Source organism: Myodes glareolus, chromosome 3 (assembly GCF_982192425.1).
Source record: "Myodes glareolus chromosome 3, mMyoGla1.1, whole genome shotgun sequence".
In the NCBI taxonomy this organism is placed as follows: Eukaryota; Metazoa; Chordata; class Mammalia; order Rodentia; family Cricetidae; genus Myodes; species Myodes glareolus.
This window is the reverse complement of record NC_142028.1, coordinates 107,738,609-107,882,787: the sequence shown is the minus strand read 5'-3', so window position 1 is coordinate 107,882,787 and position 144,179 is coordinate 107,738,609. Positions and strand designations below refer to the sequence as shown.

Here is a 144,179-nt window from a genome sequence, read left to right as displayed (position 1 = left end):
ATGGGCACCATTCTGTAACACAAGGGCCAGGCTCATTGGGGTTTATGTCCCACCCGGTCCCCCAGCCCTTTAGTCCCAGAGAAAATCACACAGCGAGTCTACATTAGGTTATAAACTGATTGGCCCATTAGCTCAGGCTTCTTATTTACTCTTATAACTTATATAGCCCATTATTCTTATCTATGTTGGCCACATGGTTTGGTACCTTTCTCAGATGGGCAGATTACACCTTGCTTCTTCTGTGATCTGGGTAAGACTGAGAGGAATGGACTTCCTCCTTTCCAGAATTCTCCTATTCTCATCACCCTGCCTTTACTTCCTGTCTTGTTGACCCGCCTATACTTCCTGCCTGGCCAACCAGTGTTTATTTAAAACATGATTGACAGAATACAGACAATTCTCCCACACCACAACACTATTCATTTCTACTGTCTGGATTCCTGTAGGCAAGTGGCCAAACTTGCTCTTCTAGAACAACCAGGCCTAGGAGTCTGGCTTAGGACACTTGTAACAAAACTGCTTTTCCAAGAAAATCTTCCTTGACCTTCCTTAGCTTGGTCAAGACTATTCAATGCTTTTTCATAGCATCCTGTTCCTCCACAGTGTTTATCATAGATCATATATTTATTTGTAATTTTATTTGATTTATGAGACAGTAAAAGCTTCAGAAGGTAGAGACTAAACTTGTTTTGCTAAATAACCATATTTTGAATAATAAAGTCAACTTACTTAATTAGCTCATCAGAATACACTTACTAAACACACACAAGTCTTCTCAGAAGAACAAAAATTCAGAGAGCAAGAATCAGAGAGAAGTCAGGCATAGTGTCCCATGCTTTAATCCCAACACTAAGGTGAAGGTAGGCAGATCTCTGTGAATCCAGGCCAGCCTGGTCTACAGAGTAAGTTTCAATTAGCCAAGGCTACACAGTAAAACTTTGTCTCAAAAGAAAAAAAGTATTTTCAGAAAAATATATCTATATATGAAGAAAGAAAAGCAAGAACAAAAGATTCTTAGTGTGAGAAATTCTTTTCTTATCAACAGTTTAAATGACTGCATGCCTGCTTGGCCCTCCCCTATTGATTACTAAATGAGAAAATGCCTAAAGGCTGGATCTCAAGGAGGCATTTCCTCAGCTGAGGCTCCTCCCTCTGATGACTCTAGCTTGTGTCAAGTTGACACCAAAACCCACCCAATACAGCCTCACATAGCCCAATCAAGTCTTGAGCCTACTATGTGGTTAACTGCTAGCCTTGAATTTCTGATCTTCTTGCTTCCACCTCCTAATTGTAAATTCAGGCATTTGCCACCACACCCAACTTTGGAGAATGAAGTTTTTTTGTTTTTTGGTTTTTGTTTTTGTTTTTTTTATGGTGCATTGGTGTTTTGCCTGCATGTTTGGCTAATCTTAGAGTTACAGACAGTTGTGAGCTGCCATGTGGGTGCTGGGAATTAACCCAGGTCCTCTGGAAGAGGAATCAATGCTCTTAACTGCTTAGCCATTTCTCCAACCCCGAGGATGAAGTTTTAAATTAAAAACTTCATTAAAGTGTGTGTGTGTAAAAATAAAGTTTGTATTAAAGTGTGTGTGTGTGTGTGTGTGTGTGTGTGTGTGTGTGTGTGTGTGTATGTTTGTAGGACAGAGACTTGAAGGAATCAATCAAGACTCTTCTTCAACCTTGTGAATCCCAGGGATCACATTCAGGTATCAGGTTGGGTGACAAGTAGCTTCACCCACCAAGTCATCTCACCAGACCCGAAATGGAATTTCTAAAAGAAACTTCTTCCTCATATTTTCAATCTGTCTTTCCCTTGTCCTCAGGAGAGCTCTTATCTACCCCAAGTAGGTCAAAGCAATACTTATATGCTGTGCTGTATAATTTCATCAGGTGTAAGAGTATCTTCTACCAATTTAATTACTTTTGAATTACTAAGTGGTTAGAACACAAGAGACCCAAAGGACCCTAACAGCTCCCAGAATCCTGTGCAGTGAGGGGGAGGAGCCGAAGGAGAGTCTTCTTCACCTGTCTCTAACAGCTTCACTAACGGTGCAGTCTCCTGGCTTTTGTTTCATCTTCCCTATAAAGCTGTGACCCTCCCATGTGAAAGCCAGAAGGAAACATATGCCTTTCTCGTGCCGGCCTGCTGGATCCATTTTCCTTTGCCAGCTTCTGTATCCTAACTTCTCTGAAAGGTAGGGTAACTGAGGTGCAAGCGCATGGACCTAAGACTAGTAACAGCCATAGCTGTCATGTCATCTTTGGGGTCACAAAGTGAGAGGCAAGCTTTAGTGCTCAGCCAACCCAGAGTCCTTCCGACATCCAGGTGTGGCCCCCAGACAGGGAAAAGCCGTGTTGCTGGCCTGGAACCTGTCAAAAGCAGGGATCTGGCTCCACAGTAAGCTAGACCATGGTCCTGCTCTCCATTAGGCCTGAGTTTGGTCAGTGTGATGTGGCTCCACTGAAATCAATGGGTGTGAAGAAGTGCATATCAACTTCATGGAGACAGCACCCTAGGATGAAGACACCAGACAGTGCATTGAAAATGACTGGAGTGTAAAGAGTCATAGTGGGTAGGGTGTTACCCCCTGTACACACCAAGGTGCCCAACATTGTGCTCTGATGGCTACTGACAAAGTGATGGGAAGTCTTCATTGAGTGCCAACCTTGCTAACATCTATTCTTAGCATCTCCTTAGTCAACTGGAAATGGCTTGGAGTCGACTGCCAGAGAGCTAGAGCGTGTTGTATTAGAAGTTTTTTGGTATAATGCTAACCTTTGAGTGTCTTTTAACAATTGGTAAAAACATGAGGAAGAACCGAGCAAGCAGGAGGTGGAATGAAGGCCCCCTCGTGGGTGGGAAAGTACACACCCTGGAGCCATGGGGTTGTTTGGTGAAAATCTAGAGCCCAGGGAAGATTATTTCCCTTTGAATTGTTGGCCAGAGATGCCCCTGAGCACACACAAACAAAAAAAGTTTCGCCACTATCTTTAACTGCAAGGCAGAAGTAAATGGTAACTCCTCTCTGCAGAAGACACTGCACACTCTAGTTACAGGACATGAAGAGTTCAGGTTGGAACTATGCTGGCAGCTCCCTTCTTACTGACTGGACTTTGTAATGCTGGAAGGCACCATGTAGGCTTCTGGGGAAGAACTGGCTCCAATGGGCTTAGCAGCATGCCAGGCTGAGTGTGCCCACAAGTTTCGGAATACTGGCACGACTGTTATGGTTTTACCAATGACTTTTGGATTCAATTTAAAATCTGAACCCCATGAAGTAACGCATGATTATTGAAATTACCTGGCTCAAGTGAGAAGGAAACATGGAACACACAACAAACCTGCTTAAGAGTTTATTAGAGAGGGAGTGCATGGGCCTGGGAAGTCTGTGTGCAGAGAGAGGGGTGGGGGGAGAGATGGAGTATCCAGCTTTCAAAAGCTGCCTAGCGCATGTGCACAGGGGGTTGGCGTGACTATGTCATACACAGATGACGGGGCTCACGTATGTGCGCAAGGGCTGAGACGTGGATCACGGGGGGGGGGGGGGGGGACGGACGGACTTTAACATCCCCAGGGGCCACTAGACACTTCTGCCTGAGGGCTTGTCTGCACCTGCATGACCCCTAGAACTCGGAGGTATCCGCCTTATGTGGCTGAAATCATTACAATTATAGCAAAATTCTATTTGGTATTAATAATAAAAACCCAGAGTCAGATAAAGGGGTTAATTCTGAAGATCGGAGAAGCAAAGCGTCCAGTCACTAGAGAGTTCTTTTACCTCTATCAATGCTCAGATCAAAGAAGCAATCCTGTCCTCAGATTGTCTCCTCAAACTTCATCCTCAGACTGCAACTGTCTCCACCAAACCACATTCTGCACTGAGCTCCTGTCTCCTTCTGCCTTGATTTCTCTATCCACCCAGCCTTATCACTCCTGTCTCCACCTCCCAGTGCTGGAATCACCCTTGTGTGAGCCACGTTTCTCTTTTTGACAGATTCAATCTTGTGTAGCCCAGGGTGGCCTTGAACTAACAGAGACACATCTGCCTCAGTCCTGGGATTAAAGGTGTGTGCCATCACTCCTTGGCCTCTAGTGCCTTAGCTCTGCACTTTGATCTTCAGGCAAGCTTATTTGTTAAAACATAAACAAAGCATCACTCCACATGATTGATACTAAAATGAAAATGTCAGGGGAGATCACAGTGTTGATGGACATGTTGGAGAGTCGCTCCTAAGCACCGCATGCTGTCGAGGACCAGCTTCGACAAAAGTGCTTCTAACCAGGGTAGGTGCAAGGGAAGTGAATAAGTATAAGTAAAGAATATGAAGACGCAGAAAATTAATAAGACAGAAACCATAGAAAGTATCGGGAGGGCCTTCCAGTGACCGAAATTCTGAAATCCTGAAGTCACCTGGGTTTATTTTTCCACAGCTTTTATACCCAACATAAAGGGGAGGGGGGAGAAGGTAACAAAAGACTTTATTAACATGATAGAAAGGGTAACTCACACAGTCAATCTTTTATCACCCTGAGACATCAAATCATTAGCATTCTGCTGTCTAGGCAGCAAAACTGCTCTAGATCACATATTCTGAAGGCGGCCACTCCACAGGTGACCTCATAGTTACAAAAGAAGGAACATTTGCATATTCTAACCACCTGTCAGGATGGCATGGAACTATCTTAATTTCAAAAAAAAAAAAAAACCCAAAAAACAAGCAATCACATTCTGAGTTGGGACATCTACACTTGTCAAGCTCCAAACTCTCGGACTGTCAGACACAATGGAAATGCACCTGCATTTTTCGGCCTCCACAATACGCTGCCAGGGAAAGTAGGGTCCCCGCTTAGGAATCTTAGTCTCAGTTAAGAACTGACTCAGAAAGAAGTTTGAGAACAATTTTATTAGAATTTTTAAAAAGCCCACAGGAAAGCTACAAATCCACGGTTGTCCAAGTAAAAGAGATGACGAAAAGGAAGAGAAAAGGCCATGTTATTGGAATTAAGCCAGGATGGCGGTCAACCACATAGGGAGTAGAGAAGATTCCGAGAAAGTACAAAAAGCCAGAGAAAGTGTCCTTGGGTTCTATCCAACGTATGAAAGAGACAGAGAAGGAGAAAGGCAAGTTAAGCTTTTCTGAGTAGTTCATGGGAGCAGACAGGCTTAACTGCAAGGCGGCGGGTCCTAACAGCTCCTCTGTGGGCGTGGTTTCTGGGAAAGAAAGAACCTCTCTGAGCATGACTTAATCAGTCTTTCTGGGGGTGATGTAATGGATTATTAAAGATTGCTGCAGATCCTCAAGTAGCTTGCTGCAGGATCCCTGGTGGCGGCAGGTAGGGGGCAGGGGGTCCCGAGAACAGCCAATCCCATGCAGGGATGGCACACGAGACCACACGGCAGGTCTCTGAAGGTGGCTGATCCCCAATGGCAAGCCATGTGGCATGGGGTGAGAAGTGAGAGACAGACTGATAGGTATACCATGCAGAGTGAGGTTGGATATTTATTTAGTAGTTATGGAAGGGAAGGGAGAAGGGGAGAAGAACAGAGAGGCAGAGAGAGAGAGAGAGAGGGAGGGGAGGGGAGGGGAGGGGAGGGGAGGGGAGACCGAAGCTGCCTCTCTGAGAGAGAGAGACAGAAAAAAGAGACTAAGACTGGAAGCTGAAGTTCAGCTTGCCTCAGTGAATAGGGAGGAAGTGAGTGTGGCTTGTCTCTTAAAGAGACAGATCATTACAGATGGGCTCTTGGCCAGGTGATTAACCTACCCAACTGTATTAACTCTTTATGGAGGAGACATGGCATGTCTTTGAAGTAGATTTATTCTTTTGAGAGGGAAATGGCTTTCCCTTAATGGGCCTCCAATACCACTGTAACAATAAGTCCCTGTGGGGAAGTGGCACTATTCTCTTGTTAGATGGATGTGGTATGCCTGTTAAATTGCTTTTTGAACATTTGTGTGTGTGTGTGTTTATAGATTATTGTTCTTGTTATCCTCAGTTGGTCATGACAGGGAAACTTCTTTCTTGCAATGAAAAATACACTACAAAGAGTCATAACTGCTCAGGATCCTAAGAGAGAATATTGCTCTGCCACAGTGGCCCAGTACTCAGCCAAGAATGGAATAACCAGACATCTGTAGCAATAACTCTGAGAACGTTGCAGGAGATGTAAAGAATATAAGAGCCAGAGGAAAGGATAGCATTGTGTAGGAATTTCCTCTGAAACATTCCCTACCAAAGGGAGGAGGGAAACTCATACAACATACAAGGTCCAGGGAGGTCCTAAAGCCTACATGACTCACAAGGTCCTTCTCCAAAGTTATAAAGGCACTAAGTCATTGCTGAAGACTTTCTGGTCTGCCAACCTGCCCACAAGTTGTGTAGGGAGTGCCAGGGAAGCAGCTGTTGTGAGTCACTCATTCTGCAGTGGACTTTTCAGTGGGGCAGCTGCCTTTGAGTCACCCACATTCCAGTAAGCAACTGCTTACCCACACTGCTGTAATTAGCCATAGTGAACTTATTATTTCTTTAAACTAGACTTGGGTGAAATATGTGTTTTTAGTCTGTTGTTGGTGCAATAACCAAGGTGAGCAGACATTTGTTCAAATCTCCTCAGAAAAAGTCACACAACAAGAAGCCTCAGTTTCCCTTCCCCCTGACTTCTTCTCAGGGATCCCTGAGTAGCCTCACAGGGTGGTTAGCTTTTTACTGAGCAAAAGATCTAAGAGAACGCAGAAGCAGGTGCCCTTTATTATCTGCCCTCAGACATCACACTATCTTCTCTACCTTGTTCTAGTCCATCATCTAGGATTACCTCTGACCATATATGGGTAGGGATCAGCAAAGCTGTGAAGTATGGGAGCCAGCCATGATAAGCTAAGTATGGGCAGGTCACCCGAAGGAAGTTCTTTACTTCCAACCATTATCAACTGCCAGAGTAGGACTCAGCCATCAATAAATTTAAATAGAGGCCTCAGTCTCAAGTTTACCCTGAAGCAATACCTGGCTGCAGGAAGAACCACAAACTCAGATTACGCAAGCACCACCCAAAAACAGACCATCCAAAGGCCTAATGTTCCAACTGCTGTAGATAGGACCACCTGCCAGAATACACTCACCAGGACACCCCTAGACAAATGTCAGCCAATCAGGGGTCCTAAACCTCAGAAACCCCTCACCCCCACCTTTACTACTATAAAAACCCAATTCTAACTGAGCTTAGGGCTCTCCATTTATTCCAATACGTTGGACATGCAGAAAGTTTTGCAAACTTGCATAAAACAAAGGCTCTTTGCTTTTACATACGGGACTCTGTCTCTTTGTTGGCTTTTGTGGGAACTTCACGGATTTGGGCATAACACGAAGCATAAGAATCCTCTTAGAACTGGCTACTGGGTTCAATGTTTAAAAATTAAAAATAACTTGAAAGACAAATGAAATTTATTAAATGCAGATGCTCATAAGAGTTAATTTTTAAGCTGGGCATGGTATCATATACCTTTAATTTCAGCGCTCAGGAAATAGAGGTAGCCAGATCTCAATGAGGCCAAGGAGAGTTTGAGGTCTCCACGCTAATTTCTATGTAATTCTTATGTAATTCTTATGCCACCAGATAAGGCTACATAGTGAGACCATGTCTCCAAAAAAAGAGGTGAATGATTATTATTATTTATTTATTTAAATAGAAAACTTGAAATTTTCAATAGATGACTCAGTTGTAAAAAAAATAGCCTACTTCCAACTACCCTACAAAACATTGAAAGACTCCCGTGGGTGTCTTCCTTCGGGAGAGACCCCGTGCCCAAAGATCAGTCGAAAACACGCAGCTGGATGCAAACAGCAAGAGGTTTATTGGATACGCAGGTACCTGGGGCGACAAAGTCTCTCGGAGGACTTGCGCGCCCGCAGGTTGGGGGTGAGGGGTTCTTATAGGAGAGCAAAAAGCGAGGTTTACAGAAGCAAGATGCAGGGTGGTAAATTCTTAACCTAAATAACAATGAGGGGACTATTCAGCGGTTTACTGTTCCTTCTATCCTGCCCCCCTTTTCCTGGCTGGTGACCAGATGTCTGATTGCACAGCCCCTGACTCGTGACGAGTCCCGCTTTATACGTGACTCAGGCCTCACAATCCTCTCTTTCTTTGTTTCTATGGCCAGTCCATAAATCCCCTGTCTTGCATCCAGATAAGGCTGTCCTTGCTCTAACCTCAGGTATCTTTGCTCAGCATTCCGGAGGCCCTAAATTAAGCTTGTTATCTGCTCAGCATTCCGGAGGTCCTGAACTGAGCTTGTTATCTGCGAACCTTTGCAAAACGGTATAATTGTGGTTAAAACGAGTTGGGGTCCTTCAACATCAATTGCTTAAGTAAAGCACATTTATAACTGACCATGAGAAAAGTATTTTCATACATCTTTTTTGTTCATACATGTCTTAACAATAAAACATAGTCAAAGATGTTAGGAGGTTCCTTCATTATGAAAACATCATAGTGTAATGAACAAACCAAGACAACCAGAGTATCTTATATGACATAACCTTAAGGGACCACCATCATGGATGTGATCTGTTCCTAGCTGGGATGTCATCATGTGGTCATATATCCTTCCTCTGACTGCCTTCAAGTCTTGGAGCACATTTGCCTTCAGGGTTCAATGTTCTGAAAGCGTCCTTGTGTGACTGAATCAAGAAATCTATAGAAACAAAGTTTTACAGACTAAGGAATGATGGTGTCGTGTGTTTTTCCTTCTTTACATGTGGCAAGGCTGACATCAGTTGGGGGAGGACGACAGCTTTTGGAAGTCTTAGACTCTAATACTGTACACTTATACTGCTTAAGCCCCAGGCAGAGATTTTAGTCTTCCCAACGCCACTTGGCCAATTTAAAGCTAATACCATTGATTTCACCGGTGAGCTGCTATAGCTGTGGGTTGTCTGTGCTGGACAAAGTGCCAGAGAAAATGCCCCTTACCTATGGGGGCTGCCATTCTTGTCAGCATAGAAAACCCTCTTTCAGATCTTAGCAATACCACACCCCCGTCTCTTAAGCTATCCCACCTGTGCCCCACTCCCCCACATCTAGTTTTACTTGGCTGAGTTCAGCATCTCCCTTTCACCTTCCTGCTTCTCTCCCTTCCCCCAGGAGCAAGATGCCAAAAATCTCTATCTCACACTTAGCTACCTATTTCTAAGGCAAGAGGCCTCTTCAAACACTATAACTTTGCTATTCTCTTAGTTCTCTATAAATTTAATACCCATGTATCACTTACTTAACTCTCAGTTACACAACCTACAAATTCTAGGTTTGTATACCTATATTGTATACCAACAGGAGAGACTGTATCAAACCTGGCTGAGGACAATGTAGGAGAAACACAGTGTGCCTCAAACTTCCTAAGTAACTGAAGATACCCTTGTATTTCTGATTCTTCTGCCTTCACCTTCCAAGTGTTGGGAGTACAAGTATGTGTCACCTTGCCAGTGGGGGTGAATAAAATTGTCAACAGTATTTATAATGTTTATCATTATTCCAATATGTATTTAGGTTTTGAATTAACATGATATTACTAAAGGAATGATGTCATTTCTTCCATCTTTTTCATCTTATTTATTTTTAAAATACTTTTCTGCATATATTTTTATGATCCTGTACATGCATGGTGCCCATGGATGCTAGAAGAGTGTTTGGGATCCCCTGAGACTGGAGTTACGGAAGTTAGAAGTCACTATGTAGGTGCTGAAAATTTAACTGAAGTCCTCTGGAAGAACAACAGTGCTCCCATCTACTGGAACATTGATGAACCATTCTGCCTCAGTCTTTGAAAAACAGCAACCAAGTCTTTGTTTTAAAAAGTTGTTATGACCATCTTGCAACCCTACCTTTGTTTCAAAAGCTTATTATAAACACCTGTTGTTATTGTTACCTTGTTGTTATGACTACTTTGCTATGTTCTGCTTCTAGAACCCCACCTATTTGTCAAATCCCACATTTGAAAACCCCTACTCTTCAGTTACAAAATCCTTATCTCCCTCATGTCCAATACTGACCTCTTGAGCCCTACCTTAGGGAGAGACAGTCCATGTACATGAATAAAAAAAGCTTGCTTTAATAATTTGACCTTGATGCTTTGGACCGGCAATTTTTCTCCTTGAATCTTTGGGATTAACACCATCTCTCCAACCTCTTATTTATTTATTTTGTAAATATTTATTTTATTTTAATGACGTGTTTATGTGGAGGAGGATGGGTACACACATGTATGAGTGTAGATGCTCTCAGAGTAAAGAAGAGGGTATCAGATACTCTGGAGTTGGGATTGTGGGTGGTTAGGAGCTGTCTCATGTGGGTACTAGGAACTGAGCTGCAGTCCTCTAGAAGAGGAGATTGTAATCTTAACCACTAATGAAAGAGCTTTTTGATGAAAAACTATCTTGGCAACTGTGGCCAAGGAATGCCATAAAACTCACACCACGCAACAGACCTGATGCAAGAGATTTATTGGGGGTAAGGGTGCAAAATGGCTGCCTCTGAGCAGGCATGAAGACAGCAGCAGACAAGGTGGGGATGGCAGACTTTATTGAGAGAAGGGGTGTGGAGCATGTGCATAGGGAAAACCGGGCAAGGCAATAGTGGCAACGTTGGTAGAAGTGTGTCCCATTGGCAGGTAGTAATGGTGCCCATTGATGCTGAGTCATTGCAGGTAGGGTGGGGGATGGGAAAGCACCTGGTTCGGGAATGTGTGTGGTTCTTAGTTGACTAACAACTAGGTCATCTTTCACCCACCCACCCACCCCCAATTTGTTTTTTTAATGTGACACAACCTTCCTGTGTAGCCTGGATTGGCCTTGAATTCTTGGTAATGCTCTTGCCTCAGTCTCCTGAATTCTGGGCTACTAAATGAACACTATCACTCCCTGTTAAAATCTACCCAGCTAGAATAGCTTCTTTGAGTGTTTTGAACCTTCAACTGACAACACATTTGAGGCATATTTAAAGCATAGTCATGAAATATTAACCAAGAAACACAGAATGCCACACATTTAGAGCCCACATACATTTCTGTTCTCCTGTCACGGCGTGGTTGGGAGGGTTTAGAAAACAAAAAAGCAGAACTATTACCATGCAGGGGTAGGAGACGCTTGGCTGACTCAGACTTAGTCACCCTCTGTGAACAATGACATCTCTGCTCACTTCATTGCAAGAGAAACTGTTTTCAGAGCAAATTCAAGTCCTCAGTCGTGATCACACACCACGGACCGTCTGTGGTGGCAGATGAGAGCGTGAGGCTGGATCCCTAATCCCACAGCTCTGAACAGCAAGAAGCAGAATGAAAGGGAGAGCCTCGCAGATCTCTAACTCTGTCCTAGAGAATACTGCAAACGCCAAAAATAAGAGGAAGGAAGGAGGAAAGGAAGGAAGGAAGGAAGGAAGGAAGGAAGGAAGGAAGGAAGGAAGGAAGGAAGAAAAATTTCTGAGACATCTCCATACAGATATCCAAAAGGGCTGTACCAGCTTGCATTCCCACCCACAATGCAGCTGTGTTCCCTTTACCCCATATCCTCGCCAGCATAAGCTGTTATCAGTGTTTTTGGTCTTGGCTATTCTTATCAGGTGTAAGATGATATCTCAGAGTTGTTTCAATTTGCATTTCTCTGCTGATTAAGGATGTTGATCATTTCCTTAAGTGTCTTTCAGCCATTTTAGATTCCTCTGTTAAGAGTTTTCTGTTTAGGTCTGTACTCCATTTTTTATCGGGTTATTTGTTCTTTTGATAACCAATTTCTTGAGTTCTTTGTATATTTTGGGGATCAGCCCTCTGTCCGATGTGGGGTTGGTGAAGATCTTTTCCCATTCTGTAGGCTGCCGTTTCATCTTGTTGAACGTGTCCTTCGTTTGTGGTAGATCTAGCTGTCTAGCTAGTAATAGCTTCTTATTGTTTGAGTACTGACTACATGGGAAGAACCAACCTGCCTCCAACTTATTGTAAAGACAAACCAGGTTTATTCATGTGTGTGATTAAACCTCTGTTTTTTAGTGATTGGGCTATGCCCTGCTACAACCTGTTATGTTTCAAACCCAGAACAAAGGCTTGGTGCCTATTTAACATATCAAAGTGGACCTGACCACCAGGTTCTCCCAGCATCCCTCAGTCCCTACCCATTATAGGGAATGGATTGCAGCATACCCCTCCCTCTGCACTGGCCTCTGAGCCCAGGGGCTGTGCTGCCCCTCCCCGCATGACCCAGCTCCATCTGGTAATCTGGTCACGCTCACTCCAGACTCTCCCATAAATCTTTGCCTCCGACTGTGCTCTCACATACCTACAATAAACTTTCTCCTCCACCATATCGAGAAGCAGCCATGGCTTTTTCTTTTTATTTCTGTTTTTTGAGGACTCACATCCAAGGCTGACCTCAAAAACCCTACCTTAGCAGGAGGCAGCCTGTGTACACGAATAAAAAGCTTGCTTTAAGAATTAATTTTGGCCATGATGCCTTGAGTCGGTGGTTTTTCCCCTCTCATCTGTGGGATTAACACAGGCTCTACTACATTCCCATGGTCCATCCTCACGGTCATCCTTTAAGATTCCCTGACCATTCTACATTTTTATTCCTTTTGCAGCCATACTAGAAATTGGCTCAAATAATCTTTAGACAGAGGAGAATAAACATATAATTTAAAATAATCCTGTCAGGTCAAGCATAGTGATTCATGCCTTTGGTTCTAGAAAGGTAGAGGCATATTGGGGAAGGCTGCTTGCTTGTTCCCAGTTGCCCAGATGCTAAATAATCACTCAGAAACTATACTATTTGTAATATTGTTTGGCCAATAGCTTAAGCATTTTTCTAGCTTGCTCTTATATCCTAAACTAACCCATCTCCATTAATCTGTGCATCATCACAAGGTCAAGGCCTACTGGCAAAGTTTCAGCATGTCTGTCTCCGATGACAGCTACATGGCATCTCCCTGACTCTGCCTACTTTCTATATCTCTTTCAGCTTGGCTTTACTCTGTTAAACCATTAGCCAAAAGCAGCTTCTTTATTAGCCAATGGAAATAAAACAATATTTACAGCATACATTACCTCCCACATCACCGGAAGGTGAATCTTTGTGTGTTTGAAACTAGCCTGGTCTACATAATAAGTTTCAGGCCAGCTAGGGCTACACAGTAAGAGTCTGTCCTAAATAAATAAGCCAACAAACAGTGATACTATGGTAGAAATGTTCCCATAGGCTGGTGTATTTGAACGCTCGGTTCTCCATGGGTGTCACTGTTTAGGGAGCTTATGGACCTTCAGGAGATAATGCCTTGGTGGAGGAAGTACATCACTGAGGCCAGGCTTTGAAGGGTTATAGCCACTTTATATTCTCTCTGCTTCTTATGTTTGGCAAAAATGTAATTGGCTGGCTTCCTCTCCTGCCACCATGCCATCCCTTCCCAACCATGACTGACTCCATCCCTCTGGAACCATAAGCTAAAATAAACCCTCTCTTCCTAAAGTTGCTTTTGATCATGGCATCTTCACAGAAGCAGAAGAGTAGCTAATAGTCTTTTTCCTTTCCCAGGTTCTTGAAAGGCAACATCAGTCAATAATCATTAATGTCCACATCAGTGGATCCTCCTCCATTTTCAGCATTAGAACAGCCCGCATTCCAGAACAAGGTGTTCCCCATCCCCAGTCCACCTTCAGTCGTCATTACTAAAGGTCAATGTGACACATCAACACCATTGAGTGTTCTCTCACATGTTCCACACCCCCTCGTCATGGCCTGTTCTCTCTCTCTCTCTCTCTCTCTCTCTCTCTCTCTCTCTCTCTCATATCCCCACGAGAAGCAGCCTTTCGCCACCCCCTTGTAGTTGGAATTTTCTTTAGGCCATCAACCAGCTCACAAATGAAGACATGGAGACTTATTATTAATTATGAAAGCTTGGCCTTAGCTTAGGTTTGTCCCACTAACTCTTTTAACTTATTTAACCTATTTCTATTCATCTATGTTTTGCCTTGGGGCTTTTTACCTTTCTTTCATTCTGTAGGTCCTACTTTCCTGATTCCTTCATTTCTGGATGGCTGGCCCCTGTCATCTCCCTATTGACTCCTTTTCTTCCCCTGGCAGTGCCTCCCATACCTCCTCCCTTGCTATTGGCCATTCAGCTTTTTATTAGACCAATCAGGTACCTTAGGCAGGCAAGGGAAAACAACAACTCACCTTTACATAGTTAAACAAATCTTCCACAACATAAACAAATAAAACATATCTTTACATAGTTAAACAAATAAAACACATCTTTACATAGTAAGACAAATATCCCAAAACACTCACCCCCAAATCTCTTGCATAAGGTCTGTTTGATGGTGTGAGCTTTTCGACATTCCTCGACCCTCCAATCTCCAGGATCCTTTCACTGCAAAACCCTTACATTGGTGCTGTGGCTCAGAGAGGCTCCACTGGTACCTGTGCTTCTCCTTAGGATCTGAGCCATATCAGGACACTATTTATTCACTCCACCCACAACAGATCCATGCCCTGACCCACCACTCACTTGGTCCTCCACTCAACACTGGCAATTGGTAAGTGATTCTTCTCGGTCAATATAAACAGTAACATGAATTTTGGGTACTCTTGGGGGTAAAGGTACACACCGCATTTCCAATCCTTTTCCTTGGAGCCTTCAATTTTGAGCTTGGTTTTTATCTTTTAGCTTCACTTGAAAGCCCTGGTACAAGGCACTGAGCCTCCTTGGGCTACTAGCTCTGGCCCACGTTGAGTACAGTGCTGGCCCCTGAATGGCTTGTATCTTCATCATCCAGTCCTTCATGGGCCTGGGGATGCCGTGGACTATAGGCTTAGGACATTCCTCTCTTCCTTACCCTCAGGAATAGCATTATCCATGCCTTCTGGCTCCCCTTTGGGTGCATTTTAGAAAACTTCCATCTTCTCTATCTGGCTCTCCACCTGAATGGCCCCAAATCTATTTATTTTTGCATCAAATCTGGCCTCAATTTCCCTTAGATAATCAATCCAAATGTGGCTGACCTGTAGCACCCTAGGTCCCAATATTATTTGGGACCTTTGCAAGTACTGCAAGTGATAGGGGTGGGGTTGAGAAGAGGTTTCCCCATCCCCTATCTCTCTTTTCTTAGCTCCAAGTCCTGTTTGTTTTTGTCTGGTTTCCCCCATACACTGTGTAATTGTCCTATCTTTAAGTTGTCACTTATGGATCTGTAAGTTTATTGCAAAGTGGGAGCTGGGAGCTGGGAGCCAGGAGCCAGACCTAGCAGGAGCGGGGAGAAAGCAAAGGAGCAGGCTAGCCATAGGGTACACATACCGGGTACACCCTTCACTGGCTTGTGTGTCTCTCTGCTCCCCCGAACACCCTCTCCTAAGATATGCACAGGTCATTTGCTGGCTTCCGCCACCTACAAATTTGATCACAAGTTCTAGAGTCCAATTCTTCAGCTGTCACTTCTTCCCTGTACCTATGTTCTAACCATTTGTATTTCATCTCTCCGGGCTCTGGCCTGCTATGTCCTCCACATGGGCACCTTCTGTAGCCTGCTACGCCTCTGGTTGACTACACCCACGAGGGGATCTCTCGTTTATGTTGTGAGTACCCTGGCCTTCCCCGAGGAACTGCCTGCTAACTCCCACAGCTTCCTTAAGTCCTCTGGGCCTCTGCAACCTTGTCCCTCCTGTCTCTCAGCTCAATCCTGAAAGTCCTGCAGCTTCTCTACACCCTTATGGCTTCTACGATATTGGAACTCTTCTTGGGGTGGAGTTCCTGCTTGTTCTTCCTTATCCCTTAACCGTTCCACTCTTTGTCTATGCCGTGTCTCTTTAGCTCCTGGAGTCTACTACACCCTTGGGTACCCATCAGATGGGCAATTTTCTCCTGGCTGTGGCCTGCTATAGCTGTCTGCGACTCTCTACTAAAGACACTTACTGGTTTCCTTTCTCCTGCGCACTCCTAGCTTTCTCTCACCTTCTCCTACGAACTGCAGTCTGTCTGTAGTCCAACTACACTGTCTCTTGCTCCATCCTGCAGCTCCACAGCGTCTCTCAGCTCCCTTGTAGAGTTTATAGAATATCTCTCCTCCTCAGACTAAGAAAGTCCATACACACACACACACACACACACACACACACACACACACACACGAGAGAGAGAGAGAGAGAGAGAGAAGAGAGTAAGGGAGAAAAAAATGGCCAGATGTATGGTTACATACTGATGCATGGGTTGTAGCCACTGGTTTGGCTGATGGTCAGGGCCTTGGAAGGAGCATGATTACAAAAGTGGTGAGAAAAACATTTGTGGGAAAAGTATGTGGGTAGCTCTCTCTAGATAGATAGTCAGAAGACATGAAAACACGTGATAGCTCTCTCTAGACAGTCAGAGGACATGAAAACACTTGATAGCTCTCTCTAGACGGTCACTTGACCTCGTGCGAATGTTACACGTCTCTAGACGTACAGCAAACACAGCTTCTAACGCTCCTGAAACTTCACTGGTGAGAGCTGCCACCATAGCTGTCCCACCCTTTGTTGTCTGTCCCAATGACTAAGAAAAACTCAACCCTGAGCCAGATAACGACAAGAGGCTGTCATGACATAAGTCACCACTTTGCCACCCTGGCCACATAAGGAATCATCTGGGAAAGTCTTTCGAAATACTGTGGCCTGGCTCCCTCTCGGTTTGATTTATTTGGTCTGAACTGAGCCAAAGCATTAACAGCGCATAAACTCTACAGAGACTAACTCATACCCAAGCTACAAATAACTGACTTGCCTACGTCTGTAACTGAGAAATCCAATGAATACACTTGTTTTTACTCTTTAGTCTTTGTTCTGTACTCTTTGGGGACCCACCATTCAGCTCCCAAATAAATCACAGTCTTACTCATTCTTATGAATGCCTGGCCTTAGCTTATTTCTAGCTAGCTTTTCCTAAATTATCCAATCTACCTTTTTCCTCTCTATTATTAAAAGGGCTTTTACTTTTCTCTATTTCTGTATATCTTTTCTTTCTTTCTTTCTTTCTTTCTTTCTTTCTTTCTTCCTTCCTTCCTTCCTTCCTTCCTTCCTTTCTTTCTTTCTTTCTTTCTTCCTTTTTTATTCTATGTTTGGTAGGGTGGCTGGGTGACTGGTCCCTTCTTTTCTCACTCGTCATTCTATTCTCTGAGATCTCCCCTCCTATTTATTCTCTCTGCCTGCCAGTCCCGCCTATCCTTTCTCTTGCCTTGCTATTGGCTGGACAGTTCTTTATTAGACCAATCAGGTGTTTTAGACGAGTAAAATAACACAACTTCACCAAATTAAACAAATGCAACATAAAAGAATGCAAGATATCTTTGCATTGTTAAACAAATGTTCTGCCGCATAAATAAAAGTAACACACCTTAAAATAATATTCTGCAGCATGCACTACATAGGAAAGGCTTTTGTTTTCAGGTCTCAACATGGTATGACTAGTATAAAGGCAGGCAAAGGTAACCATGATTGACTGACAAGCAAGAGCGAAAGCAAGCATTAGGAGCTGGAGATAGCCATGCATACCTGCTGTAGTTAAACATGAAAGGTTCCCCTATAGGCTTATGTATCTGAGCACGTAGTCCCAAACTGATGGTGCTGTTCTGAAGGTTTTGGAACCGTTAAAAAATGAAGTCTTGCTGGAGAAAGAAATCATAGGAGAATGGGGGTGAGGTTTGGTAACTTGGCCCTACTTCCTGTTCTCTCTCAGCTTCCTGACCACCCACACTCCTACCATGCCTCCTGCCATGAAGGACTATATTCCTCAAGGACTGTAAGCCAAAAAAAAAAAAAAGCTTTTTTTTTCTTAAGTTTATTTCTTAGGGTTCTCTCTCATAGCAACAGAAAAAAAAATATACCTGTCATCCAACTACTTGAGAAACTGAGGCAGAATGAAAAATAGGTTCAAAAATAGTTTGGGCTACATAGTAAGACCCATCTCAAGAAGACAAGAGAAGAGCCAAAGCTGAAAACAAACACTGAAGACACAGATTCAGTAAAAGCAGATGATGAAAGAAGAGCGGTTGAGCTGCTGTGTCTTAAGCAGTGGGTTCTTTAAACACTCACAGTGTGGGAGAGAACAGAGTGGTCAGAGGGGAGATTGCTAAAGTACTCATGGCATCAAAAGGCAGGGGCACGCTCAGATAAAGTGAGCTCTGGCGTGCAAGATGATTCCACCCAAAGGAAGTCAACAAGCTGCCATACTCCAGTCCAGGGTAAGAAGTATTCCAGGCCAGTGACATGGCTCGGGGTAAAGGTGCTTCGGCACAAGCCTGAAGACCTGGATTTAGTCCCAGAAGCCCACAGTCAAAGGAAAGAACCAGTTCCAGAAAGTTGTCCTCTGATGGCCATCCATGTGCCATGGCTCACGCAAAGCACACACACAACAAATGGAGTTTTTAAAGATATAGATAGATAGGTAGGTAGGTAGGTAGATAGATAGATAGATAGATAGATAAATAGATAGATAGATAGATAGATGTGTGTGTGTGTGTGTGTGTGTGCGCGCGCGCGTGCGCTCTATTGACTGTAAGCCAGAAGAGGGCGCCAGACCCCACTATAGATGGTTGTGAGACACTATGTAGTTGCTGGGAACTGAACTCAGGACCTCTGGAGGAGCAGCCAGTGTTCTTAATCACTGAGCCATTGCTCCAGCCCACAATTGGACTTTTTAAAGGACTATTTCTAGAACAACTGTGACCCAGCAAAGAGACTGTCTCAGAACATCTGGTCAGTCCTCACTGGTCTGGTTGGTGTGTCATCCTAGGAAGAATTCAGATCTTTCACTGCTTCTTGGAAGTATGCTGTCTGAGCAAGCTATGTCTTCCTGGGGTGGGAGAGTGTGGTTGACAACCAGAATAGAGAGAGGTTGGGATTGAGACATTTGTTTATGGTCGGTTGGAGGCTCTGTAATGCTCTGAGAGAGAAAGGAATATTGTACCCAGTTTGGAAAGTTGGTGATTATGCCGGATGGTTTTTATATGAACTTGAAACAAGTGTGGGGATATTTTGTTTGTATTCTAACAAATAAAGTTTGCCTGAAGATCAGAGGGTAGAGCTAGCCATTGGTTAACCATAGAGGTCTGGAGATCTGTACAGAGACAGGAGCTCAGCCCTTTTTTGGTCTGAGGATTTCATAGAGCTTTAGTCACGGACTACTTTAATTCTCTGATCTTTCAGCTTTCACCCCTTAATACCTGACTCTGTGTTTTTATTATTAAGACCAAGTAGGATTCATGCTACACACAAGCTAAAATCAAAGGAGGGTACATCAATTAAGAAAATGCCTCTGTTGCCAGGAAACGATGGCACATGCCTTTAATACTAGCACTTGAGAGGCAGAGGCAAGGGAATCTCTGAGTTTGAGGCAGCCTAGTCTGCAGAGTGAGTTCCAGGATAGCCAGGGATACACAGAGAAACCCTGTCTCTGAAAAAAAAAAAAACAAACAAAGAAAAAGAAAATGTCTCTGGCTCTAGTCAAGCCTATTTTCTTAATTAGTGATTGATGAGGGAGGCCTCAGCCCATGGTAGGTGACACCACCCCTGGGCTGGCTGTTCTGGGTTCTATAAGAAAGCACACTGACCAATCTAGAGGAAACAAGCCTGTAAGCAGCACCTCTCCATGACTGCTGCATCAGCTCCTGCCTCCAGGTCCTGCCCTGTTTGAGCTCCTGTCCCGGCTTCCTTTGATGGCAAACTATGGTGTGGAAGTGTAAGCCAAATAAACCCTTTCCTCTTCAGCTTGCTTTGGTCATGTTGTTTCATCACAGCAATGAAAACCCTAACCAGAACAATGATTTTTAGTGCAATGTTTATAGGAGGATGAGGTATGGCCCTGGAGAAATGCTAAGTATCCCAAACTATGGGGTTGACTTGGGCTTTGAGAGAAGCTGAGAGTGAAGAGGAGGCAATAGGATGAGAAAAATCCTTATATGGGTTGTGTGCAGGTAAGCAACGAGAGCAGTGTGAAGAATAGAATGTCTCATCCCAAAAGTGGAAATCAGATTATGAGTAAAGATTCACATGTCTTTAGACACAGGAGGGGCTAGGTTTTAGGGGTTGAGAGATAAGGCTATCCATCTCCATAAAAAAGACAAAAAACGATACCATTGATCCTGAGTGTTCAGGTAAGAAGAAATGAGTCTAAAAGGAAGGCTGGGTATTGACCTACCTGCAACTATGATGTTTGTTCTAGGTTCATCCTGAGTGATGGTAGTGTCTGTGAGGGCTTCTGAGTCTGGACAGGTGTAACATGAGGGCCTGCTTGTTGCGGTTTCTGTCCCACCAGGTTTCCGCAATCAAGTTCCAAAGAAAATCACACAGAGTTCTATATTAATGATAAACTGATTGGCCCATTAGCTCAGGCTTCGTATTAACTCTTATAACTTATATTAACCCATTAGTCTTATCTATGTTAGCCACATGGCTCAGTACCTTTTTTAGCGGGTCAGGTCACATCCTGCTTCTTTGGTGTTTTGACAGGACTGCCTAGGACTTCCTCCTTCCCAGAATACTCCTGTTCTCATTGACCCACCTCTACTCCTGTCTGGTTGTCCCGCCCATACTTCCTGTCTGGCTACTGGTCAATCAGCATTTATTTAAAACATAATTGACAGAATATAGACTGAAGAGTCCAGAAATAAGAAAATAAAAATGTAGATTCCAAAAATAAAAAAAAAACCTATAAAGTTATAAGTCTAGGAGAATGAGAACAGACTGTCAGCAGCTTTCTCAGCAGATCAAGGATCATTCATTCACAGTGAGTTATTTTCTCAGATGCTTGGGAAGCATAGGTCATTTTACAACTGGCTGTTTTATTTACAAGGCCAGAGTGTCTCTCTACAATTGAGAGCAGTGTCTTGACCATCCTTGATAAATGGCAGATGTGAACTGAGTTAACCTTTAGGAGACAGAGATATGTGACCTCTGGGTTAGACACTGGCACCACCAGAGGAGAGGCATAAGATTCCAGTTTACACCTGGAGGTACCAGGAGACAGTGGACAAATACAATGGTTTAATTGATGAGCTCTGAAAATGGAGGTTGTAAAGTATGGCAGTCAGTATCTGAGTTTTACCTTGAGATAGTGTGAAAAGCTTTCTACTATCTTCTAAGTTTTCAGTCTAAGAACCAGTTAATCCTAATTTACTAGCCTTCTAGTATTACCAGCAGTCCCTTTCTGACTAATTGCTAAACATATTTCATGATGGCTGCCTAATTACCCACTGACATTAGAACTCACACCCCTCTTTAGGGTCTCCGCTGACCAACCTAAGGGTCAGGGCAAGGCTGTAAAACTTCTTTTGTTCAGAGATAATGCCTGGTGCCCCTACTATAAAAAGTGGGTTCAGAAACCGGCCTTTTGCCACAGCCTAACAAACACCATCTCTGGCTGTGGTCTCAGCTAGCTGATAAGCTTCTGTGCCCCGCAGTGTTTTATTTTTATTTTTTATTTTTAAGTTTGCTTCTGGTTTTCCTAGGATCTGGTTTCTGGAATAAAGTTTGCTTCTGGTTTATTAGACTTGGTGGTGTTCTCATCTTTGCGTGACCCCCCTGGACCCAACATTTATAGACAATTCTCCCACACCAGACAGAAACATAGTTGCTGGTCTATTCTAAAAGTTTAGAGTCCTCCTTCGTTTTCTATTCTGTGATAAACAACTAGAAGAAACTGGTGTGGAGAAGGTTTATTTCAACTCAAAGCTTATAGTCCACCGTGAAAGGAAGCCAGAGCAGAAACTCAAGGCAGGAACCTGGAGGCAGGATCTGAGTCACAGACCTTGGATGAAGGCTGCTTGCTGGCTTCTGCTCAGCCCACAGCGAGCTGGGCTCTTCCGCATCAATCATTTGTCAAAATATTCCACAGGCTTGCCAAGAGGCCAATCTGATGGGGGCATTTTCTAAACTGAGGTCCTTCTCCCAGATAACTCCAGCTTGTGTCAAGTTGACAAAAAAATAACCAGCTCGGTTAGACATTGAGAATCCTGGCTGAGAGTTGGTGTTTGGAACAACTGGTCTCCACCCACGAGTTTAAAAACATCCCAGATCTCAATGTCCCTTAATGGTACATGCTGGTTAGTGTCCCAGTAGAGTTCATGGGTCTGGGCAAGGTTTGACCAAGGGTCCATCTTCACCACACTTAAAGCAAGGTCCCGGTGGCTTCCTGTTCACCTGTCCTGGATGTGAGTGTAATTAATTGGGATTTGACCTGATCTTTCTGTGCTTACTGTCTAGTTAATATGAAAGACTTTAAAGAGGTCCTTCTGAGGAGTTTAAAGGCCATCCTCCAGTTTAGGGAGCATTTTCCTAGTGTCTCAGGAGGGTTAGGCGATGCATGAGGTATGTAAACATAAATTTCCTGCCCTTGAATTCAGATCTAGATGGTTATATTTGGAAAGTTCTGTAAGATGGGTTATAAAGGCAAGCAGGGTCTCATCAACCCTCTTGGTGATTTCTTAGATCTTATCATAGTTTACTACCTTAAGGGAGGCTTTCCCATACCCTGGAGCCCCAGGTGAGGAAGTGACATGCATACCAGATCTTCAGAGTTAGGCTGATAATTCTATCTAGGCCAGGTAGAGGGGACCACCTCATTACTAGCAGGGTGATAGTGGAGATCCTGGGAATGAAAAGAGTTTGAAAAAAAAACAAAAAACATTGCCAAAGTCCAGATATGGAATTTGCTTCTTACAGTATAGCAGAGAAAGAAATATCAGCATACGTGTCCTGAAATGTTAGACTGTGAGAGTTTAAGATGTGCTGGAATTCCTTGGTGAACCAGGAAGGATACCAGAAGAACATAGACATTTATTGATTCAAAAAAAGTGAGGCTGCGTGTGGGGTGTGTGTGAACATGACTATTCCCTTGAACGCAGTAACTTGGAGAACAGAAAGGTTCTAGAAACCTCAGAGGATTGGGTTTTAAGCCAGTGGCCAAAGGGAAAAGCAGAGAGAGAGAGAGAGAGAGAGAGAGAGAGAGAGAGAGAGAGAGAGAGAGAGAGAGAGAGAGAGAGAGACGCAAGAGTCAGGAGGGGTTGGAACGGGGAGAGAGAGGAGGAACCTGGCTCTGTGATGCCACAGAGGAAAATGAATTAAGGTCATTTGGTTAGTGGGACCAGAGGAGCAGGGGAGAAGGATTGAAAAGGCAGTAAAAGGGCAAGGATAAGTAATTGAAGGCAGCTTAAGAGACATAAGGAGGAAGGGAGCCTTAAAGAGTTAATCACCTAAAAGCCTCAGGTGGCCTAAGCCACTGTGGACAGGATGTGATGTCACCTGTGGGAGTTTCCGATAAGGAGACCCACACACCAAACCCGCTGGTATCTACCACTTCGAGGCTACAGGGGAGCTGACCTGTACGTGGAATCTTCCATCCCCCAAGTTTCCCGTTTTCCGTCCTGTCAGACCCCAAGGCCTCCATACGGGGTGAACACAATTGGTTGTTCTGTACTGCCTCCATTAATCCCACTCTAACAAGCATAGTCAGAGGGGCCAGAGTTGATCTTCCAGAAGAGAAGGTTACACCAAAACTGCAGGTGTTTTGGCTACAAACAGGATTTGGAAGGTGACTCAGTATTGACAAAGAGGGGGATTGGTTGTAGACAAAACAGAAAACCCAAATATAAAGACTCTCAGACCACTTTATGTCATTGCCCCTGAATGAATTTGCTTAAGTCTCTAAGAATAGGGTAAAGTCAAAGGTACCATTTTCAAGCCACGGCTACCATTACCCAGTTGGCATCCAGCCATGCTACAGACAGGCCAGACAGTAGGAAAAGGAAGACTGACTTCCTAGGTCAATCACCACACCCAGGATACAGCACTGGGAAGTTACAAAGAAGATAACTGAGCAGGGTGTGTCTTCAGGCAAGTGAGGTTGACCATTCTGAACTCAAGAAGGATTGGCGGAAATGGGGGGGAGGGAAAAGAGCAGCCTCCTGTTCCTCAGGTTCCCTTCCAGCTCCCGAACTCACAGGTCTGGACAAGGAAACAGACTGAAGCCCAGAGGACCTCTGATCGAGTACCAAAATTCCTGGAACAGGCAGACAGGTGTCTCTGAGGACCCGGGACAATTATCAGAAGAGAGCCCAAGTTCTGGGTTAGAAGCAGAGAAAACAGCAGCGTAGAAGGGCTCCACAGGACCCTACCGCGAAGTTACCTCTCCCAGGTGTGTGGGCACCAAGATGCTAGATTTGGGAAGGAAGGTTGAAAAGAAAGGCATAGAGCCTACCCAGGGAACACAAGGTTTTCTTTTAATGTCCCTTAGGAAAGAAAAGGTGGAGGGGACATTATACCACCATGGTCCCCTGGACATTCCCACAGTAGGTTAAGAGAGTCTATGAACGTATATTCCTTGTGCAAATCAATGAGATATACGTATGTGTGCACCTGACTATTCTAAGAGACCAGAAGTGCAGGGATCAGCTTTAGACAAGGCAGAAAGGACATTGTCTTCCACAGATTCAAGAAAGAGAATGTAGATTTTAAAACTCTGCTGGAAAACCTGGTATCACATCACAGGCTTCACCACAAGGAGCTAGGGGTTTAGTGTTCTCTTTATTCTGAAGTATCTTGAGTCTGCAAAGCACACGCCTGTAAGGCTGAGTCAAATTCCTGTCCTAATTCCTCCGTATTTTGTACAACAGTGGCTTGCAGATTCGTCCTAGCTGACTCCATTCAACAGCGCAACATCTGGTTCCCTTTCAGTGTAGAGGCAGACAACACCTGCTGTCCCGCGCTAACCACAGAGCACAAACTGATAACAACCTATTCCTAAAAGAAAAAAGGTACCACCTGTTGGATTGGAACCTCCAGCTCGTCCCTGAATGATCTGGAAAGCCCCAGCTCTCTCTCTCTCTCTCTCTCTCTCTCTCTCTCTCTCTCTCTCTCTTTCTCACTCTCACTCTCTCTAAGCCCTGTCTGCTCAGAGAATCTCTGAACATAGAAAAGGCACCAAAAAGCCCAGTTCCACATTCTTGGCAACTGCTGCAACTTTCTCCCCTGTTGCTGCCAGCAGCCCAAATCCCTGCCTAAGCCCTCAGCATTTGACCACACTCAGGCACAAACCTATGATTGACATATCATCGCCCCTTGCCTACAATCTATATAATCTCCCTGCTTCAGTTGGGGGCGGGGTGCAGCTTTCCCGGCCTTGATCTCTGGGACTGGAGAACTCACCCTGGAGTTGCTTCACTCTAATAAACCTCTTGTTCTAATTTTATTTTTCAGTTTGGCTTGATCTGGCTGACCGCATCAGCAGAGAAATTTACTATTGGAGAGCAGAAAACCTATTACCATCTATAATGTTAGCAAGCAGATTTAGAGCATAGAAGCACATGGGACTATTAAAACCATGTCAGAAAAAATCCAGGCTGAGAACTTGTCAAGCAAGATGTTTGAAAGATTAGTGAAAGTTGGGAGGAGCAGTACACACCTTTAGTGCCAGCCCTCAGGAGGCAGAGACAGAGGAATCTCTGAGTTCAAGGATAGCCAGGGCTACACAGCCAGTTCCAGGCCAGCCATGACTACATACTGAGAGCCTGTCTTAAACAAACAAACGAACAAAAAAGTACTGGGATTGCTCAGTGGTCATAACCGCTGTCTGCTTTTCCAAAGAACCAGGGTTCAATTCCCAGCCCCCACATGACAGCAAACAACGGTCTGAAACAAGCATCAGAAGGGGACTTGAAATCCTCTTCTGGCCTCTAAGGGCACGAGGCATGAATGTTCTGCGCTGACACACATGCAGACAAAACACCCAAGCACATAAAATAAAATTAAATCTTTTTTTAAAAAAATGTACTAAAAAGTAAATGAAAAGAAAGAGAAAGACATTTTGGAGCTGGAGAGCTGGCTCAGGGGTTCAGAGCACTTGCTGCTCTTATGGATGACCAGGGTTGGGGCCCACACTCACACAGTGGCTCACAAGCATCTGTAACTCCAGTTCAGAGGAATCCGACCCCTTCTGACCTCCAAGGGCACTGGGCACTCACATGTTTTACATACATACAAGAAAGCAAAGCCCTCATATACGCAAAATAAGATACACAAGACTAATGAGGCCTGCAGTGTTCTCACCTGTACTCATAAAGAGTACACCTTATCCTGTGAAGGCAATGAGCACACTGACCTATCATCTGACCACAGGTAAGTACTTCAAAGGACAGACAGGCAGAGAGTTCCAAGCTCTCTGTGGGGCTTCAGCTCAACTCAATCGCTAATGTTTGACATAGCACTCAGCCCAATCCTCATGTATTATCAGTTCATCCCTGTAACATGAGGGGGCCTGCTTGTTTGTGTTTTTCTGTCCTGCCCGACCCACCAGCTATTTAGTCCCAGAGAAAAAATCAAACAGATCTTATAAGTTATAATGCAGATTGGCCCATTATTGGCTACATATTAGTTTTTATGACTTATCTTAACCCATTATTCTGATCTATTTTAGCCCTGTGGCTCAGTACCTTTTTCAGTGGGGCAGCTCACATCCTGCTGCTTTGGTGATCTGGGCAGGAGTGGGGGAATCAGCTTCCTCCTCCCCAGAATTCTCCTGCTCTCCTTGCATCATTTCCACTTCCTGTCTGGTTTTCCCACCTACACCTCCTGCCTGGCCAATCAGCATTTATTTAAAACATGATTGACAGAATACAGACAATTCTCCCACACCATATCCCTGCATTCACCCATCCAGACCTAGTTGTGCACCTCACCTTTATGGTCCTATGCCTCTTCCCCAAAGTCTTTCCTCAAGGGGTCCTGTTTCTGTCTCACCCCTATGATGCCACAACTCAGCTCAGCTCAACCCCAGCAGCGCTGCAGCTGGGATCCACACATCTCACCTGGTCATTCTCTTTGTATCCGTATCAGTGTTCTGCCTCTGCCTTCTGGAAGGCTTTCTTTTTTTTAACTCCTTAGACTCTGCTGTGGCCTCTTTAATTGTCTATAGCCCTCTTATAGTCTACACATATGTACATGTATAGATATAATTACAACATAAAGTGTCATCTTTGGGAGTTAATGTTGGCAGCACGAACTGGTATAAAATAATCCATGTTTTGACAGAAATCAAGGGACTACTTGGCAAACTCCAGCCAAGGAAGCTGATGTCGCCTGTGAATTTGTAAATTCTGACACTGTAGAAAGCCACAAAAGAGTTCACCCATTTCTGACAGAGTCTGCTCAAGACACTGAGGTGGGCCTGGAACTTCCCATCCTTGAGCCTCAGTTTCCCAAGGAGACCTTGCCTAGCATGAGGCCCCAGGTTTCATCCAACCATCGCCATCAACCAAGCAGCTAGGGTTCCAGGCCTGTGTCACCAGACCTGGAAAATATTTTTAAACAAACTTTTTGATTGTGTTGTTTTTCTTTGGCTCTCTCTAACTTCAATTCCATTTTCCCAGTTATGAGTCTCAGATAACCAAAGAGAAGCCACTTAATTTACAAGATAATAAGAGTCCATTTGTTTTCAGTTGACCTAGGCTGCTGTTATGGGAACACATAAACCTGTAAGTTCAAACAAACCACTGTGCTGTGCTTGAAAGTCAGAATGCCTCTGCAGTGGTGCCCTCTGCTAGGACCTGTCCCTGGCCCAGAGTTTGAATGTCAGGGTCCAATGAACTTAATGCTGTTCTTTCTCATTAACTTTTTAAAAATTAAAACAGCTTTTTTTTTTCTGGACAGGGTTTTGCTGTAGTTTGAGCCTATCCTGGAACTAGCTCTTGTAGACCAGACTTGCCTTGAACTCACAGAGATCCACCTGCCTTTGCCTCCCGAGTGCTGGGATTAAAGGTGTGTGCCACCGCCGCCCAGCAAAAAAACAGCTTTCATATTACCAAAACACTACACATTACAGGAAATTCCGAAAATGTAGATGAATAGCACAAATAGAAAATTATACTGCGCTAATTGGACACCTTGTTACAAATACCTCGTTATGACCACCTTACACGCATGTCTTTGTTTCAGGAGGCTGTTAGGACCAATTTGTTATGTTTTTGTTCTGGTTCTGTAACTCCACCTATTTGCCTGGCAAATCCCCCATTTGGAATTCTGATGGGGAACTGCCTTCAGCCAATGGCCTTTGAGAAGCTGGACCAGGTTGAGGTGTGGCTTTGGGGTACCAAAAGGCTGGGGTCCTGACGCTCGCCTCCCACCCAAAAAAAAAACACCCTAGACTACTCTATTCAGAATTAGTTTGGAATTATTTGACTCATGTTTCCCCCATTGAATGCATTCAGCATCAGAATTCCCCTAAGCTATAAAAGCCCTTAACTTACTTATGTGCAATGCTGATCTCTTGAATGCTACATTTAGGGAGAGACAGCCTGTGCACACAGATAAAAAAAAAAAAGAAGCTTGTTTTAATTAATATGGCCATGATTTGAGTGGGTGGCCTTTCTCCTTGAATCTATGGATTAACAGTGGCAACATGTAATGAATCTTCTTATGCCTCTCTCTGTGATTGCTCTATTGAGGACAAGTGGCCACTCACAGCCTCTCCAGAGCTAGGCTCTAGCCCAAACAACTAACTTTGCTAACAGCATCATTAAAAAGTCACTGCCTAAACTGGTCATCAGCTTTTGACCACACTTGGGCACAAACCCAGCTTGTGGTGGACATGCCATCACCCCTCTCCTAGAACCTCTATGATCTCCCTGCTTTAGTTCAGGTGTGTGGCTACTTCAGACTTGATCTTTGGGCCTGGGAGCTGCTTTGCTCAAATAAACCCGTTGTTATACTTTTCCAATTCGGCTTGATCTGGCTTACTGCATCAGTGGAGAAACCTAGTATGGAGGGGATAGAAAACCTATTATTTAAAAAGGCAAATTGAGAAAAAGATACGTAATTTTCCTTTTGAAAGAATGATGGGGAAAATGTCTGTGATTATAACAAACAATTGCACAAAGTGTTATTGCACTTAAAAGATGAGTGATTAGGAAAGTAACAACCAAAGAAGTGTGTGTGTGTGTGTGTGTGTGTGTGTGTATGTGCGTGCGCACATGTGTATGTGTGAAAGTCAGAGGACAGCTTGCAGGTTCCCATTCTCTCTTTCCACCACTGGGGTCCTGCGAATCAACTTTAAGTACTCTAGTTGACAGCGAGCGTCTTTATCCACTGAGCCATCTCACTGGCCCATATTTCTCTTTGGATGCTCTGTGGAAGGGGCTGCTTTTCTGCCTTGTTGTCTGTGGCAGTTGCCTTCAGAATAATATTTTTGGTAGTACCTTCTAAGGGCAGTTGTCACCAAGAGGCTATTTCCCATGTACGTTTGCTGCACACCATAAAAACTTTAGCCCATTATTTTTCCTTCAGTTTTATACCCTTCAGATTTATAAAAGCTAACCTATTAGACTGTTAAATTATGTTTAATAAAGCAATTTTATTATAAAATGCTTATATTATTTTCATGCCTAATAATGATAATTTGTATTTAATAATAATAACAAAATAAGATAAAATAAAAACAAAATGGAATAGAACAAAAGAGATAAAAAGAGCCCAAGAAAAAGCACAAGCAACACGTGTAGACACAGAGACACACACACACTCACACACGGAGAAATAACATAAAAACACAAAGCCAGAAGCCATTGTATAGAAACAAAAGACCTGGAAGGTTTGTTTTTTTTTAAACTCCAAAATATCAATGAGTTGGTTGTGTGATGTCCATCCATGGCTGGGCATGGGGCATGTATGTGACAGGGCAGGCAGAAGAGGTTTCTCCACCTTGTATTCTTGCTGAGACCAGTTCAGGTTTGACTATCAAGATGCCAGGATGTGGTTTCTGCCTTTAAAAATCCCACGCTCTGGACACCCAAGTCTACGCCCAGGACCCTGAACACCAGTGCAGTTGACTATAAACTGTCTGAGTGGTCGTCTCTGGTGCTCCTGGTAACCCCAACAGGTGAGACCTACGACCTCTGTGACCTTGCTGGCAGACTAATCTCTCCAGAGTTGCCACCAGTACACTACAGGAAGTGCAGAATCTCCATACTAAACAGTGTGGTCCTAACAAATATAGTAATGTATATTTATTTTTTCTTTGATTTTTATTTTATTTTGGGGGTGCTGGGACTTAAACCAGGAGCCTCACATATGCTAAACTTGAACTCTACCAGTGAGCTACACCAGTTGGAGGAGGCCTCTTGTTTCGTTCCCATCTGCTTAGCCCCAAAATAATCACACAGAAACTGTATTATTTAAATCACTGCTTGGCCTATTAGCTCTAGTTTTTTATTGGCTAACTCTTACATCTTAATTTAACCCATCTCCATTAATCTGTGCATCACCACAAGGTCATGGCCTACCAGCAAAGTTTCAGCACATCTGTCTCTGCCAGCAGCTCCATGGCTTCTCTCTTACTCTGCCTCCTTTCTCCCAGCATTCAGTTTAGTTTTCCCCACCTAGCTCTGTTCACCTATAGCTCTGCTATAGGCCCAAAGCAGTTCCTTTATTAACCAATGATACAGCACACAGAGGGGAATCCCACATCAACACCCCAAGCCCCATTTGCCCCTTTTAAATGTGCTCATTGGAATTTGTTCCTAAAATCACAAAGCAGACACTGAGGCTGTCTTAGTTTCTGTTCTATTGTGACAACCCACCATGACTGAGGAAACTTAAATGTACATAAGGCTTCAGAGGACTAGACTCCACAACAGCAGCAGGAACAAGTGAGCACTCACGTCATGATGCACAAGGCGGCAGAGAGAGCCAACTCAAAATGGCTCAGGTATTTTGTAACCTCAAAGCCTACCCCCAACAACACACCTCTCGATCCTCTCCATACAGCCAACAACTGGAGACCAAGCAGTCAAACTTATGAGCTATGGGGACCGTTCCATTTCACCCTCCACAGAGGCCTTCCTGATTATCCTATGGTTACCTGGCTGAGTGCTAAAAGTCTCAGGCTTGTCTCATTTGGGTTTCTTGTTAACTGAGGGCCAAGCTCTCCCCACTCGCCCAACTTTAACGCATTATTAGCTGGTATTAGATTATCTGCCACTGTTATTGGGCTGTTGTTTCTTCTTTACCTTGCTAGCTGTGTTTCTAATACTTCCAGGAAACGTATTAGGGGGCATGAAATCTTTGCTGGCACAATCCAGGTTAAGTGGTTGTTTCCATTTAATCTCAGGTTCTCTGCTTAGGTTGGACTGAAACTAAGAGATAGGAATTGACAAAAAGGAGTGTGTTTATTTAGACTTTTGGCCAAACCTGGGGAGGGAAAGATTCCCTGTGCCCCCGCTTTGCCTATATAGCCCTGTTACAGTTTACAGAAAAGGTAAAACAAAACCATGAATAACTACGTATTAACTTACTTTTAGATAATTGTCAGACAGAGATTAACCTTTTCTTGGGAGACAGTTCCTCTCTGGGATCAGGACATTGAGCTATTCTAACCCACAAAGTTCTGGTCCCTGAAAGCAAACATGGAGAGATTTTAACACCTTTTCAGAGCCTTGTTACCCAGGGAAGGTAATAACAACTGTCATTCCCTAAAGCATACATTTGTGACCCCTTTAGAGACCCCTGAGTCAGAACCTTGACATAGAATAGTATGTGCCTCAAATGGTCCCATCATAGACTCTAAAGAGGGGCCCACCTCACAGATTACAGAAATGGGCTTAATGAGACACAGAAGGACAATGCTGCCTACAGATCTGTAACAAAAGCCAAACGAATAAAAAATTACCACCCAGGCATGAAAGAGTAAAGGAAGTCCTAACATGAGGGATGGCCAAGATTTTTCACACCTCTGAAACTGTGAGCATTATTAAACAGCACAGCCCTAGTGTCTATAATAAAGCAAGAAAGGTGATCAAGGAGCAGCCTAGACGTATCATTCTGAAAGGATGCTGGCACTGCCAAAGACATGGCGTGGGCACAGAGAGGCAGCAGGGATGCAATGCCCAAACTCCCTCCTCTCGCTCAGTGAGAAGTTGTCAGAGCCCACACCGGCCAATTAACCTGGGAGCCAGCATAGGAGCTTGAGTAAGAGAGCCCATGAGAGTAGCCTTCGGGGAACGAAACCGGCGTGAGGACAAAGAGAAGTGCCAACCAGGCGGAGATCTTGCTTTGCTTCCCCACTGAAGGCAGCGAGTCTCCACCAGGCTTACTCTTACTCAACTCTCCTGGGGTTAGTCCTGCAATGGCAACAACCTCCATCAGAGGTCCACGCGCACATTCACCGTTTATTTAGTCACTGTTTACATAGGATGTTCACTGCTCAACATTCTCCAGTGGTATCTCAGACGCTGTTCAGATAACGTTTACTATTCCCTAGGCACTTAGTACGAGGCTTTGTGCTAGGTGCCTGCGTGCCTGCTCCGTAAACCTCATCAAGGTGACTATTAGCTTCTGTAATTAAAGAACATGATTAGAGGAGAGATCCAACCCGTAATCACTAAGACTTATTGGGGCTCAAGCTGTCTCCTGTACCACATTGCCCCTCAGGAAGGAGAGAACAGTATTTCTTTACCTATCATTTGCTTTTCCTAGAGCACACCTTACTCTTGCCTGGTTTTCAGCAGGAACTGAGGTTGAACACCACAAACAACTGATCTTGGCTCTGAGATCCAAGATCTCCCCCCTGGGGCCTGCCTTACGTCAGGTGAGCAGAAGAAACCAAATCCTGTCTGTCCTCCTTAGTTGCTAGCTCCTGCTTTTAGCTCGCTGGCTGTTTTATTTGGAGCCTGTGAAGGAAGAACTGACCAACCTTTTTTTCCCTGCGTGTGAGAGTTCTCTCAGGCATCAAGACAATCTGGAAGGTACCTCCCACAGGATGTGGCTATCACATGGCATAACTGTTTAGCTCAGGAGAATTCTGAAGTCAGGAAACTGGCTTTCCTCTGCGTTTTTCTTTTCTTGGTCTTATTAAAGGATATTGATCTGGGCCTGTGTGTTCAGTCCCTCGGGAGCCCTCCCAGGACAACCTAGGCCTGAATGTGCCTATTACTGCTTACAGAGATGCTCTCTTGGGGTTCCTCCAAGTGTGGAGTGGTGTACGTGTACTGAGTAACTCCTCTTGGATGTCTTTTTGTTATTTTGTGTTAGGTTTTGACTTGTTGGTACCCAGGTTTTTTCCCCTTTGTTCGAGGCGCTATGCAGGGTCATTTTTCCTCTGGCTTCCTGGCCTCTCTGTTCTTGCACCGGCCTGAGGGTTTAGCTTAGAAAGAACTTGGCCCTCTTTTGTTATGGTAATTCCACCTGCAAGCAAGGATCCCTCTGGCAACTATAGTCTGCCACTGCAGCTGCTCTCTGGCCTTTGGTGCCTGACACCTGACATCCTCTTCCCCTGTTCCGGATGGAAGGGGCTTTTGTCCTTTGCCCCCTTCATATATATACCTGACTTGTGCTTAATAAAGTGGCCATTTACTCCTTTGGTGAATGAGCCTGGTCTCTTTGTGTGTGTCTGTTCAACCCTTATGGCTCAGAGGTTAAGAGCATTGCCTGCTCTTCCAAAGGTCCTGAGTTCAATTCCCAGCAACCAAGTGATGGCTCACAACCATCTGCAATGAAGTCTGGTGCCCTCTTCTGGCCTGCAGTCATACATGCAGACTGAATATTGTATACATAATAAATAAATATTTAAAAAAAAAAAACCTTAGGATATTCATCCATTCTCGTGGGCTCGATTCGGGAAAGCATGCACCTGAATCGGGTGTGGGGATTCACAGAAAAGTGCAGCCAACAGTTTTGTTCTGTTTTGTTTTGGTTTCTGAGACAGAGTCTTCCGTATACCCAACTAGCCTCAAACTGCTGGTCCTCCGGCCTCTGCCTCCCCAGTGCTTAGATGGCTGTGCCCACCTCTCCTACTGTCCTACTGTGGCCCCTCTTTCTAGTGCATCTTACACAATCTAATGTGTAAGATTACACATATTAATAAACAAAGATTCCTCCCTCTCTCCCTCACTTCTTCTCTTCCTTCTTTCCTCCTTCCCAAAAAGCTATAAGGTACTTCAGTTAGCAGAAACGAAATCATTCCTTCTAGCAAAAGTGCAACTGTCTCTTCCCTAAAACTGGCTTTACTAAGATTTAATTTATGTACTAGGACATGCAGCCATCTTAAATATATAGTTTGATAAGTTTGGCACTACATAATTCTGTCCAATTACAACCAAAATCAAGATATGGGACATTAGTTGTGTTAGGGTCTAAGAGAAGCCCCTCCAAGGAAAGACCAACAGCCACATATGCAATAACAAGAGTGCTTTATTAATCCCAATGTTGGGGTGGCACTTGGCAACCTCCAAAGGTCACAAGCTCGTTTTAAGCAGAGTTAAGGAAATTCCAGAGAGGAGGGATTAATCTAGGCTGATTGGTGGATGGAAGATTAGTATGGGGGTTGAATGGGGAGAGGTGCTAGTGGTTAGGGACCTTCCAGCATCAGGGTAGGAAAAGCTACCTTTAGTTATCAGGAGACTGGGGGCTACCTGTTGAGCCAGCAAAGGGGCTTTGGGGGCTGGCTGGGTCAGTAGAAGGGGTCATGGGGTGCCTGCTGAGCTAACAGAGGCTGAGGGGCACCTGATGACTGTTTCTCCTAAGTTGTGGTTTTCCTGAGGACTGCCTGTTTAGCTCTGTCCAGTCTAGCGAACCGAAACTAAGACCTGATCTCTATCAGGACTACTAAGAGAGCCTATCTTGGCTCTGGTCTGCCTCCCCTCCCCTGCAGCCCACGAGCCCTCTAAGTTTGCCTCTCAGGTTTCTCACCTGGCTTGGATCATCAGATGATACAATTACAGTGATCTTAAACAAGACAACCACATCATCCACCCCAAGGCTCAGGAAATATCACTGAAGAAGGGCAGAGGATGTAAGGGCAAGGGATGGGAATGCGTGCTGGTGTCTTTGCTGGGGTGCTAGGGTTGTGATGAGACCTATGACCAGAAACAACTTGGGGAGGAAAGGGTTTATTTTGCTTACACTTCCTCATCTCTGCATCACTGTTCATCACTGAAGGAAGTTAAAAAAAATCAGTTAAAGACATTCAGAACATGCCAGGCAATCCTTTAATCCCAGCACTTGAGAGGCAGAGGAAAGTGAATCTCTAAATTCGAGTTTGAGACCAGCCTAGCCTACAGGGCAAGTTTCAGCACAGAGAAACCCTGTCTCAAAAAAAGAAGAAGAATGAGGAGGAGGAGGAGAAGGAGGAGGAGGAGAAGGAAAGGAAGGAGGAGAAGGAAGAAAGAAAGAAGCAAGAAGAGAAAGAAGAGGAAGAGGAAGAGGAAGAAGAAGAAGAAGAAGAAGAAGAAGAAGAAGAAGAAGAAGAAGAAGAAGAAGAAGAAGAAGAAGAAGAAACATAGGATAATACTAGCTTCCTGACATGGAATTTAAGATATTTAGGGTAACACTAGCTAGCTTCCTGTCATGTCATGGAATTCAGACATTGTGATCCAAACCTCTCTCCAAAATACTGCCTCTCAGAGACCTCAACATAAAGTCAACCACACTGAACCTCATAGAAGAGGAAGTTGAAAGCACACTTGAACGCATTGGCACAGGAGACCACTTCCTAAATATAATCCCAGTATCACAGACACTGAGAGAAACAATTAATAAATGGGACCTCCTGAAACTGAAAAGCTTCTGTAAAGCAAAGGACACAGTCAACAAAACAAAACGACAGCCTACAGAAAGGGAAAAGATCTTCATCAACCCCACATCAGACAGAAGACTGATTGCCAAAATATACAAAGACTCAAGAAATTGGTCATCAAAAAAACAAATAATCCAACTTAAAAAATGGAGTACAGACCTAAACAGAAAACTCTCAACAGAGGAATCTAAAATGGCTGAAAGACACTTAAGGAAATGATCAACATCCTTAGTCATCAGAGAAATACAAATCAAAACAACTCTGAGATTCCATCTTTCACCTGTAAGAATGGCCAAGATCAAAAACATTGTTGACAACTTATACTGGAGAGGTTGTGGGGCAAAGGGAACACTCCTGCATTGCTGGTGGGAGTGCAAGCTGGTAGAGCCCCTTTGGATATCCCTATGGTGGTTTCTCAGAAAATTAGTAAACAACCTTCCTCAAGATCCAGCAATACCACTTTTAGGTATATATCCAAAGGATGCTCAATTGTACTGCAAGGATATGTGCTCGACTATGTCACAGCAGCTTTGTTTGTCATAGCCAGAACCTGGAAACAACTTAAATGCTCCTCAACCGAAGATGGATAAGGAAAATGTGGTACATTTACATAATGGAGTACTATACAGCAGAAAAAAATAATGACATCTTGAAATTTGCAGGCAAATGGATGGAACTAGAAAACATCATATTGAGTGAGGTAACCCAGACCCAGAAAGACAATTATCATATGTACTCACTCATAAGTAGTTTTTAGATACAAAGCAAACAAAACAGCCTACAATTCACAATCTTAGAGAACCTAGACAACAATGAGGACCCTAAGGCAGACATACATGGATCTAATCTACATGGAAAGTAGAAAAAGACAAGATCTCTTCAGTAAATTGGGAGCATGGGAACCATGGGAGAGGATAAAAGAAGAGGGGAGAGGAAGGAAGGGGAGCAGAGAAAAATATATATCTCAATAAAACAATTTTAAAAATGACAAAAATACTGCATCTTCTCCCAAAGCCTCCATTACACAAACACACACACACACACACCCTATATCCAACATTCCTATAACCTAGTAGAACTAGACTATTTTCTGATGTCTTTTTTCTGATTCTGTATTTTTTAATCACATTTCCCCCTGCCCCTGCTAATTTGGAATTTCAACATCTTCCACTAAGTTGGGCACAATTCTTGAAAAAGCTAATTCCTATTTTTACATAGCAGTAGAGCTGAGATGCCTCTGCTGAGAGGCCCGGGAACTGTGGAGATATCTTAGGGCAATTAAGAGAAGAAAAAAGAAAGTCATTATGCAAGGGTTTTCCACCTGGCTGGAATTCCCTATAATTACCATCAGGCTTCTTAGCGGTCTTAACATCTTGTTTCTGACAGCAATGGCTGTTCTTACTACACTGCTTTCATAGCGATGCCCTCTTCTACTGGCTTCCTGTGGACACGATTCTCCTCCCACTGGCCTGCTACTCTTCTCTTTGCCAGAAAGCAGATGCTCTTCTGGCTTCAGGAGACTTGCCAAGCCAACTTCTCCATTTTCTGTTCTCAAATACAACAGAGCAGAGGAAATTCTAAACTTCCTGTATTTACCTGATGTTTAGAGGGGTATAAAAAAAAAGCCACCTGACCAGTGATTTGCCCAGGAATTGTTTAGATTCCCCTTTTAAAAAATGTTTGTGTGCTTGCATGTTTGTGTGTCTGCATATGTGTATGCGGGGTGTCTGCATATGTGCATGCGGGGTGTCTGCATATGTGCATGCGGGGTGTCTGCATATGTGTATGCGGGGTGTCTGCATATGTGCATGCGGGGTGTCTGCATATGTGCGTGTGGGGTGTCTGCATATGTGCATGCGGGGTGTCTGCATATGTGTATGCGGGGTGTCTGCATATGTGCATGCGGGGTGTCTGCATATGTGCATGCGGGGTGTCTGCATATGTGTATGCGGGGTGTCTGCATATGTGTATGCGGGGTGCACTCTTAGCACTGAAAGAACTGCTACCTTCATCTTTTTTCTTGACCCTTATCTTTGTATGCCTGGTAGAGACAAAAGATCAAACACCAAAGCTAAATCCCCACAGGTCAGCATCCAAGACAAGGAATCTGAGCCCTAGCTGGTCTTACACGTGTCTGGAGCCTCACTCCTATAAACCTGGTGGTAGGCAGGAGGTTAACTCTAAGAGGGACAAACAAAAGTGCTGTCGTAATAGAACAGTGCAGCTGACTCAGGACCCCCAAAACAAAGTGTAGACTGATGGTCAAAATATAGAGATTGCAATGATGCCTGAACATGGGCTCATCTAAAAGGACCCTCTGAGGAAAGAGCAGGTGGCTCTATTCTATGTGTTAGGTAATCTCCTGGTAGCTCAAATTCCAGCTGTGGTCCAGCAGAGACTCCTTTGGAGGACTCATCCTCCAGACTGTCTTTCAGTCTCGCCCCAGATCTACGAGTCCCTTGCTGTGCCTATGATTGGCCTCTGTGTATGTCCTTTCGTACCCCACTATAGGGTCTTTCCTGTCTTTCAAGACTAAATGTCTCCTGCAATATCTGTGCTAACCTATTTCAGGAGTTTGTTCATTTATTAAAAAACAAAACAAAACAAAACAAAAAAAGATGGCATTCCTGATCCCCACATACTAAGGCAAACTTGTGGATCCCAACCCTTACCAGTCAGGAAACAGTCCTGGCCAGCTAAGGTATCTACAGAATTGGGAGGCAGCATGCTGCCCCAATTCCTAGTTAGCTTCGGCCAGAGCTCCACAGAAGTGGCAATATTGTACCACCCTGGCAGTGGCTAAGGGACATTCTCTCTTGGGGACATAGATTGCTTTTGGAGCTTTGCTTTTCACTGCCTTGGGCCAAGAATGCAGTGAAGGGTAGGATCTGGATAAGCACGTGACTATGAGTGTTCCCTTCAGGAACCAGAGCCGTCACCATGCCCAGTGGACACTTGCCCCCCCCCCACCATGGGAATGCTTTAGGACCCCCAATAACCTGTCCTTGCCATGCAGAAAGAATTGGCAAACGAAAACTTCCCAAAGAGGTCAGGCATGGTAGTGCAGGCCTTTGATTCCAACACTCGGGAGGCAGACGCAGGAGGATCTCTATGAGTTCGGAACCAACCACGTCTACACATAATGAGCTCCAGGCTAGCCAAGGTTGCATAGTGAGGCCCTGTCTAAAAGTGTGTGTGCTGTGGAATCTGTTTCTAGCACTTGTGTTTTCTTTGGACGTGTGCTTCAAGTGAATGAAGAGGGTTTGAGAGGAGGGAGCTCTGCTCAGGAGCCAAGAAACGATGGTGTCTGTGTATTTCAGGAGACTCTTGGGGTCAGCTTTCATTTCATTGGGTCACCATGAGAAAGAGATCAACAGCTTTGCAGCACTGGTGAAAGGGCTCTCGGGGGAGTTTCCTCCTGCGTGGACCAATGGAAGCACAACCCCCCAGTGTCACCTCTCTTCCCCAGGGAAAGTTTCTCTCAACTTTCCCTCTAACTGAGAGAAGAAAGAGAACTTCTTTACCCATCCACACATAGAGATTCCAGAACTCCAGCAGGCTGCTGAATGGTGATCCAGCGTGGATTTGTTTTTCTTACTTAAGCCCATTTTTAGGCGTAAATTTTTTTATTGATTTTTTTACTGAGCTCTACATTTTCTCTGCTCCCCTCCCTGCCTCTCCCCTCCTCTTCAACCCTCTCCCAAGGTCCCCATGCTCCCAATTTACTCAGCATGTCTTGTCTTTTTCTACTTCCCATGTAGATTAGATTTTAGGCGTAATTCACTGTTCATGAACTCTCAGCGTAAACTTTTTGATGGATAGATGAAAAGGTGATTGCAGGATGTGATGTGTGAAAGAAAATGGCCCCCAAAGGGAGTGACATATTAGGAGGTGTGGTCTTGTTGGAGGAAGTGTATCACTGTGGAGGTGGGCTTTGAGGTCTCATATATGCTCAAGCCACACCCAGAGAGACAGACCACCTCCTGTTGCCTACAAATCAAGATGGAGGATACTTGGCTACTTTTCCAGGACCGTGTCTGCCCGCATGCCACCATGTCACACCATGATGACAATGGAATAACCTCTGAAAATGTAAGCCATCCCAGTTAAACTTTTTTCCTTTATAAGAGTTATTGTAGTCAGGGCTGTAGGTCAGCAACAGAGCACTTGGCCAGGCCAGGATGCATGAGGTCCTTGGTTCCATCCCTGGTAGTAGCAAAAGCAAGCAAGCAAACAAACTGGGAGGATTTCCTACACTGAATTACACTGATTGGGAGCTATTTGATGGTATAAATATCATAGATGGACGGTCACAAGCCCGTAAGCCACAGGACAGATGACGTCTGCTTTCAAAATTAATATAAATTAGCTGCCAACATTTTAAGAACAGATAATTTTATATTTAAAAATCAACATCTAAGACCAGCAGTGGTTGTGCATTCCTTTAATCTCAACACTCAGAAGCAGAGGTAGGTGAATCTCTGAGTTCAAGGCCAGCCTGCTCTGCAAATTAAGTTCTAAGACAGCCAAGGCTGCACAGAGAAACCCTGTCTCAAGAACCAAATAAATAAATAAAAATAAACAACTATAGATATCTGTGTTATGGGATATTTTGATCATACTCTGAAACTCCCAAGACCAGCAATGAAGTTTACATTGAATCAGAGGGTAGAGCTAGCTACTAGCTGACCAAAATTAGCCACAGAGGTTTTGGAGAAGAACCAAGGACATACAGAGAATCACAGGAAGTAGTAGGGTAGGGCATAGAAAGATTTTCAGCATTTTTTGGATGGAGGAAAAAGAGAGAGGAAGTCTCTGGCTTCTCTGCCACGTCTCTGATCACTCAGGTTCTTACCTCGATATCTGATTTCCAAGTTTTTATTGATAAAGAATAATTAGGTAAACGCTTCATCTGGCCTCCAATGTGGGGATGAGATGATGAGGCAGCTGTTGCAGTGGCTGCTCTGGCTGGCTTTCTCTCCCTCCCCATAGGCCTCCACAGGAGTCTGGCATTTTCCCATTGCAGCTTCTCCACAGCAGCCTCCAGCTGCTGCCTGGCCCCAGCCCCAAATGCCACAGGTGGCTGGGCCCTGAATGTAAAAATATTATCTCAAAATGTATAAGATTAATATATATGTATATTTAAATTTTGTCATGATATTAATGTGGTGCGGGAGAATTATCTGTATTCTGTCAATCATATTTTAATAAAACGCTGATTGGCCAGGCAGGCAGTATAGGCGGGAAAGCCAGACAGGAAGTAGGGGTGGAACAAAGAGACTGGGAGTATTCTGGAAGCAGAAGCTCCCTCAGCCACTCCTGCGCAGATCACTGAAGAAGCAACATGTAAGCTGCCCCCGCTGGAAAAAGTACTGAGCCATTATGGCTAACATAGATAATGATAATGGATTAATATAAGTTACAAGGACTAATAAGAAGCCTGACCCAATGGGCCAATCAGTTTATAACCTAATGGAGTCCTGTGTATAATTTCTCTTTGGGATTTGCCAGCTGTTGGGGTACCAGGCGGGACAGAAACCCCAACAAGCCAGCCGTCATGATACATTAATGGTCATAAAGAGTACTAACCAATCCTAGAAATAGGCTTTATCTATCTTCTTATACATGATTTCAGCTTGAGTCTGAATCAGGTAACTAGGAATTAAGCTTGTGTATCCTAGATGTATTTGATAAACTGTGGTCCTTTAACATCTCTGAGATCTGCTGAATATGACATTTAAAATGTTTAAGTGTTCTGCAGTGAACTGTGACTATTCCTAACAGTGACCTTTGAAATCTCCTAAAGGATGATGGGGCCCACAACGACGATATCGCCTGAATTGGAGAAACACCATTAACTAAAACACATCACCCAAAGATCAGTTTTGAACTACAAACTTCTCAGGACAATTCAAGGTGGTTAGCTGAGATGGTTCAGCCTCACAAACTACCCCAGCCAGGACTGCAGAGAAGCCCCGTTCTTTTCTCTCACATCAAGACTGGACAATAGCTAGCTCTCCTAGGACTTGACCATTAACTCAGTCTTCTCAAGGACCCCTAAAGATGCTATTGCCCCCAGACAAGAGAAAATAATTTTAAGAACAGGATGCACATTCCCAAGAGGTGACATGGGTGGCTTTGGGTTGTTCTTTAGATTATGGATGCTTATCATCATTTGGGGGGCTAGCTGCAAGTTGTTCCTGGTCATGGTAAGGAAAGAAACTAAACAAGGGAGATTAGATTCAAGGATCTCGTTCTGAAAGAAAAAGGGGAGATATAGAAATGATAGAACAAAAAGAGTAGATTGTTGAATCTACTTTAAAACTAACACAGCGAGCCAGGTGGTGGTGGCACACGCCTTTAATCCCAGCACTTGAGAGGCAGAGGCAGGTGGATCTCTGTGAGTTTGAGACCAGCCTGGTCTACAAGAGCTCGTTCCAGGACAGGCTCCAAAGCTACAGAGAAACCTCGTCTCAAAAAACAAAAACAAACAAACAAACAAAAACTAGTCTTAAATACTTTACATTGGTATGGATTTTTGTATATTGATACAAATTTAAGGTTGTTTTTGTATACTACATATGTTTCCACTCTTGTTTAAGATATTTTTGTATATTGATACAAATTTAAGGTTATTTTGTTTTAATATACTGTATATATGTTTCTGCTCCTGTTTAAGGTATTGTACCTATACAGCTCATTCTAAAATGTAAGTAAAGTTCTACTCCTTCAAAGCTATTGTTACAAACTGTTCAAGATAAGTAAGAAATGTAGGTCCATTGTTAGTCATCTATAACAATCAAATTTTGTGGTCATGGTAGGTATGTTTTCAAGGTTAAACAGAGATATACTTTAGATAGCCAGATGGTCTTCAAACACTTCAGAGACCTCCATAATATGCCATTTAAGACGTTTTAATAACATAAAGCTTTGTACGACAGTGAGACTTGTCTGCTCCTGTCAGCACCAAGGACAATGGGAAACAAAGAACCTCTATATGGAGTTTGTTTTCATTATGGCAAAGTTATAAACTGTCCATGCCCTGACTGCTGACAGCATGCTGTCCAAACTGGACAAGCAAGACATAAAGAAAGTGACTACCAAACTTTGCCAAGACAAGTTAGGCAAGTCCTTCAAAATTCCTGCTCCACAGAAAAGTCTGTCAGATATTCTAGGCCTGTGGGTTGAAGACGGATGCCCCAACATTGCAGAGGAAACTTGGGTGATTGTCCAGACAAACAAACATCTCTATCATGTCTATAGTTTTAGAAGTTGTTTGTTCTATACTTCCTGATTACTCGGATAATATTATATTGGATCTCTGATGGAGTTAAAGACTAAACAGTTATAATTACTGTTTTTCTTGTTAACAAATTCAGAAAATAAACTCACAAAAGAGGTATAAAGCATATAAGATTAAGAGACATAAAATCTTAAATTATTTATCTAAAAAATATTTTGAAATCTAAGATAGTTTTGAGTTGGTAATGCAAGATAGGATAGAAATGAATTAGGCACAAAAACGTTGGACTCACCAAGATAGAATAGATAATGGAATATTTTCTCTGAATTTGCCTAATGCAAATGGACTGCCATTGTGAATGTTTCTTATCTGATAATTATTCTTATTGTATATAGTTTTAATCTATCAGAGTAAATTTTATTTATCTAAATAAAAATGTGGAATTGTGGGATATTTTGATCCCACTCTGACACTCCTGAGACTGTCAATAAAGTTTACTTTGAATCAGAGAGCGGAGCTAGCTACTAGCTGACCAAAATTAGTCATAGAGGTTTTGGAGGACCAAAGACATATAGAGAACCTCAGGAAAGCGTAGGATAGGGCTTAGAAAGATTCTAAGTTTTTTTTGGATTGAGGAAGGAGAGTGAGGAGGTCTCTGGGTGCTTCTCCACCACTTCTCTGATCAATGAGTTTACCCCAATATCTGACTCCTGAGTTTTTATTGATAAAGAATAATTAGATAAATGCTTCATATCTGCTTCTTTTGAAAACTCTGAGATTAAAGCCTGACATCTTTTAAAAAAAAACATGTATTTTTCTTTATGTGTGTGTGTGTAAGTCAGGGGACAGCTTGTGGGGGTCAGTTCTCTCCTGCCTGTGGGCTCTAGGGATTGACTGCCTACAGGGAACTGTTATTGCAGCTATTCCTTCAGACAGTGGCTGTTTTTATTTTTGAAAAATAATTTTTTATGTCTTTATTTTTACTATTTCACATGTAGATAGAATGCTCACCCCCTCTCCTCCATGACCCTCCCTCCCCCATCCTGGTCTCACTGACATCATTCTTCTTCCCAACAAATCCAAATACTACTTTTTGTGGTTTGGTTTTGGTTTCTGTGATGCACCAGATTTAATTAGGGTTGCTTACCTCAGGGTGCATGGAGGTTGTTTATTGGACCATGGATGGATATGATTCCTCCTGCCCAGGCAGCAAGAATGTCCAGTAGCTCCCTAGAGTCTGTGATTCACCCCCTTAACCATACTAGAATGTTGAAGAGTCCTATCTTATGCAGGACTTCTGCAGGTAATCAAAGCAGCTGTAAATTCAGATCATATCCAGAAAGCAGTTATTCACAAGTGTGCTGTCTAGTTTATCTTACTTTTTGTCAAGTTAGCATAAGCTATAGTCATCTGAGAGGAGGGAAACTCATTTAAGAAAATATCCAGTCTCCAGAATATCTAAACTGTAAGCAGGTAAGCCTATAGGGCATTTTCCTAATTGGTGATCAATGGAGGAGGACCCAACCCATTGGAGGTGGTGATACTACTGGACAGAAGGTCCTGGAATGTATAGGAACAAAAGTCTAGCAAGCCATGCTACCACGCTTAAGTTCCTGTCCTAACTCCCTTCAGTGATGAACAGTGATGCAGTGATGTGGAAGTGTAAGCAAAATAAACCCTTTCCTCCCCAAGTCATTTCTCGTCATAGGTCTCATCACAACCATAGCAAACCCAGCAAAGACACCAGCATGCATTCCCATCCCTTGCCCTTACATCCTCTGCCCTTCTTCAGTGATATTTCCTGAGCCTTGGGGGTGGATGATGTGGTTGTCTTGTTTAAGATCACTATAATTGTATCATCTGCTGATCCAAGCCAGGTGAGAAACCTGAGAGGCAAACTTAGAGGGCTCGTGGGGCCCTAGTCTCATTCACCTATGTTTAGTCTTTTATTTGATTAAAGAAGAGTTAGGGGCCAGGCAGTGGTGGTACACACCTTTAATCCCAGTGCTGGGAGTCAGAGACAGGCAGAACACTGAGTTCAAGGTCAGCATGGTCTACAGAGTGAGTTTCAGGACAGTCAGTACGACACAGAGAAACCCTGTCTCAGGAGAGAAAAAAAGAGTTAGGAAATCAAGAGCCAGATACTCTACATCGTGATTGTAACACAATGGTTGGTTCCAATATCCACAATTAGGAAATCATAGGTTGTTTTTCGTTCCTCCCTCCAAGTTAAGGACAAAGGTGAGATGAGAGAATTAAAGGGACCATAGTAATCCTGGAAGCAGGAATCTCTCCTCCTCTTTCTACTGTCACCTGGTCCTACCGTCGGGCTTCACATCCCTATCAACCAAATGTGCCATCGGAGCAGAAGGTGTCTTTGCTGTGCCTCTTCCCATCAAAGGACAGCTGCCCGTGAACCTGTTGTGGTTTGTACGGTGCTCACCGCTAATCCTCCTGCAACCTTACACTTCTCAAGCTGCTGCTTGCCAATGGAAAATCTGAGAGTGTAACACTTCCTGAAACCCCCCTAACTCCCCATCCACCATGCTCCACTTCTTCTGACCCTGTCCTCCCTCACACACTGCTGCCCAGGAACTTCTCTGGCCCCTATTTCTGCAACCAATGTCAGACAACTTCAGATAACATGCAAGAATGCTACTTGAACAGAATTATCTGGAGTGAGAGCTCCCCCTGTTGAGAGATCAGGACCAAGTTTTACAGGCTCTGGGAGTAAAGGCCTGCATCACTATACCTGGCTCACGTCCTGTTTTTAAGAACCAACAATTCCAGGACACAGGATTTGCATAGGGAGTCGCTGTCTCAGACAATAAAACAAACATCAATGGGACAAGAAAATCCCCTGTGTGTTGTTGGAGGTTGCTTGCTCATTTCCCAGCCACCCAAACTTCTGAAATAATCACACAGAAATTTATATTAATTAAAACACTGCTTGACCCATCACTTAGACATATTGCTAGTTAGCTCTTATTTCTTAAATTAAACCATTTCTATTAATCTGTGTATCACCACATGGCTGTGACCTACCAGTAAAGTTCCATCCAGCATCTGGTGTCTGTCACCGGCAGCAGCTCCATGGCTTCTCTCTGACTCCACCTTCTTTCTCCCAGCATTCAGGTTAGTTTTCCCACCTAGATCTATTCTGCCCTGTCATAGGCCCAAGCAGCTTTTAGTTCATTAACCACTAAAAGCAACACATATACAGAAGGACTTCCCACATCATCTCCCCTTTTCTGTCTAAATAGAAAGGAAAGTTTTAACTTTAACATAGTAAAATTACAACAAAACAGTTATCAAGTAAGAATTAAAGTTACAATATTTATATCTAATTTATCTCCTATTATAACTAAGGAAAACTATAATTATAACTATTCTTCAACTCCATCAAAGGCCGCAGAAGGATATATTACCTAAGTGAATAGGAAGTGCATTGTAAGCAACGTCCAAAACTCTAGAATTGACAGAGACATCTCACCCAAAATTCTTCTGTAACATTGGGGCATTCAATCTTCAGCCTATAGGTCCATAGGATCCAGCAGACTTTTCCTTGAAGCAAGAAATTTGAAGATCTGTTCTGCCTTGTAATGGCAAAGTCCATCAGTTGCTTTCTTCTGTGTCCTGCAGAACATCTGGCAGACTCTTTCTGTTCTATCATGAAGCAGGAATCCCAAAGGACTGTCTCACCTTTAGGTAAGTTCAGCAAGTTCAGTTCATTTTTCTATGGGCCCTGCATGTCCAGTTCATACAGCATAAATAACACCAACCTGACCAGGCAAGAGCAGTGTCTCGTCCAAAGGGCTAACCAAGTCCATAAGGAGCCTCTTCGATGCCCATCTTCCTCTCGAAGTAATTGGTGCAAATGTGTCTCATTATCATGAAAAGTCCTAAGTTCTTAAAACATTTAAATGCTATATCCTGTTAGTCTTTGAAAGATTTGAAGAATACCTAACTTACTGATATATATCTCTATGTATCTAGAAAACCTAACAAACATGACTACCAGCTTGACTATTATAGATGATTATCTATTAACCTGTATTTCTTAATTATAGATTACATTTTTAAATGAGCTGCATAAACACAATACCTTAATCAGGAACAGAAATACATATACACAGTTTAACAAAATTGACCTGAAATTTGTATCAATAGACGAAGATCCTTATCAATGTAAAGTATCCATCTCTATAACATATCCCTCTTTAAAAGCAAATAAACATTTATAAACAATATTTGGGGAATTTAGGCATAGTTCTCTCCAAAATGCTTCCTGCTGTTTTTTGGACAAAGCATTCCTAGGGTTCACAGAGACCTCTGGGGGGGGGATAGTCTTGTTCCGTCAAACCACATTAGTCTGGAAGGAATCCACAGGTTCTTATCCTCTGTGGAAACAAAAGCAGAACCTCTTTTCCAAAAAAACATGCCCATGCTGGGCAGTGGTGGCACATACCTTTAATCCCAACACATGGGAGGCAGAGTCAGATGAATATCTGTGAGCTTGGCCAGCCTGGTCTACAAGAGCTACTTCCAGGACAGCTAGGACTGTTATACAGAGAAACCCTGTTTCTAAAAACAAAACAAAACAAAACATAAAAAACCAGCAATATATCCTTAGACCCAAATTTTGAAGTCAAGATACCTTTAAAATACATGTGTTGGTTTAGCTTAGCAATCCCCAGAATCAAATGTCTCTCTACAGCCAAAAAACTAAAAGAAATCATAATAATATGCATAATCTAGACTCTCTGTGTATATTCCATTTTTACATGGCTTATTTTACTTTACTCCTTTAATCTGTGACTGTCTGTGCTGTGTCTCTCTAAAGACTTTACCTTTTTATTTTTTTTAAATGTCTATATTCTTTTTCTTCTCTCTCCTAAGCTTACGTAGATTTATCCAACACTGTGACTCATTCAGAGGTCTTTTTTTTTTATCTAAATCTGGCTTTATTGTGTGTGTATCTGTAATTATTTTTTGACCAGGAGCACTTTTTTTAAAATGCTAAGTGGGCATGCCTAGAACCAACTCTACCCACAACAACATGGCAGAGGCAAGTTCACTGTCTCTGAGAGCCATTCTTTCTACCCAGGGCCAGGGTTGCAGGGGGTCTGTGTCACCATTAAGCAATTTGTAACATGCTGTTCACAGAAACCATTAAGATGCTCCTTAGCCAGACCTCCTGAAAGAGTCAGAACCATTTGTGTTGGCAACAAGGAAGCCACACAGGTTTTACTGCTAAAATTGAGTCAGGAAACCTCTTAAAGGAGCCATGTCTCTGCTTGCCACCAGCAAACAGAGCAAGAAGATGCATTAAACTCTCTCTCTGTGTGTGTGTGTGTCTAGAATTCTTTTTCAAGCTCTCTCACATTTTTAAGTGAATTTAGTTGACCACATTGGCACTGACATTCCAGCTAGAGCTTTAAATAAGAAAAACCAGATGGGAGGGTAAGTGGAGGGAATGGGAGGAGGTGAGGAAGTGGGAATTTGGATTGGTGTTTTTTAAATCGAATTAAAAATAAATAAATAAACCCTACCAAGTACTCAAAGACTATTTGCAATTATACCAGACAGTCATCTTGAAACTTAACCATCATTTTACTTTTACAGGATCCCATAGAAAGAATATCACCCCCAAAGTACTAGAAAAAAAACTCTAACCCAAGGAGGTTGGAAACATCAACAAAAACACAGACAATTGGTAATCTCACAGCAGCAAACCCCAAAGAAGTGAAAAACACACAAAATAACATCACCGCCAACAAAAACTAAATTAACAGGAGATAGCAACCATTGGTCATTAATGTTTCTTAATATATGGACTGAACTCACCTATAAATAGACACAGGCTAACAGATTGGATACAAAAACAGAATCCATCCTTCTGCTGCACACCTCAACCTGAAAGACAGACATCACCTCAGAGTAAAGAGTTGGGAGAAAATTTTCCAATCAAATAGACCTAAGAAACAAGCTGGTGTAGTTATCCTAAAAGCTAACAAAATAGACTTCAAATTACAATCAATCAAAAGAGAAAAAGAAGGACATTTCATATTAGTCACAGAAAAAAATCCATCAAGAGGAAATCTCAACTGAACATCTATGCCCCAAATACAAGGGCACAAGTAAAAGAAACACTTCTAAAGCTCAAACCATACATTAAACTACACACACTAATAGTGGGAGACTTCAACACTCCCCTCTCAACACTGGATAGGTCAGTCAGACCAAAACTTAACAGAGAAGGAAACTCACAGATGTTATGAGTGAAATAGACTTAAAAGACATCTATCATCTATAGAACATTCTATCGAAACATAAAAGAATATACCTTCTTCTCAGCACCTTATGGAACCTTCTCAAAAATTGACCACATAGGCAGTTTCTCAGGAAACTGGGAATCAACCTACCTCAGTACCCAACAATTCCACTCTTGGTAATATACCCAAGAGATGCCCAATCATACTACAAAAGCATTTGTTCAACTATGTTCATAGCAGCAATATTTGTAATAGCCAGAACCTGGAAACAACCTAGATGTCTCTCAATAGAAGAGTGGATAACAAAGGTGTAACATGAGGTGCCTGCTCGTTGGGGTATCTGTCCTGCCTAGTACCCCACAGCTGGCAAGCCCCAAAGAAAATCATACAGAGATCTCCATAAGTTATAAAACTGATTGGCCCATTAGGTCAGGCTACTTATTAGCTCTTATAATTTATGTTAGCCCATTATTTTTATCTATGTTAGCCACATGGCTCAGTACCTTTCACAGTGGGGTACCCTACACCTTGCCTCTCTGGTGGTCTGAGCAGGAGTGCAGAGGAAGCTTCCTGCCTCCCAGAATACTCCTGTTCTCTTTGCTCCACCTCTACTTCCTGTCTGGTTTTCCTGCCTATACTTCCTGCCTGGCCAATCAGCATTTATTTAAAACATGATTGACAAAATACAGACAATTCTCCTGCACCAAGAAGGTGCGGAACTTTAGAGTTTTACTCTGTGGTTAAAAAAAAAAAAAAACAGTGACATCTTAAATTTTTGCATGCAAATGGATGGAAATAGAAAATGCTTTACCCTGATACCTAAACCACAGAAAGACAATACTAAGAAAGAGAATTACAGACCAATCTCACTCATGAACACTGATGCAAAAATACTAAATAAAATACTGGCAAATTGAATCCAAGAACACATCAGAACCATTATCCACCATGACAAAGTCGGCTTCATCACACAGATGCAGGGATGGTTCAACATACGAAAATCTGTCAGCGTAATCCACCATATAAACAAGCTGAAAAATAAAAACCACATGATCATCTCATTAGATGCTGAAAAAGCTTTCAACAAAATACAACATCCCTTTATGATAAAGGTCTTGGAGAGAGCAGGGATACAAGGAACAAACCTAAACATAACTAAGGCAATATACAGCAAGCCAACAGCCAACATCAAACTAAATGGAACGATTCCACTGAAACTAGGAACAAGACAAGGTTGTCCACTCTCTCCGTACCTATTCAATATAATTATTGAGGCCTATACTAAGACACCAAAAGGAGATCAAGGGGATGCAAAGGAGATGAGAAGTTGCTAGAAGAAAAAAAATAGATTGCTATTATCGGCCCTATGAACAGGGCTAGCCATGGAAAAGGTGACAACTACCAGAATGAAAGGACCGGAGAAGTGGCCAAGTTGTACAGAAAAGGCAAGGGTGAATGAATGAGACACAAGAGCAGATATGCCCTTTAAAACCAGATTTCACTTGCTGGGTTGCTGCACGCTTGAGCCTGGAGAGGTGGTACCAAATGGTGAAGTCCCAGGAGTTGGTGCAGGTGCTGGCATTATCTGGAGGACTTGGCCCAGGCAGCAGGAGTGACCTGTAAAATATGGTTGTAAATGGGTGGGGTCAAAATAGGCTCTGGAGACTGATATTTTTAGCAGACCAGATTTCTTGATACAGCAACAGAACTTCTCCCAGGAACCTCCAAAGTACCATCAGAAACCTGTTAATCCCGGACTATGAAGCCTATGAAAGAAGAATACCTGTCTGAATTCTTAGCAGTAAAACTTAACCAATAAACTAATGAGCTACCAGTATCCTAAGTCATCAAATACCATCAGACATATCTGAGAGGGATAAATAAATGAGCAGAATTGAGACAGCTTTTCCAGCTACCCGGGCAATACCAAGTCTCTCCGTAATTTTTGGTGAATACCAGACTTAGAAGCCGTGCTTGCCTTTAACTGCTAAGCCCAGGAGGCCTGACAGATTTTCCTGTGGCGATAGGTTTCAGTCTACCTGTCTTGGCAGGATGAGACAATCGATCCCACAAAGTAGTCCAGTACAGGCAGCTGATGAGGTGAAAGACAGCTTTTGGCTGTGTGCAGCTTCGCCAGTTCCAAAGGCAAGTCTGCAGGAGGAAGTTCTTCTGCAGCCGTGCGTCTTCTTAGAGATACAGGTGTTAAGTATTTTCTCGGACTGACAAACCTCTCCACCAATGCAATAAGCCAATCAGACCAAATCAAAGCAAATACAAAGACACCCAGGTTTAACGGATGCCAGCACTCTCGGGTGGCCCCCAGGAAAACACAGAGAGGGAAAATGAGAACCGAAAAGAACACAGAAGACCAGGACACCATGCGTTCATTCCCTTGGGGGCAGTTTAAATAGTGGTCTTGACCCTCCCTGGGGTGGGTCACCGTTTGACGGGCTTTCTTGGAGGTGGAGTCTGGACTGCAGCCACTCCCAGAGGAGGGGGCTTTGACCCCCAGCCAACATTCGAAAATAGACGCCTGGGAACTGGGGTGAAGCCCTCAACTAAACATTCCAGACGTTTTGGATAAAGGGGTGCCAGGGAGCTAAGGTGACACTTCCAACCAAACAATAGGATGCTGCAGGAGCTTTTCCACTTTGACCTCAAGCAAAATGGTGGCTGTGCATGTGTTTGTATTTTTCCGGAGCTGTTGTAATCTGGAGTTACAAATTTTACAGATTTTAGAACAACCACACATACACACAGAGATGTAAAACAAGCATATGCTGGCCACATTATTCACACATATATATTAACAGACAGACAAACAGAACTTTTTCCAGGAAACTTTGTCAGATGGCCAACTTAAAAATCCTGCAGTAGATTGCAGGAGCCAGGCAAACACACAGGTGGTCCCATTGAAGGCCAGACAAGCAGATGCTGTAAGGGAAAACAGAAACCTAAAGATGGACCACCTATGCAGCTCAGACGGGGTGGGCAGGGGGAACAGATCCATCTCAGGGAGAAGAATCTCAATGTGACCAGGCCACAGGCCAGGAATGATAAACAGAAGTGCAGAGACACAGACAAACCACAAATACCGAGAGAAGCTGGGGGTGGGAGCCGGTGGGCAAGATCCCTGGTTCATTTCTAGATTTTGGCACCAAATGTTAAGTTTAAATATCTGGTTAATGGGAATCTGCCACCGCTGATATAATAAGTCATCCAAACTGAATTAATAAGTTCAGGTTTATTCTGAGCACAGTATTCCTGGGTGGCCCCAGGGGAATTTGAAGATACCATAAGGGGAAACCATGTGGTAAGGGTTTTTAATACCCTCATGGGTGGAGTCACCAGTGGCTTTTTGAGGGGTGGAGTAATGCCCCCTGGGGGTAGAGCCACTGATGGCGGGCTTTCTCAAGGGTGGAGTCTGGACTGAGGCAACTCTGGGGGGAGGGGACTTTGGTCTGCCCAAACATGCCAGACTCCTTGGATATATGGATGTCAGGGGCTGGGGTGACACTTCACCCAAAACATGTACAAAGTTAACGAAGGCAGAAACAGATGTAACACACCTTCACAAAGATAAAGTAATATTCCACAACACAAACAAATGTAGAACATCTTTGCATAGTTAAAATAATATTCCACAACAGGCATTGTATCCACCAGTGACTCCCATGCTCAGTGAGAAAGAAGAAAAGTTGCTTGCAATAAAAGGTTAACAGCAGAACTGACAATAGTAGAGAACAGCTTAATATATTTTAAATCAGGGTTGGATTAAATATATTGTATTTTTGTAAGAGACTTTAAAGTACACACCAATTTAAAACATGAGACTTATTTCTTTGTAGTCTGAAATGAGATACAATGGGCAGACAATTATAACATTTAACAGTAAACATAGGTGTATTTAAGCTAAATGTATGCACACACACACACACACACACTGAACAGGAATTGTGTGAAGTGGATGCTCTTGATAGGGCATGCCACTGCACAAAACACATGTAACAGAGTCAGCATCGGGAAACCAGGCAAGGAAAATACCTTAGTAAAAATGGCGGAACTTGAGACCTGACTTGGGTCTCAGTTAAGATGGTGGTGAAGTAACTGACCTCAGTTAACATGGCAGCAAGGTCATCTGACCTCAGTCAAAATGGCAGTAGTCACTTGTTTTATGGAAGAGAGACCTAGAGGTGTGATCTGCCCTGTTGCCGAGCTGCCTCATGGATCCCACCAATTTTGTCGGTAGCGGTGACAGGGACAGTTTGAGGAAAAGCAGAGCTGGCGGGACACCGGCTGACATAGTTTGAGGGTTTATACCATAGCTGAAAACGTGAAAACCCACAAACAAACAAACAAACAAAAAAAAACACCACAGGGCCTATGGAAGAATGTCCTTTCTCTATAGGTGGGGTGTTAAAGCCTGACTGGCCCCAGTCTGGGTGACTCAAAAGCCAGAGGGGCTAGTGGCTGATCTGAGCAGTCTCTCACAGCAGAGACCTCTTATGGGTGGTCCAAAAAAAAAAAAAGAAAAGAAAAAGAAAGAAAAGAAAAGAAGAGAAAAGAAAAGAAAAGGAAGAAAAGAAAAAGAAAGGATAAAGAAAAATTCGAGGAACCCTGGGCCCCCAAATTGAATGCACAGCACAGAGTGTGCCGTGCTAACATGGGAGGACTGACCCTGGGTCGTCCAGTTATGTTTTTGGCTATGGAAAGCAACCAGAGATGAAAGTTAGCAAAGGGCTCAACCGTAGCTATGAAGGCTGTGGTTGGGGACTGGAAGGGGAAATTTCTCCACCGAAGCTGCTGGTGTGCATAGAGGCTGGCATTCAGGCAGATAGAATGCAGAGCTGTTGTAAAGAAATCTGGTTCCTGAGCCCAGGGTTCCATGTGTCCTCAGCAGTCCTGCTCACAGGCAGGAGGAAATGTGGAAAGCCTGGCCAAGTCACAAACACCAATGTTATGGTAATAGTAAAATGGTGCCATGAAGGCAGCCGTCCCAGGCAGGGACTGAGACAGATAGGCATGCCATGCAGAGTGAGGTTGGATATCTATTTAGTGGGTTATGGAAAGGAAGGGGCGAGGGACGGACAAGGGGGACAAGGAAAGAAACACAGAGAGAGAGAGAGAGAGAGAGAGAGAGAGGAAGAGGGGGGAGAGGAGAGGAGCCACGGCAGCAGCTATCTATTTGGGAGAGAGATGGAAAGGAAGGGAGCTCAGACTGGAAGCAGAAGAAAGATCGGCAGTGGAGGAGGAGGGAGTGGGCAGGGCTTATCTCTTAAAGGGACAGGACAGACCATTGCATCCCCATATGTCTTAGTTAGTATTGCTTTTGCTGCAATGCAACAGCATGATCAATGCAACTTGGATAGTAGAAGGTTTATTTGGCTTACTCTGCCACATCACAGGTCATCACTGAAGAAAGTCAGGACAGGTATTCAAACAGAGCAGGAACCTGGAAGCAAAAGCTGATGCAGAAGTCATGGAGGGCTGCTGCTTACTGGCTTGCTCCCCTCCCAGATTAAGAAAATTTCCTACAGACTTTCCTACTGCCAGATTTTATGGAGGCATTTTCCCTGTAATGGTCTGTCCTGTCCCTTTAAGAGACAAGCTCCTCCCACTCCCTTCCCCCACTCTTGCTGAAGCAAGCAGATCTTCCTTCTGCTTCCAGCCTGAGTTTCTTCCTTTCCATCTCTCTCCTGAAGAGGCAGCTTCTGCCTCTCTCCTTTCTTCCCACTTCTCCTCTCCCCCTCTCTCTGTTTCTCTCTCTCTCCTCTTCTCCCTTCTCCCCTCCCCCCTTTCCCCTCCATAACCCACTAAATAAATACCCACTTTCTCTGCATGGCTCACCTCTGTCTCTCACCCACCTCACAGCTCCCTACCTGGGATCTGCTGACCCTCGTGGCCCACGTGTTACTTGGGGAACCACAGTATTTTACCACTGCAGCCCCTGTGGCCCACTGCCTGCTACAGGCACTTGGGGACCTCTGCGGTGTTTTATTTTTACCATAACATTCCCTATTGAGGTTCTCTCTTCTGATAACTCTAGCTGTGAGGCCCTGTCTTCCCTGTTCCTTGAGGCCAAAACACAGGATGCAAGTAATGTTTATGCTAACCAGCTAAGTTTCCTGCTAAGTTCCGTCCTTGCTTCTGCTACAGCCTGGTGCAATAGCCTGAGGGATCTATATTGCTTTAAAATGGTAATTTCTCAACCTGCCTAAAAGAAGCTCAGGGCCAAGGCCCATTTACCTGTCTGACACTGCCTTCCACCCTCGACCACCTGCCTGCGGAGAAGCCCCCACAGACGCCAGTTTCCCCAGCCCCCTCTGGGTGGGAGTTTTTCTTTACTGGGGCCAAAAGTATTTAACCCTGGATTAAGTTGAATAAATGGGGCATTCTCTTCTTGAGGATGACTGGAACTCTCTATCTGTGTGTGTGCGTCTTGTGTTTTAACCCCTAGGACAATATGGAACTCGTGGGAGGTGGGTGGCGTGAAACGGCGACCCCCACATCTAGCTTTTGTTAACTTGATATAAAAATAGCTAGTAGATCCTCTCTCTCTCTCTCTCTCTCTCTCTCTCTCTCTCTCTCTCTCTCTCTCTCTCTCCTCATGGACCAGTCAGTCTGCTGGTCATGTTTAGTCTACTACTTTCTCTCCCTGATCTGGATTCTTCAAGATTGTGGTCCAATAAGCCTCTCTGCTGATACAATAATCCAAATCAGGCCAAATTAAAACAAATTAGAAAAAGCCCATGTTTAATGGACGCCAGCACTCCCAGGTGGCCTTCCAGGAAAACAAGGAGAGGAGAAAGGAGAACTGGCAGTGTTCATTCTCTGGGGGGCAGTTTAAATAGTCTGTGGGAGTGGTCTTGACCTTCCCTGGGGAGGGGTCACTCATTGGTGAGCTTTTTGGAGGTGGAGTGTGGACTGCAGCCAGTCCAAGGGGAGACAGCCTGGAATGGAAAGTTCCACTGAACATTTTAGAATGGATGCCAGGGGCCTGGAGAGACGCTTCCAACCAACCAATTCCCCCCAATGCTCTAGGCATTTGTCTTTTTCTCCTGAAGCAGTCCATGCCCCAGCTTCTGCCACATTGCTCTTAGTCCAACCTCCACATCTAACTCAAAAGGCGTGGCTTTCTTCTCTCTCCTTTCCATCTTCATTCTTCTGGAAGCTGCTGAGACTTAGTTTGCCTGCTCTCTTGTTGCTGTTTTCTTTCTTAAACTCTAACAAAACCATCCTCAAGCTTTCTTCTGGGTCCATTTTAATATTTATTTTATTTCAGACAAAATCCCACTATGTAGACCAGGCTAGCCTGAAACTCATAGAAATCCACCTGCCTCTGTCTGCCAAGTGCTGGGATTAAAGGCGTGTGCTACCAAGCCTCCCTTTTTAAAAAAGAATTCTTTTGTTAATGAGACTACGCACCCAAAGAAGGGACTCCAATTTCCCTGACTGAACAAACACTGAAACTGCTGTTGGGGTTCAAGATTACAGGAAAGGATCCTCCTCATGATAATCCTACACCATAATTATCATAAATACACTCCTAGCTATAGAGCCAGAAATGACAGTGTGTTTGTGTGAAGTCTTGTATACATCTCCTTCAGAACTTAGAAAAATACAGAAAAAAAATCTTTCAATGACATTTCTTCCTTGTTTCTTGCTTTGTTTTGAGATTTATGTGTATGAGTATTTTTCCTTAACCATGTGTGTGCCTGGTGCCTTCAAAGACCAAAAGAGGACATTAGCATCAGAATCTCCTGGAACTGGAATTACAGGGGAATGTGAGCTCAACATGGGTGCTAGGAACTGAACCAGGGTCTTCTGAAAGAGCAGCAAGTATTCTAAATGCCGAACCATCTCTCTACCTCCTTGTTTTAATTGAACTTGTTTCCTATTACTTTTACTTGGCATTTCCTTTTCTATTTAATGTGTCTGGATGTTATACCTGTATGTATTGTCTGTGCACTACTTGCATGCCTGGTGCCCAAGAAGGCCAGAAGAGAGCATCAGATACCCAGTAACTGTAGTTACAGACAGTTGAGAGCTGCCTTGTGGATGCTGGAACCTGAACCATCTTCCTCTTGAAGAGCACCCAGAGCTCCTTAACCGTTTATCCACCCCTTCTTATTGCTTTGGGGACAGGGTTTCATGTATACCAGGCTTGTTTCCGATTCTCTATAGGTGATCTTGAACTTCTGATCCTCCTGCCTCCACCTTGCAAGTGTTGAGATTATGGGTGTGTGCCATCACACTGGGTTTATGTGGTGCCAAGGACTGAGCCCACAGCTTCATGCATGTGAGCTAAATATTCTATTCAGTTGAGCTACATCCCAGCCCATCAAATGACAGTTTCAGTACATAAAATCTGTAATATGTATGCACTGCAGTTTAATTCAACCAAAAAAGGAATAAAGTAACAAAACTTGCTATAAAGTGGCAGTATTGTGCACTATTACAGAAACCAGTCACTAACCATCATATATATTTATATTAAATACAGAAAATAAGCTGGGTGTGGTGGGAAACACCTTTAATTCCAGGATTCAGAAGGCAGAGGCAGGTTGATCGCTGTAAGGTCAAGGATAGCCTGGTTTACATATTGAGATCCTGTTTTCAAAAGCCCAGATACCAAAACTTTACAGATGCAAAGTCTTTAAGTTGTTGACTGAAATTGGAAAGATTGGGAGTCACAGTTAAATGCAACTAACTTTCTTTTTGAAGTTAGTTAAAACTTTCAACTAATGGTTGCTCAACTGAATATCCTCACGGTCACCGAAAGAATAGCTTAAATGGGTGAATTATACAGTATGTCTCACATGACAACCATACAAGCCAGGGCTTGTATTGCTCACCCTGTTTTGATCTTTGGAACACCTAAGAGGTGGCAAAAGCTTCTTGTGTATCTAAACCCACTGAGTTTCAAGCTACTTTCATTTGCTAGTTTATTCGTTAATCCCTTTAACAGTCACATACAACTCTCTCTCCCTGGAAAAGTGGCAAGTTTTTAAAATAACACCATGGCTAAGAATGAACCGTGTGTGATGCAGAGCCGCGTTCCATTAGCATTATTCTGTATGTATACAGCAAGGTACACATACAAATAAATGCACACGGGGCCTTTCGAAAGTTTCTGATCGAACCGGTCTCACAGTGCCCCTGGTCCTTGCCCTCCAGGCCTCTCTCGCTCTAGGACAGGGGGGTAGCAGCACAGCTCCCAACACCAGTGGACAAAAGTGCTCCCACGACCCAGGGCTGAGGAAAGTGATAGAGTCTTTAGGTAAGTGTTGGTATCAGCAACCCTCAGCTCCTCCAGGCACACACAGAAAGCCGCCGCCCTCGGATAAACCCAGAGAACAATACACCCAGCCCTGCCCCCAGCGACCGAGCCGCGCCCAGGCGGTGGCCGCGCCCTGCCGGGAAATGTAGTTTCTGAGGCCTGACTTGCGCAACTGCCCGCCGCCCGGGAGCCGCGCGCAACTACAAATCCCGTCACGCCCCGCGACACCCGCTCGCCCACTTTGCCGGAAGGGATCGCGGTTGACATGGCGGAGAACCCGCAGAGCGGCAGTGTGGGTTGTTCGCAGCACCCAGTCCCTAGTGCGAGCCACGGCAGCTTCCCCGAGTACGAGCTTCCGGAGCTGCACACCCGGGCGTTCCACGTGGGCGCCTTTGGGGAGCTGTGGCGCGGCCGGCTCGGGGCCCGGGATTTGTCTCTGAGCGAGCCGCAGGCAGCCGGGCAGCCTGCGGACCGAGGGGCGTCGGACAACAGCTTGGAGGATGCTGCCGTGGCCCGGGATCTGGGCTGCAGTCTGGAGGCGGCGGCAGAGCTGAGGGTCGTGTGCGGGTGAGTACGCGGTCTCGGCGCTCAGCGTGGGTACGGCAGGGTGCAGCCTCGTCCCTGCGCTCCCCGGGGACTCTTCCGGGCGAGGGACAGTGGTTTAACCTTCATTCCCCCGCACGCCCAAACCCTTTCCGGAAGGAGAAGAGGTGCTGGGGTCCAAAAGTACAGTTTATGAGGATAGATTCAGTAACGGGACACGACAGTTGAATAAAAGACTTTTCTTTTCTTTGATCTTTAAAACGCTTGTTGGAGTAACAGCGGTATATATCATTGACATTTGGACAATGGAAGTACGGGAGCAGTGTTAAAACCCCAATTAACAGTAGTCTCTAGTGGTACTCGTTAAAATGTTATTACTTAAATTTCTTCAAAACTACCTGGGGGTAGAAATATAAAACTTACTTGTAATGGTTCTCCATTTGACAGTATTAACTGTCCTCAAATCCATCCTTTCAGTGTAACATTGGCACAAAAACCATTGTCTTGAATTCTGGCCTCCTTTGAGCCGCCTGCTGGATTTCATAAGACTTCTTAATTATTTAGTGATGTATTTAGGACAAGCTCTGACCCGCTGTTGAAAAATGCACGGCTGATCATAAAATGTTGCTTTTCCTTTCTCCTTCTCCTGGCCCGTCCCTCTTTCTAAGCCTTGATAAACTGAGATGCCTCGAAGAAGATGAAGACCCAGAAGTCATCCCCGAGAACACTGATCTAGTGACTTTATGGTATGATTTTGTTTTGTCATATGCTATTTGTTTTGGTGCTGGGGTGAAGCACGACCTTTTAGTCTACACTGTTAGTCTTTCTGCTATTTATCTGAACGTTTTTGGAATATCTTTCTTTGGAAAGTGTAGTGTTCTCCACATTCCCATCACTTAAATTCAACCCCTGAGTTTGGTGTCCTGACTCATAGCTGCAATTCCATCATTTAGGAAGCTGAGTCAGATTAATGCAAATTAGAGGCTAGCCTCGATTACATAGTGAGTTCAGCGACTGACTTTTGTTGTTTAAACATTTGGACTTCCTTGCTTTAACCTTTTGAGTATGGGGTACAGTTTTCCCACTGGTACATCAGTTTAGCTCCATTTTGCATAATCAGGGTGATTTGTTTTTCTTGGTTTTTCAAGACAGCGTTTCTCTGTGTAGCTTTGGAACCTATCCTGGAACTTACTCTGTAGCCCAGGCTGGCCTCAAACTTAGAGATCCTCCTGTCTCTCTGCCTCCTGAGTGCTGGGATTAGAGGTGTGCACCACCACTGACTGCCAGGCAAGGGTGATATTTTTACATCTAAAATAAAACCTTATAAACACAAAACCTCTGATGTACAATACATATTCAAATTCGTGTTTGTATTTAATATAGACTTAATCTATTTAGATTTCAAAATGCAGGCCATCCACGGATATATGATGTCTCAAAAGAAAGAAAGAGAGAGAGAGAGAAAGAGAGAGAGAAAGAAGCAAGCACCAGTTGCTTTGGCTTTGAATTTTTTTGTTCATTTGTTTGTTTGGCTTTGGTTTTCGAGACGGTTTCTCTGTAACAGCTCAAATGTGTGGGCACCACCGACAGGCTCATAAATTAATCTTAATAATCTTGTAAAATGTTCAGCTTTTCAAAACAGCCTAAATCTAGCTCTATGCTTATCTTTCCCTAAAACTGTCTTCTGTCAATAACATAAAAATAAAAACACAAATCTAGCGAGAGTGGCAGCTCACATTTGTAATCCCAATATTTGAGAGACAGGGGAATGAGGATTGCCAGAAAGTCAAGGTCAACCTCGTTCCAGGCTATTTTAAGAACAGAAATCTAAAATTCCTTAATTATAAATTTCTGCCACTCTGTTTCCCTCTTTCTTTCTTTCTTTCTTTCTTTCTTTCTTTCTTTCTTTCTTTCTTTCTTCTTCTTCTTCTTCTTTCTTCTTTCTTCTTCTTTTTCTTTTGTTTTTTTGAGACAGGGTTTCTTTGTGTAGCTTTGGAGCCTGTCCTGGAACTTGTTCTGTAGACTAGGCTGGCATTGAACTCACAGAGATCCTCTTGCCTCTGCCTCTCAAGTGCTAGGATTAAAGGTGTGTGCCACACCGCCTGGCTTGTATCCCTTTCTGATGAAGAAGCTTCTTGGCACACTCAGGCATTGAAGAGGGAAAGAAGACACGTGTCGGAAATGGGTTCTTGCTCTGTGCCTCCTCCTTGTCATAACAACCTAAATAACTTGGCTTTAGTTTTTAAGGGTTTTTTTTTTCCTTTTTTAAAAGATGTATTTATTCTTATGCAGTGTCTTGCCTGTGTGAGGGCGCCAAATCTCCTGGAACTAGAGGTCCAGACAGTTGTGAGCTGCCATGTGGGTGCTGGGAATTGAATCTGGGTCTTCTGGAAGAGCAGCCAGCACTTTTAACTGCCGAGCTGTTTCTCCATCTCCCAGTATTTAAATTTTTAACAACTTAAAACAAAGGGTTTTATTTTTATTTACTTATTTATTTATGGTTTTTTGAAAGAAGGTTTCTCTGTAGCTTTGGTGCCTGTCCTGGAATGAGCTCTTGTAGACCAGGCTGGCCTCGAACTCACAGATCCGCCTGCCTCTGCCTCTAAAGTACTGGGGTTGAAGGCATGCACCACCACCGCCCAGCAAAACAAAGGGTTTTAATTCATGAACTCAGAGAGGGAATTGTTAATACTATATATGCTAATGGTAAAATCTATTTCCCAAAACCTTCAACACCTTTATTATATTTAACACATAACAATTTTAACTACTATATCTACCCATCCCCCTCACTGGTGTGGCCAAGAAAGCACTGTTTACTACTCCAGCCATCTTGTACCATTTAAAGGATTAAAAGAAACTGTAAAAGTTCTACAATAAAAAGAGACCCACAAAATTGGAAGGTCCATAACTCTCATCCTAAGACCCAAACCAGAGACAATATTTTAAAAGTAGATTTTGAGCCATCAAGATGCATTAGTGGGTAAAGGCATTTCCCATCAAACCTGACAACTTTAGTTCAGTTCCTGGAATCCATATTGTGGAAGTAAGAGAACCTACTCTGGGCTGGAGAGATGGCTCAGAGGTTAAGAGCACTGGCTCCTCTTGCAGAGATCCTGAGTTCAGTTCCCAGCAACCACATGGTGGCTCACAATTATCTGTGAGATCTGGTGCCCTCTTCTGACGGGCAGGCATACATGCAGACAGAACATTGTATACATAATAAATAATTTTTTTTTAAAAAAAAGGAAAAAAGAGAACCTACTCCTCATAAATCCTCCTGTGACCTCCGTACATCCACCATAGCAAGAGCACACTTGCTTACACACACACACTAAACAAATAAATATAAAAACAAAAATCAAACTTTAGACTGCTAGAATGGCAGGAAAAAAGCACCATTAGATTGGGACTCTTCTAAACTGATCCCAAATATCACAGAAACACATTTAGGAGGAAATAGGATTCCAAAGAGAACTTACTGCAGGAAGTGACTGTTGATAAGGTCAATTTAAGATAGATATGGGTGCAGTAAACCTGGGACTCATCCCAGACAGTGAGAAGAAGCTGGTAGAATGCTTTTATGGCAGAAGCACTATAAATGCCAAAAGACAGCCTGTGAATTTGGAGAAAATTAAGTATTTACTACAAAGAGTCATGTATAGGACAAAATTACTCCATGGGAAAATGAGGGGAAGAGGTATAAGTCAATAGTTTACATTTAAATTTTTAAGAAAGGTGATGTGGGTATGTGGACCGCAGTTACAACCCCTTCTAGTCCTGGCTGAAATGCTGAAGTGGAAGGGTCACTGCAAGTCCCAGGCAAGCTTAGACTACAAATTAGACCCTGTCTCAAAAGACCCCAGAATAAGATGCACTTGGTAGCAAACACTTGCAGAAAATGCATAAGGCACTGGCTTTGACCTCCTGTTCCAAAGTCAAAACAAAAATGAAACACTGATTTGGCCTGACTACCCTGGGGCATAAAAACAGCAAGGAGAAATGTAACCACAACAATGCAGTCAAGAATGCCACACATTTTAGGTCTTGCTAAGCTTTCCCCACTTCCTACCCACTGGCCCCTTGCAAACAACCAACCTCTCTCTACAGTGTTGGTTTACATTATCTCTTTCAGCAGTCTGAGTTCAACTAGGAGAAACAGAACAGTCACCTTAATGGAGAAAGCTTAATCTAAAGAACTGTTAGCTTCAAAGCTGGGCATAGTAGTATACACATGTAATATCAGCACTTAGGCGCAGGAGGCAGGAAGATTACTCCAAGTTCAAAACCTGCTGGACTACACAGTGAGTTTCCTGCACAGCCTGAACTATACGGAAAACCCTCCAGTTTAAAAAACAACAAAACAAGAAAAAAAATGTTAAAGATTGGAGAAATGGCACCTTGACAGAAACAATAAAGGAAATATGAGTATATGGCAGAGTGGATGTTAGGAACGCCCTATACTTCAGGCTGAGAGGATGTCCGAGGAGGCCTGTCTTCCCCAGAGCAGGACCTGTAAGAAGGCCTGCCTGTGTTTCCTGGGTGGCAGTGATGTTACCGTGGTGGAGCGCCACCCCGAGTGTGCCAGGAAAAGCTGTTCAGGCAAGGCAGCAAGGAAGACCTCCGGGCCTGGGTGCTGTGGATTGCAGTGCACCGCAGGAGCTGAGCATTGGCATGGTGGAGGCTGTGTACACTCTAGGACTGCTGAGTTGGCACGTCAGGCCAGGAAGCAAATCCTTCTCTCACGGGCTACGTACAGTACAGGGTTCTCTACTGTTTTCCATTTACAGAGTTAATGAGTGCCAGCTGGCAAAGGAAAAAAAATATTTAAACCGTGAAGGTTCGTTCTACAGAACAGGTAGAAACATGTCTATCTGTAGGTAAGAACCAATGGACTGCACCCAGCTTACCTTTCTTCCAGCGTTACCATATGCTGTGGTGGCTTTGCTGTCTTCTTTCATTACTATATCTTGGAAGTTACTGATTTCAGTCTTCATTAGAGCTTCATTATTTATTCTGTCGTGTGGATTTCCCACAGTGTGTTGAATGTATTTAAGATACCACAAATATTTAGCAAACTGGATGTGGTAGCTCACATCTGTAACCCTACACTTGGGAGGCTAACAGAAAGACCATGGATGTAAGGTTACCCTGGTCTAGTGAGACCCCCACCAAAAAAGAGTCAACTAAGCAGGGCAATGGTGGCACGTGCCTTTAATCCCAGCACTCAGGAGGCAGAGGCAGGTGGATCTCTTGAGTTTGAGGTCAGCCTGGTCTACAGAAGGAGTTCCGGGACAGCTAGTACCAGGGGCTGTTACATAGAGAAACCCTGTCTTGAAAAACCAAAATAAATAAGTAAATAAATAAATTTTAAAGAGTGGATAGCTACTAAAGAACAACACTAACGACTGTCCTTCGGCTTCCACGCGCACACATACAAACATACTTGATTATAAATAAAGAAAATGTATGCCTGCATATGAGTACAAAAGCCCAAAACAGGATACAAAAGCTAGCAAGTGGGGCTGGAGAGATGGCTCAGCGGTTAAGAGCATATTCTGCTCTTCCAAAGGTCCTGAGTTCAATTCCCAGTAACCACATGGTGGCTCACAACCATCTGTAATGAGGTCTGGTGCCCTCTTCTGGCCTGCAGGCATACATGCAGACAGAAGAATATTGTATACATAATAAATAAATAAATATTTTAAAAAGCTAGCAAGTGAGCACTTGTTTTACAAACGTATAACAGCGTTAAGGAGGATGCAGAGAACTGGCTCAGAGCTTGTGTGTGGTGGTGATGTACGACTGAAGGAAGAACTCCTCACCTGTTGCTACTTAACACAGACTGTAGTGTAGCAGCTTGGAAACTGATTGATGTGATTACTGGACTTGAACCAATAACAGGTGCCAGTCCTCAGAGCCATCCTTGTCTCTTGTGGAGAGAAGTAATAAGTTGAACACTATGATGGGTCTTGTGGTTTGGTTTTGGGGTGTGGAGTGTCCAAGTAGAAGACTTGAGAGCTGGCTCAATCAGGAAAGTGCTTGCATGACAACATGATAACCCTATAGCCCCTACTGTAAAAGAGGTAGTGGTGCACATCTGATCCTGCTGCAGGTGAAGCAAAGACATGGGGAGCCTGAACACAGTACAGCAGTAGTGGCTCAAGGGTTAAGAACATTGGCTGCTTTTCCAGAGGACCTGGGTTCAATTCCCAGCATCCACATGGTAGCTCACAAACATCTGTAATTCCATTTCCAGGAAATCTGATGTTCTCTTTTGACTTCCATGAGCACCAGACACCCAGGTGGTATGCAGGCTGACATGTAGGCAAAGCACCCATATACATAAAATAAAATAATGATAATTAAAAACTAATAAGGGGAACCCAGATATGGTAATGTATGCCTTTAATTCTAGCACTGAGGTGGTAGAGGCAGATAGAGCTCCAAGTTCAAGGCCATCGTGGTGTAGAAGTTCCAGGCTAGCAGGGCTATATAGTAAGATCCTGTTACAATAAATAACTAAATTAATTAAAATAAAATAAAGGAACATGATAAAGACATCCATTGCCAACCTTTGACCTCCATTTACACACATACACACACACACGTGTGTGTACCACATCATGCACATAAAAGTATATATGTAAACTTAGGGTTTTTAATACATAACGAAGGCACAGAAAATATAGCTACTTTTCCATACATGGGTTAACAGACATACATTATTTTGCCTGTCTCAGCTAAAAGACATAGAAGCAGTAACTCTGGTAATCAAAACCCAGATACTGGCTTCTAAATTTGTCTCCCAAGTTGGGCATGACAGTGTAGTCTGTAACCCAATGCTTGGAAGATGGAGGCGAGAGAATCAGAGTTCAGGGTCATCCCTTGCTGGATAGTGAGTTCAAGAACAGATTGGGCTACATGAAACCTTGTTTAAAAATAAACAAAAAATTTCCTCTCCAGTAAAGGAACTCGGGTTCCTAGAAGAATGAATGCCAGGGTTTGCATAGGAAAAGTAGAGCATGAGTTTTGAGTGTCCATGTTTCCAAAAACTAAGGAGCACACACCTTCCTCCCCTACCAAAAATGATAAGAGATCAGAGCCTGTTGAATGTTTGGGACTCCTCATAACCAAAGCTAGGACAATTTGAGCAACAAAATATTAGATTTTAACCCATGGAATAAAATGAGTGTGAGTAGAGTTTGTACTAATAGAAGTGAGCAAAGAAGCCGGGTGGTGGCGCACGCCTTTAATCCCAGCACTTGGGAGACAGAAGCAGGTGGATCTCTGTGAGTTCGAGGCCAGCCTGGTCTAGTTCTAGGACAAGATCCAAAGCTACAGAGAAAACCTTTCTCGAAAAACCTAAAAAAAGGGGGCTGGAGAGATGGCTCAGAGGTTAAGAGCATTGTCTGCTCTTCCAAAGGTCCTGAGTTCAATTCCCAGCAACCACATGGTGGCTCACAACCATCTGTAATGGGGTCTGGTGCCCTCTTCTGGCCTGCAGGCATACACACAGACAGAGTATTGTATACATAATAAATAAATAGATAGATAGATAAATAAATAGATAAATATTTTTTTTTAAAAAAAGAAAAACCTAAAAAAGAAAAAAAAATGAGTGAAGAAAAGCCATGTTAGTTTGCAATAGGATTCCAGTGGGGGAAATCATTAGGTGTGTGCCACAGTGAATAATGTTGCGGGGTGGGGGAGGTAAGATGAGTGCATAAAGAAGCAGCATTGCATGGCCTCAAAGAACCTCTTTCCAAATCTCTACCTGTTTCACAGGAAATAAAGTGATGTTCTGTGGGGCACTGAGCAGGCAGAATTGACGCGAGCATCATTAGTAACGCTACATGCTAGTACCAGATTCTTTGGCTGGGCTGCCCCAAGAATAACACCGTCAGTCTTGCAACGTTCTTGACAAGATGCTGTTTACTCCAGTCCCAAGGAAACTGTAGTCACCTAAATTAACGGGCATTGTGTAAACTGACTCACTGGCACTCTTCCGCAGTGTTAGAATCATGAAGATGAGGAGAGACTGAGAAACGCACAGGCTTGAAGGGTCAAAGAGAAAATAGGATCATCATGTAGGATCCTAGATGGGACTCTGGAACAGGGGAGAAAAAAAGCCAGCCCTAAATTAAAGGTTGCGTACAATCTGGAAACCATTTGTAGCTAATAATCATTGTACTGAGATTAATTCCTGTTTGTGATTTTTTGATCCCAGAAGATATTGGAAGGAGGAAGCTGTGGGGAGAGACATAAGAGAGATAGTCTTGTGCTATTTTTGTAATTCAAGTCTAAAAGTAGTCTAAAATAATAAGATTGGAGCTGGTTAGTGTGACTCAGCAGTACAGTGCTTGCATAGTATGTGTGAAACTTTGGGTTTGATTCTTATCCCTGCTAAAACAGCAATAAAAAAGGCCTAGGGATTGCTCAGTGGTTAGAAACACTTGCTGCTCCTCCAGAAAACCTGAGTTCAATTCCTGGTACCTACGTAGGCGCTCACAAATCTGTAATTCCAGTTGCAAGGAATCTGATGTCCTCTTCTGTCCTCTGTGGGCACCAGGTACACATGTGCACAGACACACATGAATGCAAACACACAAATAAAATAAAAATCTTTTTTAAAAGATATTTTAAATATTCAGGAAAGCGTGTTGACTGTTTTATTTTCATGTGTTCATGTCAGTGTTAGGAAGGGGCTCTTGGACTATCGAGAAGAGAACATCACAATAGATCGCGTCTGTAGACAAGAAACATTTGCTTATGAAATGGTAAGTCTCACCTTTCCACCCCTCTCTGCTATGAGACAGTAAGCTGAGAATGTCCCTGACTGTTAGTGACCGAGAGCTAATTGGAGAGCGTTCTTCATGGAGCCGAAAGGACCACACTTTGCCTGCACCTCTCTGACTGACTTGTGCTTTGTTTGTTCTTACTGGCAGTATCCAACCATGTTTACCACTCACTCTGTTCCTGGAACCTTTTGTTCTGCTTCTAATTTCACTTTAACCACATTGTTTTGGGAGGGGAGCAGATTCCTGTAGACTAACCTTGAACTCTCAAAGATTAACCTGCCTCTCTCTCCTCTTAAGTGCCAGTATTGAAGGCGTGTACCAGCACACTCAGCTCTTAAAACTATAGACTTTATTGCTTCCTGCATGAAACTCTAAGACAAAGTGAAAGTGACTGAGTTTGAGGTCAAGCCTAGTGTCTGTAGCAAGTTCTAGGCTAACCAAGACCACACAGTAAGACCCTGTCTCAAAAAAGCAAACAATCAAAAAGTAACAAAGACTAGCCAGTTGTAGTGGTTTACACTTTTAATCCCAGCATTTGGGAGGCAGAAGCAGGTGGATCTTTTTAAGTTTGAGGCCAGCCTGGTCTACAGAGCAAGTTCCAGAACAGCAGGAGAAACCCTGTCTTGAAAATCCAAAGGGGAGGAGTGGCATTCACAAAGATGTTTACTGATCATCACTTTCAGGACCCAGTAAGAAATGACTTAGTCTCCTGTCATTGGTAACCCTGGTCTGTATGAAATTGCTATTCTATGTACATATTCACATATGTGAAATCACATGATATTTTTCTTTTTGTATGATTTGTTTAGCATAAAGTTTAAATTTTCTTCCATGTTGTAGCATATGTTAGAACTTCATTACTTTCTATGGCCAAATGAAAGTAACGTGGATTTGTTACGTGGATGTACCACATTCTGTTTGTTAGTATGCTGTTAGCTTTTAAGTTGTTCCCACCTTTTGGTTATTGTGAATAATACTGAAGTATAAGTAAGTGTTTGAGTTCTATTTTCAGTTCTTTTTATGATACAGCTGGGGTGGAATTGCTAGGCACTATAATGATTGCTTAAAATTTTATAGACATATGATAATTTTGTATTAGTTCTATTGTCTTCCATAAAAAGGTGCATTTTGTACCCACTAGTAATTCATGAAGCTTAGTTTCTTCAGATCCTTTTCAATTCATACATTGTTTAGAATAACCACCCTAGTAGACACCTAATTTATTTTATAATTTTATTTTTGATTTGTCCTTTCCTAATGGTTAATGATGGTAAGCTTTTTTTTTGTAATTATTGGTCATTTGTATATTTTCTTTGAAAAACATCTATTCTAAATTCTAATTTCTTTTGTTTTTTGGGTTTTTTGTTTGTTTGTTTTTTGGATTTTTGAGACTGGATTTCTCTGTAGCTTTGGAGTCTGTACTTCAACTCTGTAGATCAGGCTGACTTCAAACTCACAGAGTCTGTCTCTGCCTCTCGAGTGCTGGGATTAAAGGCACTTCAGTAGGATTTGCTGAAGGAGGCAGAAACAGGAGGATCATGAGTTCAAGGCCAGCCTGGGCTATTCTAATTCTTTACCAATTAGAGTATATTGTCTTGTTAGTGGGTATTTTGAATGCTAGGCTTTACCCTATTCATGATTTAAAAATGTTTTCTCTCATTCTCTAGATTATCTTTTTCACTCTTTTGATGTTTCCAGGTTTTAAAACTTTGATTCATTTTGATTTTTTTTAACATTAAAAAGCTATTTTATCTTTGGGGATTATGCGTGCATGTAGGTCTGTACAGCACCCGTGTGTCTGGTGGAGGCCAGAAAGGGTGCTAAATCCCTTGGAACCATAGTTAAATATGGTTGTGAACCCTTTGTGGATACTGGAAACCAAACCCAGGTTCTCTTAAAAAAGAAATGCTCTAAACTACTGAACCATTTTTCCAGCCCCATTTTGAATTAGTTGTAATATGTGATGTAAAATAAAGGCCAACTTCATTCTTTCATACATAGTAGTGCGCACCAGCCCACAGACTGCAGCCAGGTGGGGTGCAGTACAGAGCACCCTTGCCCCCTAAAAGCATTATTTTTAAATTGTTTGTCTGTGTTTGCTTTTGTTTTGTTGAGACCTCAGGGCCTCAGCTGTGTGGCTCTGGCTAGCCTGGAACTTGCTATGTAGAACGGGCTGGTCTTGAACTGAGATCTGCCCACCTCTGCCTTTGGTCCTGGAGTCAGTGGTGTGTGCTACTCCACGGGCACTCAAAATAATATAAAGTTATAAGTGTTACACAGACGCTAGTCAAGGTTTCTCTAGCACTGGCTAATACAAAGCATGATGAAGACACTTCAGAAACAAACGTCAGAAAAGGGTGACAAGAGTTTATGTGGCTAATTTGGTGGTGCAAACATGCCTCTCTCCCTCTCCTCCTTCTTCACTCCCTCCTTCCACTCCTTTTCTAATTTCTTTCTAGGAAGCAAGGAACACTAAGTGGTCCCTTTGGTGAGCAGTCAGGAAGTGAATAGAGACGGATGGATTTGGTCTAGGCTGAGTGCTAGCCTGCAATGCCCAGGCCAAGGCTCAGATCCCCAGTGCTAGGGATAGGATATCTCACTAGAATATCATCTTGATTTGGTCATATATGATAAAAAAGATAAAAAAATAAAAATTTTATTTTTTAAATAAGATAAGTTTTTAAGGTTGTTCTACATGTTACAAGCTTCTCTTAAGTGTATCCAGTATGCTGTGCTTTCACTGGCTCAGTGTTTCCTAACTTCCCTTGTGTATCTTTTCCTATGGTTGTCTTATAAATGGTTTTTGTTTTGTTTTATTTTAATTTTGACTGTGTATATTTGTGTGCCTGAGTGTGAATTTATGAACATGCCTGCAGTGCCCATGGATGCCAGAAGAGGGCACTGGATCCCCTGAAGCTAGATTCATGGGCAGTTGTGAGCTGCCCTCTATGGGTGCTGCAACCCAAACTCAGGTCCTCTGCAAGAGCAGTACATACTCTTAACCTCCAAATCGCCTCTTCAACCCATTGGTTTGTTTCTGAGAAGGGTCTCCCTGTATAGCCCAGGCTGGCTTCAGACTTTAAAACCTTCCTGTCCCAGTCATCCCTGTCCCCACATTGATGGGGTAACAGGCATAAACCACTGTGCATGGCTGAAACTATTGAGTTTCTAAGATTGTCAAGCATTTGGAATTTTCAGTTTTCCTTATTATTGATTTCTAGGGTTATTGAATTGGGGTCAGAACTACCTTGTATGGTTTTAGTTCCCTTAAGTCTAGAATGGTTCGTGTGCACTTGAGAAGGCTACTGCTGGCTGAAGAGTCCTGCAATATATGTCTTTGTTTTTCGTGTTCAGTTCGTTCTTCCACTGCCTAATGGATTCTTGTCTGAATTCATTATTGTAAGAAAAATATCAAAGTCCAGAATCATTTGGTTCTTTTTTTTTAAAACTCTATCAGCTTTTTTCACATATATTTTAGGATCCTTTTGCTCTTTGTAATTATGTGTCTCACTCCTGTATAGCACCTCATATAATACCTTGTCTCATAATCTCTTAAAAACCTTGTTTAAGATTAAAAGAGACAGTAAAACAGCTTCCAACAGTTTTTTGGTTTTTCGAGACAGGGTTTCTCTGTGACTTTGGAGCCTGTGCTGGAACTAGCTTTTGTAGACTAGGCTGGCCTTGAACTCACAGAGATCCGCCTGCCTCTGCCTCCTGGGTGCTGGGATTAAAGGCGTGTACCACCACAGCCTGGCCCTTCCAACAGTTTTCTTTTTCTATGGTTTGCATGGACTATCTTCTACCCTTTTACTTTCAACATGTTTATATCTCAGTATCTAAAATACGTCTCCTGTAAACATACAGCTGAATAAAGTTCTTGCAGTCCAGTCTGTCAGCCTGCCCTTTCAATAGGAGCATGCCATCCATTTACAGCTACACTGGTTACTGGTAAAAAAGAGCTTTAGCCGGGTGGTGGTGGCGCACACCTTTAATCCTAGCACTTGGGAGGCAGAAGCAGGTAGATCTCTGTGAGTTCAAGGCCAGCCTCACAGAGTTCCAGATCAGGCAGGGCAGTTGTGTAGAGAAACCCTGTCTCGAAGCAGGGAAAGAAAAGAGCTTTTATTATTCAGGTCTTTGGTTGTCTTTTGTTCCTCTGTTCTTTCATTATTTCTTTACTTTAGATACTGATTTTGTTGTATATCAGTTTGATGCCCACCTCCCTCCTTTTCTACCTTTATTGAAAATAACCTTGTCAGTGGTTCCCATGTGTGTCTCCAAGCCTCTGCCTTTGCAGTGCAGTCTGAGGTCTGCTGCTGTGCACCTCAGCGTCTGCGTCTTCCCTTCATCACTAATAGTTTTGGTAGATGCAGAATTCTGGGTGACTGTTTTTGTTCGTGGTTTGAAGTGTGTCATCTGACTTGTTTTTTGTCTTTTCTGATGAGAAACCAGTTGAGGAACCTGATTTTCTGTAGTTAAGTAATTGATTTCTGTTGATTCATTGACCATATTTATGGCAGCTGGCTTAGCATCTTATTTTATTTGCTTTTATTCAATAGACTTTTATTTATATGTGAGTCTGGAATTTGTGTGTAGGAATAATTAATTGCCGTATTAAGACATTTTTTTACATTGTATTCAGAGAGATGCGTGAGACTGTTGGGCAGGATGTACATATACTATGTCTATACACCTGCCACAGCATGTATGTGGCCAGAGGACAATTTATAGTACTCAGTTCTCTTCTTCCCTGTAAGGGTTCCTAAGATCAAGAACTCAGGTTGCCCTGCTTAGCAACAGACTCTTTACCTGCTGAGCCATCTGCCAGCCCTCATTAATTAACTTTTATTTTTCTTCAAGATGCTGTGTAGCTCTGGCTGTCCTGGAAATCACTTTGTAGAACATGCTGGGCAGAGAGATGTCAGAGAGAATGTACAGAATCTGCCTCCTCTGCCTCTTGAGCCCTGGGTTTAAAGGCGTGGCTTCCCAATTAACTCTTTTACTAGTAATTTCAATGATTGAGTTTCCTTGAGGTCAGTTAATATAAAAATTCTTACTTCCCTGTAAATGAGCCATATTTTCCTGTTCCATGCCTGAGTTTTTGTTGAAAACTATACATTATTGCTATGCTCTTTCCAGACTATTTTGCTATGTGCCTAGTCATTGATAATTCTATTCAGTTACCTCTGTGTTTAGTCAGTGACCTAAATGTCTGGCTTCAAAAACTAAAATAAAAAAAAAAAACCAACCTGTTAAGAAAGGTTATGTAAATATTCCAATAGGTGGCTCTATCGGGTACTGCCTACAGGGCCAATCAAGGCCAGCACTTGGCCAGGCCCTTAAGGCACACCAAAACACAACCCTACATTTTAAGGACAAGGTCTCTGCTTGTCTGCCCTGGCTGGCGCTGCCCTCCTGTTGTTCTGGGAACTCAGCTGCTATCTCACATCTGCAGTGGGGTGGAGGGAATAGTGAGAAGTATTGGTTTGCACATACTGCTTATTTGCAGAATACAATCAGCTTCTCCCTTCTCCAAACACTCCTGCACGTGGGAGTCACTCTCCAGACTTCCAAAGTAATTTATTCCATTTTATCTTCTCAGCCTAGTGGCTGCTTCTGTAGAGAGAACTTCCTACTCTGCATGACATCACTCCCACTTCTTAAAAATCAAAAATATTTATTAGTTTTTGTGTGTGTTTGCATACCTGAATATATGAATGTGCACCACATAGAGAGGGCAAAAGAGGGCATTAGATCCCCTGGAACTGCAGTTACAGGTGGTTGTCTACCACAGTGTGGATGTTGGAACCTAAACCTGGGACCTCGGCAAGAACACTAACTGATCTTAATCATCGAGCCATCTCTTCAGCCCTGATTCCCACTCATTTTTTTTTTCTTTTGGTTTTTCAAGACAGGATTTCTCTGTAGCTTTGGAGCCTGTCCTGGAACTAGCTCCTGTAGACCAGGCTGGCCTCAGACTCACAGAGATCCACCTGCCTCTGCCTCCCAAGTGCTGGGATTAAAGGCGTGCGCCACCACCGCCCAGCTATTCTCACTAATTTTTAAAACAAAACTGTTGTACTTTAGTGGCCCCTTATAACTATTAAGCACATATAAAACAATATGGTATATTATAATATATATTTGCAATCCTGAGTAGATTGCGGAACCTCAGGCTCTTTCTCTTAAAACTGATTTTATAAGCATATTAAAGGCTGTAAACAAAGAGTAGTGATGAGAAATGCCATTCAGAACAGTCATTGGCTAATATTCCTGTTTATCATTGGTTGTTAAGCATATAACACCAAATGTCTTATTACATGTTTTAGGTGCCCATTCCCAAAAACCAGTCTGTAAAAAGTATTCTGTTATTACAATAGGTGAAGCTGAGTATAAGGAGACAAACCATTCCTCACTTGGAATTGGCCATCAAACCCAAGGCTGACTGGAGCCGTCGCTAGGACCTCTGCACTACACGGTCTCTTAGCTGAGCTACAGTGATTTCAATCAAGATCCTGTTTTCTTTCTTCAGGAATCTCGTGCCCTTGGGAAAAAACCTAAAAATTCAGAAGACATGGTCGAAGAAGGGGAGCTCATCTTATCTGTGAACATCTTATACCCTGTTATATTTAATAAGGTCAGTAGTGAAACCTGGTTTTGTTTGAGTATTAGGGGTAGAACCTAGGACCACAAGCATACTAGGCAAGCATTTTACCATGGGGATACCACCAGTCCCTAAAAGGAACTTTTAACAAGGCATTTAATTATTTGAGTTCTATCTCAGGTTTCAAAATAAATGTTAGCATATACAGTCTGACATATTACTTTTTAGGACTGACAAGGTGTATTTGTTTTAATAAGAAATGTTCCCCTGGGTAGTGGTGGTACACGCCTTTAATTCCAGCATTCAGGAGGCATAGACAGACAGGTCTCTGTGAGTTCGAGACCTGCCTGGTCTACACAGTGAGTTCCAGGACAGGCTCCAAAGCTACAGAGAAACCCTGTCTCGAAAAAATAAATAAAAAATTATACCCAGCATCTTGTGCATAGTAGACATACACTTTACCACTAAGCTAAGTTTGGTAGGTTGGTCTTCTAATTAATGGATATGTAATATACAAATACAGAAACTATGAAAATACAGTATGCCAACTTATGAATGTGATTTGTTTTCAGTACTATAAATCAAACTCAGAAGCTTGTGCATACTAGGCAAGTGCTGGCTACTGAACCTTGTCCAGCCTAAAGGGGTAGGTTAAATAAAGAAAATTACACCTGCCGTGTACATACCTTTAATTCCAGTACTCAGGGAGAGGCAGGTCACTCTCTGAGTTCAAGGACACCCAGGGCTACATAGAGAAACCCTGTTTCAAGGGGAGGAAAGTAGTAACTTGATTTAGATGAGGTCTTGGTAGGATTTGTGCTTATCTGGGTTTTATAATGGACACTTCCTTACTGTTTGACTCCAGCACAAAGAACACAAGCCATACCAGACTGTGTTGGTACTGGGCAGTCAGAAGCTAACCGAATTGCGGGATTCAATTTGCTGTGTCAGTGACCTCCAGATTGGTGGAGAATTCAGTAGCACTCCAGACCAAGCCCCGGAGCATATCAGCAAAGTAAGGTGACCTTTCCCTTCCCCCTTAAAAGAAGAAAACAGTAAGCAAAGGAAACAGTAATTGCTGCAGAAGGGTCTTGAGTGTTGATTGTTCTCATGGTTCTTGTGGCTGACTGAGGTGTTGCCATGTCTCCTTTTGCCATCCCTCCAGCCTTTTAGAGGCAGTGTTTGTGTTCCTCAGTGCTCACCATTTACAGCTGGTCTGGGATGTTCTTCCTTCTGAGCTAATACCGACCAGCTAGCTGTCTGGCCTGTTGTTCTCTTTCCTTTTCCTTACAGTCGGACTTCACCATAACTTCCTTATTCATTTGTTTTTATTTAGTGCTAACAAAGCATTCTCCACTGAGTTACAACCCTGGCTTTATTGTTGCTTTGATTTTGTTCTTCATCCTTTCCTGTTTAAAACACTGTAAGGTTTTCAGCCCACCTTAACTACCTCAAGGAAAAGTCTGGAGTTCGCTAAGAGCCTGTCATTTGCACTCCTTCACTGCCTGTAGGATCAATACGTACACAGGCCAATATCAGACAAGGAGATGGTGGAAAGTTGATCTTTGCTGGCCTTTCTTGATAAGGGCACTCTTCATGAGACAGAAATGCCCCGAGTACGTCTTGGAGAGGAGCGAAGTATCAGGTGGGCTGCCCAAAACATTTTCAGAAGTGAGGGAGGGCTTACCTAAACAAACAGAATGACCTAATATCACTGAATTCTCAAGACAGAGATTCTGTTACGTGGGGCCGCCCTGGGAGAGGACCCTGGGTTGACTTGCCCACTGAGCAGAGAGCGTCTCTGTAGGCACATAAAATGACCTCTGAGACAAGTAGGATGAAGCTAGAACTTGGAGAAGAATCAGAAGTCAGTCTTTTTCCACCAGCCGTATATACATTTTATTTCCTTGATTTTTGAGCCCCATGTTAGCATCCTATGTGACTTCACGTACTGAATTTGTGTGTCTGTCTTCCATGTGTTCCATTTTCCTGTTTTGAGTATCACGGTGTGGCAAGAAACATTTTACTGTGCATCTGGGGGATTTCATAGTCACGTTTCCAAACTCGATTCCAGGCTCTCTGTGTCTATTAAAGTGCATATTATGATATCCTGGTGCTGTTTCCAACTATTTGCCCTATAAACCCACCACCTTCTAGTGACTGACATGGAAATGAGCATCATAGCTCAGGCAGAGATTACACTAAATGTTTGTGCTTATGTTGGAAATTGTTTTAAGACACATAAACTTCCAAGTTGTCCTGTCAGTGCTTGGAGAGATATCTGCCATGATAAAGAGAAACAAATGGAATTTTAAGGAAATAGGTTTTTGTTTTGTTTTGTTTTTTCAAGGAAGAAAGCACTGGTCTTTGGCAGGCTTTCTTAACCCTAAGGTATACTTAAGGTATACTTTATACTTAAGGTATAAGTATAAATTAAACGTGAGTTGGGCATGGTGGTACACTCAGGAAGCAGAGACAGGCAGATCTCTGTGAGTTCAAGGCCAGCCTGGTCTACATAGCAAATTTCAGAACAGTTGGGGCTACATAGAGATTTTTTTTTCTTTGAAAACAAGAGGGCAAAAAGAATTGATGTGAAAAATCTAAACTCACCCTCTGTAGCAACCTGTTAGCATTGGTCAGAGCGGTTTGAGACAGCTATGCCTCAAACTGTCTTCTAGTCAGCAGGACTAGTCAGTCTATACAGTTTGCACTTTGGTGCTAAACCCTTCAGTTTTCTAAGCAGGAACTAAACAGTTTGTCTTACTACATTTTTTAAAATTTGCATGGGTGTTTTGCCTACATGTGTGTACTACATGTATGCAATGCCTGAGGAAGCCAGAAGAGGACACTGGATCTAGAACCTGGAGTTAGGGATGCTTGTATGCTTCTGTGTGGGTTGTGAGCTGCTATGTGGGTGCTGGGGATGAAACCCAGGTTCTCTGGAACAGCAATCGCTCAGAACCACAAAGCCATCCCTCTAAATACTGCCTTATTTAATGATATCTACAGCTATGCTGCTACATTCTGCTTTTGTCTACCAAATAACAGCCTGATGGTATAGCAGTTATGTTCCCAGAATATGCTGGCCTTGGAAAGAACTGTCACCATTTCACAAGAAACAGAGCAGTCAGGAGTTAAACAAGCAGTGGTGGAGGCTGAAGTCAGATCCTTGTTTTTCCCTGCCAAGCCCCTGCTGCCCTCTGTGCATGGCTGTCTGGTAAACAGGCCCTGAAAAACAGTGTGATTAAACTTCCCCAGCAGGCTTCTAGCACAGTGCTTTGTGGACTATTATCTGTTCAGAAATCTGCTTCATTTGTTTCTTGTTCTTCAGCGATGTTTTAGAGATCTGTGAAGTTTAAAAGCATTTAGAAGGACAGATAACAATAAATGAGGTATTGACTGAACCTAGCATCTTTTTGTTGTTGTTACTGGGTTTTTGTTGTTTTTTGAGATAGGGTCTCTCTGCATAGCCCTGGCTGTCCTGGAACTCACTCTGTAGACCAGGCTGACCCTGAATTCACAGAGATCCACCTGCTTCTGCCTCCCAAGTGGTGAGATTAAAGGTGTGTGCCGTCATGGCTTAGCTTGAGCCTAAATGTTTATGAGCCTTAAAAAAACTATTTCATTGACATTTGTATTTTACAGTGTTGTGGGGGTTCTTTTCCCCTCATTTGTAAGGTTTCTGTTGGAAAATTTTCAAGCATATAATCAATATAGAGAATGGATGAACCTCATGTACTCATTACCTATGTTCAGTATTCTCAGCTTTTTCCCAAAATTATTCTATGTTGTGTACACCAAAGAAAAGGGAAAATAAGTCTTTGGGTTGACGTTTTTGTTGGTTCTCTACATATAATCCCACTGGCAGTTGTGGACGAGTTGTACAGGGCCTGCAGTTTGTACAGTGAGTCATTGCCAGTGTGCCAGAACTGGGGTAAAATTCCAGTGTACTTGAGTCCCTATAACTTTAAAGTGGAAAAGAATTTGCTGATGTTTGGGGATTTTTTTTTAAATTATAATTGTTTTTAGAATGGAACTGTATTTTTAAAACAAACATGTAAACGGTGCTAGTATTTTCTGATCAAGTATCAAATATATTGTCTTCCTATGTATCCTGACTGGCTTGGAACTTGTGGTTCTTCTGCTTCAATTTCACATGTACTGGATTAAATCTGCCTATATGTTACTTGTTTGTACAGCGAGGAGAGTTTATTAACAGGTAACTTTTGGTGGAAGTCATTCTTGTTTTTTTAGAGTTTTCTTTGTAAATAAGCAGTAATATGAGAAGGCATTAAATTGCTCAAGTCACTTCTGAAGTTTTATACAAGTGTTATATGATGAACAAAATTGTATGCATACCAAACTTTATTTTGTTTCCAAAAATAAGGCACTGTTCATTCTTTTAGGACATTAGCTGGCTGTTTGTTTTAAGATAGGGTCTCACTGTGTAGCATAGGCTGATCCAGAACACACTGTGCAGCCGAGGCTGGCATCAGACTCACAGCAGTCCCCTGAATGATGAAATTATATGTCATTTAATCACAGCATTTATGAGGCAGTGGCAAGAATATGAGTTCCAGGACAGCGAGATGAAAATTTTCACTTGTGTATGTTTGTAGGCAAGTATGTGCTGCAGTCCATGTGTGGCGGTCCACAGACCAACTGTGAGAATGAGTTTTCTTTCTATCTTGAGGGCCCAGGGGTCAAACTTGGGTCCCTCAGGCTTGGCAGCAGTCACTTTACTTCCCAGGCCATCTCGCTGGCCCTTGACCTTTATTTTATATTTTAGTTTACAGTTCTGAGTGCGTCAGAAGCATACACTGGACAGGTTTGTGTTCAAGCTGTACCCTGAGGATTCAGCAACAGTAGTGAGGATCATGGTCACCCCTTAAAGTCTGGTAGTATGATTTAGAGCCTCAGAAGTGAGGCTCCTTGTGCCTGTTACTGTGTTATGTGGGGCAAGATTGCTTAAGAACAGAAATCCTGGTAGTGCATGCCTTTAATCTCAGCACTCAGGAGGCAGGTCAGGTGGATCTCTGAATTGGAGGCCTGCTTGATCTACAGACTGCTAGGACAGCCAAGATGACACAGAGAAATTCTGTACCCCCTCCCCAAAAAATAGACATCCATGCTCTAAGAGTATTGGAAATAGGGAAGTTTTATTTATAAAAGCACTGGAAAACAGCTAAGAGATCCTTGTCATTATTCCTACCAAAGCTCTGACTGTCAAGTTTCTAGTTCTGATACAGAAATAACTGAGTGTCAGCTGCACCTAGGGAGTGAGCAGTGAGACTGACTAGAATCAGTTTGCTTACCTTTCTTGAGTCTCAGAACACACTATGATTAAAACAGCAAAAGGGTAAAATTGAAAAGAGCCTCCTCTCTCTTGTGTGGGGTTTTATTGAGGAGTGACAGCGTATGGCAGCAGAGAGGGGGCCCCAAACATGAGTTGCTGGGTATTCATGTGATTTTATGGTGTACAAAAAATTTGAATACTTAAATTGTTACAACTGGATTTCATTAAATACCGTCTGTTTTCTTGCAGGACCTATACAAATCAGCCTTTTTTTATTTTGAAGGAACCTTTTACAATGACAAAAGGTACCCAGAATGCAGAGACTTAAGCAGGTACTACTCCCAAAAATCTTCTCAGAGTCTTTGTGTTTTGTTTTCTGTTGGTTTTTTGTCCTTTTGAGAAAGTCCTGGATGGCCTGGACCTCAGTGATCCTCCTGCCTCTGCTGATCCTGCCTCAGTGATCCTCCTGCCTCTGCTTTGCCAAGTGCTGACATTAAAAATGCAAACCACCACCCCTAACTATACAGTGTTTCTGTATGTAACTCTGGCTGTCCTGGAACTCACTCTTCAGACCAGGCTGGCCTCGAACTCAAGAGATCCATCTGCCTCTGCCTCCCAAATGCTAAGTAGGGTTAAATTCGCGCACTGCTGCCACCACTGGCTAGCACCTTAATTAGAATTTGAAAATAAGAAATACTAACTTTCTAATCTCAGAATATGCTAAATATGTGAAAACAACCAAAAACCCTGTTGCCAAAAATAAACTGAGGGTAAAATGTGGCATTGTTATACATTTTTTGTTTGTGCTAAAGTGGTACATATCCTAAAAACAGCATCCTAAAAAACTGGTCCTTACTGAGATGAAAGGACAGGAATGACTCTCTGACTTTAAGGCCATCCTGGTCTACATAGTGAGTTCCGGGACAGCCAGACCCTGTCTCAAAACAACAAAAACCCAAGAATAAAAAAGAGCTGTTACTCAGACGGATGAAAAGTTCAGCGTCTAATCCTCTCTACAGCCTACTCCCCTTAAACATTTCTCACTCTTGGAGCTTAGGTGTATGCTTGTGCCATGGCACAAGTTTGAGCAGAGGAAAACTGATGGGAGTTAGTCTTCTCTTTCCAGTGGGGATCCTGGGGACTGAACTCAGGTCATCGGGTTTGGTGACCAATGCTGTTACCTACTAGTCCAAATTCACTGTTCTTTTAATCCAAGAATTCACAAACCACCATGATCTTTCCTTCTAGATGGCAGCGATCCATTTAATAAGGAGACCAGACTGTATGAAACATTGCAGGTATAAACTCTTTTCTTCCCTGTTCAAGTTTTAATAATAATGCTTTATCCTTATTTTTTCCCCAAACAGAACTATTATAGAATGGTCAGAGTCCCATGATCGAGGATACGGAAGATTTCAGACCGCTAGAATGGAAGACTTCACATTTAATGACTTGAATATTAAACTTGGCTTTCCTTACTTATACTGTCACCAGGGAGACTGCGAACATGTCGTTGTTATTACAGACATAAGGTATGTGGCATCCCTTGGAGAATATTTTATCTTAAAAATGGCATTAATTGGGGGGAGAGGAGGACACATGCATCAGCAGTGTGAAGGTCAGGACAGGCAGCAGGAGCCGGCTGTCCTTCCTCCATGTGCGTGGGGCTCTGGGAATCGGACTGAAGGCATCAAGCTCGGAAGCAAGCATGTTTACCCACTGAGACGTCTCATTAACTACTTTTCTGTCTCCTTACAAAAGTATAGTAACTTTAAAAGAAATTCATCGAATTAAAGAGTTATCACTGGCCTAGGAGCAGTAAGCACCTGCTTTCCATACAGTGGGAAGCCAGCACACCCTGTTAATTCTTCTGAAAATCTAGTAGGTGTGGCCTATTACCCCAGTACTTGGGAGGCAGAGGCAAGCAGATTTCTGTGAATTCCAGGTCAGCCAGAGCTACTTAATAATAAGAAACTCTGTCTATAAATCAAAACTATATATTAGAAAACCTATTTTAAAAAAGTATTTATTGGAGGATTAAAATTCCATGTTTTAAGTATCTAAATTTAATTGAAATAGTGATTCTATAGTGGGAAGTTGAGAAACTAAATTCCAAAAAATGAATAGTTTAGAATTGAGGTGCTTGGTGGATAAGAGCAGTTCAAATATGAAAAGCCAGGAATGGCCTTGTACACCTGTAACTCTAGTGCTGTGGTGGGCGATGACAGAAGATGACTGGGGTTTCAGACTGCCAGCCTAGCTCTAGTGAGAGGCCCTGTCTCAGGGCAGTAAGGCACAGAGTGGTGGTGCAGGGTATCTCATGTCCTTTTCAGATCCTACATGCACACAAGTACCACATACACCTACCTCAGACATACAAAACAGAACTAGTTCCCTGGGGAGGAAGGATGTAAAGGTAAGATCTCCTAACTTCATATTTATATGACCTTTAAAACCTATTTACAGTATATCTCTTTGCTAACCTTTAAAAGATTTAAAACCTGGTCTTTTATTTATGCACAAATACATTAGCCCAGGCCGGCCTCACACTTGCTGTATAAGCTAAGCATTAAACTCCTGACCCTTGGGATTGAAAGAATTGCTCAGTGGTCAAGAGCACAGGCTGCTCTTCCAGCACTCACAGGCAGGCATCCATGTCAGGAACCCAGCAGACAAACCTCAGGCACAACACTCATCACCTTTAAAAACAAAAAAAAAAACAAAAAACCTGGACTTCTGTCTCCGCCTCGCAAGAGCTGAGAGTAAACCTAATTTGTAAATTTTACAACTAATAGATCTTTAGGGTTTAAATTTTTCCATGATGGTTTATGACTTATCCAGCACCATGCTGCTGGTTAGTGATACTTAAATTTTATAGTTCTGACATTTAACATTAAAATCATAAATCATGTCATTCAAGGATCCAAATCTTTCATTTTTAATAATGAAAAAGTCATGTAGTAAGAGCCGGTTAATCTAAGCAAGGTATCACTGGGCAGCCTTGCTTATACTGTGTTCCACAAATAACAGTGTGGTGTTAGAATAAGGACTCTGGTGAAATACATAAAAAAAAAATACTACATGCAGACTAGGCTGTCACAGCCTGTTAGCATAAAGGGAATTGAGAAATTGATTTCTTGCTCAATCTCAAAAGCATGGGCAAAGTGTTCAGCACAGGTGCCAGTTAGTTAAGAACTCCAGCACTAAGTTACAGTCCCCAGTAATGTGATTAGGTATTTTTGAAAGTACAAGCTGCTTAAGCAAAGTGTAAGAAATCAGTTTACTGAAATCTTTTGTGAACAAAATATAGAAGGTCAAACCATGTTCCTAATGTTGGGGAACAGGTATAGCGTTTGTATTTCACATAATCTGCTTTCCTCGTGAAAGGCTTGTGCATCACGATGACTGCTTGGATAGAACACTTTATCCCCTTCTTACCAAGAAGCATTGGCTGTGGACCAGAAAATGTTTTGTTTGCAAGATGTATACAGCTAGGTGAGTGACAGCTTTCTTTCCTTTAAAAGTACTGGTTTTCACTTTTAGTGCTTCAGATGTCTGCTTTCAGTTTGTCTCCTAGAGTCAGTATTCCAGTGTTAATGCAGTTTGGTGAAAATGAGCTTTTTGTTTTGTTCGGAAGATCAAACCCAGAGCCTGCTGCCTGTTAGTCAGCATGTGTGCACCACTAGGCTACACCCCGTATCGTTTGAAAATGAGGGAACGTGTACATGAAGTTCAGAACAAACATCAAGGAGCCACGCTTTCTCTGCTTCTTGACTGTCGTTTACTTTTCAACTCAGGTTTTCATGAAGCCAAAATAAGGTTTTATGTTCTGAACAATCAATGTGGGACAAACCTATAATTAATTACTCAGGAGGCTGAGGCAGGAAGATTTTGAGTTTAATGCCAGCCTGGGCAATTTACAGGACAGAAAATAAAAAGGCAGGATGTGACACATTGTGAGGAGCTGTAATCAGTCTCAAGTGCTGTTTACACTGTGGGGATTATTTTCTGGTTTTGTTTTAAAGATAGGGCCTCACACAGCCTGAGCCAACTGTCCTCAAACCAATGGTGTAAATTAAGGACTTGACCTTGAATTTCTTATATTTCTGCCTTAGTCTCTTGAGTACTGGGATTATAGGTGTAAGTCAACTGTGAGATGATTCGTACTGTTAATCAGAGCCAAAAATTTTGGTCTATTTAGGGAGATATTTGAAAATTTAGTATCTTCAGTTTGATTTGGATTCCCTATCAAAGTATTTTTCTAAAGGATCATTAGGAAAATAGAAATCAGTTACCAAACTGAAATCCAGGGGTTGGTTTAAATTTTTCAGAACATCAGAAAAAAATTAAACTAAAATAAATTTAAGAGAAACTTAAGTTTCAAATTTCATGTGAGCAGTGAGTGACACAGCATGAGGTCCTCTCAGTGAGCAATGTCCCTACTCTCTGTGTATAGATCAAATTGTAATATTTTTATCTTCAGTCTAGGTTAAAATGCTTACATCCCAAAACTAACCAATTTTTGTTAAAATAAGAATGGCATAGCTTATTATGGCCCCTATACAGGGATGATATGCAAATTCAGGTATTTCTCTATTTTGATGGCAAAGTAAGGTAACCTATCATATCCAATCATTTGATACATTGTAGAGTAACTAGAAGACATGATCACTACATGTAGAAATGTCATGCTCTATACTATTTAGATATATGTACGTTTGTCTTGTTTTAAAATAAATATCTTTATCCCAGCACTCTGAAAGCTGAAAGCCAGCCTGGATTGCATAATTAAATTAAGGAAGTCTTTTGGGGTCTGTAAAATGTAGATCTATTAATTTCCCAGGGTGATTATTAGAAAACAAGGGTGATTATAAGAAAACTTAAAGGACAGGGGTTCTCGTAAATGTGTGTGCTGTTTCTGATAGATCGTTTCTGTAAGTGGCAATCTTAAACAGTTCTGCAGCATTTCCTGTCCCTACTGTGTTGGTAGTCTGTGGAAGCAGTAGGGAGAATGTTTTTTATGTACTGCTACAGAGCAGTGGTTCACAACCGTCCTAAAACTATGATCCTTTAATATAGTTTCTTATGATGTGGTAAAAATTTATTTTTAACCAACCATAAAATTTATTTTTGATACTTCATAACTGTAATTTCCCTACTATTATGAATACTATTATGAATTATAATGTAAATATGTGATGTGTAATCTGTTGAGAACTGCTGTTATAGGCCATAAGTCATAGAATATTGAAGCATAAAAACATCCCAGCTATAATGTAACATACACTTTTTTTTTTTAAACTACAGATGGGTGACAAACAACGACACCTTTGCACCAGAGGATCCATGTTTCTTTTGTGATGTCTGTTTCAGAATGCTCCATTATGATTCTGAAGGCAACAAACTAGGGGAATTTCTTGCTTATCCTTATGTTGACCCAGGAACCTTTAATTAGTACCACCAATATTATATATATATATATATACACTAAAGTTTAGTTAATATATTTCATACTTATTATACAGTGGTTTTTTTTTCTTGTGGCTTTTTACTTATGTTGTTTATATTACTGAGATGTAGAAATACTTTTTGTATTCTTAATATATAAACATTGTTGGAAACCAGCTTTTGATTCTTGTCTCTGACTCCTATGCATTCTGTACTCAAATGGGTTTTGCTAACTGTAGAATGCAGCTGACGATACATCAAGTCTAGTAGTCCTCTAAAGAAGTCTGTGAAGGACGTGAGAGCTACACCTACTACAAAGCTTCCAAGGTAAAGACCCTTCAAATATCTGCAGTAAGGAGAAACTAAAAGCAGAAAATTAGGAGTAGCTATAATTTCATTTTGGGCTCCTGTGATATTTTTTAAGGTAGACACTAGACTACAATGAATCTAAAAAGATGTTAGTTATGCCCATAGTATTATTTAAAGTGAAGCCCATTTCTTAAAATCACAAATGTTTAAACTGTCATGGCTAAAGAAAACAATAGCGGATTTTACATTACCATGGCTCATTTAATCCTCATAATTTTGAGCATGTGGAAATCAGTAAAGAAAGTTTTCCAGCATAGCACCTCCATTTTTCTGTCCCCTTGCTGTAAAATCGTGATGACATTTCTCATTCTGAGCTACAGAAGAAAGAAAACTGCTAAACTCTCTGTCAAAATATTTTGTGGAAACTTTTGGGGTAGAAAATGAACTTTATAATATTATAAAATAATATAAAACATAGTTAAATTCTTAATTAACTTAACTTTCTCTGTCCTAGGTTTAACTCAAATTCACTGAATCTTCTCCAGATGGCTAAGAACAGATGAGTAAACCAGAGACCTACACATCTGTTTAAAGACTGTGAAGCATGTTTCATGGACTTACATGCACAAACACAGTTATGGCAACTGACACGGAGATGACAAGTGCCTATGTGTGGTATGTCTAAAAGTATTCTTGTTTAGTGCTGTAGCCAATACAGGTCATTTACTCTCCAGGGTCCAAATTTCTTACTTTCCTGTATTGAATGATACTAACATTAAGTACACTGAGAATTCTACTGCAGAATCATACACTCATAGTGAATGAATTATTTACTCAATTCCTAGATTAATGTGGCAATTCTTGTGGGTCTTGTTCATACTCTCCCAAAGTAAATTACAGGAAGTTAGTTATACCTAATACATATGTAATGCCAATTATCCCATTTTAATAGACAAAGATGACAGATAACAGATAAACATTATTATATGGAATCCTTATTATTTATTAAGAATGCTAGTCTACTTTTTTTTTTTAACCCAAAGTTCACATACCTTCCATTTCTTTGATGGTAGAAATAAGGAAAGGCTCACCAGGTTACTGTAATTATCAATTATATAGGTATCCCAACTAGTTCACATGAAAAGAATTTCAACTTTATATTTACAAGTTGTAAAGCCCCTGACTTCAGACAGTTTTTCTTTATGCCAGTATAGCTCTTAAATACAACATAACAATTAAATTTTATGTGTCACTTTAAGGACAGAGGTAAATATGAATGGCACAACCTTATCAGTGAAAATCCTTTTAGATATATATACCTGCACAAGACTGCTGTATAGAAAATAGCTGTTTCCTCAAGCATCTTGCTTATACTTCACACTTCTTTTAAGGATAATTACACCTTGTAATTTTATAGCAGGGCACTCATCACACAACACAAATTTGCAGTAGATGTCTATTCTCTGACCACTGGAATAGTTTGTTAGCTGAAGCCTTTGCTCTGCATACAGGAGTAAAGGGCAGACTGCACCCCACCTGGCACTTTTTAATCAAGTCAGTGAATATAAACAGGAACATTTTTAGTGTGCCACATCATTGTCTGGGTAAAAAATTCATCATGCTATAGAATTCCTAGCTAGAATAGCAAATATGGTCTAATGAGCTCTGGTGAATTGTTTGTACATACAGACTTGAAATCAGAATCTTTCAGTAAGGTGGAATATGTGAAATTGATCCAAACAACTGAGAAAACCAACATCAAAATCCATACATGCATATTACACATGTGTACTATACACAGTGGGAGAGGTGGTAGTTCTAATGCAATTTTGTTTACAATTGAGAGTGACAGCTTGCCTGTGACAGACAGTTCCAAAGCACACACCTACCGCTGACACCTGTGGTTAGTGAAGAACGGGAAGTCCAGACAGGCAAGTGACAGTGCTTCCCTGAGCTTACTACACACCTCCTGTGTCCCCTAACAGACCTCAGTGGGGGCTAAGGTCGACACTACTTCCTTAGCAGGTAATCTAGAATTCAGTAGTTCTTCTCAATTAGCAGTAATAATAATTTACTAATAGAGTTTGGTAGAAAAAATTTTAATTAAAACAAGTTTACACATTTGACACTTATGGCTTAACTAGAATAATTTTCGTTCAAGTTAAAAATGTACTAAGGACAAAACAGAAGAGAGGTGCATATAATGTACAGCATTTGCCCAAAACAGTAGTTCAGCAAGAGCAAAAGTTCAATTATTGAGTAATTCAAAGTCCTTTACATAAGTGAAGATAATTATGAGACGTCAAGGTCATATATAAACATAACACACAAAACACTGCTATTAAGTCACTTTCCCATTAAAATTTCAAACATAGTGATGAACCTTTCTTCCTATTGGAAACCAATAATGACGTGATTACTCAGAATACCTTTGAAATGTTATTCCTAAATTCCTTAACAGACTCTTGATGGTCTATTTGTGTGTATGGATTATCTACTTACTGTCTTGGAGCAACTGATATTTCTACCTTTTATTTTTGTTATCTTGTGATGTCTGATGATACAGAAACTAAATACAAATCCCATTCGTTTTCTTATTTATTTACCACTTAATAAGCATCATGGACTGATTACAATTTAAAAACACACACATACCTCAATGAGCATGACCTTCTTAATGAGTGTGAGGTTAAAAACAAATAAGTTTTAGGCTTTTGTGATTAGTAACTATAAAGGATTGTATATGAAGTTTCTATATATACCCAATCTGTTCTCTTTAATTCTGACTCCACTGAATTCGCAGCCCTGAAACTAAATTACTTTCAAAAGTCATCAAATTTGTACTTTCTAGTTGGACATGTAGGTGTCGCACAGACTATATATTATTAGGAAGAGGCAAGCTAATGCAGCGCAACATACTGAGGTTACATTAACTTCTGATAAAAAGGAGTGAGTACTTGGAAGTAACATTCATTTTATCAACCATAAAAATGCTCAACTTCTAAAAAACCCACAAACAGTGAAAAGACAGTCTGGTAAATCCAAGATTTGTAAAAACTATGCACAAAACCCACGCTATTTGGGAGAAGAACGATTTATACAAGTAGCAGTTTTAAAATGTAACTGGCCTACTACCAATTACATGTGCACACACACACACTGACCGAAATACACTAGTCACATCTATAAAGCAGGTCAACCTTTGTAAGTAGGTTTCCCTCACACTTGAACTGGATGATGGAGCTGTTAATACTGCACACAGAAAATTAGCAATAAGTTTTACTTTTACACAAACATAAAGGGGTTTTTCTTCCCCCAAACTACTTAAACATCAAAACCTATACTTATAAAAAATTTAATCCTTTCAGTCAGCAGCCTAAGTATTTCAGATGAAGCCATTCACAACAGACTTCATATACTCATTACACTCTATGTCTGCCAATCTAGTTATCTAGGGGTGACTCCTTCAGAGATAGCTCAGCCTCTCTCTCTTCTCCAGGTGATCTAAAATAAAGGGGAAAAAAGAAAGCTGTCACAACAAGTACTGGGGTTTTCTCTTGAGTATTTAAAAAAAAAATCACAAACATTTCTAACATGTATGTTGATAAAGTAATACACAGATCTGGTGAGATAACCCAAAGAGGCATCCTAGATCTGGCACTAAATTTAAGATGAATTTTATTTAAACAGAATTTGTATCTGTGATGACAACATAAAATAAAAACTAGACAAATTACAATTCCATAGATACTTTACAAAGTAACTACTTAACATATCAAGGTTCAAAGAAAAAGTGTTTTCTTTCAGAGTTCCTACTGAGATCCATTTTCCTGAGTAAATATAGGTGCAGTAATTACATAACCTGTAATCCCAAACAGACAGTGTCTGGGTAACTGCTACAAGTTCAAGGCTGACCTGGACAGGGAGGTCCTGTCTCAGTAAACCTTCTGGGGGTGTTGGGATGAGACAGGGTCTCGCTATGTAGCTTTCTATTTGCTGGTGCTAGGGACTGAACTCAGCCTGCCTTACTACTTAACACCTACCCTTCTTCCTCTTGTCTTTTCCCTTAAATAAATTAGTGCTCTTCCTGCATATTCCTCTGCACACCAGAAGTTGGCATAAGATTTCATTATAGATGGTTGTGAGTAGCCATGTGGTTGCTGGGAACTGCATTTGGGACCTTTATAAGAACATCCAGTGCTCTTAACCACTGAGCCACTTCTTCAGTTCCTCCTGTCGTTTTGATTCACAACTTAGTAAGACTGATATAGTGGAACATCAAAGCACTCTAGAGGCAGACTTCTCTACGTGTTCAAGACTAGCCTAGTCTACACAGCAACCTCCATGACAGCCAGGCAACACAAAGTACACAGTACCTTGTCTATAAGGGGTGTGTAGGGAAAGGGAGTGTTAAACAAAATTATTTCTTTTCAATCATTGGGCATAGAGCTCAGTGATACAGTATTTCCCCAGCATATTTAGCCTTAGGAAGAATTACTGTGCTAAAATCATGAACAGGGGGGATGGGGGGGAGCCAGGTGGTAGTTGCATACATCTTTAATCCCAGCACTTGGGAGGCAGAAGCAGGCATCTAAGGTCGAGGCCAGCCTGGTTTACAGAACGAGTTCCAGGATAGGAAAAGCTACAAAGAGAAGCCCTGTCTCAAAAACAATACAAAACAAAACAAAAAAGTGTATAAGTTAAGCACAATGGTACAACTCTATAGTCCCGACAACTGGGAAAGCCAAGGCAGGAGAATCTCTAGAGCTCAGGAGTTTGAAGCCAAACTCAGCAAAAAAGCAAGATCCTTAAGACCCTTCAAGAAATTTTTTCTATTATTTTATGTATGAGTTTTCTTCCTGAATATATGTCTGTGTACCATATGAGTGTCTGGTGCCAACAAGGCCAGGAAGGGTAGGGATCATCTGGAACTGGAGTTAAGACAGTTCTGAGCTGATTTATATATGGGTGCTGAATCAAACCAAGTCCTCTGAAGAGCAGCCGGTGCTCTTAACATTGGAGCTATAAAGGCCCATTACTTTTCTTACTGCCCTTACTTTTTCTTACTGCCAGCCTCATGGCTGTCTTTGCTTTCTTCGTTACTGTCACCATTATGTTGTGGATGACTACTGTCTTGAGCGTCAGATCCTCCATTTAAGGTCTTTGAACCTTTAGAATACAAAAACTGTTAGCACATACAAAATAATACATTAAATTATCCTAGATGTTTAAGGTCAAAGTATGGCCCTTATGTTCCTAACACTTAAACCTTTTGATGAATTTTAGGGTTAGGTCTGATGTCATTTCAAAATGAAAAGATATACTATTAACTTGTATCATTTAAAGTCTAGAGTAGGTAAGGCACAACAAGAAACATTTTTTTTTAAAAAAGTGGACAGATGACTTGAATTACTAATCTCATTACATTACATTTGAAAGACTAACTGGCAGAACTTTTTAGTCACTAGCATGCATGTAGCTTTTTTGGGGAGAATAATAAATTTCTAAGGGAATCTAATAAGTATAAAAGGTTTTTGGTTGTTGTTTTGTCTTAAAAGATTGGTTTTTACCACAAGTATATGCCAGTTATGGTGTTTTGTCGTGGAATTGGAGGGCTGATATGATAGTGGTGTTCTAGTCTTAGAATCCTCTGTAGGTAAATTCTGAACTACAATGTTCTGTAGTTCTGAACTACAGTATGTATGAAATTTATTTTGAAATACACTTAGGTGGGCAAAAGGCTACACAGGACCACAATATATATATAATATAATATATATATATAATAATATATATATAAAGCACTCATTTATCCAACAATTTGGAACCAACAGTGTTATAAATATCTTGACTATAAGATTCAATTTCATAGGCATCTTAATCACATTGCCTCAAGACAATTTTATACACTGGCACATCAAAACAAGGTGTGTCAGCCATCTACCTGGATAGTCTGTGATCGACTGTCAGTACTCTATTCCTGACTCCATTTAGATGATACTGGTTACTGTTTTCTTTTAATACAGTAAAATACCACTTATATTCACACATAGCCACTTAACAGTTCAAAGATATATTACTTAACACAGTGTACAACATGCTTAGGGTAATTAACACTGAAAACCTGTTGGCATTTTCAGAAAGAAACAAGCAGCATCTTTGCCTCCAACTAGGACGCAGCAACTCTGGTTCTGTGCCTACCGTATATTGTAGGCAAATGAGAAGAAATGGGTTGGTTCTCTAGAAGACATTCTGATGGACAGTTTTTAAAAACTTTCCCCGAAACTAAACTGTCATTAACAATGGTTTTGTTACAAGTATTATTGCTCTAGTCCTTCAAAACACCCAACATAACATTTTTACCAGGTTGTGTACAGTACTGTGTCAGTGTTAAACATTTTAGCAGTTTCAAGGTCAATGAATATACAATGCAACCTCATCGCTGATACAGGTTCCAATATCCACCTTTTCTACCACATGTAACCCAGAACAGAACAAAAGCAGTGCTGACAAGTAACTAAGAGAGGGAAACCCAGCATTACGTCATTACATACCTGTTTGTTCCTTTTCTAGCTTTTTGTTTGGCCCTTTCTTCCCTTGATCTTTGGTTTTATTTGCTTCCTCATGCTGTCTTTGTTCAGCAAGAGATTTATTCAGCACTTGGGTGATGACTGAATCTCCTTCACCAACCAAAAACATATTCTTAAATTTGTTATATAACATTGTAGACTTTTCCATGATAACTTGACTAACTTTGAACCGCCGTATCTGAGAAAATAATAGCCATGATTATCTTTCCTAATTGATTTACATATACTTTCTTTAAAAATGAAGAACTGAGAAAAGATTTACAGGTCGTCAGACCACTTACTTTTTTCAATGTTGTGATCATCTCTGTGTGCTTCTGAGCTTGTTGCATTGTTACCTGAAGTGATGCAAGTTCATCCAGTGCCTCAATGCATCTGTTCACATCCTTCATGACAAAACAGCAATTTCATAACTGTTAATTACCAAAGCATCTACATAATCTACTTCTGAAGATTTTTAAAAGCTCTTAAGGTGATAGGCCAAGTATTGTTCCCTTAATCTTAAACTTACACACTTAAGTCATGTGAGAAAATATTTAAAGCTATTAAAGCAGTGTATTTTAAATGAGGTTAAACACTTACTAGATTATCAATTTTGAGTGAATTTTTAATTTCAGCATGTATCCTTTGAAGTCGAGAATCCATTGATGTTTCTATAAATTGAAATATGTGAAAAACAGTAAATAGTTTTTCCCCACACCATATCTCTGTACAGTCTAACAAATAAAAGAAATGGTGGTTACACAGCTTTCTTAGTGGTCTTTAAGAAGCCCATCATAGACGACTAGTCTAAGCTCCCTACTACATTTAATGTATGGTCTGGAGAAGAAACATGCAGCATACGAGCACCAAATACCACTGAGCTGCGTTTGTTTCTAAACTCCTGTCTCATATGACGGCCTTCTTCATGTCAGCTCTTAACTTGTTTTACCTCACTCATTTAACTGCAAGGTATTTATCAAAATGGGTAAACCTCCAGTGCTTTAGCAGGGTTGCAAAACTGGCCCCAAATAAGCATTAAAATACAAAGACATTAGCAAGTTCACTTTAATTGCTTAAAATGCAATTTAGTGTAGATTCCATCAGACTTGAAAAGGTATATTTGTAGACTATAAAAACATGGGATGGAATTGCAAAAATTACTCTTAAATTATAAACTTTAATTGGTTTTTTTAAGTCAGGGTCTCAGTTTGTATCCCTGGTTGCCCTGAAACTTGTGTTTCTCCTGGCTATGCTTCCTTAAGTGATCACAGGAATGCGCCATCATACCCAGCTTATGTAAACTTTCTGTGTGTGATTTTGTATCTTAGAAAGTAAAATAACTAACCTCGCTTCTTCTCCACTTTCTTAACTTCTGGCTTCTTTCCTTCATCTTTATTCTGCCTATCAAATGTTAACACAAATATTTCAAAACACTGGAACTTTGTGACTTAGGTTAGCAGACGCCCATATTCCCCTATGTAAAGGTTTAAAAAAATGTTCCTTAAAAATAGTAAATCAGCCTACAACACAGGACACTGACTAGTTTCTAAAACTATGCAGTTCTAAATCATTAGCATAAATACAGGCAAAACTCAGACATGCCAGTTTAGTTTTTCAGAGACAATCACATTGTGACTTTGAAGCGGTCACAAGGAAATGTGACGCTAAAAATCCAATTTCAAGATCACTGGCCAAACAAGCCACAGGGAAGAGAATACCTATAAATGCTTAATGGATTTTTAATCAACCTCTTTTCCTATAATTTTTTTAAAGCATATTATAAAGTAGACCAATTCAGTTGTTCCCCACATCTCCAAAGGGCAGGTAAATCAAAGGACGTTGAGATTAACTTCAATAGTGATTAGATCTGCTTTAAACGGATTATATGGACTGTCTTTTAAAATTAGAGAGGGTGCCATTGTTATCAAGTTAAATGACATCCACTAATATTCACAAACCATCTCATAAATGAAAACGAACCATGTTACTAATATTAACAAAAATAACCTTTTAAATTAGAAATTTTAATCTCTAGTACCTTGGCTTGGTGTTCAGGCCCTATTATGAACCAATTAAAATAGACAAGAACAAAAAATACCTAAAAATCACATTTTTTTTTAAAAAAAACTTTATTTTAAAATTTTGGTTACAGTTTCATTTTTCTTTTTACTTAACAAGTCTAATGTTTAATCTCTCAGGATTAAAAAGAAAAAAACAAGACTAAAGAATTTAACAACAAAAGAATGTCAAGGAAAGGGCACAACTGCCCCATTTTTCAAGAACGTAATAGCTATTCCAGTTTAACACCTAGCTTCAAAACAAGATGAGTTTTCATATTTTCTAAATGAAATAATGTACAACCACCGTCTTCTTCATCTATGTTTGTTATAACTTTCAAACACAAAGCTTCATTTTAAGCTTGGTTTAAAAAAAACAGGAATGATGGCCAACCTTAATATGTAGTGTGCACCTTACAGGATATTTTGTTAACAATCATGACACAGTTAATAATGCCATTAATAATGAAGTCCTCAATTTAGAATCTGGAACATTCTTCCATCAAGGGGGGGAGGGGAATTCAGTCCAATGAGTGTCTCAAGATCTTCATCGCTTGTGTGCTCCACTTGTGTTCTCTTTTCAGTTACTGGATTAATGCTTTGAGCCCAAAATGAGATATATTTTTTTATTACTGTAGATTACATGTTGTTTGGCTGGGAATACAATACAATAAACTTTATTTTGCATAATGCATTTCACACAAGTTGCATCTGAAATGCTTTACAGAGCAAAACTGTCCAAGTACAAAGTTTTGTAATAACAGGAGAAGGAAAGAAAACACAAATATTAGAATTTGAGAAAGTTACATTGGAGGACATTCAAAAGAAACTGAAATACAAAAAGATATCTTGAGATTCTGAAGAAGGGTTGGGCTAGATTTACTAAGCAACAACTAATTCATGTCTTAAGTCTGGGAGCTAAAAGCAACAACAGTCACAGTTATTCAGGGGAGAAAGGACAGGAGTAACGGCATTTACAGATGTGCCCACGGTCTGGCATTTTAATCACTTTTAAACTCAAGCAGCTAAACTGCTCCGTATCCTCCAAATAGCTACAGAATCAGAGACAATATATCTAGATGTTCAGCTTGCAGATGCATCATAAAGGCAAAAGAAAATGGTTTTTAAGTAGATGCCACACTGTCTTACCTACAATATGTTTTCAAGTCAATTTACTAGCAAAAAAGCCCAGTTTTCGACACTATAAAGTGTCGGTCTAAAAGAGTCTAATGATAAGCTAGGAAACAGCTGTATAATAAAGACATGAAGCCTAATTATCATAGCAATCACTATTCCTTGTACTGATAAAATAATGATATACAATAAAGGAGGAAGAAATTCCTCATGGAAAACGTCTATTGTTTCCAAGTGTTAATATGTAATTCAAACACATCAAATGCAAGTCCTGCAGCCTTTGGGTTTACTTTAATCGGCTCTCTGCTTTCCAACTGTGCTTTTGTTATTTTTACTAATTTTTATACAGGCCTGCTGGTGGTACAACAAATACAAATATTCACTGCATTCTTTCTCTACCACTATTTCCATCATTCTGTGTTTCACATGCTATACAGATAAACAGGAGAGAGTGCTCTGAAAAGGGCTAACAATTCCTCACTGCACTTTCAGTGAAGTTACAGACAGCTCAAGGAGGACTACCTCAGTGCATTTCATCCTCCAAGAAAGGAACGGCCTGAAACAGCACATATGGAACATTTTTCTAATATGGAAAGCTGCTTCAAAAGGTTTCATGAAGTCTGGAAAATGAGAGTGCACTTAAAATCTTTCATACTATTCTTTTTTTAAAAAAAAAAAAGCTTAAGATTTATAGAACTAAAAAGAATACTTACTGCTCCGTTTCCAGCTGTTCCTCCTGCTTGCGTTTCCGTTCTGTGGCTTCCTTCTCATGCTGGCCTTTCAGCATATTCCTCCTGTGAGCGGTCTGGAAGTTTCTTCCACCCTTTCTCTTCTGTTTGAGAATTAGGATGGATTTAGTTTACTCCCACTGACTGTTTACAATCTTGGTAGAAAGCAAGCAACTACCCAGCACGTGTTAGCTCTTCTCTGTCTGTGGAAGTGAGCCTACTACCACCCTGTAGGAGTGAGCTTGTGGCTGAAAGGATGTCAACCTGTCTGCCTCCAATCATTTTAACTTGAACACTCTGAAGCTACTGAATTAACATTGTTGAATTTGAGCAGGGTATGGTAGTACGAACCTTTAATCTCATCACTTGGGAGAGTTGAAGGCCAACCTGGTCTACAAAGCAAATTACAGATCAGACCCTATCTTAAACCCACTCCTTCCCCCGAAAATTAGAAACTTAATTTCTAAAATAGTCAGACAAATGAGATATAAACACTTCAGGGCTATTAAACAAAATTCCCATTTTTTCACAAAAAAACAAATAGCTAATAATATGTAATAGCATCCAAGTAAAATTATATCTTATAAAAAATGTAAGATAGGAAAAACTTGAAATTTCATGTATAAATACACCTCTTATGTCTTTGCTGATCAGGGTCATCTATCTACAACCTCTGTTTACATAGCTGGTTTAATAGAAGTATGTCTAATTTCTAAAAATTATAAGGGCAAGATAAATTGAAAGTTTCAAATAAGCCTTTTATAGTAACTAATAGAATTCTATTAGGAAATATAAAGAGACCCATGTAAACTTTCACAAAAATTATTGTTCACAGCATAAGGATTATATTATGTATTAAGAAGTAAGAAAGCTCTGTGAGTTTGAAGACAGCCTGGTCTACAGAATAATTTCCAGGACAGCCAGGGCTACACAGAGAAACCCTGTCTCAACATGCCCATACTCCCACATACCCCCAACTCACATAACAGCCACCCAAAAAAATAACCTGAGGTAAAAGACACTAGGGAAATTGTTCATCAGTTAAGGTTCCTGGTATGCAAGCAAGAAGACCAGAGTCTGTATTCCCAAAACTAAAAATTCCAGATAACTGCAGTGGCTCATCTATAATTACAGTCTTGTAGGCAAATACAAGTGATCTCCAGAGCAAACTGGCTACACCAAGATTAGGCACATGGGGAGCTTTGGGTTTGCCTGAGAAACAATGAATCAGGTCAAGAGCAACTGATAAAGATTAGCCAAGTGTACATGCAAACCATACAAAATACACACAAAAAGTGCAAAAGAGAAGGTCATCTGATGTGCCAGTGTGGTCATTTGTATACACACAAATATACCACATAAATGGTACGAAGGTCTGAAAGTGATTTTCTACCTTTTCACCTTCTTGGTCATCTTCGTCTTCTGAATCAGAGGTTGATGTAACCCCTGGTTTTGCTACATTTTTCCGTTTAGATTCAACTTCTTTCTTGCCCTCTTTCTTATCTGGTTCTTTTCGTGGCTTATCCTCTTCCTTTTGACCTTCTTCTTCCTTTTTAAGCTGCTTTTTAGGTTGTTTTTCCTCTGGCCCCTTTTTTTTACTTTTGTCTTCATCAATAACCCTATGTTAGAACATAAAAATAGAAGATGAACTTTTATGTATGCATTTATATTTTTCTTTTTTTGAAAGATTTATTTGTATTTACTCATATGTGTGTGTGTGTGTGTGTGTATATATATATATATGGAGATACGCACTCTTAACTGCTGAGCGATCTCTTCAGCCTTCATTTATACTCATTTACCAAAAAAGTATTTCAAGGGAAAAATCATTGGAAATGTGTACATAAAATAAAATCTAAAACATAAAAGACGGTATATACTATCCTATCATAAAATGAATTTCTACAACAAATATTACAAGATACAAAATTATAGTGGCACCACATCAATAAAAATGATCTTCCTCAGTTTTCCAAGTTGCTTTTAACATAATTCATTTGTTTTAATAGATTTTATTCTCCCAAAGGGCCCAAGTTCAATTTCCAGCACCCACATGGCAGCTCACAACTGTAACTCCAGCTCCAGGGAATCTAATACCCTCACACAGAAATACATGCAGACAAAACACCAATGTACGTAAAAAAAAAATAAAGTTGTTCTAGAAATAGTCACTTGAAAGGACTAAAAAGCATATAATGGTAAATATCTAACCAGCTACTTTATTAAGCAAATAATCATAGAAAACATGAAAATCACAGACTTCTTGTGAAATAGTGACTGTAAACAAATTGCCACTATGTTTTAACTGGAAAAGTAAAAATTATATATATCAAATACATAAATATATGTAAGCCATTTCAACATTAGTTGCTCAATCAAACTATTTAACACAAGCATTTAAGAACCTTTAAAATCAATTTTCTTTACAATTTCAAGTACATTAATTGCTATTATATCTATGTTTCATTTTAAAGAGACAAAAGTTTTTCTATGTTACCATGCTGGCTCCAAATGACAAATGGACAACCAAATATACAATCAATATTTTTTTTTTCCCTGAAAACAGAGTCTCTCTGTGTAGCTCTGGCTATTCTTAAACTCCCAGAGATTCACCTGTCTCTGCCCCCTAAGTGCTGGGATTAAAATCATGCACCACAATGGCCCTGCTTAGTAAATCCATCCTTGAGTTTTCTCTACAAAACTTTTAGATACAGTCATCATTTCCTAAATATTATATTCCTCCCCCCCCCAAAAAAAAGCCAAAGTGAAGAGGATTTATGAGAAAAGATGACAGAAAAAAAGAACTTCTTTCTTTGGTAACTAAATATTTACTGTTCTAAGATTTTTATACTATTTTAAAGAACTTATTACAAGAGAACAGAACAGAAAAAGGTCTAAGGACACACTACTTTAGCTATAATCTACCCAGACATTTCTTCAGCATTTTTCCCTGCTCAATTTCTCCTTTTAGCCTACATTACTAAAGTTTATGTTATCATGCACCAAAGAAAAAGCTTTACTCAAACAATCAGATTTTTCCATTAAGAAATCTTTCCTGTTCACACAAATTCTTCAGTCTCTGTAATTTTCAGAAACAGAATAGCAATAGAAACATACAAGACAATAAAACTGTTAAAAACACAAATGTATTTTCTACTTATTTACAAAGTAGAAATGAATTTTATATTAAAACATAAATATAACACATAAAGATATAATAATATAATGAATTTTATATTAAAAATAAACTCACATGTCACTCTCCGAAGGACAGGGCTGTTTTACCACTTTAGGTCTGCCTCTTGGTTTTGGAATCTTGACTTCGGTAGCTAATTTTCATAGAAAAAAAATACAATTTCCCTTTTAAATACAAAGCTTATGTTGAATACAAATATTGCATGATATATAAAAGTATTCTTTAAGGGCTTAACTAGTCACGCTGCATCAAGAAAGTAAACATTTTATTAACAGTAAATTTCCATTTGTCCTCATTATATTTCACAAATCAAAAACTGGAAGGAGTGGAGGAAGGACAAACTGCAGTCAATATATAATGTATGAGAAGAGGATAAATTTAAAGATATATATGTATTTTTTTAAAAAAGCATTTTTTCATTGCTGTGTTACCAAGTGTCACATAACAGAAATATCACTCATTCAGAATTCCTATTTCTATCACAATAGTTTATGTACACTTTGCATACATCTTTGGAACTTTGTATGAGTATTGTCCATACTTTATTACTACTCGTCTGATCCATTGTAATACTACAAAACATATAAATAGATTTTAATGTCTTTCTTTCCCAATCTGGCTTTTCCCCTTAACAGTTTTCAGTAAGGATCCTATAACAATGTAGGAAAAGAAAAAATGGCCCTATTTTGTTTCATTTTTAGTGTTCTACTACTCTGTATTATTTCCAAATTGTTCATGAATACCCTACCAAAATGCAATTTAATTTTAAAGTGAAAAAATAAGATAAGTCCACTATTCAAAGTAGTTATTTTAAGCTCACCAGATTCGTTTGGCAGTAGAAGCCAAGTCACAATTCTTTCAAACTTAGTAGTTGTCTCCAACAGAAACTATTTCTATCGCCTTTGATGTTGCTAAGCAGTCTCACATATGCATGCCATTTTCTCGAGGACACGGAGCACAAGCACACAAGCTGTGCTCCTGTGAGACTGCATGTCCTACTGGCACCAGACAGCCCGGCTTGTGGACGTACACAGTCCTTTCTAATGACGGTTTCTCAGGCCTCATCTATATCCATGTTTAAAGTGATACTTGACTGTCTTTCATCAACCTCTATTCATATTATTCCAAAACGTTTGAGCCAGCAATGTTTTAATGGATTGGAATATTAACAACAAATATGTAAGTATTAATGATCTACCTGCAGGTCGTCCTCTCTTAGGACTTGCTTTCAAGTTAGCAGAAGCTGTTGCTGCAGCCACCATTCCTGCTTCTTCAGTTTCCACTGGTTTTTCAGCCTGAATCACAAAAATTTAATTAACAAAGCTGTGCCAGTCTATAATAATAACATAAATATCAGAATAATTTCTGTATGATTTTATTACTGTTGAACAATCAGTTTAAGAGTGTTATCTCAGTTTTTTCAATAACCTTTTAAATATTTCCCATTTGAAAAAATAAGGCTAACATTTTATTCTAATATGAGAACCAAAGTATAATGCAATTATGCCGTAACAAATATCATTGCTACTTTAATTCATTAACTTTGCTAATATACATATGCTTCATCTTTCAACTGAGATGGACAGCTGAGGTTCTCCTATAAAAGTTACTTTTATTTTCTCATAGAAAGCTTTCCAAACTACAAGGCTGAAAAGTTAATGAGTCCCACTGAGAATCAGTTATTAATGACTTATATAAGGATAAGAACCACATATTAGATAGAAATAAAAACATGAGGAAACAGATGGCAGTTAAAATTGCAAAGGGAGGAACAAAACTGACACATTCAATTCAAGGATGTAAGGACATACAAGAGCCACTTCAGCTTCAGTCTTAACTGTGCCAACCAAACAAAGAGCAAGAAAGTATTAAAGCATGTAGAACCCAATTCAATTAATTTTAAAAACCAATGTATTTACTTATATTCTCAAGTAAAAAACAGCATCATTTTTACTTCTAGTTGAAGGGAGTGGCAATGAAATACAGCCCAGACCAGCCTTAAAAACTCTTATCCTCCTGCTTCAGCCTCCCAAGTACTTTTGATTTCAGGCATCTGCCTGCAGGCCCAGCTCAATCTACCTTTTAATCAATGATGCTTAGAGATGATAAGAATATCCATCTCTAAGAATTAATGCATAATGTGCACTCAGACTATATTAAAACTGTCCTAAAGTTACCCTTTGATTATTCTCTGAATAAAAACAAAAACTCTGCGTTAAGAGCTAAGGTTAAGATCAAGTCAGATCTCTATGTATGAGGCCAGCCTCATCTACAAAGCTACAAACAGTTCCAGGACAGCCAGTGCTATTACACATAGAAACCCTGTCTCAAACAAACAAACAAACAAACAAAAAGAAAACAACGAGAGAGAGAGAGAGAGAGAGAGAGAGAGAGAGAGAGAGAGAGAGAGAGAGATCATACTGCCCTATTCTAAATACGATCCTGCAATCACATGTTAAGGAACCAGATAAGAGTAAAGCTCCGCAGGTCCCAAAGGTTAAACTTTCTTACTGATGACTTATTATAATAAGTCAAAGTTTGGTTCAAATCAATCGATCAGCTTTTCGGGGCAAAAAGAACTTATTCACTTACCCTTTCTGCATTTGGAAATAAGTCGAAAGCAAGTAAGAATTACAGGTACGATGGATCATTTGAGAAGATACCAATAGACAGTAAGTAACATAATCTTGAATAATTAGTACAGTAAAAAAAAGATTAACTCTAATACTAAACAAAGATTGGCCCTACCATGGATACATGTTTATGACTATTAGTACAAAATCATCCAAGTAAAAGCCATTACTCTAGAAAATATTTTGACCAGAGAAAGGACTAAATCAGTTATTTAAAATATATGCATGAATATCTTTAAAGTTCACATTCTAACTAGATTTTATTTATAACTTTACTTATCTGACTGAATCTTTCTCATTATTATCCTGACTTTCAACTGTACTACCTTTTCTCTTTCCCAAAGTAATTCCACAGGCATCATGGATCCACTAATCATGTCCCCTTTTCAAGACCACTGCATCCTTGCCTTGCTACACCTGTTTCACAAATCCTCAACAAAGATGACTAAGCTAATAAGCCCTATCAGGCAGGATAGGATAGGAGTACAAACATGAAACCGTTTTCTGTATTTGAAGTTGGCATCTCAAATCTGTTGTTAATGCTATTAACTACTTCTACAAACCTTGAATAGCTAACATAAACTTTTAGCCGTTTATCCATTGAACCAAACTCTTGATCTAAATTGAATGGGGGAGAAGGGGGAAAAGAGCTAGAAAGAACTTCCTTGAGCCAAAGTGAACACATCTTTTCTTAAATCAATCCTTTCAAAACCTTTAACTACCAATTTTCCATAGTTTCGCTAAGAAAAATGGTAAGATTTTTACTGTTATTTCACATTAAATATTTCCCTTTATATGTGCAATCCCTGATGCATTGTTACATTACTTCTCTCATTTCTGTCCTCAACACTTACCTAAATGAAACTGAAAGCTCCTGAGTAGCCTAATTACCAAACATCTCCCTGGATCCTTTGTACTGGGCACTATTGTTAACTACTCCCTTGTTCAAATTCTCTTCTCTGTTGCTTACAGACAATTTCTGGTGTTTCCTGGTATTTCTTCTAGTCACCATTTTGAAGAGGCACCTCCCCTCATCTCCATTATATCCCATCCCAATTCTGGTTTCTGCATCCACCCCAGTAAACATTTTCTCTTCATCTCCTCTAACATCTTACCTTTATACCAGTGGTTGTATCTTTCCCTTCTTTTGTACTATTATCACAGGTATCTTTCACTGCAATTCCCATAAATTATTTTAGACCCCAATCTGACATGTCTATGTCCATATCTAGTATACGGTCACTCAAGCAAACACCTTGGAGTCTTCCTACATTCTGCTCCATTCTACTTACCATTTATTTCATTCAGCTATCACTTAAACTTTCAAAAGTGTTCTAAATTCCTTCTCTCACTAACAAAATAAATAACTTGATATAAGGCCTGTGTCTTTGATGAAATTTAATGCTAACTCCTTAAAAGGCCTTTCTATGACCTACTCATACTTTGCCACTGCCACAATCCTCACCTTAACCATTATATAGGCAATTTAAACAAATACCTGGTACATATCAAAGTTACATGTGCATTATGCTATAGTCTATTAGGTGTGTGAAGATACTGTCTAAAAGAGAACAATGCACATACCTCAACTTAGGGACACTTAATTATGATGGGCATATAACTCAGCAGTGGACGTCTTGTCCAGAATGCGCAAGCACTGGTTGAGTCCCAGCACCACACAACAAAAACATTCACTAGACAGGGTTTTGGGGATTCATTCAGTGGTAGAGTTTCTGCTTATAGCATGTTCACAGCCCCAGGTTTGATCAACACAGAAAAAAAAAAAAAGATTAAAATTGCTAACAAATTACCTATACCTTCGGTAAGCCATACTGCTTTGCCAAATAGCCTTACCTTGGTGCTGATGGCTACAACTTAATCAGCATGGTAGTTACTAAAGATAGGGTACCTGTGGCAATTTCATAAAATGATACAAAAAATGAAATCTGTCCCATCAACTGATGTATTCCATGCACACGATGTTTCTTTGTACTATGTAGTGATTGTTTTAATACTATACCAACAGACTTCTTTCAAGATTGCAGTCAACTTTCCTCAAAATCTACTGCTGCTTTATCAGCCATTTATATAATACCCTAAATCCTTTAGTGTCCTCTCAACATTTATAACATCTTCACAGGGAGACTCTATCAAGAAATCACTCACTGATCATCCACAAGTGTTGATTTATTCACAGGCATGAAAATATTCTCACTGTAAATTAGTACATTTCCAGCACATCGCAGCACCTGACAACCAGGTGCACTGTCACTGACCATCTTAAGGAGTCTTTTTCTCCTGAGCAGTAGGGCTCTGGTGGGATTAAAACACTCAGCAAACCATGTTGGAAACAGCTGCCATCCAGAGGTTTTTTGTTTCATTTATAATGAAGAGGTAGAGTTCATTTAGTTTAAGTCCTAAATTCCCTAGGGTTTTCAAAATGAGTTCCTATTTAAGTCACTAGTAGTTCCAGACCCTAATGATCAGCCTGTCTTCTGAGGTTTTGAATACAGACATTGAAAACGATGGCATTTTCTTCCAAACTAAACTGTTTTACACTGAAGATTTCATTGAGTGTGTTCACATCCTTCAATTATCTTTGCTAGATCTGGCTAACAACAGGAGCCTCTCCATCAGGACCTGCTACTTCTTGCAGCTTTACATTGTGGAGGCAGTTTCTTGCTATGCACCTCATGAACCAACCCAGGATAGCTTCATCCTTTTTTCTGTTCTTTTTTCACCTTTATCAGCCTTGCCTTGGATTACACTTTGGCTACAGCAGCATTCTGTCTGGTTTAATCTTCTATTCTGGCCTTTAACACTTTCTCCTTAGCAGCAGGGAATCTGTTGTACCTTTCTTATTCCAGGATTCACTTCAGCAGCACTTTGAATTTTGTATGAGAACTTTTCCATTGTATTTGCATTCAGAACCTGGCTGACAGGTCCAAGAAGCTCAGTTTTCAGCCTACTTTATTTAACATGCTCTGCTTACTAAGGTTAATCATTTATAGCTTTTAGTTAAAGAGGTCTGCCTGTCACTTTTTCTACCTGAAGACCTAGAGGCCTTTTATAAACTGACTAATCTCAGTATTACTCTAAGACTGAGAATGGCCTATAAGGGAGCAGTAAGAGCATTTATCAGTTAAGGATTCTGTCTTATGTAAGCAGTTTGTGGAACCTCAAGAAATTATCAAAGATCATTAGACCACCGTAACAGATATAACAAAATCTATAAATAGAATTACCAAAACATGATACAAAGTAAACACATATTGTTGGAAAGACTAGATCAGCAGAAGTGACACAAATCTTCGGTTTATAAAATGCTAAGTGGGCCAAGCATGGTGGTGCAGGCCTTGAAACTCAGCACTCAGGAAGCAAAGGCAGGCAGATCTCTGTGAGTTTGAGGATAACCTGGTCTACATAGTGAGTTCCAGGACAGCCAGGGATACACAGAAAGACCCTACCTCAAAAATAAGTAAATAAATAAATGGAAAAATAAAGTCAATATTGTATTGCATAGTGCAATACAGCAAAGCTCAAGAAAATGAAGCATTCTGTATTTTTCTATTTTGATTTAACAAAAATATTCTCATTTATTCACTGTGCCAGTGAAGTCAGTTCTAAATTTCCCTATCATCACACTGCCTTAAAAAGGGAGTCACGGGGCTGGAGAGATGGCTCACTGGTTAAGAGCACTGTCCTCTTTCAGAGGACCCAGGCTCAATTCCCAGCACCCACATGGCAGCTCACAACTGTCTGAAGATCCAGTTGCAGGGGATCTGACACCTTCACACCAATGCACATAAAAAATAAGTTAAAAAGAAAAAAGGGGGGGGTTCAAGTCACATAACATTTTAAATGATTCCCCACAATTTCAGTTCAGAAAAACAATGTAGCTTTACAGTCATTTACCTCCAACTTTAAAGCCTATCAATAATAAAATATGCATCGCAAAGTCTTGAAATTCCTCTGTATGTGACTGAATAGATAGAGGCCCCTCAGATGATCCTTTATTTGCCCATTCTTTAACACTGTAAAGTTATTAGTTACCACATGTACACCAGAGGACAAAAAGCCACTGTAATTGTTTTCTTTTATTACTTCATGAGACATTAAATTCTTGACCCAATTTCTAATTTCTGTCTTTGGCATTCAAAGTCTCGGATGTAATAACTAGGTCACAAAGGAGGTGTGGTCAGAACCACATGTGGTCAGCATGAATGAAAGCCTAGGGAGTAGTCAGGCCGCACTGTCACTGCACTCTCACTTCACACTACAGTGAGCCAGCACGGTGCACAACAGTCATGTTAGTGGGAGCTACGAGTTTACTATAAATATTTCACTGTATTAAATAATCAAGAATGTGATTATATACTTTTGATTTTACAGAGAAAATGTGGCAGAAATTGTAAGGAGAAAATTGGTTCACATTATTTCCTCTTGTCATTCACCTTAATGTGCCACAGCTTTATCACAAAAAAAAAAAAAAAATTACTAGTAGCCAGGTTACCCTTTAAAAATTAAAGGGCATAGGTCAAGTGAATAAGCTTTCCTTATCTCAATTCTTCCTCAGTTTAAGTAAAATTTCTTTTAAAATTCCTATGGTGTAGTAAAGAAATTACCTTTCTCTTTCTTCCTCGCCTGGCAGCTTTTGGAGTGGTTATGTCAACTGCTTTAGATGCATCCTAAAACACAAAACAAAAGCAGAACAAAACTAGCAAAACCACAGGTGAAATTGAGCATGGTATACAAAGAGTATGTAAGAAATTTTCTTAAAAGTGAAAACATGATTCACTGAAAGTACTGGATGAAGTCTCTTGTTACTCTGACCTTTGAAATTATGAGGTCTTACTTTATAGTAACAGCAATCCTCAGGAAAAAAATTCTGGAATACCTATTTTCAGAGGTTTGAATAGTAATGGCCTCCAAAGGCTCATATATTTGAATACTCATTCATCAAGTGTGGCACTAGTTGAGAAGGAGTAGGAGTTGTGGCCTTGGTGGAGAAAGTGTCACTGAGGGTGGGCGTTGAGATCTCAGAAGCTCTTCCTGCTGCCTGTAGCTCTGTATGTAGAACTCTCAGCTATTTAGTAAGCACCATACCCCCTGTGATGATGATAGGCTAAACTTTTGAAACTGTAAGCAAGTCCCAATTAGTGGCCCACCCGGTTTGGTAAAAGATGCCTTGGTCGTGGTGTCTCTTTATAGCAATAGAACAGTACCCATACAACAGACAGTTATATAATGTAATACACAGCATATAATGGCTGAGCATCTCTATTCTGATAATGACATGGGCAGAAATAAAGCAAGGCTTGCTTAAATTTTTTTCATTTTAAATGTTTTTTAAGCACTTCCGGCCCATAGTACATTGTTTGTTGTTTTTATTTTGAAACTTATTTTCATTTTATGTGTATTGGTGTTTTTCCTGCATGTATGTCTATGTGAGGGTGTTGAGTCTACAGGAACTGGAGTTACAGTTGTGAGCTGCCATGTAAGTGCTAAGAATTAAACCCAGGTACTCTGGAAGAGCAGTCAGTGCTCCTACCCACTTAAGACATCGCTCCAGCCCTATTTAAAAACAAAAAAATACAGTATCTCTAATAAGCACTAACTATCTTACAGTTATACCTGTTTCACATATAAAAACAATTTCAAATAAAAACATCCATCCAAAGGCTAAAGAGAAAGTGTAATGGTTAAGAACAATTACTGGTCTTACAGAAGATCCATGTTCACAGAATATGGTGGCTCACAACTTCAGTTTTAACTTCAGTTCCAGGGTACCCAATGCCCTCCACAAGCAACAGGAATGCATCAAGTGCACAAATATCCATGTAGGAAACTTTAAAAGTTTTTAAAAACATGCATATTAAAGATGCATTGCTATTTTATAAAACCAGATTTAATATTTGAGGAAATTAAGCTGTTTTCATTCACTTTTCAAATATTTTAAAGATCACTTCCTAATTTGCAAGTCAACTCACTTTATAATTTTTCTTGCCATAACTTTAAGTTCACAGGCAGCACTCCAGACACCCCAAGGCCTATCCCTCCCTTGCAGTATACTCAATGTAACTACTATCCATAAATACATTATCTTCATTTCTTCTTAGACCAGAAAAAGATGTAAAGCATACTTCATTGCTGGCTTTTTCTTCATGATCAGTATCTTCCTTTGAAACACTAGTTTCTTTCTCCTCAACTTCAACATCAGATGATGCATTTGATTGTTTAGTTGGTGCCTGTGAGGAATAAATTATTAATTTCTAAAAAAATGGTTCACCTAATTTGATTTTTTTCTATTCATGAAAAAAAAAGCAAAAATTTGGGTGTACCCAAATTTCTGTAGCAAATGACATTAATACGTAGAACTTTAAAGCAGGGAGTGGTGTTACTATAACCCCAGCATTTCAGGTAGAAGGATGGTTACAAGTTTAAAAATACCTCAAGCTAAACAGCTAGGGATAAATCAATCTGGGATATATAGTGACACCTTGAGTCCAAAATTTTTTAAACTATAAATTAAAATAATTAGTTTTGGCAAGACATAGTACACTCAGGAGAGGCAAGCGAATTCTATGTTTGAGGCCATCGTGCATTAAATCAGCAAGTTGATTACACTGTAAGTAAGGACTGTGGCAGTTACAAACACAGAAGCAGTTACAATATAGGATGCTGAGTACCATGACACATATTAAGTACATGGTAAGGGACTTAAGACCATCTACGGAAGGATTGGCTTATCAAGGAAAGGTATCAAAATTCTACAGAATATCTAAAAATTTGTCAAAGGCAAAGAAACTGTATGTATGGCACATAACAAAAAACACCAGATTTCTGATCTTTTTCCCCCCACCCCATCCACAGAATTTTTCTGTGTGGTCTTGCCTGTCCTGGAAATCACTGTATCTACAGACCAGGCTGGCCTCAAATTCAGAAATCTACTTGCCTCTGCTTCCTCCACTACACCAGACTCATCATCAGTTTTAAGAGTTTGAATAAAGGGTCACTTTAGGGTGATTCGTACTTTTTCCAGTTTTTGCTACCTAAGGCCTTAACAAGTATCTTATTGATGAATGAGAAAGTGAATTGTTTCATAAACATCTCCTTTGGAAGTTCTCTGGCCCTAGTATAAACAGTGGTGTTTTTTTTGTTTGTTTTTTGTTTTGTTTTTCTGTTTTTTTTTCCTTCCCAAGAAAAGTTTTCTGTGTAGCCCTGGATGTCCTGAAACTAACCCTGTAGATCAGGTTGGCCTTGAACTCAGAGATCCACCTGCCTGTCTGCCAAATGCTGGCATTAAAGACATGTGCCGCAGATGCCCAGCTATAGTAGCTCACTTATCTAAGTTCCAGAGCTTTTGAATATTCAAGAGTACAATTGGCAATATAGGAAAACATTATTAAAGTAGCACTGGGGCCACAAGATGGTATAGTAAGTAAAGGAATTGCTCAGCAAGCCCAGCACCAACCACGGTAAAAGTGGATAGAGGACCAAATCCACAAAGTTGTACTCAAACCACTATGCATACACTGTAGCACGTGCACACATTATGCACACACCCATATAAACACACACAAACACAAAACCTGTATCTGTACCAGGACAGGAAAAAAATAAGAGAAACACAATATTTCTGTTACAGAATAAAAACTGAACAAGTAGTGGTGAATGCCTTTAAATACCAGTATTTGGGATGCAAAAGTGGGTGAAATCTCTTGAGTTTAAAGTTACCCTAGTCTACAAAGAAGTTCCAGGACAGGCAGGGTTATACAGAGAAACCTCGAAAAAAGGAAAATGGAATAAACCAGGTACAAAACAAAGCACTCCATAAAAATGTAATGCCACATATAAATTAAAAGCTCTGGGCAGGAGACTGTTTAGAATTAATACACAGAATTTCCATTGGGGCAATAAGTGCTTCTGTTACATATTTAATTCATTAGGTACATTCTAATACCATTCTATAAACCTGTAAGAAAAGTAAAGGGCATATATTTTAAGTTTACTGAACAATTAAGTCAGTGAGATGGCTCAGCATATAAGGGATTGTGATCCTCATTGATTCAAGCCTGCTAACCTGAGTTCCATCCACAGAACCATGTAAAAGTGTATGGAACTTTACAAAGATGTACTTGACCTCCACACATACACAACAGCATACGTCCCCACACATATCAAACATACAATAACAAACAAATAAGATTTTAAAGCCCTGAATCTAACAAGACCTTAAAAATTATGGCTTTAAACTCAGTAAAAATTTAAATAAACTTTATTGTCAGTCAAGATGAGCTAAGCAGCCAAGTGTCTCCAAGTTTTTGAGATCTAGGTAGCCATTCGATTAGTAACAATTTAGACACAAAATGTCAAAGTTCAACCTAAAAAGAGCACACCAATCTGAAATTCGTAAAGCTCTTCAATTAGTTATGTATTTTACAATGGCAACATTTTTCCTCTAACACTAAATAAATAAAATTTAATAGGATTACTCACCTGTTGACTTGAAAATTTCACTTTTGGATTGTTATCTATCTCCCATAATCCTTCATTAAAACCTTTTCGTTTATTTGGCTTGCCATACTTTTCCTTATTTTCGGAGTAAGGAAATATGTCCTTTGGTCCTAAAAAAGCACTGTAACAGAAAGGGAAGATGTAAGTACAAAGGAACCTCAATTAAATATGTATTAGGCTACTAGGTGACATGATTCAACAAACACTTTATATATACAAAATAGTTTTTTGTATTTTGCTTAGTTTCTTTAAGACAGTGTTTCTCTGTGTAGCCTAGCTGTCCCTGAATTCACATACTAAATAAATTCAAGATCTGCCTGCCTCTGCCTGCCAGTGCTGGGATTAAGCAGGTACACCACCACTCCCAGCTCATACAAACTAGTTTTAAATCCTAGTGATCTCATTAGTGCTGGTAGAGGAATGAATACAAATAGTTATATTTAATGCCAAACCGTATTTTTCCTTTATAGTACTGATGACTGATAGGCAAGCTCTCTACCACCAAGTAATACCTCCAGCCTAGAAATACTTTAATAAACTTCACTAACAATTTCCTAGATCCATAATTCTATTTTTAAGGTTGCACCCAAAAAAAATATATTTAATACCAGTGAGTTGTACACTTAAACATGGCTTACAAAGCACACCTTTTAATTCTTGCACTCATGAGGAAGGGGCAGGTGGATGAATCTTTCTGATTTTGAGGTCAGTCTGGTCTACAGAGCAAGTTCTAGTACAGTCATGGCTACACAGAGAAACCCTGTCTAGAAAAACCAGACAAACAAAAAACAAAGACTAAAGAGCCGAGCAGAATACCAGACAGACAGTCGACTACGCCATGGAAACTAAGAAAATAAGTAAGTGTACTGGCTTAAAGCACCATGTTTATTAAAAAACAAAACAAAACCTGTTATTCAGAAATATAAAATGAACACATGTAATTATATACATAAAATATGTATTCATATATTAAATGCGTATTAACTGCCTCATCATCAGCTGTGAATAATTTTTCTCACACACCTATGAAACCCCTACGGGAAAGAACTACATACATTGCCAGTATCCTGAACTCACAGGAGGTTTTTAACTTATTTTTTGCATGTGTGGCTGTGTAAGTATATGTGTGAGTGTATGGTGTGCAGGTAACTGCATATTAGAGTCAGAGGACAACCCTGGGTGTCATAATCAGAAAATCATCGGCTTCCTTTGAGACAGGCACTCTCATTGGCTTGAAAAACTAGCAAGGATAGCCTGGCCAACCCAAGGGCCTTGAGGATCCTCTTGTCTCTGCCTCCCCAGCACTGGAATTGTAAGCAGCCCACCAAATGCTCAGTATTTTTCTGAGATCAAACTCCAGTCTCCATGTTTGTGAGGCAAACACTTTACATACTTAGCCATCCCACAGGGTTAGTTTTTAACTTCAGCAATTATGATCAGTCAGCTTCTACATAACACAATATGGTCACAGCAACTGAATGAGTTCAGTCCTTCAAAGCAAAGTTCAAAGATTCAAGTTTAATTTCAAAATAGGCTGAAAGATATATAGCCTCATAATTTTACCTGTGAACTTGAGTCAGTGTTCAGAGAAGTCTCTCAGAAATTAGGGAGATTCAAGTGTAGAGAAAAGGAGAAAAAACAAAACAAAGCAAACAAACAAACAACAACAACAAAAACAAACAAAGGCTACAATAGAAACTAGGAAGATGGTTCAGTGGGTCTGAGTTTAAATCCCCAGAATCCATATACAGTTAGAAATACTGGGATTAAAGGCATGTGCCACCACAGCCTGGCTTTGAGTTTAATCTCAACACCACAAAAGAAAAACTAAACAGAAAAGCTGCAACTTCAGTACTTTCATTCTGATAACTTGTATTCAACAAGCACACTGTTCTACTTTGACAAATGTTATACTCTTTTAAGTTTGAATCAGCTTCCCACATTATCCTTAGGAAACTGTATTATATATTGTGTTATAATGAAACAGGGTCTCATTGTATAACCTTGGAACTCTATTCAGACCAGGATGGCCTTGAACTCACAGTGCTCTAGAGTACTAAGATTAAAGTTGTGCACCACCCTATCCGTGTACTACAGTGTTGCTCCTGCATGTCCGCCTGCAGACCAGAAGAGGGCACCAGATCTCATTACAGATGGTTGTGAGCCACCATGTGGTTGCTGGAAATTGAACTCAAGACCTCTGAAAGAGCAGCCAGTGCTTTTAACCTCTGAGCCACCTCAGCAGGCCCAGGGAATGCTTTTAATAGCTTTCTGCTGGCTTTACTTCTGTGACATGCTTATCCTTTCATTACAGTCATGTTTATCACTTCTGCTGACATCTGTTTCCACAGCTTCACTAACAACCTCTGGCTGGCCATCTAGCACCTCTCCAATGTACAGATCTATTCAAGGTTAGCACATTCAACTAACTTCTAGCATTATTACTGTTTCTTTGGTACATTTTTTTTTTGCTAGCTCTCTCATTTATTAAAATGTCATGTAGGTGTTTATTATCAGGAAACAAAGGCAAATTACTTGTAAACTACCCATGATCTGACAAATACAGGATGACCTACCATCGTTGTTTTTCTCTAACCAAGATTTATCTGTGTCCTAGAACTCAGAGATCCTTCTAAAATAAAGATGTGTGCTAGCACATCAAGAAACTTTCAAAGTGACCTGGTAAGGATCAGTAATTTATCTCAGGACTAGAGAGGTGGTTCAGAGGTTTAAGAGCACTGGTTGTTCTTCCAAAGGTTCTGAGTTCAATTCCCAGCAACCACATCATGGCTCACAACCATCTATAACGAGATCTGGTGCCCTCTTCTGGTCTGCAGGCGGACATGCAGGAGCAACACTGTACACGTATAGGGTGGTGCACAACTTTAATCTTAGTACTCTAGAGCACTATGAGTTCAAGGCCATCCTGGTCTGAATAGAGTTCCAAGGCAGACAGAACACTGTGTACATAATAAATAAATCTTTTACATCTCAATTTATAGATTGCAAAACCAACAGCAATCTTAGTTACTAGAGCAGAAATCAAATTTTACATGTTGTTGGGTATGTGAGTTATTTAAACTGTAGAAACTAAATTTGTGTATGCTAATACTACACCAAGTTAAGGACAGCCTTTCTCTGCTGCCTAGGATATTGAACTGCACTATTCTCACCTTAACAGAATCCTGCCTGATTACAGAATGTAATCAAGTTATATTTGGTATCAATAAAAGCATGTCACTTACACAGAAATAGTTAAAAATTTACAACTTTTCATTCTACTTGGTAGTATTTAAATTTACATTTTGCATGTTTCTATAACTTCTACCCATCCTTTGAACCCTCCAACCCCAGACCTTTACAAACGTAAATAACTAGCAGAGAATAACTATACAAAGATTTTTTTGAGATTTTTGTTTTATGAATTCCATGTATATGGGGAGGGGGAGTGTGCACATGAGTACAATACCCAGAGGTCAGAAGAGGATGTCAGACTCCCTGGAGTAGGGGTTGCATGCAGTTTTGAGCCATACAACATAGGTAATGGGAACTTAGGTCATCTATAAGAAGTTATGTTCCCTTAACCACTGATGCATGTCTCCAACACTACCTGCCACACAAAAATTTGAGACTGGCTGGCCTGGCACTCTCTATGTATACCAGGCTGGCCTAGAAATCAGAGATCTGCCTGTCTCTGCTTCCCAAGTATTGGATTAAAGATGTGTCACATCGCCCAGCGGTGGTGAGGCACACCTTTAATCCCAGCACTCGGGAGGCAGAGGCAGGTGGATCTCTGTGAGTTTGAGGTCAGCCTGGTCTTCAAGAGCTAGTTCCAGGACAGGCTCCAAAGCTACAGAGAAACCCTGTCTCAAAAAACAAAAAACCTTAAGGCACTGTTGGCAGACTGGCCTCAGAGTCGCTGTCAGCACTGCCCTCTGTAATCCAGCTCATTCTAACTTCAGTGTTGGCTTTGATGTCGAGTGTTGAAGCACTGTTGTAGAACTGATGGCTCCTCTCCATCAGGCTGTGTAGGATGCACATAGCCCTGTGATCAGGACTGCACTTCCTGTGTTCTAACCCATCTGCATAGTTTCAGTTGGAAAAAAAAAAAACGTACTATTGTGATGACCCAAAACTAAAGTTGCTAAAAACTACAGTACGGACAAGGATCAGAGCTGAGTGGCAGGGAGGCTCTGTCCTTCGCAGCCCCTTTGCCCTTCTGCAGTGCTGCTGAAGCACGGCATCTGAGAGAGAGGAACGGTTAGGACGACGGGAACACCTTCTCCTTTTGCAATTGATTGTTGCAGGAAACTTCCAGCGTTATTCTGGGACACCTCGTTTCTGAGCCTGAGAGCATGCTGGGATTTAGTTAAAACCGGGTGAAGTAAGTGCTCTTTCCAGGTGAAAACCTTTCATTTTGATTTGAAGGCAGAGAAAAGATTGCTCTTTTCATAATTGTGTTCAGCTGATGACATCTGATAATCAGCATTATCACTAACAGCTTAGGTTGTGTAATTGTAAACACCAGCGCCGTGCCTCAGTCATGGTAAAGATGTTTTTAGATGAATGGCTCATATTTTGGTGCAGTGCTTGATGTTCACAACAACCTGTTTATTTTTTAAAAAGTTAAAAAAAAATATGTGTCCCATCATGCCTGGTCCAAGATCTTTTGCTTTGTTTTCATTTTTTGGGAAAGGGCTTCTCTGCGTAGCTCTGGCTTTCCTGGAACTTTGTAGACCAGGTTGGCCTCAAACTGTCAGACTCCGAATGCTAGGATTAAAGGTATGCGCCACCACCTCCCAGTCTAAGATCTTTTTTAATTCACACATAAAAGTCACAGCATCACTAGTCAATCATAGAAATATAAATTAAAACAATTTATAGCTGGGATGTAGCTCAGTTGGTACAGTGCTTCTCTAGAATGTAAGTCCTAGGTTCATTCTCAGCACCACAAAATCCATGGAAGGTACAGTGACAAAGGCCTGTTAATCCAGCACTCTCAAGGTAGAAGTAGGAAAATCTGTTTAAAGTTATCCTCAGTGCTGTGGGATAATCCTCTGTACACTGTGAATATGTATTATCACTGGTTGATAATAAAGCTGATTTGACCTATAACAAGGCAGAATAAGGCTAGGCAGGAAAGCCAAACTGAAAACAAAGAGGAAGAAGGGTGGATTTAGAAAGAGATATAAGCAAGCTGACAGAGGAATAAGACATGCTGGAAAACAGGTAAAGCCACAAGCCATGTGGGAAAATGTAGATTAATAGAAACGAGTTCTAAGTTTAAGTTGTAAGAGCTAGTGAAGTAATAAGCCTGAGCTATAGGATTCTGCAGTTAATAAGTTTTGTGTGATTATTTGGGGCTGGGCAGAGGGAAAGAAAAGCGCTGTCTCTGTTTATACTATCTTCAGCTATGTGGTCTGAGGGCTTCATGACATACATAAACCTGTTTTTTTTTTTTAAAAAAAGGCAAAAACTAAAATGAAGAATTTGAAATATTTATACTTGAAAGTTCTGCAAGAAGTCTGACAATTTCTCAAATGATTAAACATTTAAACTGTCATTTGAACCAAGAATTTGTTTCTAGAGAGGTAAAAACATATGTCTATACACAATGAATTACTGTATATAGTTAAGTAGTAGAAAGCTTGCCTAGGATATGCAAAGCCCTGGACTAGATCCCAGCATCATCAAAAGAATAATTGCATATTAGTGCTTATATCAACATTATTTATAATACCCAGCAGTGGGAAACCACAGTTGTCTATCAAGTCATAAATATAACATGGCAAAATCAGAAATGAAATATTAGTTGGCAGTAAATAAGGGAAGCACTATCACATACTAAAGTATTAATCTTGAAATACTATATTAAATAAAAAAATTTAAAGACCTCATTAAATTGTTTCATTTACTCAGGAAAAGTAGTCTAAGAGTTGCGTCAGTCACAGCAAAGACTGGATGGAGAAACAGAAGGTACCTGTCACATCTTTTGAAATAATGATAATCTAAAATCTAATGTTTTGGAAATGTAAAAACTACTAAATTTATACTTTTAAGTGGGTGAACTGTATGAAACAAATTATCTCAATAAACGTCTATAATTTTTTTCCCCAGAAAAAAAAAAGCAGGCATGGTGGCACATATTTGTAATACTACACTCAGGAGTTGGGAGACAAGAGCATCAGAAATTCAAAATCATCAATGCCTGTACATCAAGATCAAAACCAGGACAGGTGAACATGAAAACTGTCTCAGTTTTTATGTTTTGAGAGAATACTATATCCTACAAAAAATAACACATAATTTTATCAATTACACTATTCGTTAAAAATCACTTCAATACATCATACATACAGCCACGATAAACAATTTGTTGGCAAAGATTTTTTCACTGAATGTTACATCAAAATTAGTTTATATCACTTTTATTATTTAAAAATGCTGCTCTCATCCAGCCTATTGGAGCACAATCTTTGCACCTATCTAATTCTAAAACGAGCTGAGTCAAAGGATTATCTTGAAAATCCGAATGCAGGAAAAACAAAACAGAGTGATTCCCTCCCTGGGAACGCAACCTCACGGATTAGTAAATGGTATCCAGATTAGTTTGTATGTTATTACTAATTCCCAAGAGACAGCTTGTGTGGTGACAGCTGACTCACTGCTCAGAAAACATTCAAAGGTTAAAGCCCAGCAGGCTGGAGGGCTGGAGGCAGAGCAGGAGGATGTCTGCGAGCTTCAGGCCATTCTGGTCTGTCCTGCTTCAGGACAGTGAGGGCTGGCTCTAAAGAAAAACCCTGCCTCAAAGGAAAAAAAAAAAAAAAAACACAAAGTCAACTCTAACATGAAAGGCTGGAGACGGAGGGACAATTGGCTCAAGGTTTGCCTCCAACACACAAGCCCTGGAGTTCAATATTTAGCACCACATCAAATGTAAATTGTTATCTCAGCATAAGGGAGGAAGAGACAGAAGGATCAGAAGTCCTACTTGTCTACATAGCAAGTTCAAGGTCATCCTGAAATACAAGAGACCTCTTTCAAAAAGTAAATATAAGAGGCCAGGGAGACTGATAAATACTTTAGAGGACTAGCTCTAAACATATTTTGAGTCTCAGCATCCAGAGAGTGGCTCACAAGTCCAGTCCCAAAAGATCCAATGCCCTTTCTGCCTGCTAGAGGCACAGACACACATGTAGTGCACAGACAGACAGGCATGCAGACAAAACATCCAAACATGAAGCTGGAGAGATGGCTCAGTGGTTAAAATCACTGGTTGTTCTTCCAGAGGACTCGAGTTCAATTCCCAGCACCCACATGCAACTCACAACTATATGTAACTCCAGTTCCAATGGATCTGATACCTTCACAGCAACACATAGTTAAATAAATTAAAAAATAAAAACTAAAAACATCTAAACACACAAAATAATCCTTTTAAAAAACTTTAAAGATTTTATACTATATAACAGCATTTAATTTTCTTACAGATAAGGAATGATTCATTAGACAATCAATACACAAGTATTAAGCTGGGCAATGGTGGCATTTAATTCCAGCACTCAAGAGGCAGAGGCAGGAAGATCTCTGTGAGTTCAAGGCCAGCCTGGTCTACAAAACAAGTTTCAAGATAGCCAGGTCTGTTACATAGAGAAATCCTGTCTCAAAAAAAAAGGGGGGGGGAGAGTAGGGAGATAAATCTAAGTAAACTATAAAATATGTGTTACTATTAATTTATAAATCCAAGAAATAATTATTCTCAAAAGCTTGTCCAACCTTTACAATATATATGTATGTGTCTAAGTATGTCTACGCTCGGGGTATGTGCACATATCAATGAAGATGCCAGGCAGTCTTCTTCACTTGCCCTCCATCTTATTTCTTGAGACAGGATTTCTCACTAAATCCAGAGCTCACAGATTTGCTATCTATATGGGCTGGCCAACTGTCTCTGTACCCCAGGGCTAGTTACAGAAGCACACCACTGCACTCAGGTTTTACATGGGTACTGGGAATCTGAACTCAGGTCTTCACACTTATGCCATACTTTACTGACAGAGACATTTCTCCAGTCCAAAACAATATAATTTTTAAATACTTATTCAGCACTTGCCAAAACATATTACATATCCATGCCTTTTCATGTAGCACCCCAAAAGCCCAAGGTAGATTCTATTATTATTCTTAGTCTACAAATCAGGAAAAGACCTGCTCAAGGTCATGTAACAAGTAAATGGCTGATTTCTAGTCTATCTGTATTTAGTATTGTCCAGTATGTTAACAGAGGATTTTAGCACAAGAGTTGTCCTTTATCAAATACTGAACTGATAGTACATGGCAGCCCCTTAATAGAGCTGTTCAGGCTCTTCAACTGTAGTCAAAGCCAAAGAAACAAAATTCATCTATCATTTCAACAGAGAATATAAAATATAAACAGGACAAACTGAGCAAGATCTGACTGACTTTAATATCTGAAAACATAACCTTTCCAGAAAAAAGCAGGAACACCCTCAGGCAAGATGAAACGAGGCAGTGAAAAGACACCACGTGGGCTGGTTGGGGCCGTGGCTCAGTGACTGAAGTGCTTGCTACACAAGCCTGCGAACACTGATTCAGATCCCCAGAATGCACATCAAGGTATAAACAGAAAATCGACCCCAAAGTTATCTTCTTTGTGCCCCCTCCACACACACGCCATGCACTAACATACTATAGATTCCCTTGGGCTGGAGAGATGGCTCAGAGATTAAGAGAACTGGTTGTTCTTCCAGAAGTCCTGAGTTCAATTCCCAGCAACCACAGGGTGGCACGCAACAACCATCTAGAATGAGATCTAGTGCCCTCTTCTGGCAGAACATTGTATACACAATAAATAAATAAATAAAATTTTTGCTTCGTTAATGTCTGTCTGTATTTTGTTTTGTTTTAGTTGAGAGAGTAAGGAGGTGGGAGGACCTGGGAGGAGTTTGGGGCAGTTTTAAATTTTTTCTTAACTAAAATAATATGGTTAGAGAGCTAAACAAAGGTTAATTCATATAGAGTTTCATAACCAGGACTTATTACTAGTAGGTCATTTAGGTTATTGGTAATATTAATAGGGAATTAGTGAAGATTTTTGGACCAGAAAATGGCATGATCTGACTGAAACATAGATAACTTAGATAGACAGACAGACAGACAGACAGAGAGAACACCTATGTAAAAACACTAATTATAGGAATCCTAGATTACAAAATGAACTTGAGCTTTAACAGAAGTCAATCAGGATTTGTGGGCAAAGGGAGGGATTATCTGCTATGAAACCAAAGTTTACACCTAGACCAGTGGTTCTCCACCTGTGGGTTGCATCAGATATCCTGCATATCAGATATTTACGTTACAATACACAACAGTAGAAAAATTACAGTTATGAAGTAACAATAAAATAATTTCATGGTTGGGGGTCACCACAACATTAAGGAACTATATTACGGGGTCACGTTAGGAAGATTGAGAAGTACTATCTAGACTTCTGAGTATGGTAATCTGATATTGACTGGGTTCATATCAGAACCACTCAGTAAAAATCAGTTTTGACTAAGATAAGTCTAAGATACCATGCATGCATGGTTAGTACACCTTAAGAGGTCAAGGTCTAATATTTAAAACTTGACTACCAAAACAGATATATAAATGACATAAAAGGATTAAGGAGAATCATATGTGTGTATGTTAAGGAAAGAATATAGTAACCAATGGACTCTAAATGCACACAAAAAAATCTTTAAGGCCAGGAATGGTGGTGTACAATTTTAATCCTAGCAATCCAGAGACAGAGGAAGATCAATCTGTGAATTCAAACATAGTCTAGTTTACATAGCAAGTTCCAGGCCAATCAGAGCTATAAATAAATTTCAGAAACAAATCAGTTATGAGTTGTACACTTCTCCTGAATTACTACTTGCTTTTCTATATTCTTCCTTCCCCATTTCTCTAACTTCTTAGTATAATACACTTCCATCTCGGGAAAATCTAAATTTCAAATAAATAATTACCCTCCCAAATTTTGGGAACAAAAAAGATTATCATATACCTAGTTCATCATTAATCTATTTTTAAAAATTGTTTTAAGAAGTTAAATAACCAGAACAACATGGATATAGCAACTGTTTTTCCAAAGGTAAATGGTATGTATAGCCACTGTAGATTAAAATACTATAAATCTATTTTGAAATAAAACTATTGTTAACTGTAGATTAAAATACTATAAATCTATTTTGAAATAAAACTATTATTGACTTGCCAGGCGGAGGTAGCGGGTGCCTTTAATCCCAGCACTAAGGAGGCTCTCTCTGTGAGTTTGAGGCCAGACTGGTCTACAGAGCAAGTTTCAGGACAGCAGTGCTACACATAGAAACCTTGTCTTGAACCTCTCCCCACCCTCCAAAAAGTCTTTCAATTCTTTAACTATATCCTAGTTTCTTTCATATTAATTCATTTTCCTCATTCACGACCTTTATTGGTATAGTACTGGGGACTTAACCTCATGTGTTATAAGCAAGCACTTTACCAATAAACTGAAATCTCAGCGCAAACAATTTTTTTAAATTTTTTTAATTTTATCTTATGCACATTGGTATTTTACCTATATATGTGTTCTGTGTTAAGGTCAGATCCCTTGGAATGGGAGTTACAGTTATCAGCTGCCATGTGGGTGCTGGGAATTAAACTCTGTAAGAACACTCAGTGCTCTTAACTGCTGAGCCATCTCTCCAGTCCCAACACTAAAATTCCAATTTAACTGAATAAATTGAAAATTTAATGTAATTGTTGAACTTCAAGTATATAAAAACCAAGCTAGGGTATAATAGCTCAGTGGTAGAGCAAGGCCCTGTGTATGATCCTCAGCACTGCAAAAGAAATAAAAATCTAAACTATTTACAATACAAAAGTTCTGTTTTTAAATAATAGGTAAAAGACAGTCTTATTTCTTCTACATTTCAAGTACTGGAGGGCTAGGGTTGTAGCTCAGAGTGAGAACACACAATTAGTGCAGATAAGGTCCAGGACCTAAGAGCATTTTTTCCGACTACAGTTCCATGTGATACTGGCACTGCAGAGCCTCACACCATGCACATCCCTATTTTGATACACAGTGCAGTTTAACCTTTTAAAGACCTTCTTCCCTATTGAATTTACTACAAGGTCTCTAAATTGTAGAACATTACCCTGGAATCACAAATTAAGCATTGCTTAAAAGTTGTTTTCTCATATACAAAACATATGTGAACCTAAGTCAAACTAAATATTGTGAAGGCTATTCCAATTCTTGATCCAAAACTTTGTTTTTAAAAAATTAATTATGGGCTGAGCACTGGTGGTGATGCATGCTTTGATCCTAGCACTTGGGAAGCAGAGGCCAGTGGATCTCTGAGTCCGAGGTCTGGGGTCTACAGAGCAAGTTCCAGGACAGCCAAACAGACAAAGTTACATAGAAAAACACTGCCTCAGGATAACGGTGGCGCATGCCTTTAATCCCAGCACTTGAGAGGCAGAGATAGGAGGATCTCTGAGTACGAGTTCAGGCTGGTCTACAAGTGTTAGTTCCAGAACAGGCTCCAAAACTACGGAGAAATCCTGTCTCAGAAAACCAAAAAAGAAAAACACTGTCTCAAAAAAACAAAACAACATGATTCCTCCCTCCTCCTACTAGCCTGCCTTGTTCAGCCTTGATATGAGCTATGTGCCTCTTCTTATAACTTGGTATGTGATGTATGGTTGATATCCCTGGGAGGCCTGCTCTTTCCTGAAGGAAAATGGAGTGAGGGTCTGGGAGGAGAAAAAAGAAGGGAAAGAGTGGTTGGGATGGAATATATGAGAGAAAAGGGAAGAACAGAATAAACAGTGATAATTTTGTTTCATCTCAAGTAAACTGGCCTATCCTATAGATTACATTAAGTTCAAGTCAGGTAGATTATACAGCGCACATAGGCTAATCAATTATAGGTATCTAAGAGAATAAGCTTTGGCAATAAGATGAAAAAGCCTTCAAAGCAATTCCATGTGGTTATAAGAACAAATAGTTCAACATTCAGCTGTAGAGAATATCAATTTCCTCCACTTCATTCAGCTAGCCATACATACACCTGAGATAGCAGTCAGACAGAATGCCTCTGGTGATTATAAACACTCACACAGGGCACTGTCTCGCTTCCCTCTTTTCTTCACAGCATCTGTGTGGCTAACAGGACAAGACCTAACACAGTGCCAGGCTGTCCTGATTTTACTTAAAAAGAATACTCAAAGCCTTGCTACTACTTTCATCCATCACTCCTGGGATCACTGAGAGGGTAACTTCTTTTAGATCACACAGCATCTATTCCATTAAGTTATTTTTTTTTTCACAAACTCTGAAAAGTTCATACATTACATAGCATATTCTGATCACATCCACCCCTCATTCCCTGTGTCCAACGTTCCTTTTAGTTTCTCCCAAGATGTACTGTCCTTAATCTCTACCTTCAAACAAGACTGCCCAGTCAGGCATGGTGGCACATTTACATCCCAGAACTTAAGGGGCAGAGGCGACAGATCTCTTGAGTTCAATGACAACCTTGTCTACATAGTGAGTTCTAAGCCATGAATACATAGTGATAGTCTGTCTCAAACAAACAACAATGTTCCAGTATTAAAACAGAAAATACAACTGTACCGGAGACTTTAGAGATCACTGTTAAGCTTTCCATCTCAGTCCAGATATGGTGGCATCTTATCCCCAAACACGGGAGGCAAACACAGGTTCATCTCTGTGAGGTCTAAACGGATCAGTAGAGGCCAGGCAGGGCTATATAATGAGACCCTATCTTTAAAAAAATAGTAGTTTTCTACTTCATTTTCACTTCCCCCTGAATTCTGAAATCTCTACTTGCTTTTCATTCTATGCCTAACCTCTGCAAAATTGTCATTTGAGCTTAACACTAACAGGACTTACGTCTCATGGGTTCCAAAAAAGAAAATGGGTAGTTTGTTTGTGGGTGGTTTCACAGCTCCATCAGGAACTTCATCTACCTAAAAGAAAGATCAGAAAAAGTAAAGCTTTTTTAAATCTTACACACCCTGTCACACACGTGTGAACTCAGAATAAGACACCCCAAATGGATCTGATACAAAACTGACTCATTTTACAAATCTACTCAAATAAGTTCTAAAAGGCAAGATTATTTTCCCAGAACTCATTTGGTGGCAAAACCTGTACTGACACCAGAGTCCTTTTTTCCCCCCATGCATTTATCCTTGTTTTATCCTTGTTTGCTTGGAAAAATACTAAGGTTATCATGTGCTTACTAAATCATCCCAGCAGCAAACCTTTTGTTTTGTTTTTTGAGACAGGGTACCTAGGATCAGAGCATAAGTACAGTACTTATAAGAATTCTGATTAGATAAACTCAAAATCATTTAAAAATAAACTGTGATGTTCTGAAATCGTACTTATTTTTCATACAATTTAAATGTTTTTATTTCTTTTGTTTTTCCAGACAGAGTTTCTCTCTGTAGCCCTGACTATCTTTGAACTCAGAAATCCACCTGTCTCTGCCCACCAAGTGCTAAGTTACCACTGTCAGGCCCAGCAGCAAATCCTAAAACAGTGTATCACGATCAGCTTTCTAAAATCCCCAATTACTTAATTTTCAGAACACATTTGACACCAAGCATTTCATACAAGAGTCTCAACCTGCTGGACAATCCTGCAGGAGGGCTATACAAACCGTAAGTAATGTGAGGCTAGAGAAATGGCTCCGTGGTTAAGAGTACTTATAACTCTTCCAAAAGATCCAATTCAGCTCCTAACACCCATGCCAAGCCCCTTACAACCACTTCTTCTAGGGGTCCATCACCCTCTTCTGGCCTCCTCAGGTACTCGCATACATATGACACACAAACTTATACATTTCCCCATGTTTGAATAACAGTGACAGTCAGAACTCCAGGGCTGTGGTGGAGCATGACTTTAATACAGGGCAGCCAGAGTTGTTAAACAGAGAAACCCTGCCTCAAATGACAAACCAACCGACAAACAAACAAACCAAAAAAAAAAAAAAAAAAATCAAAAAACAGATTCAGCTGCTTCTAAGAAAAAAAAATGAGGAGGGGAATAAAAACATCCTATTCCAACCCAAATGAACTCACTCACTGGAGTGATGGCTCAACAGTTAGAGTACTGGCTGATCTTCCAGAGGATCCAAGTTCAATTCCCAGTATCCACATAGCAGCTCTGAACTGTCTGAAACTTCAGTTTCAGGGATCAAACAATCTTTTGCATACAGCACATGTCATGGAAGTGGTGTACAAGTATATACGCAGGCAAAACATCCGTAAACAAAGGTTTCTAAAATAATTTTTCAACTGGCAGTGATAGTGCACACCTTTAATCCCAGCACTTGGGAGGCAGAGGCAGGTAGATCTACGAGTTCAACATCAGCTTGGCCTGAAAAGCAAGTTCCAGGACAAAGAGAGATACATGGAGAAGTACTGTCTTGGAAGAAACAAGTTAATTTTGAGTGAGTTCCAGAACAGCCAGGGCTGCACAGAGAAACTTTGTCTCAAAAAAAAAAGAAAAGAAAGAAAGAAAAGAAATTTAAAAAAATGAACTGTATGAAGAATAATTACAATTTCAGAACATCAGTTTTTTTTCTAAAAATAATTTGAGTTTATCTAATCAAATTTCTTTATCATGTTCTGATCCTAGGCACCATTATAAACTAAAAAAAAAATAATAATAAAAACCAACACTTTTTTTCTGAAAATGGACCTTGGGTTTTTCTATCACATCTTGAGTCCTTAAGACTTCTCAGGTTTCCTTAACCCAGGGTACCGTCTACACCCTCCCCCTTGCCTGTGGAGAACAAAAAACCATAAAACAACTTCTTCAAGGTCATAAGGCAAGGAATGTGAATTTAAAAGGCCCAAGTGCATCACCAACTGCAAATCCTGTATTAAACATGTCTAAATCTAGTTTAATCACATCTGACATGCAAGGGTTTGTAGTTTGCATATTTCGTTGACGATGTGTATTTTATTCAAAATTCCAAAATTTAAGGAAATGTCACTTTTAAACATAAAGATCATACTTGTTGATTTCGCCTACAATGAAACATTAGCTGAATGTCATCTCTAAATATTTCCTATGAAGAACACCTGTCAGACTCAAAAGCAAGCCACAGGGAAAGCGCGGGTGTGCAGAAAACCCGACAATTTTACAATTGCACGGGAGAGCACTGAAAAAAAAACTAAAATGAAAGGTTCCAAGTAACGGTAAAGGGAAGCGAGGGAGAGGAAGCGGAGAAGAAACGATGGGAAGCAGGCCTCTGGAAAGGTTGCCACACCGCTCCACCGGGGCTACAAATCACTTACTCGAGCTGGCCAATGAGGATAACCTTTCATCTTGGCGAAGATGAGGTCTCCAGGTTTGAAATCGCGAGTCATGTTGGAGGGGCGACGCCGGGAGTCCCAAGACCAGAAGGGGGAGCAGCGCAGTCGCGATCGGGAGCTGCGAGCGCGGACACGAGCTGGGACTGGCGGGCCCGCGGGCGGGGGAGGATGCCTCGGGGTGTCCCGACGAGCCTGCGAGGGACAGCCGGGAGGGCGGTTAAAGCGCAAAGCCCAGGGAGGGGCCGCGGGGAGGAGGGCAGGGGGAGGGGAGGCCGCGAAGGGGGAGGGGGAGCCGCCTGCGCGCCTCCTCGGAGCGCGGCCTCGGTCCCGAGCAGCGTCCGGGCCTGTGGCCGCCGCCACCTGAGGCAGCATCACCGCCCGCCACCCGACCGCCCGCCTCCCCACCCCATCGCTGCCAGGGCTTTTCCCACGGGCCGCAGCCCACGAGGGAGGGGCGCGGCGGGAGAGGGGAGGGAGGCAGCTAGCGCGGCCGCCCGCTTCCCACCCGCGCCGAGCGGGGGCGGGGCGGCCCTCACCTGCCGGGCGGCGACGCTGGGGCTGCGGGGCGCGCTGGCCGCCTCTGCCCACGTCCACGCCGGCCACCTGCGCCACCAGCTGCCGCAGAGGCGTCTCAACGGCTCCGAGCTGCAACCGCCACCACCACCGCTGCCGCCGTCGCCGCGCCGCTCCCGCGCGGCTCCCGCTCGGCGCCCGCTAGCGCTGGGCCGTACCAACTGCTCGCCCAGGTGGGGGTGGCGCGGCGACTGGCGAGGGTCGTGGCTCGGAAGCGAAGCTCTTGGAGACGCTAGGGCCCACAGGTGCCCCTGCTTACAAGTAACCGCAACCAGGTGCCGTGGGACCGGAGGGAGGGGAAAGGGCCTCCAGGGAGGCGGGCCGGAGCTGACTGTCTCCCACCCCCGTGGCTGGCACAGTGGTCGCGCCCGGCCCGCCCCTGCTGGCTGCTCTGCGTGTGTGTATTTGTATGTGTACTGTATGTAAAAGGCGGGGAGGGAGGAAACGATTGTTGTGAACCCCGTTTGGGGGCGGGTATTCGGGCCTGTAGCCCATGGCTACATGTTTAAGAAAAACTGGCAGTTCAAGGTGATTGTTCTCGCATCCTCCTCCAAGGTGGGGGCACTGTAATGCTCCTGCGCGGTTTACATCATCCAAAAAAAAAAAAAAAGAGGAGCCGTGCAAAAACCCAGAGATCAAATTGGGCTATGAAGCAGTTGCAGGGTGTGCACCTTGTAGGCCTCTTCTACATCGCAGAATGGGCTTTGCAGTCTTCGTTTCCTTTGGACTGTAACATGAGAAAGCACTATTTCATTTCTTTAACATTTCAACCACGGAGAACCGTTAAGAAAAATGCAATCCCATGGATGCAAAACGTGAAAGGTACAAAACAATGACACCGAAAGCGCAGTTAGCTTGTTGGGATATGGATTTGGGCCCAAACTAAATTTAGAATGTTATTTCCTTAGAAGAGCGGTGGCTAATAGGTGGTACGAGACAGAAGTCTTACTAACACCTACGTATTTCACCTCTTAAAGCGTTTGTAAAGGTGATCTCATTTTTGATCCTTTAGCCAATGCATGTTTTTAATATTTTGTAATATACCCTGCTTTCTGATGTGGATTGACACTTCATGATTTTTACTGTACAAGAACTGTCTAATTTTTCTGATCCATTAACACCCTGGTTTCCAACAAATATGTGGCATATTAGAAGACATTTAAGTATTTTTAAAAAATGCATCTTTTCTTTCATCCTTCATTGATTCGCCCCAAAATGCTGTTTATAATAAAGCACTGTTTGATACTGAATATACCCGCATGAACAAGTTCAGATATTTCCTTTCCTATATAAGACATGCTAGAAACATTAAGGACGTGAAAAATATTAAAACGTTTAAGTATTTATGCCTATCTAATACTGCTTTAAATAAAGACAGCTGAAAATAAATTCGAAAAAGCTTTGTTTGAATAAAAAAAAAACTGCGGGATTTTATTTTTTTAAAGGAATATCCCATGCCTTTAAAAGGAAATAAGGCAACTGAATGTTAAATTACTGCAAGGAGGCAACTGTAGATCTTCATTATTCAGAGAGTTCCATGTGGCGCTAAAAGAAATAATGGGAATTATTGGTGGCGTTTCATCAAGCTTGTCGTTCTGAACTTGATATTGTATTTAGGAGACTATCCAAAAGTGCACAGGAGGTAAAACTGATTCTTTAAAACTGGATTACTGCCAGGTGGTGGTGGCACCCACCTTTAGTCCCAGCACTATGGAGGCAGAAGCAGATGGATCTCTGTGAGTTCAGGACCAGCCAGGTCTAAAGAGCTAAATCCAGGACAGCCAGAGTTAGACAGGGAAAACATGTCTTGAAAGAAAAAAAACAACAGCACAAAACTGGATTACTGATGTTTCAGTGTAGATGTGAGCAGAAACAGACCCTGTTATAAGTCACTGTTGATTAAGAAGGGAAGGAAAACAAAAAAGAGAAGAAAGCACAGCTAAGCGATTATCAAACAACTGTCAGGTGTGGTGGAAATCTCGGACCTGGAAAGAGATGGGGAAATGTCTGATCCTAAGTAACAAGTATCAAAGCAGCACCCAGCCATTGTCCTCAAAGCTGCAGGGCCTTGAAACTGCAATTGTGCTCAGGCCACAGCCTGGGCTTCACCTGAGAGCTAGCTAGCAGTCCCCCATCTACTAATCTGCATTTTAACAAGATCCCCAGATTGTTTTGTTTCTTCACCTGAGGACTAGTTAGCACTTCAACATCCCCCATCTACTAATCTGCATTTTTAACAAGATCCCCAGGTTTGGTTTGTTGTTGTGTTGTTTTGTTTTTTTGTTGGGTTTTTGTTTTGGTTTTTTGTTTGTTTGTTTGTTTGTTTTTATTATGGTGAAGACACTGCCTATGGAGACCAGGGGCCACCATGTTCAAGCAGGTTTCCTCCTTCCACCGTGTGGGCCCCAAGATTAAACTCGGGTTTACCAAGCTTGGCAACAGGGGTCCTTACTTACTGAGCCACCTTGCTGTCCCTCTTCCATCCTAGGTGATCTGTATGAATATATTCAAGTTGCAGAGAAAGTTTACAGTCCACTGAAAGTCCCCACGGTGGTCATGGACATAATCTATGCTGCAATAAAAATCGGGCTGGAAGATGAGAAATTAGAGGCCAACCTGTAGGCAAAGCCTTTTCTGAGAGACACACACAGAGAAAGAGAGAATATCAGATGAAGATGTATATTGCTTTTAAAAGATACCTTTGTGTTAGCACTAAATGGTCATGCCAACAAGTAAAGGAGGTGGTTATTGCAAGTAGGGATAATCAGGAATAAAAAAAAAAATGAAAAGGGACAGGCACTTGATGTACTAGTGTTGAACCAGTATGATACTTACAGTCATTAGCTGCATATTTTGACAATTTTAGCTAGCAGTAGTCTGAACACAACAGGAGACACCTTTTAAACAACAAATCAAAGGCAAAACAGGTGGTGGTTTAAGCCTCCAGAGAACAAAGGGCCATAATCCCTGGCAACAACGGTTCTGAATCTAAGTGGGAGGGGAAAGGGGGGGGGAGTAAAAAGGAGGAGGGGAGGTGGGAATGGAAATGGTTGGGTGTGTGAAAGCCCCTGGCCGAGCTTTGCTCCTCCCACCACAGGAGAGTGAGTACACTTCCCAAAACTGTAACCAGCTAGCCAAAGAGAGCAGGCAAACGTCAGTGAGTCTGGACAAAACACAAGCTACATCTTCCCATTCTGCAGCTGAGAAAGCACGCTCATAGAAGATGAGCGACTTGCCCAAGCACACTTGCCGTCAAGGGCCCGAACCAACTTCCAGTCTTTGTGCTCTCTGGTCTACGCCGTTCTGTAATTTTACAAGCGCTCTAGGTTGTGCAGCAAGGCTGGAGGTTGCAGAAGACTCTGGCTCATAATTAGAGAAAGATGCTGGAAGTAGACCCAGCCCAGTTCCCTCAGCCCAGCATCAAATTCCCTAACAATCTCCCCCGACCCCACCCACCCACCCCATGGCCCAGATGGTCCCATCTACCAGCTCTTCCCTTTAACTCTTTCTGGGCCTAAATAGCTCAATCCAAAAATCACACCTAACTATCATCTTCTAGTGCCTTATTTTCTTATTACAATCTTCCTAGTTTTTAAACTACTTAGAACCAACTATCCTCAAAGGTTTCTGTATTTTGCAGGTACTCAACATTTTTTTTTCCAAGACGGAGTTACTGAATGAACAGTAAAGGGAGCTCACTGATTCCGAACTGACAGCGGCAGAACCAGCATAGGACCAAACTAGGCCCTATGAATGTGGGTGACCATTGAATGGCTGGGGCAGACTGTGGGGCCACTGGCAGTGGGACCAGGATTTATCCCTAGTGCTTGTACTGGCTTTTTGGAGCCCATTCTCTTTGAAGGGATACCTTGCTCAGCCAAGATATAGTGGGGAGGGCCTTGGTCCTGCCTCAAAGTGATGTGCTAGATAGACTTTGTTGACTCCCCATGGGAAGCCTTACCCTCTCTGAGGCATGGATGGGGGGGATGATGTTGGGGAAAGGTTGGGGGAGCAGAAGGGGAAGGAGTGGGAACTGGGATTGGTATGTAAAATGAAAAAAGATTGCTTTAAAAAATAAATTAATTTAAAAAGAAAAGAACAGACCGAGGATAAACCCCGCCTCAATGCTAATTCTTGAGGCTAAGAAAACAGATCAGGAGACACATGAGTGTGGCATGCGCTCCTCAGGAAGCTGAGGCTGGAACAGCGGTTCTCAGCCTGTGGGTAGAATGGGGTCATATATCAGACATTTACATTAAGATTCCTAACAGGGGGCTGGAGAGATGGCTCAGCAGTTAAGTACACTGGTAGCCAGTGGTGGCGCACGCCTTTTATCCCAGCACTCAGGAAGCAGAGGCAGGCAGATCTCTGTGAGTCTGAGGCCATCCTGGTCTACAAGAGCTAGTTCCAGAACAGGCTCCAAAACTACAGAGAAACCCTGTCTAGAAAAACCAAAAAAAAAAAAAAAAAAAAAAAAAAAAAGAAAGAAAGAAAGAAGAGAAAAAAGAAAAAACGTAGTTGATTTTTAAATTTTCTGTGTATATAAATTACTCTGCTGGGATTGAGGAGTAGCTCAATAGACAAGGTACTTGCTATGCCAATGAGAACATGATTTCAATCCCAGAACCCATGGGAGAAAAAGCCAGCAAGGATGGCACATGGGTGTGTTGCCAGTGCTGGGAGGAAGCAGAACATCCCTGGGGCTAGCCTAGCCTATTTAGAGAAAAGGCCAGCGAGAGAGTTTGTCTCCAAAAATAAGGTGCATGTAGCTAGGCAGTGGTGGCACATACCTTCATCCCAGCACCTGAGAGGCAGAGGCAGAGGGATCTCTGCATTCAAAGTCAGCCTGTTCTACAGACCAATCTGAATTCAAGGTCAGCCTGTTCTACAGAGAGAGTTCCAGGACAGCCAGGACTGCATAGAGAAACCCTGTCTCTAACAAAACAATAATAAATAAATAAATAAAATAATATAAAAAAAAATAAAGTGCATGATTCTAAGGAATGACACTCAAGGCTGACCCTTCTGGCCTCCACATGCACATCCACACACATGCATATGCAGCACTTCACACACACACACACACACAGAGAGAGAGAGAGAAAGAGAGAGAGAGAGAGAGAGAGAGAGAATCATGCTTCTTCAATTTACATTAGTATAGTTTTCTCTCTTTCCCTTTTCCTGTCCTTTTCGTCCCTCCCGACTCCCTTCCTTCCTTTCTCTCTTCCTACTTTACAGGCCCACTCCTCCTGCTAGACATGTGCCAAGGCCAAATGGCAGGGGGCTTTCCAGTTATGCCAGCCCCTGTACCAGCTCTGAGGACACCAAGCTAGGATACCAATTGGGCAAGGACTGGCAGGTTGACTTTACCCACATGCCCACTCATAAAAAGCTCCATTATCTCTTGTTGACACCTTTACAGGATGGATGGTGGCATTTCCCATCTCAGCAGATGTGATGGTGCAGTTACTCCTGGAACATATCCCCAGTTTGGCATGCCATGCCCCCCCCCACAAGCTCCTGGGACATCAGCGCTGGTACCACATCTCCAGTGGGCACCTACCCGGGATAAATGGTCTGTCCAATAACTGGGACCCTCTACCTTCCGATTTCTCAAAATGTCCCAATGAAGAGCATATCTGCTCTTGTGTCTTGCTCATTCATCTTTGTCATTCAACCTTGCCTCTTATGTACAACCAGGGCATGTCTCTGCTTCATTCTTACCGGCAATCTCCACTCTTCCCATGGCTAGCCTCATTCATAGGGCTGTGATAATAACCCCCCTTTTTTTTCTTCTCCTAGCAACTTGCCTTCTCTGCTTCCTCAAGAAACAGATTCCTGAGGTCTCCAGGATGGCAGTTAACTGAATGCTTCTTCACTCTTACCTCTGGCTGAGCGTGAGTCCACTGACTTCCGCCTCCCCGTCACCATGTTGTCCTACACCAACAGGAAGTAACAAGACTTGAACCATCACCTATTTATCCAAGAAGGTCGGGATGCTATGCTGGAAACTCTAGCCTGGCTCTGCTCCTCCCTCTCCAGACCCTGCCCCCTCAGAAAGACTGCCTAAATTCCAGCTCCTCCCCTGAAGCTCAAGACCTCACCTACAGGGGAGTTAAGACCTGGTCCTGGGACCTGCACTGTGATTTCTCCTCTGCTCACTTTCCCGACAGTCACTGGGATTGCTTTGCTCAGATTAAACCTGGTCTTTTAACTTGGCTTGATCTGGCTTACTGTGTTGTCGGAGAAACTTACCAGGGTTCAAAATTACCTGTCACTTCCCTCCTGTCTTTCTTTCCTTTCTTCTTTCTTCCTTTTCTGTTTTTTGAGACAAGGTCTCGGGTAGCCAAGGTTAACCTTGACTTCGTGAGCAGCTGACTGCTGCGCCTCTTGCCTCAGCCTCCAGGAATACAGGTGCACACCACCACATGCATACAACTTCATCTGTGTAGCTTTTTAAACATACTCTGTTAATGTTTGTTTGAGGATTTTTGTTTCGTTTGTTTTGCTTTAAATTGGCCTGAAGTGGTGGCACACACCCTTAATACCAGCAGCAGGGAGGCAGAGGCAGGAAGACCTTTGTGAATTCATGGCCACACTGATCTACACAGCGAGTTCCAGGTCATCCAAAGCTACACAGTGAGATCCTGTCTCAAATTTTTTTTTATTATATTCTTGTTTATTTATTTATTAGTATGTGTTCTCTGGCACACTGTGGAGGTTAAAGAACAATTCCATGTACCATATGGGTCCCAGAGATCAGTTCCGGTTGTTGTCATAGTTTAATTGCAGAAGATAACCTTGGTGGGTTGGAGCCAAGGAGTCATCCCATGCAACAGAGCTCACACAGGATGTTTATTGCAGGTGTGCGTGCGTGCAGAGGTGACCTCCAAGTAAGAGCAGAAGGAAGGAGGAAGAGTGGAGCGATACGGGCTTGCTTTTTACCAGGGAATAGAGCACATGCACAGTGCCACATCTTGGCTGCTGCTGCTGACACATCCTGCTAGGTCCCTGAGGGCAGGCCAGTGTAAATGCCCGAATGCTAACAGTTGTCTCTGCTATTAGGTTTGGTAGGAAGTGCTTTTACCCAATGAGGCATCTCAGCAGCCCTATTAGATGGGTTTTTAAAAAGGAGAGCAAATGGAGGATGGTACTTGGGAGGGCTTGAAGTGAGAAAAGGGAAGGGGAAAATTGTATAATAATATTAATTTCAAAAACAAAAAAAGAAAAATTAAAAAAATATATATTAAGTGGAGCTCATTTAGGTGATCTATATTTTTTTTCCTTTTTTTTTTTTTTTTTGAGACAGGGTTTCTCTGTTGCTTTGGAACCTGTCCTGAAACTAACTCTTGTAGACGAGGCTGGCCTTGAACTCACAGAGATCTGCCTGCCTCTGCCTCCTGAGTGCTGGGATTTAAGGCATGCGCCCTGTCACCCCAACCTGTCAAGGTGATCTATATTCTTTACCGAATTTGGGTGCTTTGCATTTTATAATCAGATGGGTGGGGTTGGTTTGTTTGCTTGCTTTATTTGCTTATTTCTTTTTTAATATGTATGAGTGTTTTGCCTGCATGTATGTGTGTTACCTATGTGCTTGGTGTCCATGGAGATGAGAAGAGAGTTTCAAGTCCCGGAACTGGAGTTACAGGTGGTTGTAAACTACCATGTGGATGCTCGGATCCACGCTTGAGTTCTCTGCGGGAGCAGCAGGTGTTCGTAACCACCAAGTCATCTTTCCAGCCCCATTGGATGGGTTTTTAAATCTGCGTATTTATGTGTGATAATAAATAATAGACTTTTCCTCATGGTTTTTAACTAGCATGCTATTAATACAAAAGTGAACTTTATTGCCATTTTCACATATGTAAACATCCACTGATCCTATTTACCCCATACTTCTCTCTCATCCCACTTCTATCCCCTCTCCATTCGGATGGGTTTTGTGTGTGAGTGTGTGGGTGGTATATATACGTGTTCATGAGGGAGTGCACATGCATGTGTGTATGATTGTGAAGGCCAGAGATCAACTTCAGATGTCTTTCTCTATTGCTCTGTGTGTGTGTGTGTGTGTGTGTGTGTGTGTGTGCATGTGCCCATCATGGAATGTTAACAGAGAGGGAGCAAGACATTCAGGAAGACAGGTAAATGCCACAAGTCATGTGGCAACACATAGACGAATAGAAACGGGTTAATTTAAGTCATAAGAGCTAGGGGACAAGCCGGGCAGTGGTGGCGCACGCCTTTAATCCCAGCACTCAGGAGGCAGAGGCAGGCGGATTTCTGTGAGTTCAAGACGAGCCTGCTCTACAAGAGCTAGTTCCAGGACAGGCTCCAAAGCCACAGAGAAACCTTGTCTCGAGAAACCAAAAAAAAAAAAAAAAAAAAAAAAAGAGCTAGGGGATAAGCCTACGCTATTGGTTAAGCTTTCGTAGCTAATAATAAGTCCAAACAAATGTCTGACTCCTTGTGAGTCCCAGAATAAAACTCAGGTTATTTATCATCAGGCTTGGCAGCAAGTGTCTCACACATTGAGACGTCTTACTGCTCTCCACCTTGTCTTTGGAGACAGGGTTCTCAGTGGACATGGAGCTCTCCAATTAGGCTGGCTAGTCAATGAACTCCAGGGATCTTCTGGTCTTGTCTCCCCAGCACTGGGATTCCAGATTCAACGCACCCACCCTTGTTTTGTTGTTTTACATGTGTGCTAGGGGTCAAAATTAAAATTCTTGTGTTTGTATAGCAAGCACTTTGTCAACTGAGCCATTTCCCCAGTTCTTCAGATGGGCTTTTATAATACTTAGTCATACATAACTAATTAAATAATGTGATAGTTTGAATATGAGTGACCTCCATAGGCTCATACAGTTGAATGCTTACTCACCGGGGAGTGGAACTCTTTGAAAAGATTACAGGATTATGAGATGCAGCCTTTATGTAGGAAGTGTGTCATAGTGGGTAGGCTTTGAGGTATCAAATGCCCATGCCAGACTCAGTCCCTCTGTCTCTCTGTTTCTCTCTCTTTTCCCGCCCCTTCATGGATCAGGATGTAGCAGCTCCAGTACTTTGTGGGCTGCTATGAAAATAATAGACTAACCCTCTGAAAATGAAAACCAGCCCCGAGTTAAATGCGTTCCTTCCTAGAGCTGCCATTGTCAGACTAAGCCATATAATGTATATAACAGATTTTGATAAAGTATTCATCATCAAAGTTCTATTCAAACTACAAGCAGATGCATCATAGCCAAGGAATAATATTTAGTGACTATAAACAGAAACTGTACTTTCATTTTCCAGCCACCCAGACCTGAATAATCACACAAACTATGTTAATTATAGCACTGTTTGGCCAATGACTCAGGCATATTTCTAGCTAGCTCTTACATCTTAAATCAACCCATTTCTGTTATTTTCTAGTTTACCATGAAGATCATGTTTTGTTACCTCATATCTTGCTTCTTGGGCAGCTACATAGCATCTTCCTGACTCTGCCTTCTTTCACTCTGCATTCAGTTTAGTTTTCCCACCTAACTATATTCTACCCTGCCACAGGCTAAATAAAGCAGCTTCTTTATTAATCAGTGGTAATAAAACATATTTATAGCATACAGAGAGGAATCTCACATCAAATGATTGTGTTGAAATATTCACTTACAGTTTTTCATTTGTACCCATCATTAGATAAGGACAGTGGGAGGCTGGCAAAATGGTTAAGCAGTTAAGAGCATTTGCTCTTTTCCGGAGGACCCAAGTTTAATTCTAACATTTGGGTAGCTCATGAGTGTCTATAACTCCAGCTCCAGGGAATCTGATGTCTTCTGGCTTCTGCAGGAACCTACACAAATATGGCAGACACACAGACATATACATAAACTTTAAAACAAATCCATTAAAAAAGAAATTTCATACCTATATATATACACATACATATATATATTTATTTTTTTGAAAGTAATTTTATTAAATTATAAAAGTTTCCATTTCCGCCCCTCCTCCCAATCCCTCCCACTCCCCCCACTCCCTCTCTTCCTCCCTCTCCAGCCCTAAGAGCAGTCAGGGTTTCCTGCCCTGTGGGAAGTTCAAATTCCTCCCCCCTCCCTCCAGGTCCAGGAAGGTGAGTATCCAAACAGACTGGATCCCCAAAATCCAGTATATGCAGAGGAAACAAGTTCCAGTGTCATAGTCAATGACATTTCAGAAAGACTTCGGGCCAGCCACATTCAGAGAATCCGGCCAAATTCCGAGAATCTGGTTAGATCACGTCCTCATTCAGTCCCAGTCCAACTGGCCTTGGTAAACTCTCATTAGATCCGTCCCCTTGTATCAGTGGGTGATAGCATCCCTCGCAGTCCTGATTTCCTTTTTCATGTTCTTCCTCCTTCTGCTCCTCATTTGGACCTTCGGGGCTCAGTCCGGTGCTCCAATGTGGGTCTCCGTCTGTATCGCCGTCCTTTGCCAGATGAAGGATCTATGGTGATAAGCAAAATACTCATCAGTATGGTTATGGGCCAAGGCCGGTTCAGGCACCCTCTCCTCTGTCCAGAGAACAATCTGGGGATCTCTCCTTGGACCTGGGATCCCATATATAATCGAGTCTCCTGTAAACCCTAAAATGACTCCCTTAGTTGAAATATATTCTTCCCTGATCCCATATTCATCCTTCCTTCCTCCCCCCCTTCCCAGGCCACCGAGCTTTCCCCATTCCTCCCCTACTCCCTTCTCTCTAACCCTCTCCCCTTCCAACAACCCTCCCCCCCCCATGCACCCGAGGTTACCTGGGACTCTTGTCTATTTCCTACCTCCTGGCGGATAGCTAAATAATCTTCATCAGGTTCATCTTCTTATTTAGCTTCTCTAGGATCACGAATAATAGGCTCAAAGACCTTTAATTATGGTTAGAATCCACTTATGAGTGAATACATACCGTGTTCCTCTTTTTGGGTCTGGCTTACCTCACTCAGTAAAGCGTTTTCTATTTCCATCCATTTGCATGCAAAATTCAAGATGTCATTGTTTTTTACCGCTGAGTAAAACTCTAATGTGTATATGTTCCACACCTTTTTTAACCATTCTTCTATTGAGGGGCACCTAGGCTGTTTCCAGGTTCTGGCTATTACAAATAGTGCTGCTATGAACATAGTAGAACAAATGCTTTTGTAGTATGTTAGGGAATCTCTAGGGTATATTCCCAAGAGTGAAATTGCTGGGTCCTGAGGAAGGTTGACTCCCAGTTTCCTGAGAAACCGCCACACTGATTTCCACAGTGGCTGCACAAGTTTGCATTCCCACCAACAATGGATGAGTGTTCCCCTCACCCCACATCCTCTCCAGCATAGGCTATCGTTGGTGTTTTTGACTTTAGCTATTCTGACAGGTGTAAGATGGTATCTCAAAGTGGTTTTGATTTGCATTTCCCTGATCGCTAAGGAGGTTGAGCATGACCTTAAGTGTCTTCTGGCCATTCGAAGTTCATCTGTTGTGAATTCTCTGTTCAGTTCAGTACCCCATTTTTTAATTGGGTTAATTAGAGTTTTAGTGTCTAGTTTCTTGAGTTCTTTGTATATTTTGGAGATCAGACCTTTGTCTGATGAGGGGTTGGTGAAGATCTTCTACCAGTCAGAAGGCAACCTTTTTGTCTTACTGACAGTGTCCTTTGCTTTACAGAAGCTTCTCAGTTTCAGTAGATCCCATTTTTTCATTGTTTCTCTTATTGTCTGTGCTACTGGGGTCCTACTTAGGAAGAGGCCTCCTGTGCCCATATCTTGCAGACTACTTCCCACTTTCTCTTCTATCAGATTCAAAGTGGACAGATTAATGTTGATGTCTTTAATCCATTTGGACTTGATTTTGGTGCATGGTGATAGATATGGATCTACTTTCATTCTTTTACAGGTTGACATTCAGTTATGTCAGCACCATTTGTTAAAGATGCTTTCCTTCTTCCATTGTATACCTTTAGCTCCCTCGTCGAAAATTAGGTGTTCATAGGTTTGTGGATTAATATCCGGGTCTTCTATTCGATTCCATAGGTCAACTTCTCTGTTCTTATGCCAATACCAAGCTGTTTTCAATACTGTAGCTCTGTAATAGAGTTTGAAGTCAGGGATGGTAATGCCTCCAGAAGTTCCTTTATTGTATAAGATTGTTTTGGCTATCCTGGGTTTTTTGTTTTGCCATATAAACTTGATTATTGTTCTCTCAAGGTCTGTGAAGAAGTTTGATGGGATTTTGATGGGGATTGCATTGAATCTATGGATTGCTTTTGGTAGAATTGCCATTTTTACTATGTTGATTCTCCCAACCCAAGAGCAGGGGGAGGTCTTTCCATTTTCTGGTATCCTCCTCAATTTCTTTCTTCAAACACTTAAAGTTCTTGTTAAATAGGTCTTTCACTTCCTTGATTAGAGTAACCCAAAGATATTTTCTGCTATTTGTGGCTATCGTGAAAGGTGATGTTTCTCTGATTTCTCTCTCTGCTTCTTTATCCTTTGTGTATAGGAGGGCAACTGATTTTTTGGAGTTGATCTTATATCCTGCCACATTACTAAAGGTGTTTATCAGCTGTAGGAGTTCTTTGGTAGAGTTTTTGGGGTCGCTTATGTACACTATCATATCGTCTGCAAATAACGAAAGTTTAACTTCATCCTTTCCAATTCAAATCCCCTTGATCTCCTTATGTTGTCTTATTGCTATTGCTAGAACTTCAAGCACTATATTGACGAGGTATGGAGAGAGTGGACAGCCTTGTCGTGTTCCTGATTTTAGTGGAAAGGCTTTGAGTTTCTCTCCATTCAGTTTGATGTTAGCTGTCGGCTTACTGTATATTGCTTTTATTATATTTAGGTATGATCCTTGTATCCCCAGTCTCTCCAACACCTTTCTCATAAATGGGTGTTGAACTTTGTCAAATGCTTTTTCAGCATCTAGTGAGATGATCATATGGTTTTTTTCTTTCAGTTTATTTATATGATGGATTACATTGATAGATTTGCGTATGTTGAACCAGCCCTGCATCTCTGGGATGAAGCCCACTTGATCATAATGGATAATTTTTCTAATGTGTTCTTGGATTCGGTTTGCCAGTATTTTATTGAGAATTTTTGCGTCGATGTTCATGAGTGAGATTGGTCTGTAATTCTCTTTCTTGGTTGTGTCTTTGTGTGGTTTTGGTATCAGGGTAACTGTAGCTTCATAAAAGGAGTTAGGCAATGACTCTTCTGTTTCTATATTGTAGAATACATTAAGGAGTATAGGTATTAGCTCTTCCTGGAAGTTCTGGTAGAATTCTGCATTGAAACCATCTGGTCCTGGGCTTTTTTTGGTAGGGAGATTTTTGATAACAGCTTCTAATTCTTCGCGACTAACGGGTCTATTTAGATTGTTCACCTGTTCTTGGTTAAACTTTGGTATATGGTACTTATCTAAAAAAATGTCCATTTCTTTCACATTTTCCAACTTTGTGGCATATAAACTTTCATAGTAAGATCTAATGATTCTCTGAATTTCCTCTGTGTCTGTGGTTATGTCCCCCTTTTCATTTCTGATCTTATTAATTTGCATGTTCTCTCTCTGCCGTTTGATTAATTTGGATAGGGGTTTGTCAATCTTGTTGATTTTCTCCAAGAACCAGCTTTTTGATTCATTGATTCTTTGGATTGTTTTCTGTGTTTCTATTTTGTTGATTTCAGCCCTCAGTTTGATTATTTCCAGTCTTCTAGACCTCCTGGGTGAATCAGCTTCTTTTTTTTTTCTAGAGCTTTCAAGTGTGCTGTTAAGTCTCCAATGTGTGCTTTCTCCATTTTCTTTAATTGGGCACTTAGTGCTATGAACTTTCCTCTTAGCACTGCTTTCATAGTGTCCCATAGGTTTGAGTATGTCGTGTCTTTGTTTTCATTAAATTCAAGGAAGACTTTAATTTCTTTCTTTATTTCTTCCTTGACCCAGGGGTGATTTAGTAGTTGACTGTTCAACTTCCATGAGTTTGTTGGCTTCCTGGGGGAAGCATTGTTGTTGAATTCTAATTTTAGTCCATGGTGATCTGACAAGACACAAGTGGTTACTAATATTTTTTGTATCTGTGGAAGTTTGCTTTGTTACCGAGTATGTGGTCAATTTTCGAGAAGGTTCCATGAGCTGCAGAGAAAAAGGTATATTCTTTCCTATTTGGGTGGAGTGTTCTATACATGTCTGTTAAGTCCATTTGATTCAATACCTCCAATAAATCTCTTAATTCTCTGTTTGGTTTCTGTCTGATTGACCTGTCCATTGGTGAGAGAGTAGTGTTGAAGTCTCCTACTATTAGTGTGTGTGGTTTGATGACTGCCTTGAGTTCTAGAAGAGTTTCTTTTACACATGTGGGTCCCTTTATATTAGGAGCATAGATATTCAGGATTGAGCCTTCCTCCTGATGAATTGTTCCAGTTATGAGTGTGAAATGTCCATCTCCATTTCTTCTGATTGATTTTAGTTTGAAGTCGATTTTGTTAGATATTAGAATGGCCACACCCACTTGTTTCTTAGGTCCATTTGCTTGGAAAACCTTTTCCCAGCCCTTTACTCTGAGTAGGTGTCTGTCTTTGTGGTTGAGGTGTGTTTCTTGTAAACAGCAGAATGTTGGATCCTGTTTTCGTATCTAATCTCTAAGTCTGTGCCTCTTTATAGGTGAATTGAGTCCATTGATATTAAGTGATATTAATGACCAGTGGTTGTTGACTCTGGTGTTTTTTTTTTTTTTTTTAGGTAGTGGAGTGTATGTGTTTTCCTTCTTTGATTTGTGCTTGTGAATGGTCACTAGATGTTTGAGTTATTGTAGGCAGTGTTGGGAATGTTGGATTCCTTCGGTAGTGATTTTCCTTCTAATATTCTCTGTAAGGCTGGATTAGTAGCTACATATTGTTTAAATTTGTTCTTATCCTGGAATATTTTGTTTTCTCCGTTGATAGTGAACGATAGCTTAGCTGGGTATAGTAGTCTGGGTTTGCATCCATGGTCTCTTAGTTTCTGCAGTACCTCTATCCAGGATCTTCTGGCTTTCATGGTTTCCATAGAGAAGTCCGGTGTAAGCCTGATAGGTTTACCTTTATAAGTTACTTGACCTTTTTCCTTTGCAGCTCTTAAAATTTTTTCTTTAATCTGTATGTTTTGTGTTTTGATTATTATATGGCGAGGGGATGTTTTTTTCTGATCCAATCTATTCGTTGTTCTGTATGCTTCTTGAACCTTCATAGGAATATCGTTCTTTAGGTTGGGGAAGTTTTCTTCTATAATTTTGTTGAATATATTTTCTGGGCCTTTGATCTGCAGTTCTTCTCCTTCTTCAATCCCTATTATTCTTAGATTTGGTTTTTTTATTGTGTCCCAGATTTCCTGAATGTTTTGTGAAGAGAATTTGTTGGATTTGCCGTTTTCTTTGACCAGAGCATTTATTTTCTCTATGGTATCTTCAGAATCTGAGATTCGTTCTTCTATCTCTTGTATTCTATTGGTTATGCTTGATTCTGTAGTCTCCGTTCGTTTACCTAGGTTTCCATATCCAGCCGGTTCTTGGTTTGTGTTTTCTTCATTGCCTCTATTTCAGTTTTCAATTCTTGAACTGTTTCCTTTACTTGTTTGATTGTTTTTTCTTGGTTTCTCAGGGTCTCATTCACGGATTTACTTATTTCTTCAAACTTTTTGTTATATTTCTCATCTATTTCTATACTCATTTCTTCAAACTTTTTGTTATATTTCTCATCCAATTCTTTAAGGGAGTTATTCATATCCTGTTTAAGGGACTTTATTGCTTTCATAATGGCACTTTTTTCCACTTCTTCTAGGTTAAGGTGTTCAAGTCCTTCTGTTGTAGGGTCCTTGGGATCTGGTGTTTTCATGTTGTTTTTCAGATTGTTGGATGAGGTCTTGCCTTGGCATCTGCCCATCTCTTACTTCAAATGTTCTCTATTGGAACTTCTGTTACCGGGTCAGGTTCCCTTCTTGGTCAGGGACTTCACTGACAGAATGCCCACCTTTCCTCAGGCAGGCTATTGAAGCACAGGCACTCCCTCTTTCCGGGATGCGCTTACAATGCAGGCTCAGCTTGCAAGGCAGCTGAGTTGGGGAAATTTTATGGCCCCAGGGGAAAGGGAGAAATATAGGAATTCGTACCTGGATTGGAGCTGGGATGGCAGGCGGGAGGAGGGAGCCAGTACTGCAGGGCGACCTGGGCGTCTATGGGGTCGGGGAACGCCCAAGCTCCTCCTCACCGGGACCCTGCCACGGCCCGAAGCAAACTACACATATATATATTTAAAGGGGAATATATACATATGTGTGTGTGTGTGATTCAATTTGGCAGTTAGCATATATTTAAATTTTTTTACCACGTTAGAAATGTTTTAACATGTTACAGGATTAAAGTAATCTGAAAGTTAGCTAGAAAAATGTTATAATAAGTTTGAAGTATATTACTATTTCAGAATACATTCCATTTGACAGAATCACATTTTTATCCTGAATTTGAACTGACATATTTGGAAATAGGAATTTTGGAAACTTCTCAGATATGTGTTAAAAATCATAGTTTGCTAAGTGGGTGAGAAGTCAAAGGTTTGAGTAGAGAGAACACTGAGTGGCGGGAGATTCCAAGGTTCAATCCCCAGCACCCACATGGCAGCCCACTACTGTTTGTAGCCCCAGTTCCAGAGGATCCAATGCCCTCTTCTGACCTCTGCAGGCACAAGGCATGCATGTGAAAATGCTCGTCACACATAAAACCACTGAGAATTACTTCTTTGAGAGGAATGAGGAGACACTCAAACAGTCTGTATTTCTTGTCGGTGCTGTGTCTGTTTTGCTCATATGAGAGTCTTTCATACCCTGTTTATATAATCTGAGAGATAGATGAAACAGAACTGGCCATTGCTGTTCTCTGTTAAGCAATAAGTGCTTATAAGGGAAATAGAAAAATCACAAGTAAAGATCCAATTAATGCCATAAGCTTGAAGTTCACAAACTTTTTATTTTTTGAGACAGAGTCTCATGTAACCCAGATTGACTTGTTCAAACTTGGTAAGTACCCAAGGATGACCTTGAACTTCTGATCCTCCTTCCTCTACTTCCCAAGTGCTGGGATTACAGGCATTAAACAGTACAGTAGTTTTTATGTTGCATTCAAATAGGAAATGGAGTCCAGGGCTTCCTCTGCCATCTATGCAGGAATTCTACCAACTGAGCAACATTCCCAGTTCTCCAAACTTAATAACAAATATCTGGAGGTAGGTATGGTGGTCTCTATCTGCAATCCCAGCACCGAAGGATTGGGGCAGAAGGATCATGAACTATAGCCTGACCTGGGTTATAAGGGAGAGACCATATTTCAAAACAAACAGAGCACAAAACCACAACAAAAGCTTACTCTGAGTCCAATAATACTGACGCCAGGAGATCAAGTCCCACTGTCAGTTTCCCTTCTTGCTTCTAGAAGTTCACAAGAACGCAGAAGCCTTCGCATCTTCAGATCAAAAGTATAGGCAATTCAAATATAACAAATTATCCTGATTGGTGCTGGTAGCACACGCCCTTAGTCCCAGAACTCTGGGAGGCAGAGACAGGAGGATCTCAAGAACAGCCTGATCTACAAAGTGAGTTCCAGGACAGCCAGAGCTGTTACACAGAGAAAACCTGTCTCGAAAAGTCAATCAATCTATCAATCAATAAAAAAGTATCCTATTGCTTTCCAACTGAGTTCTATTAACAAACAACTGATCATGCTTTGAGCTTTTGTATTTGTGCATGTGCGTCTGTGTACCCATGAATGCAGGTGTCTATGAAGGCCAAAGCCTGGAGCTGGAGTTATAGGCCATAACATTGACAATTTTTTTTTCTTAAGGCTTAATATGCACTTTGTGCACATAAGGAAAAAAAAAAGGAATGGAGAAAGAGAAATGAAAAAATAAAGAATACTATACTCCAGTTTGTGGGG

The 144,179-nt window shown here is 41.2% G+C and overlaps 2 protein-coding genes and 2 long non-coding RNA genes across 5 annotated transcripts in view; 3 read left to right on the top strand and 1 right to left on the bottom strand.

Moving 5' to 3' along the window:
* LOC125412312 (uncharacterized) overlaps nucleotides 1-10,112 on the top strand; it is a 46,136-nt gene extending 36,024 nt beyond the window's left edge. The window contains exon 3 of the long non-coding RNA XR_007235557.3: nucleotides 9,672-10,112. This is a non-coding gene — a long non-coding RNA (uncharacterized LOC125412312). The remainder of the gene's footprint in view (nucleotides 1-9,671) is intronic.
* Nucleotides 10,113-58,645: 48,533 nt separating this feature from the next.
* On the top strand, nucleotides 58,646-86,144 carry Snapc3 (small nuclear RNA activating complex polypeptide 3). The gene is made up of 10 exons (XM_048453011.3): nucleotides 58,646-58,977; nucleotides 59,622-59,699; nucleotides 67,649-67,733; nucleotides 74,284-74,388; nucleotides 75,221-75,370; nucleotides 79,901-79,983; nucleotides 81,019-81,183; nucleotides 83,039-83,146; nucleotides 84,959-85,426; nucleotides 85,923-86,144. Exons 1-9 carry the CDS (start codon nucleotides 58,676-58,678, stop codon nucleotides 85,104-85,106), a joined length of 1,224 nt encoding a protein of 407 aa, XP_048308968.3. The 5' UTR covers nucleotides 58,646-58,675; the 3' UTR covers nucleotides 85,107-85,426; nucleotides 85,923-86,144.
* A 1,347-nt stretch (nucleotides 86,145-87,491) lies between these two features.
* On the bottom strand, nucleotides 87,492-126,321 carry Psip1 (PC4 and SRSF1 interacting protein 1). Of its 2 annotated transcripts, XM_085686200.2 has the most exons (16): nucleotides 126,187-126,321; nucleotides 125,633-125,842; nucleotides 123,213-123,289; nucleotides 110,225-110,363; nucleotides 107,869-107,973; nucleotides 106,351-106,413; nucleotides 100,291-100,387; nucleotides 99,150-99,225; nucleotides 97,290-97,515; nucleotides 95,882-96,000; nucleotides 93,323-93,378; nucleotides 92,578-92,648; nucleotides 92,280-92,381; nucleotides 91,963-92,176; nucleotides 90,466-90,577; nucleotides 87,492-88,912 (listed from the first exon to the last, which is right to left on the bottom strand). In XM_085686200.2, exons 2-16 carry the CDS (start codon nucleotides 125,702-125,704, stop codon nucleotides 88,852-88,854), a joined length of 1,590 nt encoding a protein of 529 aa, XP_085542326.2. In that variant the 5' UTR covers nucleotides 125,705-125,842; nucleotides 126,187-126,321; the 3' UTR covers nucleotides 87,492-88,851. The 2 variants fall into 2 exon arrangements, with proteins under 2 accessions (XP_085542326.2, XP_085542327.2); XM_085686201.2 differs by lacking the exons at nucleotides 87,492-88,912; nucleotides 90,466-90,577; nucleotides 91,963-92,176; ... (1 more) ...; nucleotides 92,578-92,648; nucleotides 93,323-93,378 and adding an exon at nucleotides 94,088-94,688.
* Nucleotides 126,322-126,422: 101 nt separating this feature from the next.
* LOC148122778 (uncharacterized) lies at nucleotides 126,423-132,442 on the top strand. The gene is made up of 2 exons (XR_015737576.1): nucleotides 126,423-126,498; nucleotides 132,026-132,442. It is a non-coding gene; the product is annotated as an uncharacterized LOC148122778 (long non-coding RNA).
* Nucleotides 132,443-144,179: the final 11,737 nt, after the last annotated feature.

Excerpts from the sequence above, each read along its gene's own strand:
- Snapc3 (XM_048453011.3), top strand. The coding sequence starts at position 58,676 with ATGGCGGAGAACCCGCAGAGCGGCAGTGTGGGTTGTTCGCAGCACCCA. Across the intron at positions 67,734-74,283 it reads AAACATTTGCTTATGAAATG|GAATCTCGTGCCCTTGGGAA; the intron begins GTAAGTCTCACC and ends TTCTTTCTTCAG. Across the intron at positions 75,371-79,900 it reads CCCCGGAGCATATCAGCAAA|GACCTATACAAATCAGCCTT; the intron begins GTAAGGTGACCT and ends GTTTTCTTGCAG.
- Psip1 (XM_085686200.2), bottom strand. The coding sequence starts at position 125,704 with ATGACTCGCGATTTCAAACCTGGAGACCTCATCTTCGCCAAGATGAAA. Across the intron at positions 92,649-93,322 it reads GAAAGTGGAGAAGAAGCGAG|AAACATCAATGGATTCTCGA; the intron begins GTTAGTTATTTT and ends TTCAATTTATAG. Across the intron at positions 88,913-90,465 it reads GAGGCTGGCAGTAAGAAAAA|ATCACCTGGAGAAGAGAGAG; the intron begins GTAAGGGCAGTA and ends CCTTTATTTTAG.